This window comes from Sarcophilus harrisii, chromosome 5 (genome assembly GCF_902635505.1).
Source record: "Sarcophilus harrisii chromosome 5, mSarHar1.11, whole genome shotgun sequence".
Classification (NCBI taxonomy): Eukaryota; Metazoa; Chordata; class Mammalia; order Dasyuromorphia; family Dasyuridae; genus Sarcophilus; species Sarcophilus harrisii.
The window spans coordinates 169,354,986-169,464,983 of NC_045430.1; the positions used below are offsets into that span (position 1 = coordinate 169,354,986).

General features: G+C 34.0%; 1 protein-coding gene across 2 annotated transcripts; it reads right to left on the minus strand.

Annotated features, from left to right (window-relative positions):
* Positions 1–1,092: 1,092 nt before the first annotated feature.
* On the minus strand, positions 1,093–64,864 carry AASS (aminoadipate-semialdehyde synthase). Of its 2 annotated transcripts, none has more exons than XM_031938923.1 (24): positions 60,408–61,606; positions 52,738–52,965; positions 48,242–48,418; positions 45,817–45,901; positions 43,947–44,014; positions 43,703–43,849; positions 42,101–42,179; positions 41,303–41,430; positions 39,530–39,678; positions 37,557–37,679; positions 36,802–36,913; positions 34,491–34,550; positions 34,304–34,371; positions 22,775–22,896; positions 22,416–22,542; positions 19,752–19,862; positions 19,540–19,648; positions 17,455–17,595; positions 14,396–14,560; positions 11,099–11,194; positions 7,939–8,054; positions 6,361–6,449; positions 2,806–2,982; positions 1,093–1,354 (listed from the first exon to the last, which is right to left on the minus strand). In XM_031938923.1, exons 2-24 carry the CDS (start codon positions 52,948–52,950, stop codon positions 1,236–1,238), a joined length of 2,781 nt encoding a protein of 926 aa, XP_031794783.1. In that variant the 5' UTR covers positions 52,951–52,965; positions 60,408–61,606; the 3' UTR covers positions 1,093–1,235. The 2 variants fall into 2 exon arrangements, with proteins under 2 accessions (XP_031794783.1, XP_012406448.1); XM_012550994.3 differs by lacking the exon at positions 60,408–61,606 and adding an exon at positions 64,747–64,864 and having other exon boundaries at positions 1,094–1,354.
* Between the last annotated feature and the right edge of the window lie 45,134 nt (positions 64,865–109,998).

Sequence of the window (109,998 nt, forward strand, 5' to 3'; positions counted from 1 at the left end):
CTCTTTTTAAAATTAATGCACAGCATTAAGAGAAGGAAAAAAGTATGTTAACAGTAATTAAAATAGGATGTCCCATCACTGAGAAGGAAGGAGAGATGAAAAGCCACAAAATGAAAACTTCAATTTCTTGGACAGCTGAATTTGTGTCTTAGAATGCCCTCTTTACTGTGTCTTTACTGTACAATGGCCAAACAATAACATGTAAATATCCATAGTTGCATTAGAAATTAAACTCAACAGAGAATTGCCCAAAGTGAAACATTTCAGAAGTAGGAATAATGGAGGAAAGGAAAAAGTAGGGACTAGAAGTTATAAGACATGAATTGTAGCATGACTCTGCCACTAAATGGTTGTTTGACTGCAAGAAATCCCCTGACCTTTCTGTGTACCTTTCTTTTCAGGGGCTGTTTATACTGAGAATATAAAATTTTGAAAGAAAGATTGACTTCTATTATCTAAAAGTTTCATTGATAAGTACAGGTAAAGCAATCTAAAGCCAACTCTGTAGACTTGAAAAAATATATAAAATATGCTTGCAAACAGGAAACATTTTCTGGCTAAAAATTCTATGCTCATACTTAGAGAAATGAATTCCTAAGATATTAAGGAAAATGTACAATAAATTAACAAAGAGTCCATTTATCTTCACTTTTATATATACATAGGAACAATATGTGGTTAAAAAATTAAATTCTTTTACAATTAATAGACTCTCATGTACCAAAGAATTATTATGAAAAATAGAATTACATTTTCACAAATATTACTCATTTCATTCAATGAAAAATATATGATGGTGCATTATATCAAAAAATAAGACATTGGGAAGTGTGGTTATGGTTCAAAAGTTTGGGACCCTTTGAAAATGCTATCTACATCCAGATAAAGAACTGATGGTCTCTGAATGCAGATAGAAGCATACTTTTTTTTCTCTTACATTATTTTTGTGTGTTTTTTTTTTCTTTTGATCTATTTCTTCTTTCACAACTATGACTAATATGGAAATATGTTTTACATGATAGCACATGCATAATCTATATCAAATTGCCCACCATTTTAGGAAGAGGGAAGCAGAAAAAGGGATAAAAATTTGGAACTTAAAATCTTTCAAAAGGGACATACTAAAAATTGTCTTGATATTTAATTGGGAAAAATACTATTTAAAAGAGAAGAAAGTTTGGAGCCCTTTGGCACGTTTTGATGTCTGTTAAATATAATTACATGGTTATTCCCAATCACTGCTTAATGGTGCTTTGAGTTGTATAGATAATGCCTTCTGCTTTAATACGCTCCAGTATTGGTCCATAGATCTCCTTTGTAAAAGGCCCTATCAAGCCTTTTGTTTTAATTTCACCTAAAAGGAAAAAAAAGTATAATTAATATTTGGGAAACAAGGGCAAGAAACTCTATAAACAAAGCACACTTCTACTAAAACTTAAGTTGAACTATTGGATGCCTGATGATTAAAGAAAATTCCACAGTGGCAAATTAAATACTAAGACTTTCAGGAAACTTTTTTCAGGTAATAGAACTTTTGACTGAACCTAATCATATGACTAGGCAGAGCAGTGATAAGTTAAAAAGTTAGCAACTGACAGTATCATTCACTCTGGTCAATCACAAGTACTTCTTAGGATGATGCATACAGAAAAAGGAAAAAAAAAGAGAAAAGGAAACAAGGATATATTAAGTACCTATGTGTTAGGCACTATGCTAATGATATAATCAGTCTGATTCTTCTGGTCCCTTTCAGAATAATTTTCAATGACTCCATACATCATTAAGCAATTCTCTACTCAGCTTGGGGGGAAAATCAATTTTACTTTATTTTAGGTAAGCTTAATAAATACTTCTTTGGTGACTCTATTCCTGATTACGTTTTTACCCAATTCAATTAGCAGTTATCTATACAACTGGCATGACCCTGTGATGTACTTGCTGATGTATTCCTTTATAATTCTTTCTAGAGTCTGACATTTAAGGACCTGAAGGGGAGATAAAAAACATATACTCAATTTCTTAGGTCTCCACCTAGAGAATTTGCATGGTGTATGGTATAGTGGGATGAACACAGAACACAGAATCAGAAGGCCTGTGCTTGGTTCTGATATTACTTAGCTATATACCCATGAACAAATAACTCAACCTTTTGAAGATTCAGTTCCTTATCTATAAAAAAAAAACTCACAACAAATCCAGATAAACACTATGATATCTCATCTATAAGTAGGTCATGAAGAAAATGCTTTGTAAACCTTAAAGCATTATATAAATGAGTTATTTTTATTATTCAATAGATATTCAATTCATGATTGCTTAACTAGTTGAATGATCTTGTACAGGAGTGGAGTAAAAAGATAGTTAGAATATTGTGGTTATTGATATCCTTTGTTTTTATATTATTTACCATAATTTTCTTCTCCCCTCTAATATCAAAATAGATGAAAATATGCATTATAACAAGGAATAAAACGGGGAGGAACAGTTCAGCAAAACTAACTAGCATAATGTAATGAAAGGAAATATTAATATCTATGGTTGTGATTTTTCATTCACTAATCCCCAGAGTTGATAAAGCAGACAACTATGACAAAAAAAATTCATCTAATAGCATATAATTCTTGGCTGCCCTGAAACTCCTCAGTGATTTGAATATGTAACTTTGGTGTTCTATCTGGTAAATAACGGACATGTGCCCAACAAACGAATAACAGAAAGTAGCTGTAAAAAAAAGAAAGAAAGAAAGAAAAAGAAAGAAAAAAAAGATGTCACATTTGATTCAAGCATACAATGAATACTGCTTACCATTCAGAATCATCTTGGCAGCCATGGCTGCTGGCAAACCAACAGTCTTAGCCATAGCTGAAAATCCATTGACCTCACCATATACTACAAGATCAACAGTTTTGTGTTCTAAATGACCAGAAGGATGTCGTATTCCAAAACTGTCTCTCATTACAATCATATCTTTTTCTCCAGGACCTTAAAAACAACAACAAAAATCCCATTCAAATCTTCTATAGCTTTCATTTCACAGCTTAACTTGAGCAGTTTTATAAGGGATTCAATGGGTGGGAAGTTTGTCTTTCTGCTTTTTGCTTTCCTTCTCTTTCAGACACTTTCTACCTCAACAAATACTTATGTTGCTGTTTTAGCCCAATAAGGAAGTAAAAACTAATCTTCCATTCAATTTTATCCAAAGAAGACAAATCAATATCAGAACAGCATGGCCACAAATTCAAAAAGACTTTTGTTAATACCCTTTTGAGCGACTCTTTAACAGGTATGTTGAATTAATGATATTCTGTTTCAGATCTTTATTTCCAATCACAAAATAACTTATAAAGACTTTATATATGTTTCATATTTATGTATCAGCGTACATATTGCATTTCCTTCTGCTTCATTAGTATTTAAACTCAAGGATATGGAATGTTTCATATTTAATTTTTTTACCCTTAGCACTTAACATAATGAGTGAATTTAACAGGAGCCTAATAAATACTTGTTATTGGTGAATAAATTGACATTTCAGAGGCAGTGAAAATCTTAAGAAAGTCATACCCAAGGCAAGAATTACAATACCTCCAATACCTCTGTTTGTGTACATTCCATCACAGGGAGCACCCTACCTCATAAAGAAAATCATTCTATTTTCAAAAAGCTATAATTAGGAATTTCTTCCTCATATTTTAATTAAATTTACCTCCTTATAGTTTTGACTTGTTGATCCTGAATCTATCCTTTGGGAGTTCCACAGAATAAATCAAATCTCTTTCCCAACATAAACAAACCTCCATATGTTTAAAGGTAGTTATTCCACTGAGGTCTTCTCTTTTTCACACTAAACAAAACTAGTTTCTTCAACTTACGTGAAATTATTCTGAGGATCCTTTCCCTCCTGAGTTCTCTCTTTTAGACATGTTCTAGCTCATCATTGCCCCTTCTTAAAATGAAGTGCAAATGAACAAAGTATTCTAGATGTTGTCTGTTCAAGGCTGAATACAATAGGATTATAAATATCTTTATTCTAATCATATATTTCATATCACAAGTTCAACTCTTTTATACTTTTGCTTTCTTTTTCCCCTTTTAAAAAATAACCTGAATCACTTCCCCCCTTATATGAATCCCTTAATTTCTCTTACCTCAATCCAACCTTTTAATCCAGTCCCTGATTTTTGTAAGCTTTGTAGTCTAACATATTAAGCCCAAGTTTGACACTTCAATTCCCACTATTGTCCTATATTTCCTCTTCTCTTTGTTGCTAAACTCTTTGAAAATGCTGTCTACAAGAGATTAGAGTTAGCTCTTGCACATTGTGACTTTCCCCATTGCAGGTTGTCATAAGAAATTAAATGGGATTTTAAAAAAAAGTTTTGTGGAGGCTATAGCCAATATGTGAAGGCCAGCAGATTACAAAGAGCCAGTGAACAAATACTTAACCCAAAATTTACAAGAAGTACTGTATATATCCTATAAAAAAAGAAAAAATTCAGATTTCTTCTCAGGTACAAAAGGAGGATCAAAAAATTTTACTAAGATTTTTCAGTTCATAGGGGCAGCATGGTTCTAAACTCCATGATGTAGAAGGGATAAATGTATTTCTAATTTCTCTCCTCTTACTCATTTCTTAACCCTTACAATCCAACACCTAACTGGTAATTCTACTGAAACTGCTTTCTCCAAAATTATCTTTTAATTGCCAAAATCCAATGGACTTTTCTCAGTTCTCGTTCTTCTTTACCCCTCTGCACCTTTTGATATTGTTGATCATCTTCTCTTGAGAGTTTCTTTTCTCTTGGTTTTCAAAACAGTACTCTCTCCTGATTTTCCTCCTATATATCAGATTGCTCCTTCTCAGTCACCTTTGTTGGGTCTTCATCTTGGTAATACCTCATAACCATAAGCATTGCACAGGGTTCTCTCCTGGGCCCTCACATCTTTTCCCTCTATACTTCTTCACTTGGTGATTTCATTAGCTCCCATGGATTGTTTTACCATCTTTATACTAATAGTTCTTAAATCTCCTTATGCTGCTGCAGTTTCTCTGCTGACCTTTATTCTCATATCTCCAATTGTCTTGAACTGAATGACCAGTAAACATTTTAAACTTCATATGTCCAAAAGTGAGCTCATTATCTTTTCTCCCTATACCTACACTTCCTCCCAACTTCCCTATAACTATCAAGGGGAATATTATGCTTCCAATTCCTCAAATTCACATCATAAATGCCATCCGTAACTCCTCACTATCTCTTACTCCACCCCCATCTCCAATCTTTTACCAAAACCTGCTGATTTCACCTTTGTAATATCTCTTGAATACATCCCTTTCCTTTTTCTTATACTGCCATTACCCCTGTGCAAGCTTCAATACCCTTGTTAGTAGGTCTTCTTTCCTTAAGTATCTTCAACTTTAATTCATCCTCCATTATTTGCTAAAGTTATTTTCCTAAAGAATTGGTTCAACCATATCATTTTCCTACTGCATAAAATTTAATGGCTTCCTATTGCCTCTAGGATTTAATCCAAAATCCGATATTGGGCATTCAAAGTCCTTCTTCACCTAAGTCCCTCCTCTTCCACTTTCCAATCTCTTTCACCTCACTTCCTATCACATACCCTTCAATCCAATGATAATAGCCTTCTTGCTGCTCCACAAACAATCCATTTCTTACCTCTGGCCATTTTCACTGATGACCCCCCCCAATGCCAGGAAAGGATTCCTTTTTTCATCTCTGCTTTCTAACTTCCACCAAGTCCCAACTAAAACCCCATCTTCCTTTTAAAATTTATTTATTTAATATTTTCCCCAGATACATTCAAAACAAATTTTTTACATTTGTTTTTAAGATTTGAATTCTAGGTTCTTTCTCTTATCCCCACTCACAATTAAGAAACCATATATGAAGTTAGGCAAAACATTTCCATAAAAGTCAAGTTGTGATAGAAAACATAGATTCCCACCCTAATGAAAACCCTCAAGAAAAAATTAAGTTAAAAATAAAGAGAGAGAGAGAGAGAATAAAAGAGAATTCTTTGACCTGTATTCAGACTTGATCAGTTCCTTCTCTGGGTATTGACAGGATAAAATCCTATCTTATACAGGAAGATCCCTTTTAATTCTAGTGTCTTTTTCTTCTTAATTATTTCCTATTTATTCTATAAATAAGTTATTTGCACATATTTGTTTTCTTGCCTCCTTCATTAGATTGTAATGTTGGGGAAAGGGACTTTCTTTTTGTATCCCCAGTGCTTTCTTCAGGGCCTGGAAGATAGCAGGTGTTCAGTAAATGTTTATTAACTAACTAACTGATCCTACATTTACAAATATTTAGGAAGCATAATATTGCATACCATAGGAAAGTTTCATCACTAAATGTTTAGAGAATGCATCCACAAGAGATCCTGCTTTAGGGACTTGTTCATCTCCAAGTAACCCAAACCTGTGTGAAAAGAAAGAAAGCTTTTCAGTTCCATTTCAAAATTACATCTACTAAGATTCCTCTAATAACATCATCACCACCAACAACAATAACAAATATGTAAATAGCTCTTTGAGAGGCAGCATAGTCTAGTGGATAGAATCAGTCTTAGAGTCAATAATACATGGGTTTTAAGTTTCTCCTGTGACATATAGTGGGATGCTAGATTGCACAGTGAAAAGAAAGTCCAGCCTGGAGTAAGAAAGTTCAAATTTGACCTGGAACACTTACTAATTGGCTGACCCTGGATAAGTTACTTAATCCAGTTTGGTCAGTTTCCTCAAACATAAAATGGGCTGGAAAAGGAAACAGCAAACTATTCTAGTATCTTTGCCAAGAAAACCTCACATGAGGTCACAAAGAGTCAGACATAAAATAAAATGACTATAAACACAAATGACACCCAGTGTTTGTGTGATTCTGGACAAGTCACTTAATTTCTTAAGTGTTCCAGAGAACTCTCTAAGACCATAACTTCTGGAATGGTTGCCAGTGTTCATTTGGTAGAGGGAATTCCTCCACCAATGAAATCATAGATTTAAATTGAAAAAATAAAATTCTTTAAGATTTACATCACTTATTTTCTTTGATCTTCACAATGACTGTAGGAAGGAGATGTTATTGTTTCATTTTACCAGTGAGGAAGCTTGAAACTAAGAAAGTCAACTTAAATGATATTCAGAGGTCAGATGTGGAATACAATCCCACATTTTCCATTGCTTCTGATTTCCAAGTGTAGTGCTCTATCCACTATGTCATACTACCTTTCAATTCCACCCAAACTATAGAATGTTGGACTGGATTGGTTGATTTTTATATTGAATGAAAAAAGTTACAAGGTGACATTGCTTTTAAAAATTTTTTGTCAAATTGAAGAAATCAGTTTGTTCAAAACAGAATTTGCCTCCTCAGAACCTCCTTGAATACAAATAAGGAATACTAGCTGTATATTGTTTGGAGATTTGTAAAATCATACGATTTAGGGCTAGAAGGAAACTTGATGCAAATTAAATCCAATATTCACATAAAGATATCTTAAGAATTTGGGTAGTCTATATTAAACATAGTTGCTAAGTTGTACTGTTCTAAAATTTTAACTAGGATATATGCCAATAAACATCAAAGAGAGTCATTTGGGAGAAGACAACAAAGGGCCTTGCACATAATTTGCCACCACAAAAATTTAGGGAAATAAATCAAAATGAAAATTAATTCAGCTGATATTTTTCAGAAACTACATAGGAAACCAAATGGCAGACATTTCTCTTCTTTTGTTTTTTTGATTCAAATTTATCATGAGATGAAAAGTGGTAGACCAAGGGAAGCCTCCCAACATTGGAACAACAAATCCAAAGGGAAAATACATGTCTCAAATTCTATGCTAACTTTTTTTTAAAGAGGACATGCTAAAGAATGCCAGCACCAAAAGAGAGCACAGAAAGCCTCTTACCATTCTACTGCCTGCAGCTGCAAGTCATCCCCATCCAGTTTCTTGTACACAGCTTCCTTTAGTACATCATGAGTGGAGGAAGGTGAAATGCCAACCAATTCACAGAGCAGTTCTTTCTGATTACAAAAATAAGCATATACATTTAAAATTAATGTTTCAGTTTAGAAAAAATTGAATGATTAATTATTCCAAGCACTTCCTGTCAGTTACATTTCAAAAAAACAAGTCTCACCATGTATTTATATACAAAAACCATACATTTCTTAAAATCTGTATAACAAAAAATGATTACTATTTCTTGTTTTAAAAAAAATAACAGGTGAAGAAAAAACACCATGAATTTTAATTGCTGTATGATAATATACATTTGTATAGCACTTTACCATTAATAAAACAGATGACATATAATACATACCTTATTTTTATTTCACAATACTCCTCTGAAGTGGATAGGGTGGTTATTATTATTTCTCTTTTCCAGTTAATAAAACAGAAGTCTTGAAAATTTAATAATTATAATTTATGCAAGGACTTCTCGCTCCAAAATATGACTCCCTCATCTATATCATGCTTCCTCTCAAATATTTCCTACATTTTTTCCATTCCTACATTTCCTATATTCCTATATCCCCTCTTTGAAGCAAGGACAGTAGAAAGTTGCTGCTATTATTAGCCAGCAGCAAAGGTCAGGTTGGTTGAAAAGGCTCAGTCTTGTTGAAAATGTAGGAATACATGAGCAAAATACACTTTCTGATCATGAAAATGGCATTAAAAGGATAACAAAAATAAAATAAAAGAATTACAATTTAAGAGGATATTTTAAATTGCCTCTTAGTTGACTAAGGAATGGTTGAATAAACTATGGCATATGAATGTAACAGAACCTTATTGTGTGGTCAGAAACTATTTTAGATGATTTCAGAGAATTTTTTGTAGAACTGACCTAGATTAAAGTGACCACTACTAGAAAAGGAATTTATAAAGGATAGCAATTTTGTAAAATAAAAACTTTGAAAGACATAAGAACTCCATAACTAATATAGAAACATGTTTTGCTTGACTTCACATGTATGAGAGGTATTATATTGCTTGCCTTCTCTATGGGTAGGAGGGAGGGAGAGAATTTGGAATTTTAAAAACTTAAATTGAGCATTAAAAAAAGACATCTCTAAATAACACAATGTCCAATCATAGCTTCAAAAGATCTATGATAAAGCATGTTGCCCTTCCCTACACATAATGATGATGAATTCAAGTTTCAGAAAGAGATATAATTTTGGACATGGTCACTGTGTGAATTTATTTTGCTTAGTGTCTATATTTGTTACAAGCTGTTAAGTTTTTCTTTTTAAACTTTCACTTGATTTTTAGATGAGGAAAGGGGAATCTAAGAAGGGGAGGATTTGTAATAATCATGACCAAAAAAGGGGTTAGATTACAGTAGCATTTTTTTTAATGTTCAGAACAGAACAGAAAGAAATTCAGAAGGAAGCACATCTAAGTGAGAGGTGAAAGCAATGAGTAAAATTTATTACATTCTTTTCTGAAATCTAGCAATATAAAATGGAAGTTCATGGTTTCATTTGGAATTCTTTTATGTTCTACATATATAAGTTTAAGTTCATTTTTTTAAATATTAATAAGAAAAGAGTAGGAATAGCCCAGTTGATTAAATTTAGAATAAAGATAATAAAATACAAAACAATGCACATAATGACTACAGCAATGTAACCATAAAAAATAAAAAAGTAAAAGCGAATTTTCAATATAAGGATGATTGTTAGTCCAGCTGTGAAAATACACTTCTCTGTCTCTTCTCTGCAGAGGTAGGAGAGTAAAGGTATTTTCATATACTGTATACAATAGCAGACACAAACAATGCATTAGTTCATTTTGCTGAATAATTTTTCCCCATTATTTTTTTTCACAAGGGATTATTTACCTCATTTTGTCAATAGAGATATATTTGAAAATGAAGGTCAAATCATCTAAAAATGGTAAAAGATTAGAAAGAACAAGTAATATTCATAGCTCTTCAACCACTTATCAAGCTTAACATCTCTCTTTTCCTCCCCTCCTCCGAGGGAAATAGTCTTTTAGGCTGCAATTGCCTATGAACAGAAAGTATATATTTAGTCCACCAAAAATCAAAACAAAACAAAAATAAACCCAAAACTCAAAAGAACTATCTATGGAAAAGTGATGAAAGGAAGTTGGTGAAAAGATAACATAAATCAATGAAATAAACCAATTTTGTCTATAAGACTCCATTTCCTTAACCAAGCCATCATTAATAACTAAAAAGTTAAGGAAATGGAGTTCATAGAAAGATTTATTTTTAAAAAAGAATGTTATAAAAAATCAAAGGCATTACTTTTTGAAAGGAAAGAGGGAAAAAAGAATCTAGACTTTTAAAAGGACTGCAAACACAACAAAAATTGAATTTCAAAAGAAATGGCTATGTCACTTGAAACTAAGGCCAGACTGTGTTATAAAAATTTAACCTTGGGAATTAAATAGACCACAATAAGAGAAATGTTGACCGTGGTCATATTAGTATCCATTTTTCAGAAAGTGTATTCAACAAATGGTTTCTTATGCTGTGTCCATGGGTCCAATCAATTTGCTTTGAAAATGAGAAAGGGAAGTCAGGAAGAAAAAAATAATGCTTTAATCCCAACAGCGTGCCTCACTTTCTGCAGACCTAGTTCATTAAACTGAACTACAATGTCTTTGGCTCCATGATCAACCAATAACTGCAAAAATAACTGCTCTGCCTGTATATCACTAAAACCCCTGGAAGATATTTTTCCTAACAATATGAGGTTCCTTACATCTCAACCAGAAAGACATTAGAACTAAGGGGAGGTTACAAAAGGAACCATGTTAGGAGCAATATGGCACATTAGAATTTAGAAAGACTAACAAGCATCCTCCCCTAATGTCAATGGAGAAAGTTGGATATCAACACTAAATATGTGAGATTAAGTTCCCATTTTTTCTACTTTTTTTTGAAGTATTGTTCCTATCTCACCCCTCTCTCCCAACTGGTTTGACTTCAGTTTTGAATTCACTTCAATGAAAAGGAAAGACAAATTTGTGGAACATAAAAAGTGTGACCCAGCCATTGTAGACTATACACAACTTACCAGATACTTACCCAGGTGATAGGTGAGGCTTCAGGACTAAGGGCAGGGTATACATCTCTATTTATTAGGCCCAATTTTACAAATCCATTCAAAGCTTTGGCATATCCCTGAAACAAAACAGAGTGAGTTATGTATGATATGCTTCTCCTTAAAAGAGAAAAAAACATTATTTGAAGAAATTGCCAAAGTTGGCAAACAAAAAATCAACACTCCTGAATGAACTGTGTCCAGCTCCCGATCTCCTTATAAGTGCACAAGTCTCCCCTCTCAAGAATGTTCTCTCTCCCAATCCCTTTCTCTCAGAATCTTTATTTTCATTCTTCCATAAGAACAAGCTTCTCCTATGTGTAAGACATTGCCATAGGTGTCGGATATACAAAGAAAAAACAAAAGTACAATCCCTGACCAGAAGCTTATTTTTTGCTTGGAACAGGAGTTGGAACTGGGATAGAGAAGCAACATTTACACAGGGGGGTGCCACATAATTGAACGAGAGAGACAGAACTAAATAGAGCCAAGCCTGCAAAGGCTGCCCACAGAATAGCTGAGTAGTGGAAAGAACTACCATGGAGGAGTACCCTATTCTTTGGAGCATTTCTCTGATCTATCCAAGAAAGAGTCACTACCACTGAAAGTGCCCTCTCCTCTCCTTCCTTCCCCCTTTTGTCTCAACAGTTTTGAAATGGGATTCAACAACTTCATGCCTTCTGATGAAATGGAAAACTATTAGATCCTCCCATCTTCCTTGCTTCTCTGCTCTGATGTCCCCATGCACTGTTATATTAATGCGCTAAAGACCCAATCTAGATCTTGCCAACTCACCAACAGGTGCCCCCTTAGGACTTCCTGCTCTTTCCATTTGCTACTAAGTTTTCTTCTATGTGTTGTCTTCTTGGGAGGGATTGTCTCAATTTTTCTATTTGTATCTACTTGATATATAGTAAATGCTTAATAAACATTTTTTTCATTTATTCTTAAGTTGGGGTATCTAAACTGAAGCTCGGAAAGTTAGGAATTTTAAGGCAAAGTGGGAGCAAATTCCAGGCATGTAGAATAGCCTTCACATATTTAGGAGATGTAATGCCAGGTTTGAGAAAGCAAACTTATCAGTTTGGTAAATGTGTGATATGAATTCAAGGGGACGCTTGTGTTTCTCTTTTAAAAAATGGATGTTTCTGTCTGTGATTTGTGTATATCACTTCACTGTATAGGTTATATACTTCACATTTCTGTTTTTTTTATCCCATGCATGTCTTTTATGTCATTTCTCAAATATATTAATGCTACTTGTTTCTTATACCTACTATCCATCTTTTATCAAGTAGAACAGACAGGACAATTTCATTTCTGTGCAAATAGTCCATTTGTTCTCCCTACCCCCACCCACCCCTAGATGCTCAGAGACAAAAATCAAGGACTCCTTGAGACCTTTTATAAGAATCAACATTTTATTTATATTACAAGATGGCACACCGGGTAGAGAACTAGGCTTGAAATTAGGAAGACAAGTTCAAATGAAGGCTCAGACACTAATTGTATTGCTCTGAGCAAGTAATTTAATTTCTGCCTGCTTCAATTTTCTCAACTATAAAATAGGGATAATAAAAGCACCAATATTACAGGTCTTGTTATTTCAAATGAGATAACATTTGCAAATGTCTTACATAGTACCTGGCACATAGTAGCACTGCCTCCATGCTTATTCCTGTCCTTTTTTCCCTTAAAGTAAATTTGAAAATTCAGCCTAGAGAAAGATTGTGAAATGTTTCTGACCATGTGTCACCTCATCTGAGAAGTGTCACCTGATTATTTCCCAATGTCCATCCTTTCCTTCCTGAAATTATCTCTTTTTTGTTTTTGTTGGGAGTTCTTAACCAAAGGACTGTGAACTTTCTCACACACACACACACACACACACACACACACACACACACACACAGTAATTGTATTTCAATACAATTGGCTTCCTCTGTAGAATTACAGAGGATTACAGTATTTTATTTTATGCATTTAAAACATTCTTAGAAGGGGTCTATAGGTTGATGGCTAACAGGGTCTATGAAAGAAAACAGGCTTAAGAACCCCAGGCTACCTCTTCTCTCCCTTCCCCTTTGACCTGTAAAATATTAAATTCTTTGAGATCGTGGCTAGGTTTGTTCATTGTAGGTGCTTAATAGAATGTCTCTCAAATTGAATCGATTTGAAAATAGTCACTTTTGTTAACTCATGACTGGTATTTATGAAACTAGATCCTAATCCAGCTGCACAAAAAGAAAGACCACCTTCTTGTACTGCAGATAAAATGCTGATTCTTATAAAAGACCTCAAGGAGAAAATCCTTTATTTTTGTCTCTGAGTATCCAAAAGTGTGGTGGGTGGAAGTAGGGAGCAGGAATGGATGGTTTACACAGGAGTGAAATTGTGCAGTCTGTGCTGCCTGATAAGAGATGGATAGTAAGTATAAGAAACCTGCAGCATTAATATGTTTGAGAAATGACATAAGAGACATGCATGGGATAAAAAAATCAGAAATGTGAAGCATATATAATCCATGCAGAGAGGTGTTCATACAAATCACAAAAGGAAACATCCATTTTTTGGAGATGAACACTGTAGTGTTGCTGGAGTTTCTTTACATTCTGATAAATATCCACTTTCCCCCCCACCCAAGTAAAAAATTGTTTTTATTTTAATAGCCTTCAAAAGGGTTTGGTTTTTTGTTCAGTCATATTTCAATCTTTGGGACCCCGTTTGAGTTTTTGTAGGAAAGATACTAGAATAGTTTGCTATTTCCTTTTCCAGATGAGGAAACTGAGGCAAACAGGATTGAGTGATTTGTCCAGGGTCACACAGCTAATGTCTGAGACCAGAGTTAAATTCATAAAGAGGAGTCTTCCTGACTTCAGAAGGTTCATCACTGCATTCACTGAACTACCAAGCTGCCCCTTTTAAAAGGGTTATTGAAACTAAACTTCAGGATTTTCCTATTAAAAAGAAAAAAGGGCAACTAGTTGGTCAGGGAAAATTATTTTAAGGAACTGCCACATAAGGAAATTCCTTCTACCAAAATAGAGTTGGCATCCTCCCTATGATTTACTTTTCTCAGAGTGACTTAGAATTTATGACTTGGCCAAAGTCACAGCCAGTATATGCATGAGACAGGACTAGAAGCCAGACCTTCCTGCCTTTCAAACTGGCTCTCGATCCACTGTCATATGTAGATAACATATGTTAATACATCACCAATAGCAAAATGTATAAAGTCTGTAACAAGTAGACATTTTTGAACACTAAAAAAACATGCTTACTTTATATCTTAGAGTCCCACGCAATAAAGTATGAGCAGACTGAATATCATATATCTCAGCATACTTGGTACTATCTCTATTAGGATAGCCTTCCAAGTTTAATCCTGGGAAATAATCCATGGAGGTAACATAATCAAGAAAAGATGATCCACCAGTTTCAATCACCTGATGAAAATTAAAAATGGATAAGTCAGTACCAAAACTACCATTAATAAATCCATTAAATTTCACAAGCTATTTTACAGTCACATTCTTTACTAACAAAAACACATTATTTGTAACAGGTTTTAAGTTTTACAAAGTACTTTCCTCACAACAATCCTGAAACCTAGATATTACAGTAATGGTGTCTATTTTCCAAATAAAGAATTGAAGATTTAGAGACGTTAAAAGATTTGCCAAATGTCATCCAATTAGCAAGTATTTGAATTATTACTGAAACTCAGGATTCTCTTGGCTCCACTTAAAGGCTTTTTCCATTATAACATACTATTTCTTTTAGCAGGGTTCTGCTATCACTTTTCCTTTCTCACAGTCACATTAATGGTGGTCATTCTAAATCCCACTGACAATTGAGTTTTACAACTAAATGATGATAGGACCATAAATTGGGGTATGAAGGCACATTAAGTGGTTATAGAGTCCAAGCTCCTCACTTTCCAGATAAGGAAAATAAAGTTCAGATAACTTGCTCCTAACTATTGAGATAGTAAATGGCAGAAATGGAACTGGAACTCGTCTTCTATTTCCAGAATCCAGAGCACTTTCCATTGAGATTAATTGCATCTAAAGCATTTGTAGTTAATTTCCAAAGCAATTGATTGTGAACAATTTTCAACTCCAAAACTAATTAATCTTTCATATAAAACTAATTAAATTATAGGTAGACCTCAATGTACAGATGGGTCTAACAGTTTATCAGTTAGTCACTCCTTCTGGGATCCTTTCCATCTTCTTTGTTTATCCAGCTTCATTTATAGCCATATGATTATATTTCTGAATAATCATAGTCAATTTTTATGATGATCTTCTAGTTCTGCTTGAATAGAGCAGAATAACTATATTATTTAATATGTCTTTTCATTAGATTAAAAGCTCCTTCAAGGTAGGGATTGTTATTTTTCATCTTTATACTCCTAGCATTTACCATAGTGCCTTATAAACATTATGTGTTTAATTAATTTGTTGATTTTTTTCATATATCTCACAGCTGTCCTTTTTAATTGCATTCTAGTATTTCATGATACTGACACAATCACCAATTATTCGGCCATTCCCCAATTGTCATACATTTAAATTAACCCCTATATTTTCAAAGTGACATAATCAATCATCAGCCCTGCCAAATGTATAATGAAAAACTATCACACACAAAGCAATTTCATAGGCATAAATATATCCTCTACCCTCAAGAAGATTGTAAAATCCTGGAAAATGAAAACAAAGCCATATACTTTTATATCCTCCACTGTCTCATTCCAGAGCAGGACACACACCAGGCACTTGATGCTCCAGAGTCACTATCTCTTGAATGCAACTTCTCATCTCTGCAGACCATGCCTTTTCACTAGTTTTCTCCAATGTTTGGAATTCTTTCTCTCTCCTTAGCTCTTTCTTAATTGTGCCTTCCTTTAAATCTTAGCTTAAATCCTATCTTCTGTAAGTGACTATTCCTCCTCAATGCTAGCTAGTGCCTTAACTCCTGAGATTATCTCCCATTTACCATTAAAATATGTTACATACATATATATATATATATATATATATATGTATGTAACATATTTTAATATGTGTGTGTGTATACACACATACACACACACATATGTATATAGAGCTGTTTGAATGTTTTCTCCATTAGAGTAGTGATTACTATACTTTCAGTGCTTAGTACAGTATCTGGTATATATTTAGTGCTTAACAAATGCTTTTTGACTTTATCCAACTTGACTAAATTGCTCAATTTAATTTACATGAATAAAAAGCCAATCACAAGCATACAGCCAAAATTCAGAAGACGTTATAAGCAAATATTTGTTGGCTACTAGGTAATGAAATGCTGTTTTGTTGAACTAAGGTTCAATGGAATCATCAATTAAAATACTGGAGCAGGGAATATGTATAGAGTCATGTCCATGGATACTTTATTCAAATGCAAATGTTCTTTTAGGTTTAAGAAGTAAAAGGGGAGGGGAGTAGGATAAAAAATAAAATTGTGGAACATTATTTAGTCTTTAATTCTTTAGAATAGTGGGTAGAATGTTAGTTTTGGTTTAGGTTCAAATTTCAGCATCTCTGATACTGCAAGCCACTTATTTTCAATATGCCTTAGGCAATTGTGAATGACTCTTTGTGATCTCATTTGGGCTTGATTTGGCAAAGATACTGGAGTGTTTTGCCATTTTTCTCCAGTTCATTTTATGGATGAGGAACTGAGGCAAATACATTTAAGTGACTTACACACAGTAAGTGTCTGAGACCAGATGTGTGACCTAGCTGACCTTAGATTTATCTACTAACTTAGTTATGGAAGGATTGCTATCTGCAATTGCAATTGCTGCAAAAGCTAGTTTCACTGGCTGAAGAAAAAAAAAAAAAGAAAAAAAATGATCTTCATTACCTAGAGCCAACAAGTATTTGGTTATGATGCTCTCTGAATTTTGACTGTATGCTTGTGATTTGGGTTTATATTCATGTAAATTAAATTAAGCAATTTAGTGAAGTTGAGTCAAATAAAAAAAGCATTTATTAAACAATATGTATCAGGTACTGTACTAAATATGATAAGTATAGTAATCCCTACCCTAGATAACATTTAAACAGCTATATATATGTAATATATATTAAGGCTAAATGGATTGTTCACAGGACATTGCTCTCAAGTTGAGAAACTAATTCTTTTGAATATTCTTTAGCATTCATGACTAAGGATCCTCCCTAATTGCCTTAATATACTAAATAATAAAATTTCCATTGAAAAGCTTGGGGGGCAGAAAATCAATTGGTAGGCTAATACAACTCAATCAATTGATATCTTGACCTCTTTAACAGTATTGATTCACCTCTCCATTAAGCAGATATTTAGCAGGTTGTAGGATGTTCATTAAGACTCCAACGGGGCTCCAGCTGAATTTGTATCTCAAAGGATTGTCAGAATGCTCTGGGGCTGGCAAACCACCACAAAAGGAGATGTAAGATTCAATCTGTAAGTGAATTTACATAAATCACATTATCAGCAAGTTAAAGAAAATAATTTTATTGCAATTAAACCAAAACAAAATAAGCTATTGAGCTTGTTTCTTGTGATTCCTTATGTATTCAGAAATACCTACCTTAGGTCAATTCACACTCAGTTTGATTTGTCACCATCATAGGCAAAAGAAAGTTATTCTATAAGAGTAGATAAGTCTTGAGTACAAAGAATGATTGGGAGTAAAATTCTACAATATATCTCATCTTTACAAATACATCATGATCTTGAGAACTGATTAATCATCTTTAAATAGTGTTTGTCTAAACCTCTGACCAAAAATAGTGTAATTAGTACATGAAAGCCAGAAGGCACTTGATAGATTTGGTCTATCAAAAAGTTTTTTCTCATGTATATTAAACATTAGCCCACTTCCTTCTAAACTATTCCACTGCACCAAAAAATTGTTGGAAAATATATTTCTCTACAAATGGTTCATTGCCTGGGATTTGGTCATCTTTCATTCCAAGAAGAATAGACTCCAAGCTAAAAGGGACTTTGGAAGGTAATCTATCTATTTTACTGATGAAGAAACTAATCAGAAGGGTCATACAGGGCATAAGTAGCCGTGCCAGTATTTAATATAGGTTCTTTATCTCAAATCTAGCTTTCTTTCCACTATACCACTTCCTAACACAATTTTATTTTAATAGAATTTTTTGCTCTTGTAGGATTCAATTGACTATGTCTAATCAAAGCCTGTGTTTGTTCCAGTTATGTCACTCTTATAAATTTTGATCTATTCTGGTACTGGCACTATCAGGAATAAAATCACTTTAATAATTACACATTCCAGCATGAACCTAGTTCTACAAATCTCCAAATTTCCAGATTATATACTAAAAAACATTTCTATGAATTTGCCCACAATTAATGAAATACAGCTACTGGAATGTCAGATGGAAATTTTGCCCTGATATAACTTCAAGAGACAATTAGGTGGATCAGCTGATAGAGCCCTAGACCTGGAGGCAGAAATATAAATGCATTATTGTATGAAGAGCTAGATTCAGATATCCTGAGTTTAAGTTTTGATGAAACTCAGTAATAATTTGACTCTGGGCCAATAATTTTCTAATTTTCATTCCCTCCCACCATCTGGAAAATGGTTTTAATACACTATCAATATTGTAGAGTTACTGAAAAGAAAGTGTTTGCAAAACTTAAAGTGATATATAAAGGTAATATTATTTTTAGAGTTTATCAGTAGACTACAAATGTTAATATAAATTATCCATCATCATGTTACCTCATAAACAAGGTAATGAGAAGTCATGTATACCACCTTCAGCAGCTAAATATCCTACCTAGAGACTATTAAAGAAAGAAGTGTTCTTATGGATCATCTAGTCCACTTCCCTAATTTTAAAGATAAAATGAGGCCCAGAAAAATCAAAGAATGGCTTGACTAAAACTAGACAAACAGAAAAAGGATGAATATCTAGGTCTTATAATTCTAAATTCAGTTATTTTTTCTACTATATTCTGAAGATTCCTAAGAAGACATCCTATTCACTTCTTGCTATTCACTCCACTGCCACATGTTTTCTCTTTCTGTTTCCATATATCTTAACTTTAATTGTTTTAAAGCTAAATGAAATACATTATGGAGATCTCTTCCTATATATGTCAACATATTCATCATATTTGATTGTGCTCTACAAAAATACAAGTATTTAGTCATATACTAATCCTAAAACTAGACATAGCACCAATTTAGTTCCAATTAGACATCCTAACCCCAGCCCCACTTTATCTGAAAATCTAGCCTCATAAAATCTATCCCACATGATGTCATAGAAAAGCATATATCATCATCTTGGGGTAGTTTTTTTACATGAAAGAAACAAAGTCAGTTAAGATTTTCCTAAATAAATCTTAGAGGTTTAAAGCTTACCGTGGCTCCTACTTCTTTAGCTTTATCAATTGTTTCTAGGGCCAACATATGATCAAGGCCAGGATCCAATCCCAGCTCTCCAAGTAACGTGATGCCGGCTTCATTCACACTAAAAGAATTGGAAAAACAGAAAATGAAAAAATGTTGGTAATATAAAAATACTTCAAAGGGGCCAAAGGCCACCTACTTTAGTGAATACTGAGGAAACTTACCTTTTCTCCAATTCTTTCATGGCTGGTGTAATGTAGCTAGCAGTGACCATATTCACTTTGCTGGCAATACATGCTTTGGCCACTACAGGATGTAATACATAGGGTAGCAAGCTTCAAAAGGAAAGAGGAGGGAAAAATACCTGATTATGATATTGCAACAGCTTTCTTGATTAGAAATTAGCATTCTGCCTTCTAATTACTGGACACCTTATTTATGGAACTTACAGATTCATGAAATGCTATGAATAAAAAGATTTCTTCCAAATATTCATGTTTTAAGAGCAATAGAGTGGCAGGTTTTTTTTTAATCTTCCTGAATTAAGAAATTTTACCAAAAACTTTATGTTTTTCAACAAATACAGACCCAATAGTACTTGCTTCAAAGATGTGATTCGAATGTTGTTGCCATGTCACAAAACAAAGATTTTATTTGCCCCTAGGCAAGTACCACAAGCCAGCATGCAATTTCTCCCTCCTTTAGTACTTAATAATTAAAACATTTATTAAATGATGCTCTGTGCAAAGTACCAAACTAACTTCTGGGAATGCAAAGACAAAAACAAAATTGTCCTTGGAGAAGATGTGGGGATATATATGTACAAAGATCAGTAAATACCAAATAAACTAACTGTCCTTGGAGAAGGTGGGGGCTTATGCACAAAGATCAATAAATACCAAGTAATCTAACTCTTTGGTAGGTAAGTGATATGGTGGATAGAATGCTCAAAAAAGACCTCAATTCAAATCCTCTCTCAGACATTTATGCAAGTGGCAAGTCATTCAACCTCTCTCAGCCTCAGTTTACTTATCTGTAAAATAAAGATGACAGCCCCTATGCCAAAGAGTTGCTTTAGCTTTGAATGAGGCAATATTTGTAAAATATTTTGCAAGCCTTAAAGTACTGAAAATTTAAGTATAAGCTATTATTACTGATTTCCAGGAGAAAGCGTACTGTTAATTGATGGAGATCAGGAAAGATTTCATGTAGAAGGTGAATTCTGATCTGTTAGTTTTGAAGGAAGATGTTAATTTCTAAGAAACAGGAGCAAGAAAGAGTGCTGGACCTGCTGTGAAGAGCACTGAAAGGAGTGATAGTGACATATATTGGGAAGAGGCATTAGTCTGCCTCTAATCTAGTCTGGGAGAGTGAATGGAAGAAAGTTATATAAGTGGCACTCACACATTGAAGAGTTTTAACTGCCAGAATGAGGATTATTGTATTTTAAACTAGATTTCTTTTTATTTATATTTATATAATATTAATAGATATCCTAGAATACTGAATCATGCCTTGAATATACAAGAGAAGTCAACAGAAAGCTACTGAAAATTGGATATCAGTGTAGCAGTTGTGTAGAAGAAAAATGCTCAACATCCCAAACAGTCTCAGCTTATTGAAAAACAGGGGAAGTGAGTGGTGTAGTAAACAAAGTGTCAGGCTTGGAGTCAGGTTCACTCATCTTCCCGAGTTCAAATCCAGCCTCAGACACTTATTGGGCGAGTCATTTCTCCCTGTTTGCTCAGTTTCCTCCTCTGTAAAATGACTTGGAGAAGGAAATGACAAATCATTCCAGTATCTCTACCAAGAAAACTCTAAATAAGGTCACAAAAAGTAGAATGTCTAAAATGACTGAACAACAACACTGTTGGCCAATAGCTATTCACGTTACTTCACTCTACTCAAAGTTTTATTTTTAAGCCAAGATTTGAGCGCAATTAACTTTCTACAGTTCTTACCATCTAGGAGGAATGCAATAAAAGCAACATGATATTTTGGAGAGAATCCAAGGTAGGGACTCAAAAATCCAGGTTCTAATCCTGGTTATGTGAATCTGGACAAAGTATTTGAGCTTTTGGGGACCTTAGTTATCTAGGTTGTAAAGTAAATAAGGTTGGATTTTGATTATCTCTAAAATCTGATGTGCTCTCTCCTTATTTCTGCCTCTTAGAATCTCTGGCTTCCTTAAAGATTCAGCTCAAACACCACGTTCTGCAGAAAGCTTTCCCCATCCCTTGAATTGTTAGGGCTTTCTCCTCTAAAGTGATGTTCCTTCTATTTGTTTTGGTATATATCTTATATACCCCTAGTTACATACATGTTGTTTCCCCCATTAGAATGCAAACTTTTTGGGGGACAGTGTCTTTCTTTTCCTTTTCCAACATAACCTCAAAATTAAACACAATGCCTGACAGATAATAAGCACTTAATAAATGCTGATTATTTGGTTAATGTCCCTTTCAGATTCTCATTCTGTAATTTTGAAGAATATTAAGCATTCAATATAAATATAACAATAATTATTTACAATTTATAATGTTATAAAAACCCTTACAATACCCTGAAGGTTTGAGATTCTCAAATCCAGCTCTACTATATTTCCATACAACCTCTTTGAGCAAAAAGAGAAACAAACTATTAAGATGTATGAAGGGGCAACTAGGTGATGCACTGGATAGAGCACCAGCCTTGAAGTTAGGAGGACTTGAGTTCAAATCTGGTCTCAGACACTTAACACTTCCTAGCTGTGTGACCCTGGGCAAGTTACTTAATCTCAAATGTCTCAGCAAAAAAAAAATATATATATATATATATATATACACACATATATATATATATATATATTATATATGGAGCTTATTTCCTTATTTATTTGTGAATACTACCTGATCACAAGGTCCTGTTTTTTCACCAAGCTGGCCAATCTCTCCTCATGCTTGCCAATGTCCAAAATAATAGGATTAATTTTGTATTTCTTGGTCAAATGCTCAAGTTGATTCTTCATATCTGAGCCTATTTGATAAACAAAACATTTCAAGAATATTTCTTTTGATTAGTTGTTTTCCCCTCATAAAGTTCATTGTGACTTCTCAAAAAAAATGTTTAAAATAGTAGAAATTCACATAAACACACATGTGTACACACATATAGTATATACATATATACATATTATACATATACATATGGATTCATATATGTATATGTGATAAGAAATTATCAAAAGTAAAAGGGAATGTTTATTTACCCACTGTTATTTCAATGCTGTCATCTCTAGAAAGGTATTCTAGTAGAGGCTCAGACACATAACCAGTTCCAAGAAGCAAAACTTTCTTTCTGTTGTCCATTGAAAGCAACTGTGCACGCTCCCTGAAAAAAAAAAGAAAACTTATTAAACCCAAATGAGAAGAACATTCAGATTAGAATTATAGAGTGAATAAAATCATCAAGAGATAGAATTTCCAGGTAATTAATAATCAATTTATTAATTAAGCTAGCTAATAATTGATAAGTTGAGGGTTAGTAACCAAAGACTTCAGAGAAGAAATGCCTTAAATCAGATGTGTTTCTTCTAGCTCTCCTAACAAGTGAAACTCAACCTTTAATAGAGGACATTTAATGCAGAGGTGAGCTCAAGGTCTTCACTTTCTCTTTCTAAGAAAATGATTTGATCATGAGACTCAGTAATCTGGAGGAGGGAAACCATTTCCACCTAGACCTTTTTGGTTAGTTTTCTCTTTTCTGAGCTAGATTGCCCTAAAATCTAATGGAGGAGATCATGGATTAGGAGATGTGTCCAGGGGGGAAAATATAGCTGAGGCTAGCCTTTGTTTACAGAGTGAGCAAAAATAAGGGTCCCTGCCCAGGTAGGAGAGAAGATTAACTTACTCTTACATTCTTCTAAAACTTCCTGATCTTTTTAGGACTTGGTTCTTAATACAAATAGGAAACGTATGGGTTTAAACATTAATAATTAATTATCAATACACTATTAATTTCTCTCAAAAGTTCTCAGGTAACCTTAGACAAACATTTGGTTTCTTGTCTATTGACAATCTGAGATAGTAGGTGGTGCAATGCATAGAGTACTGGAAGACCCAAATTTGCATCTGCCTTGGCTATTTATAAATCATGCAATCTGGGCAAGCCACTTGCTCACTCTCAGCTTTATTTTGCTCATCTTTAAACAGGGGATAATAATATCACTCACTTCACAAGGTTACAATGGGATCAATTGAGATAACATAAATGTTAGCTATTATTTTCATTCTTCAAAGAGGACTCATTTACACCAAATTTTGTTTTAAACCATTCAGCTGTTTTAAGGTAAGGTTTTATTATTACCCCAAAGCCAACAGCAGAACTTCCTTTCTCTGTTAACTCCTAATTCAGGATCTGCATTTTGCTGCAACAATAAGGCTTCTTTGAAGCCCACCTTATCATTGTAACTAAGCTATGAAAGCAAATGCTCTCCCCCTTTTCAGGCATTTATCCAGAATTCTTTGGTTTCTAAGAAGTCACAACAGAAAGCAGTTGAAGGGTAACACAATATCAAGGTTAATACAATTTTTAAGTCTTTCAAAGTAGTTTTGCCTCTAAAATTCTACCTACACCTTTTAGAAATTTGACACTGGGTTCACAGAACCTTTGTGAATTCTTTAAGTAATCTTTGCATATCCAGAAAAAATCCACAGATCCAGAAACAATAGATAATTAGATCCTGGCCAGCTCTCCCATTGTTTGTCTATTTCTAGATATCTCAGAATACCATTAATGATAATAATAATAGCTGGCACTTATATGACACTTTATAAATATTAGTACACTATATCCTCACAATAACCCTGGGAGGTACATTATTATTATTGTTAACCCCATTTACAGATAGAAGAGAGAGAGACAAATAATTTGCTCTGTATCACATGGCTAGTAAATGTCCAAAGCACTTCTGGACTCCAAGTCTAGAACTCTATCTAGGTAGTGATGTGATTTGGAAAATCTGCATAAAAATTTTAACTTTCCTTTCATCAAAAAGGAATTCTGATTTTTTTCTTTTTCTTTTCTTTTCTTTACAATATTATTTTATTATTTTCTTTTATTTCTTGTTTTTTTATTATTTATGGGATCTTGTAAAATTTAGTTGATATTTTATGAAACATATATTATGTACATTTCTGAGTTTATAAACTTAAACTGTGTTGTCTACTGGTTTTCACATGTTGTCTGTGACTTCCATAAAATCACATTAAAAAAAAGATTCCCATTTAATTTCTCATGTCAACTCACAATACACAGAAATTGCAATGGGGAAAGTCATGATATAGAAAAGATAATTGTAAAGCTTTTCCAGAAAAAGAACTATTAATAATAGGATTATAAGAACACAGATTGAGTTTAGTGGGGAAAGAAGCAGCCACCCAATACTTAGAAACAGATTTTGCTATACAAAAAATGACAATATCTGCAATTTTCAAGTCAAGAATACAGCATCATTAATTATTTTAACATTAATATGCAATTTCAAGCAAAGAGTTTTCTGCTACCTAACTCTTGTTGTATTCAGTAAATCCTTTTTTTCCAAATTCAACCCATGGATATATCTAAATTCAACCACATAAAGATAATGAGAAGAGCTAGCAACCAGATTTGTTTCTGTATTAATAATATACATGTCCAGGACATGGCACTTCAAAAAAGCTGGTCACATTGAATATGCAATTGGTTTAGAACCTATTCCAGCCAGTGTTGATGAGTATAGTTCATAGAAGAAAATACTGTGCAATGGGAAATCTTTGTTCTTCTAATTTTGGAGAAGGATCATCATGAAGCTACTTTTTCACAAATATTATATAACTACATGCCTTATGTAACACTTAAAAAGTAGTATCAGGCCATGACAGTGGTGATAACATTCAGGGATAATAGCAACTTAGAATCACACAATGATAATAACATCCAGTAATAATAACAACTTAAAATCACATCATTTTTTGCATATAGATCTGGGTACACACACACACACACACACACACACACACACACACATACACAAATAATTTAATTTGATTTTCAAAGCCCTGTGAAATAAGTAAATCAAATACCATTACTACTACCAATGATAATAATAGCTAAATTTACATAGCAATTATCATGGCCAAAAATTGTGTTAATCACTTTACAACTAATTATTGTCATACTCATTTTTACATATGAGGAAACTGAGGCAAAGTGATTTGCCCAGGGTCATACAGCTAGTAAGTATTTAAGGTTACATTTGAACTCAAGTCTTGGTGACTCCAGATCCATTGCTCTGTCCACTAAATCTCCTAGTAGTGGATAGTTGGTACAAGTTAAATCATTGCATCTCATACCAGTTAAATAGTATAGACAGAAGTCATACAGCTGGAGTTATACTAGTGGAGCCCAAATTCAAGCAAAGTGTGACTTCAGGCTCATAACTTTGCTAAAAGATCAGGCTGCAATTTAAGCATGAAAATTACTACAGGTATATCTCTTTTCATTGAGCTTTGTTCATATTGCATTTTTTTTTACATATTAAAGATTTGTAGCAATCCTGTGTCATGTAAGTCTATGGACACCATTTTTTCAACAGCATGTACGTGCTCACATTGTGTCTCTGTTTCACATTTTGATAATTCTCACAAATATTCCATTTTTTCAATATTATATCTGTTATGGTAATCGGTGATCAATGATCTTTAATGTTTATAATATGGTAATTATTTGGGGGCAACACTAACCACACTCATATAAGATGGTGAACTTAATTGATAAATCTGTATGTTGACTTCTTTACTAGCCTGCCCTCCTTGTCTCTCTCCCTTGCCTTCAACCTCTCTATTTCCTGAGACATAATATTAAAAATAAACCAATTAATAACCCTTCAATGACCTGTAATAGTTCAAGGGAAAAGACGAGGCAACTGATGTGGCAAACTTCATTGTGGTGTTATTTTAAGAAGTCACCAGAGTCACTCCACCCTTTAGCAACCAACACATTGATCAGTCAACAGCCATCAATATTGAAGGTAGACCATTGACCAGCAAAAAGATTATGTAGCCCACTGAAGGTTCAGATCATGAGCAGCATTTTTTTTAGCAATAAAATATTTTAAATTAGAATATGTAGATTGTTTTTAGACATAATACCATTACACACAAAACTTTTACATGCATTGGGAAATCAAAATTTTAAAAAATCATGTGATTTTATTGAGGTATTTACTTTATTATCTGGAACCAAAGCCACAATATTTCCAAAATATAGACTGTATTTGCTTTTATAAACTAGTCTAGTAAAGAGTTATTCATCCATTAACTGCAAACAGGCAATTAGAAAAGAAAATTGATTTTAATATTTCTATTTCCTGAGAGCACAGATCTACTAATTAAACCATATATGGTTAAGAGCTACCAAGATAGACAAAAAAAGATAACTATACAAGGAAAAGTGAACTCACTTAACAAGCCAGATCATTTCACCAATTTAAAAAAATGCCTTTTTTGAGTTAATCTTAATAGTTTTGATTCCTAAGATCAGCATTGAGGAAATTTGAACTATTATGCAAGTTCCTTTCCAGTAGAAGAGGTCTCAGGCAGAATTTGACCACAATCCTGTGTTAATTTAATAGTCCTGTATAGCCATAATCTTGCTTTTAACAAGGAGTCCATTCTGAATGGTTCTGGAAGCGCCCTAGGTCAAGGCTGCTCTATCCTACTTGGCTTCCTCCCCAGTCTCCTATTGTAACTGGAATCCATCAAGGAAAACCTGGCCATAGGAAGACCTACCAACACTGAAGGAAGTCACCTTGTTTTCCTTCCCCCTTTACTCTGAATACTTCACTTGCCCCAGGGCTTGGGTAAGATGGCAGTTAGCAACACTACTCTTACTGAGGTGGAGAGTCAAGAGAACTTTTCATGTGTCCTGCCATTGCTTCCTAGAACCTCTAAGTCTTACCTTCTTCCCTGCCTCTATATTCTGTGGGCCACAGGCAGTATCACCTTAATTACTCAGCTAGGTAGTGCAGTGGATAGAGTACTGGGCTTAGAATTAGGAACTAATTCTAGCCTCAGAAACCCCCTAACTGTGAGATCCTGAAAAAGTTACTCAATTTGTGTCTGCCTCAGTTTACTCATGTGTAAAATATATAAGTTTAAAAAGATATATAGAGGTCTATGAACTCTAGGATGAGGGCTAGTCAGGAATACAATAAAATAGCAAAAAGAAGTTCCCAGCTGCTGGGGAATTTCTAATCATGGAACTCTCCAAGGATTATAAGGAGATTGAACACCTGCACAGAAAGAAATCCAAGAATCTACTAGAATGAGTGTCATCTGGCAGCTCTGTTGCCCTTTACCCAGGTCTAAGTTACAGTTTTGAGGTCAGAGAGAAGCATTCAAAATTACAAGGATACAGGGGGCTTTCATGTTTAAGCTACCTTACACAGCTACCTTAAACAGATCTTTCCCCATAGCACATCAGAAGCACTAAAAGTTTATAAGCCCAGCAGCATGAGCTGTGAAAACAGCAGAACATAAAAGTCAGAAGCTCAGACTAGTCATCCCCACTTCTCAGAAGTGAGCAGAATCCAACTTTAACATAAAGTCCAAAAGGGTAAAAACATGAGCAAATAATAAAAACAGAATCTGACCATGAAAAGCTACATGATGACGGGGAACCTCTAGACAACAAGCCACTGGAAGATAAAACTTAACATTTGCAAGCAAAACCTCAAAGAAAAATGCAGACTGGATATAAATTGAGCAAGAACTCCTAAAGAAAGCAAGTTGCTAAAGAGAATAATAAGAAAGTATTGAGAAATCTAAAAATCAAATAAAAGTGATAGAGGGAAGAAACTATAAAAAAGAAATGAGAGCTCTGCAAGAAAATTACAGGAAGAGAATTAATTATCGGCTTAATAAAGGAGGAACCAAAATACTAAAGAAAACAACCTTAAAAACTAGAATTGGCCAAATGAAAGCTAAGAATTCTATGAGTTATGAAGAAACAATAAAACAAAATCAAAAGACTTAAACAAATAGAAGAAAATCTGAAATAACTAAAGAAAAACATTGATCTGGAAAACAGATGAGAGAGATGAATAGAATTTTAGAAAAGTGGAATATAATAGATCTCTGGAAAATAATCGATGGAAATAGAAAAGATTATACCTAATTCTCATTTGTACATAGCAACCACAAAAAACTCACTATGTATTAGGCCATAAAAAAATTTCACAAAGGCAGAAAAGCAGAAATTTGAAATGCATACTTCTAGTCATGATGTAATAAAAGTTACACTCAAACAAGGGGACTTTAAGCATTGATTAAAATTTATAAAATAAACAGCCTAATCCTACACAATGAGTAGTCAAAGGACAAATAATAAAAATAATCAATAATTTCACTAAAAACAATGACAACAATGAAGCAACAACAAAAAATTGTGAGATTCAATCAAAGCAATATTGGCAGTAAAACTTATATCTTTAAACATATCAATAAAAGAGAAAGAGAAAGGAACATGTAAGTGGGGTGGGGAAGGGGAACTAGGAAAAAACAGCAAATCACCAAAATAGAAATCTTGAAAATCAAAAGAGATGAATAAAATTGAATTTTTAAAATATTATCATTAATAAATAAAACAACAGTTTGTTTTATGGAGGAAAAACAAATAATAAAATAGATCAATCACTGACTAATTTGATATTTTAAAAGAAAGATAAAAAAACCAAATTACCAATATCAAAAAAGGAATGATTGAATGCACTGAATGAGGAATTTAAGCAATTATAGGATATTCTGCCCAATTATTTGCAAATAAAACTGACAATCTTAATAAAATTAACCAATATTTATAAAAATATGAAATTATCAGGATTAACAGAAGAAGCAATAGAATATTTAAATAATCCTGATTTAGGAAAAAGAACATTTACAAGTCATAAATGAATATCCTAAAAAGGAAAAAAAATTTTGGGACATGTTGTATTTACAACTAAATTTTACCAAATATTTAAAGAACAATTAGTTCTAATACTATATAAGCTATTTGAAAAAAAAATAGGGAATAAAATATATTCCTAATGAATACTGATGCAAAAATTTCTAAATAAAATACTTAAAAAGAACATTATTATTTACCACAAAGATCAAACAATGTGACCAAACTAAATTTATAAAATTACTGTATGGTGGATTCAATGTTAAGAAAATAAACATATTGTGGCAGCCCTTTTTGTAGTGGCTAGAAACTGGAAATTGAATGGATGCCCATCAGTTGGAGAATGGCTGAATAAATTGTGGTTTATGAATATTATGGAATATTATTGTTCTGTAAGAAATGACCAGCAGGATGATTTCAGAAAGGCCTGGAGAGACTTACACGAACTGATGCTGAGTGAAATGAGCAGGACCAGGAGATCATTATATACTTCAACAACAATACTATATGATGACCTGTTCTGATGGACCTGGCCATCCTCAGCAACGAGATCAACCAAATCATTTCCAATGGAGCAGTAATGAACTGAACCAGCTACGCCCAGAGAAAGAACTCTGGGAGATGACTAAGAACCATTACATTGAATTCCCAATCCCTATATTTATGCCCACCTGCATTTTTGATTTCCTTCACAAGCTAATTGTACAATATTTCAGAGTCTGATTCTTTTTGTACAGCAAAATAATGGTTTGGTCATGTATAATTCTTGTGTATCTAATTTATATTTTAATATATTTAACATCTACTGGTCATCCTGACATCTGGGGGAGGGGGTGGGGGGTAAGAGGTGAAAAATTGGAACAAGAGGTTTGGCAATTGTTAATGCTGTAAAGTTACCCATGCATATAACCTGTAAATAAAAGGCTATTAAATAAAAAAGAAAAAGAAAAATAAAAAAGAAAAGAAAAGAAACATAATCGAACATATTAAGAGCAAAAACAACAACAAAAAATGATTATTTCAATAGATAAATAAAAAGCTTCTGATAAAACACAACACCTGTTCCTATTAAAACCATTAGAAAGCATAGGAATCAATGAAGCCTTTCTTCAAATGAAAAGCACTACTTATCTAAAACCAAGAACATTGTGAAGCTAGAAGCCTTTCCAATTAGATCATAATTGAAAATAGGATACTAATATGATTAGTAATATTATTATTTAATATTGTACTAGACATACTAGAGATAGCAATAAGATAAAAAATAAATTTAAGAAAAACATAGGTAATGTAGAAACAAAACTATGTCTTTTTGCAAATTATATGATAGTTTGCTTAGAATGCCCTAGAAAGCCACCTAAAAAACTAGTTTAAATAATTAGCAACTTCAGTAAATTATCAGGGTAAAAAATAAACTCATACAAATCATCAGCATTTCTTATATCAACAAAGTTCAGCAATAAGAGCTAGAAAGAGAAATTCCATTTAAAATAACTGTAGACACTATAAAATATTTAGAAGGCTACCTACTAAGATATATCCAAGAATTATGTGAACAGAATTATAAAATACTTCACACAAATAAAGAAACCACTAAATAATTTAGAAAAATATTACTTGTTCATGGATAAGGCAAACAAATAGAATAAAATGACAGTACTACCTAAATTAGCTTACTTATTCAGTGTCATCCCAAGTAAATAACTATTAAACAGATAGAAAAAATAACAGTAAAATTCATCTAGAAGAGGGAAAAAAATCAGGATAATAAAAAAAATCAATGGGGAAAAAATGTGGAGCAGGGAGCCTAGTAGTACCAGATCTCAAACTATACTATAAAACAGGAGTTATCAAAACATTTTGATACTATCAGATAAATAAAGTGACTGATAAATGGTCAGGTACACAATATAAGCAAATGAGCACTGTAACAGTATTTGACAAATCCCAAGATCCCAACTATTAGAACAAGTGCTCATTATTTGACAAAAAAATGCTGGGAAAGCTGGAACATAATCTGGCAAAAACTAAGCATACAGCAATACAAAATAAGTTCAAAATGAGTACATCTAAGACCAGAACGGTGACATAATAAACAAATTAGTGGAATATAAAAATAATTACCTATCCAATACATGGATAGCTGATGAATCTTGACTAAGTAAGACATATAAAGGTTGTGAAGGGGTAAAATTTATAATTTTGATTGAAAAAATGTTATTTTAAACAAACAAAATCAATGCAACCAAATTAGAAGAAAAGTCAGAAACTGGGAATAAAAATTTTGCAGCAAGTTTTAGGTTAAAGGTTTCACATAAAGAAGTGAGTCAATTTATTAAAATAGGAGTCATTCTTTAATCAATAAATTGTCAAAAAGATATGAACAGGCAGTTTTCAAAAGAAGAAATCAAAGCTACCATTAATCATATAAATATATCTCTATATCATTAATAATTGGCAAAATGCACATTAAACAAGGCACCACTTTACACCCATCAGTTTGGCTAAGATGTCAGAAAAAAAAATGAGAAATGTTGGAGGGGATATAAGAAAACAGGTACACTAATGCACTGGTAATGAATATTGTATTTCTCGCCTTTTTAGTGGATAGAGGAAAGGAGAGAATTTGAAATTGAATTGAAAACACTTTTTTTTTTTAAAGAGAGAGAGAAAGGAGATGAAAACCTGGAAGACCTAGTTCAATTTTGTTCCTCATACATAGTGACTATGTGATTCTAGGCAAGCCACTTATCCTCTAAATGCTTTAGGCCCACCCCTCTAACACTATAAAGTATAGAGTTCCTACTGCCAATGAAATCACAGGCTTAGGGAAAAAAAAAAAAAAACCAAGCCTGATAATTGGATTAATAATCCAACATAATGAAAGAGAATTACAGACTGAATAAGAAAATAAAATCCAAAGACTTGAACATAAGAAACAATTTAAAATAAAGACATACAGAATAAAAATGAGAGGCTTTAACAAAATTTAGCATGAAATTTAGTGTATTTCAAATGAATCCAAAAGGCAGAAGTTTCAATCATGCTATCAGGCAAGAGTTTTTTGTTTTTTTAAATGATCTTCATAATTACTTTAAAAGTCAAACAGGTAAATATATTTTGACTAAAAAGATCAAAAATGATAAACCAATATTGGGGCAAAATATATATGTATTTAATGATCTGCCATCTAAATTTATAAAGTTAACTGAATTGCAGAAAAACACTAACACACAATGACAGATGATCTTAATGTTCTCTCAGAGCTAGTCAAATCTGATAGAAAGATAATGAAAATAATAGATAATAAAAGAAAAAATAGAATTTAACCAACTTGAATTTAGAATTAAAAATTTATAACATTACTAAATAAGAACATTAAGCAACATACATTTCTCATTATATTATAGTACATAGAATATGTGCTCAGACCTCAAAGAAATTATAAATGTTGGGAAAAAAAAGAAATGAAAACAGGCTTTAAAATGTCACCAAATGAGAAGGTTATGGGAGTTAGAATTTAGACTAGTAAAACAGTTCCTACAGTGGCACATGAATGAAAGGGATAGAGTTAAAAAATATGAGTATGAATTCAAGAAAATAACATAGATGGCCAATACCAAATACAGTTTAAGTCATTTATTTCCTTATGCATTTGATTTCCTTCCTTTGCTTTAATTTTATAGTATTCAACAAAACTAATGTTTCATGATAAAAAAAAATATTCTAATTGATTTGACCTTTTTTTTAAATGTCAGAATCTTGGTAGGAAAAAGTTAATCTTTTCTTTGAAAATTCATGATCATGAATTTGCTCTTTTTATGAATTTTCTTTAAGATACAGATCTAGTAGTGGTATTGCTGGAGAAAAAAAAATCCTATTTGCACAAAAAATTTATAGCAGGTTTTTTGTGGTAACAAAAAATTAGAAATTTAGGGACTCCCCATCAGATGGGAAATGGGTAAATAAGTTGTATTTATGACTTTAATAGAATATTATTTTGCTTTAAATAAATGATGAATAGGATGATTGCAGAAAAACCTGGAAAGACTTATATGAACTGATGCTGAATGAAGTGAACAAAGTAAGGAGAGCATTTTATAGAATAGTAATGATATTGTATGATGAACAACTATGAATGACTTAGCTATTCTCAGCAATACAATGATCCAAGACAATTCCAAAGAATTCATAATGAAAATGCTATCTGCTTCCAGAGAAAAATTTAAGATGGCATTGTTGGCATATAGACGGAAGTACACTATTTTTGAATTTCTCTCTCTCTTTTTCTTTCTTTCATTTTCAATCTCTCACTCTTTCTCTCTCTCTCATTTGAGTTTTCTCCCAAAAAAGGTATAACATGATTGCACATCTATAACCTACATCAGGTTGCTTATCATTTCAGGGGAGGAGTAATAGAGGGAAGGAAAGATACAATTTGAAACTCAAAATAAATAAAATACATGTTAAAATTGTTTTTACATATAATTAGGGGAAAATAAAGTATAATTTTTTAAAAGTACTTTATGTACATTACTGTTTTTGAGCCTCCAAGTAACCCTTTGAAATAGATGATACAGGTTTTAAGCCCAGTTTTATAAATGAAGAAATGCATGTTAAGTTATTAAAGGCTAAATAATTTTTCCACAGTTCTGTTCTTTGGATCAGAAGCAAGATTGAGCCCATATCCTTCCTGAATCCAAATTCAGCCTTTTTTTCTCTTGTGTCAAACTATTTCTCCCATAAAGGTAGAAGCTGTCAATAAATCTAAAATATAAGACGAAAAAAGAAGAGGCTCCAGACAATACTTTACCTGCTCTCCCGTAGTTTCAAAATATATTTATATTTATCAGGCAATGATCCATTTGATGCAATCACTGCCTAAAAGAACATAAAAGATATGTAATTATTTCAGGATTATTGGTCTTTAAAATATTAGACTACTTTAGATAGGGAGTGAAGGAATTTCAGTTGGGAAAAAAGACATTTGCACAACTTACATCTCGGACAACAGGAGAGAAATTCTGACTTTCAAGAGGCTGAGTCGCATCTGATAATATCTGAAAGGCCAAATGAAACTGGTAAGAAGGTTTCCTTGTGTTGGCATGTGCACAGAAATATCTGTCAAAGAAGAAAGGAATTTGGAAAAGCATGTTTTCTAAAGAGCACAGAATGTTCTGACTCCTAAGAACATTCAACCTTGCCTTAAAGAAGATGTTGTTTCAGCATAAATTCCAAATTTTAAACTACCAGCTGAAATTATGGTAATTTCACAGCCTCCATTCTAAGCAGAGTTTACAGTAAAGAAAAAATATCCCCGACTGGTTAAATGAGCTACTCTGAGCTTGTTAAAAATAACAGCACAGGACTTATTGTCCAGCCAATAGTCACTATTTGCCAGCTTTATTCCTTTCTAGTACAGAGTACAGCCAATCAGGCAGTTTAAATATCCCAAATGCTCTGCTTCTTTTCCACTCCTAGAAAAATACAAATAGGACATCAGGAAAGGATTAAATGTTTTAATAAGGTTATACTTCAACTGAATAATGGAATTCTTGACCTAGTGCCATAGGACTAGTGCATTGTGGGTAGGTAGTTACACACTTCATTCCTAAAAACTGGCAAGAAAGATTCAGAAAACAGAACTACACCCCCCAAATCTATCTCTCTCAACTTATTCCAGCTTCAAGTTGAATCCAAAAATCTTAGCTACTTAAATCCTAAGCACTCTATCCTCAAGAATTGGGAGTAAATAGTGCACTAACTATATAGTTAAGGTATAGAGAAAAGGAGGCCTTCTTGTATTCCCACAACCCATATTAAGATCTAATTTTGTAATACCTCCCACATTGGGGGGTGGGGATGGGGGCTGATAAAGGGTTGAGTGGGGAAGCTTTGGGGAAGAAACAATGCAATCTTAATTTTTAACTTAATTTTTAAGTTAAATGAATAATGGAAAACATAAGATATGGTGTCCATTTTACATTAATATTAAAAAAAGACATAGAACCACAAGTCTGAACAAGCACTCTTTCTATAACCAATTATTTTAGAATACATATCTCAGATGTCTGTTCCAAGAAAATTGACATTTTTATTGGACAGAAAAAGGAGATAAGAAAATTTGAGGCATGGAAAAATTTGCCTAGTATGTAGGAGTACTACAGTAAAAAGAGAGGCAAAGCTGGGAAGAAAGAAATGACCACCATGCCATTCTAATGATGTCCTACCTAGCTAATAGACCTTAGTCACTCCCCTTCCATTTTTCCAATGCCACCATAAGAATATATTTTTATCATATCCATCCTGCCCAGATCTCTATTTAACATTTTTGTACAAGTAAAGCATATTAAGAGTTTTTTTAAAGGGGAAAAAAACATTTGATAGAAAGAAGGAAGGACACAAGCTGCAAGTTTAGCTTTGCTACAAACGCTCTGCCATTTTAGAATAGTAGCTCCCAAGAGCTACAGCTCAAATGAAAAAAATGCCCAACATTTAAGGAAAAACTTCTTTAGCTTCTGAGGTTAATAATCTCAGTATATTATTGCCAGAGACAAAGTTCTACCAGAAAACATTAATAATTATTATTGTCAAATTTTAACACAAAAACAGATGGGGTTGGGAGGTAGTAAGGATATTTCTAGCCAAAAGCAGTGGTTATACATTATTATGATATTCCAGACACTGTCCACTAACAAAGGTATAAAATCTCTGCCAACCACTCTTCATAATTTACTAAGTTCACTTAATGAATTACTAAGGGAAAAGATGCAATTTTATTTTCTTTCTTTATAGAACACTAAACCAGATAAGAAGGGTTCTTATATGGCCTAGCTGGCCAGGATACCAGGGCCAATGGGTCACAGGGAGAAAAGGAGAAGTGACAGGGCAGGAACAGGGGGAGAGGTAGTGAGGGAAAGAGATAATGAGAGTACGGAGAGAGAAAGGTTAAAGGAGAGAGGAAAAGAGGGGAGGAGGGAGGGAGGAAGACAGATAAAGAGGCACACAGAGAGAAACAGACAGAAAGAGGATTGAGAGAGAGAGAGAGAGAGACTCTTGTAGTTCAAAGGTGCATTCTTCATCAAATATACCTTAAAGAGAGACAAACAACTTCTGAGAACAAAGATGATCATATCAATAGTAAAATAATTAAAAAAGAAGATTACTAATGTCAATGTCTGCAAGCAAAAGTGGAAAAGAGAAAGGAGAGAATTACAGAATTTTTCTTAGATGGAAAAGATGACCATAGTCATTATCTCAGGTTTCTACTCAAAATGATATTGCCACTATTGAGTTTGCCATTCTGCTTACCATTTCTTCAACATATGGAAAAAGCATGTCTCCAAAATATTCTGTAGCTTCAATTGGGAGTTGGGCTGGTAAATTGTCAATGGAACACATGAGTATACCAGAGCCTTCAACGCTAGAAGAAGCAAATTGACTAATTTATATATATGCAAAATTGACCAACATACTCCTCACATTAGTATGAATACCATAATATATTGGCCCAGCACAAAACTATGTATATAGTGCCAAACTATGTATATAGTGCACAAAGATGAGAATAAGTAGTGTCATCTACTATAAATATCTAATACAACAATCCCCCACTGCATATGTATTTAAAAGTTGAAAGGATTGCATTTTTGATAACCTGATATTTACATATATGGATGAATATCAGAAAAGTCAGCATGGTTTGGCATAGAGAACACTCGACCTGAAATAAGAAGATCTAGATGAATATCCCAGATCCAGCACTTACTGGCCATGTGATGATACCTGTAAATTATTTTTTGTTTGAATCTCAATTTCCTCTCATCTAAATCACAAGGTTAAAAAGTGTTTCAAATCTTAAATCTTAAAAGCACTGAATAAATGTAAATTACTCCCTCTTAAACTCTCACAGCCTTTAGTCATCAAAGGAACACACATCAACACTAGCAAGTGCTGTGATATGCACTTGGATGATTTTCTCTTTGTGTCTTAATAACCTAAATGAAATGTTTTAAATATATGCCCCCACTCCCCTCACCAATTCAAAAGACTTTAAACAAACTCACCTATCATGAATAATATGCTGGTCAGCATCATACATACAAAAGGGACTATCTATTGTCGTACATTCCGTCATAAATTCTATAGAACCTCCTGTGTCAGCTGAGATGTCACATATGGCTACAAGTCTGAAATAGAGGATGTCCATATGGTTTACTGTATTATCATCTGAAAGTTGCCATCAAAACGAAAAATTAATAATAACAACAAAAGCAAAGAGTTAGATAATTTCTAATGTTTCCCAACCCTTTCCACTTAATACTGAGGAGAACAAAAAACCAACTGACCAACCAATCAACAAACACACAAAAAAACTAACTGAAGAAAAGATTACTGGGAGATTCTGCCTCATAAAACCAAAATGAAGGAGAACTGAATCATGCCTTCCCTTAGAATTAACTTTAAGAAAAGAAAAGTTCCTAGCTATACTTCTTTAGATCAATCAAAAAGGGATTTAACAAGCAATTACTATGTGCCAGATTACTATGCTAGGTGCTGGTGATGAGATACCTGACTCTTTAAGCTATATTGCTCACCACTATCCAAATCATCTTGATAAAACATTCTCATCACATCTTTGTGTCCTATTGGTGATGTGGGTTCAATGAAGAATGATTTACATACACACTAGTAGGGAAAGCCTTCTAACAGACCTATGTCTCTTCTCTGTTTCTCTTTCTCTCTGTCTCAGTCTTTCTCTGTCTCTCTGTCCCTTTCTGTCTGTCTCTCCCTGTGTCTCTCTGTCTGTCTCTGTCATTCTTTCTATCTCTGTCTGTCTGTCTGTCTCTCTCCCTCCTTTTTTCTCTCTCCTTCTACTTTCCTCTCTCCTTACTGTCACTATCTCTTTCCTTCTCTACCTCTCCCTTTGTTCTTTCCCTCTCGCTTCTCCTTTTCTCTAATTATCTGACCCATTGGCCCTGATAACCATGTCAGTTGGGTCATTTAAGAACCCTTCTCATATGGTTTAGTGTATTATTAAAAAAAAAAAAAAAGAAAGAAAATCAAACCTGGTCCTCTGGGCTTTATGTCCCACAATTCCCTTATGCAATCCTTCTTTCAATCAGTCTATCTAGCCTAGCATTCTTAGAACCTATTTTCTTTTTCTTACTTCCACATCTTTGCTCAGTGGCCCCTCTCTCTTCAGGAGTCTCCTTTGCTCTTATGTCAAACCAACTTCCACTAAGATCCAAATCATTTTCTACCTATGCCATGATGTCTTCCCTGAGCAGTCCAGTCTACAAGCCACTTCCCTTTTTATCTTTTATAGCATTTATTATCATTATTATTATTTTTTTATAGCATTAACTTTTATATTATATACAACTCATTTAGGATTTAATATTGACCATAATGTTGTGTTACTTATTTCTTTGAAGGGGGATATCTGTTTTGCCTCCCCTAAGGGCAGGGATCCTATCTTGTATCGTTTTATTCCTTAAAGTACCTAGAATGGCACAAGAATAGCTATTAGTTATTATCATTATTATTATAAACTGTGGATCCCAGAGAAGTCGAGTAACATGATTATCTAAAATAGGTCTTAGACACTGTGAATAGTCAATAAGCATTCATTAAAATAATTTAGCCCTAGGATTCACAATCACACTATATAAATTTGAAGATAGAAGATGGAACTCAATAAAAGTTCTGTTGTTTTTCACTTTCACTGTCATAGGCAAATAATTTTTTAATTACATGGGCCTCAATGTCTTTACCTCTAAATTGAAGAGCTAGAGGATCCAAGGCCCTGTCTACTATGTACTATCAAGTAGCAAACAATGAAATCTAAAATAAAAAAATCATTAGCTCTGCAGTATAAAAGATCTTTATACTTTCTGGGGAAGGGAGGAAGAAGAAGGATTAAAAATTAAATTAAATTAAAAATAAAAGATTTTAAAAACAGTTTGCAAATTTAATTCATAAAAACAAAAAACCAACAATTAAAAACCAAAAAAAAAATATATATATATATACTTACTTATGGGGCAAAGAAGGGCAACCTTCAACAGAAATAACTGAGGATTTAACTGGTGCAAGAAGCTTCTGGGCATCTTGCCGGCTCAATAATCGAGGAGTGTCTTGCTCCCAGTAGATTCCATTAATTAAACAAGTAGTGTATGGGGCAATCTATAAAGCAAATTCCAAAAGACTCTATGAGATATAGAAGGTAACCTATACTCATAGGATTATGCTAGATGCAAACTATTAACAATATATTCAGGAACTAGTTTTTAAGAATTATTTTAAAATTAATTTTGTTGACATCTTCTGTTTTCATACCACCTTCATTTGCAAATATATCTTTCATCCCTCCCATTCTCAAGGGTCATTCTTCATAACAAAAAATTTTTTTCAAGAAAGAAATAAGTGGTTTAACAAAAGCAATCAACATCAATTGTCTGACAATGTATGCAAAATGGCATATCCAAAATCTCCCATCTTTTCAAAAAAGGGAGAGGAATACATATTCTCAATTCTTCTCCAGAATTAAACTAGATAATATAACTATTGACATTATTTCTTAATGCCTCTTTAGTTTTTAGGATCATTGGTTATTCCTTCATAGTAACAGACAATAAACTACATAGGGTCTATCCCAGATGGCAAAAGGAGGTTCCCATGAAATTAAGTTTTGGGGTCCTTTTTCATTTTGTAATTTAGTAGGCAAAGAACAAGCCTTTACATAAAGAGCCTGGTATTGTATTTCTGCCTGTAATGCCACGGAATATGTAGCTTTAATCATACTACTCAACTTCTCTGGGCTCCATTTTGCTTACCTGCAAGATGGGGATAATATGTACCCCATTCCTCACAGGGATGCTGTGAAGATTAAATCAGATAACAACTGTAAGCACTGTGAGCTCCACAGAGAAAGGTGCTAGATGCATGCATACAAAGTATTTACAATCAGAAAGTTCCAGATCCACTCAATCATCATTAAAGGGGGCTAATAGTCAGACCTTAGAATATTTCAGTTCCAAACTCTTTCATTTAGAAGTTGAATTTGGTGTCATATCCTACATGACTTGCATAACTCGAGAATGTAACATAGCAAGCACAGCTCAACAAAGCTCAAAATGAGCTTTTCTCTACAAGATCCCTCAATTGAATAATTTCTTTTCCTCTTTCTATAAGCACAAGACTGCTAAAACTTGCTCACACAATCCTTTCTTACCACTGGTCACAAATATAAAAACAAGTCTTCTTACATGAAGATGCTGCTATTTCTTGCTATCATGCATTTCAAATTGGGGGATTTTGTAAAATTCCCTTTGTTGCAAATGGATTTACACTGGCCTACATTTATTATTTTTAATTCAGTGCACTCACATAATTGATGGCATGGCTGACTTGAATTAGGAATATAGTTTGCAACTATGGAATAGATTTATCTGCAGAAGGATCAAATCCATGACTGATTGTATCATCAATACCATGCTTAAAGTTAACCAGCCCAAGCAGACTACAGAAGACTGTACAATCCAAGGGGATGATCTTGAGGTAGAAAGACTGAATCAAATAATTTTGACAGAGTCCTGCAGACAGAAGCTTCAGAAATTATACCAAAGAAAATTTCAGGATTCCTAATGCTAACTGGCTAATTCTAAAGGACTCAAGACTCATATTTTAATTAATTGATAATCTGGACAAACTGAATTGATATAACCCTAACTATTCTCACTTAAAACTACCTACCTCGTAGCAAAAATTAGTATTGCAAAGCCAAGAAAGAACAGAGTAGAATACTCACATCAGTGTTAAAGCGAGATGTATAGAGGTGAGGATGTTTGTCATACTCTACAGGGTCATATACCCCATCTCTTTTCCTGACAAGGTGATGATGTCGACTTAACACTGTCCCATAGACTTTCCTGAGATCTGGCAGAGGAGGGAAAAAGGTAAAAAAATAATAATAGTGGGACAATGACTTATAACAGTAAAATGGCAGGATGTACACAATAAAAAAAATACACACAAAGTATATTTGCATGGTATAGTACAGAGGTGCCAAACATGGAGAAAAATCTGTTAAAGAACTATGAGGAATATTCAATAAATGATTATATTAACCTATTAAAATATTCCTATAGTAATATTGCTTTTTTTAATTGTGTAAAGGCAAGAAAACAAGTTTGGGGTACAAAAGTTGTATACTGAATGTTTTCCTTATAAAAATTAATCTTTTACTTAATTTTTAAATGCATAAGACCAGAATTTCTTTTCTTTCATATTGAATATAGAGTGCAAGGGGATTTATGGGAGGAAGAGGAGGAGGAGAAGGAGAAGAAACATGAAAAAGAAAGAAGGAAGAAGGAAGAAGATGAAAAGGAGGAGGAGGAAGAAGAGAAGGAGGAAGAGGAAGAAGAGGAGGAGGAAAAGAAAGAGGAAGGGGAGGAGGAGGAGGAAGAGGAGGAAAAGGAAGAAGAAGTGGAGAAGGAAGACAAGGAGAAGGAAGAGGATGGAGGAGGAAGAGGAGAAGGAGAAAGACAAAGAAGAAGGAGGAGAAAGAGAAAGAAGAAGAGGAAGAGGAGGAATAACTCTCCATTACCTCCACTTTGGGAAACTTCTCTTAATTCATGTGGCTCCACAAACTCACAAGGGAGTTCATTGAAGATTTCCTGTGCACCCTGTCAGTGACAACATGAGCATCAATCAGATAAGCCAAAAAAGTTTAAAACTAGCAATGAAAATCCAAGGTTCCAGAACTAGCTCTTCCCCCCCCAAAAAAAAAAAAAAACATACAAAGGTAAGTCGGTTTTGTTCCATGAATACTTTTTTTTTTTGGTTCCATGAATATTTCTTTTCCATCTCTGAAACCTAAACTACAACATGGCAGCTAGATGGTGAAATAGATAAAAGCAGTGGATCTGGAGTTACAAAGACCTAAATTCAAATTCTGCCTCAGATACTAGCTTGCTGTGTAACCTTGGAAAAGTCACTTAACTTTTGCCTCAGTTTCCTCATCTGTAAAATGGGAATAAAAGTAAAAGTATTTCCTGAAGTTCGCATGAGGATCAAATGAAACCTTTGCAACCTTTAATACTAGCTTATGATGCAATCAATAATATTTTATTTGACAAAGAGTGAACACTAGATTTCATTCTGTTCTGGTTAAAAACATGCCTCAGGTATTTTATGATAGTCACAGAGATTCTGGGGTGAGTGAGTACAATAAATAATTTCTATTAATTCCCCATTTAATGTTGCTTTTTTTCCCAGGTAGAAATAGCAAGGCTTTCATGGTTACCTCATAGAAAAATAGTGATGTCATAATAAAAAAAAAAAACTATGTGTTTATTTGAAGAAAGTTCTACTTGTTAATTAGCAAAATTGTAGATTAGACTTTTCCTGGGAAATCTCAAATCCCTTCTGTACACGTTTTCTTTTAAAACATTTACGAAAGAGAAAAATTATTAATACTATTTCCCAGAGGAGAAATATGTACTTAAATATCACAAGAATCACCCTTGACCCTAATGAGATAGATGGTCTTCTCTGGAACTGTATTGTCAGATTGTAGCCTTTGGAAATGAGTGCTTCAATGTAAGTTTTAACAATATTACTGATATGATAGTACCAACTAGAAAGACTGTCATATCCTATTAATATTGTAATGTAATATAACCCGCAAAAATCTTGGAATCTTGTGACAAAATCAGGAACAACTGAAAGCTTGGAATAAGGTTGAATCATTGATCTTCAAAATTGTAAAATATTTGTAAAAGAATACTAGAACCATGGGAAAAATGAGAGAGTAGAATCCTCTGGTTTCCCTGCAATATAATTATCTAAGCCACTAATAATGAATAATAATAATAATAATAATAATATTTATATAGTACTTAATACATTCCAGGTTCTATGCTTTATAATAATTATTACATTATTTTATCCTCACAACAACTCTGGGAGGTAGATGCTATTATCATTCACATTTTACATTTGAGGAAACTGGGGCAGGAAAGTGGCTTGCCCAAGATCACCGGATTAGTAAATGTTTGAGGCTGCATATGAACTTAGACCTTCCTGATTCCAGGCCTGCTGCTCTATCCACTGCCTCACCCAAATACATAAGGTAGGACTAGCTAAGGACATTAAGATATATTCCAATTATATTTCGCTGCAAAAAAAAAAAAGTCTTAGAATTTACCTTAGACACATTACCAGTGCCAGTGAACACAAATGTTAAAGGTCCTATTGATTTGGGCATCAATCCCAGAGAAATTTCATAGCCAGCATCACGTACAGCTTGCACAGCTTGACTGCTATTCCTGTAGTTATGGGCCATACCAATATGCTGAAAATAAATATGTATGATTCACATTAGTCTATACACTGAAACATTTTATTTTCACAAAGTGTAAAAAAGGTTTTTGAAGAAAAAAAGAGCTCACCATAAAAGGTGTGTGATGTCCCAGGGCAAGAAACCTTAAGCCCATTCCATGTAAAATGTTGATCATCCCTATTTTGGAATAAGATCAATAAAAAAGATGGGAAAATTACTTTTTGAAACAATGTAGTTTTCTCCTCTAATTCCTGGCATAATGTTTTATATGAGGTGTTTAATAAATGTCTGTTGAACTGACTTTCATTTTCATTACAAATTCAAAATTTAGAAAAAATACTGGATCTACTATAAACCCAGCATTCATTCATTCATTTGATCAAATTAAGTAAAGCAAAATAATTTTAATAGTTGGTTGTGATCATAATAGGAGTTTGCCCTACATGCTTAAAAAGGTAGTTTCCTAAATGTGAGGCCATTCACAAAGTGTGAGGCCATTTACAAGAGGCAGAAGTGTGAAAAGAGAAGACTATATGGTTAAAAACAACAAAATAAGTATAGTAGAGAGAAAATATTCCATTTCTATTGTAATAAGTATAAAAATGCAACCAACAGATATTTCATGAGAACATTACTAATTTGAAAGAAACAAGATTTTTTTTACTATTGAACTTCAAGTTGTAATAATATCATGAGACTATCACTGAACACATTGGTGTTTCCCATCAATGTGGTAAGCCCAAAGGATGCAAATATTTAACTTCTGTGTTCTTAAATATAGGGGCTTCTTTGAACCACTCTTGAGTGTCCCTTCTCATAAACTATACATCCCTTCATTCCTATTTGCATTCAAAATGAGAACTCTTCTTAAGAACTTGCATTAGAAATAAACAAGCTGAAGTCTCTTAGCTGAGCTCACCCAAAGCGATCAAATAGCTACTGTTGTTCTTTCAATTTTCCCATTGAAACAAGGGCTTTTATATAAAAGCTTTACTCATCACTTTCAGCATTGCAAGCAACAACACAATCCCAAGCAATTTTGGGGACAATTCTGAAACATGAATATTACACACACATACACACACACACACACACACACACACTTCTCACCACTGGACTGTTGCAATAGCCTTCCGGTTGATCTCTGTGCTTCAAAGCTCTCCCTACTATAGTCTATTCTTTACTCAGCTATCAAAATGATATTCCCTAAGTACAGGTCTGACCACATCACACTCCCAACCCCGCATCACCCATTTAATAAACTATAATATGTCCTTAAACCTCAAGGATCAAAAAGAAAATCCTCACTTTTATAATCTGACCTCCCCTTACCTCTCCAGTCTTTTCACATTTTATTCTCCTCTACCTTTTCTAAGATCCTATGGCATTAACCTGTTGGATGTTTCTCCCACATGACACTTCATCTCCAGGTTCTGTGTTTTCACTGATATCCCTATACTTTTATTTCTCTCCTCCTTAATCTCTGCCTTCTGGCTTACCTCAGTTTCTCTGAGCCTCTGCTAAAATCTCAGCAAAATGGCTTTGTTAGTTACCCTAAATGCTAATGTCTCCTATCCAAGGTTGTTTCAGATTCATATTGAATATATGAGAGATGATATATAGAGATATCGATTTCTATCTATAGATACATAGATTTCTGTCCTTATGTAGACTTCTACTAATCTATAGATAGATATAAATTTCTGTTTTTATAGAGATTTATATCTAATCTATAGATTGCTACAGATATTTCTACATAGATTTTATATTTTATTTTTATTTATTATACTATATAAATTTATTTATTATATTTTACATAGATTTGTACACAGTTGTTTGCATGTTTTCTCACTTAAGCAAAAGGGCTTAGCATTGTTAGGTGCTTATTAAGATGCTTGTTGAACTATTGAGAAACATGCACATTCACATTCATCAATATAGAATGTTTCAAATGTGCCTGAAAATTCTAGTATACATACCTGCCACACCTGCCCATTGTCCAAAGGCCACCACACGTGTTCCTTTATGATCAACCATTTTCTCATAATCAATAAGCCGTATTTCCTAAGAAAAAAATAACTAGTCAGATCCTCTGAGTTCAAATTTAATGGCCAAGCCATACAAATGGACAAGTCAACAGTTTATTTTTTCCTCAAAAAATATTCCTGGGCCTATTAATATAAATTTCTTAGTCAAGTTGGCTTCAAGAAAGGATTTTAGAAACTGCCAAGTCATGATACAACCATAGCAAGAGACCATGAGTCAGCCTAAATGTGATAAATGGCACCTACATGGTACAAAAAGAGATAATGATTCTAAAAGTGACATCTTAGTAGTGGGCATTCGAATAACCAAGTCAGTCAGAAAAGGAATGTTCTTCCTAAGTTCATTAACCAAAGTAGGAAATAGCTAATATTACTTATCTTAACATAAAGAAATTATAATAAAAAATATCCTAAACAAAGTCTCACCAGATAACATGATTAAGTCACTAGACTCATAATATCAAATGGTATATAATTTATTTTTTTTCCTCAAGAGTAATTTTTCCAAATACACATATAGTTTCCAACACTTCTTTTATAAAATTTGACGTTCCAAATTTTTCTCTCTCCCTCTTATTTCCTCCTCATCAAGACAGCAAACAATTTAATAGTTAAATATGTACAATCCTTTAAAACATATTTCCATGTTTGTCATATTGTAGAAGAAAAATCAGACCCAAAGGGGAAAAAAACACAGGAAAAATTAAAAAAAAAACTAAACAAACAAACAAAGGTGAAAATACAATACTTTGATTGACATTCAGTCTCCTTAGTTCTCATGTGCACATGAATGGAATCTCAAATTTATTGAAATTGTCTTGAATCACCACACTGCTAAGAACCATGTCCATTACAATTGATCATCACATGATCTTGCCAAATAATTTCAAAAGCAATAGCATGGAATATGAGGAAGTGTTTTCTATCCCCAAACTTTCTTCCTTGTCTTTTATTACTTTACTATCTCTAAGATACTTCAGTATATTTGCTAAGAAAATCCCAAATGAAGACTCAGCCACAAGTAAAAAATAACCAGATCCTTAAATTTCCCATGAATGAGATTTAATTAATAGTTATTATAACTTCTTCCTATTCTCCTTGTTTAGATATCACACACATATACATACACATGCACACATAAAACCATATATATGTGTATATATATATATATATATATAATATATGTATTTAATTTTACTAATTCTTATGCTTGCCCAACTCCAATTTATTTTCAGATAATAATATATGCACACTTTAAATGGCTTTTACATTTTTCTATCACCCTAATAAATGGAGAACTTGAGGCAGAAATGCTGTACTTTTCACCTTTAACAATGACATACAAAGTGGTATCTTTCTGGATCTCAGTTTATTCATCCAGAAAAGAAGAATAATTGAGTCCTAAGACCAATCAAAGCTCTATAATTCTAAGATTTTTAACTACTAATACTTAATCAGTAGACTATGGAAGTTGGCCATAAAAATAATTATCATTCTTTTCTATAATCACTACAAAGATAAGAAAGCAATAAACCTTCTTGTGCTTTTTAACATTGTGATAAATCCTTACTCCAAGAAAAAATAACTTAGAATATATTCCAAGATATTAGGAATAGATGTATCTTTTTTTTTATAAATTAAAAAAAAATTCCTAGGTGTACTTGAGGAGCTCAAATTGGCATCATGTAATGTTAAGATTTACTTTTTCTTAAATCCAAAGTAAATGCTTCAGAATTACAAAAAATAAGCATGACCTTAAAGAAGAAATATGAGAAAATACCTCTTCCAACTTTTTTACAGTGATTAGAGATCCTCAGTGTGGAACAATGCATATATTGTCAAACTTTTTAAGGGTTTTGACAGATTTTACTAATATTTTTCTCTTTTTCCTCTTGTTTAAAAAATATATTCTTGGGTATATGGATTGAATTTCTCAAAGGGGAGGGGAGAAAGATTGGGAGAAATTTAAGCAAGGCAAAATTTTTTTCATTAAATTTATTTTTTGTTGTTGTTTAGACATTTTTCATCCATGTCCAACTCTTCATGACTCTGTTTGCGGTTTTCTTGGCAAAGATACTGGAGTGGTTTGCCATTTCCTTCTCCAGCTCATTTTACAGATGAGGAACCTGAAGCAAACAGGGTTAAGTGTCTTGCCCAGGGATCTACAGATAAGAAATGTCTAAGACCAGATTTAAACTTAAGAAATCTTCTTGCCTCCAAGTCCAGCACTCTAGGCACTGTGCCTCCAAATTGATTTAGGCAATCTAAAAAGATAACAGTACAATATATTTGGGTAATATAAAAAAGATATCAATAACATTTTTTCAAAAAAGATTTATCTGTTTGAATTACTAATTACCTGTCTTAGAATCTCATCCAACAAGTTCATATTTGCTTCCTGAGCTTTTATTGTGTGAGAGAAGAATGCATAAGTCTTCCTGGGAATTAATTTTTCTTCTGGAGGTCTCTTAACTCCCACAATGAGGCAAGCCTCAGAAATATCTTCCTGAAGAATGCCACCAGCTTTGACATATTCCTGTGAAAAAAAAAATTTGGGGGAAAATATATTATATTTCTTTGTTGCATGCAATTTTTTCCTTAATCAGGGTGAAAATCAAAAGTTTTTATCAATGAAGCAGTAGAAATGTTAAGATTTATTAATTCAAGGGGATTAAAATAAGTGGGATAATAACTATTTCTTAGGTTGCTAGGTAAAGCAAGAAATAATGTTATGTCCATAAATGTTTTATTACTCTCAGTAATGAAAGGCAAAATGATGTCCCTTTTAAAGTCAATTAGAGTCAGATTTTCTTGGAGTCACATTCTCACTCTAACACATAATAGATATGTGATCTTGGACAAATCATTTTACCTTCTGTCTCTCAGTGTTTAGCTTAGCTGTCAAATGTACTGCTATTCTACCTATCTCACAAAGTGTTAAGGAGGAAATATGTTTTATGTAAACTTCAGATGTGCAAATATGATACCTCACTGTCATTGTTATGAACAATTAAATTGATAAACTGTGCAATTTAAGAAGGGCTTTCTGTGATTGCAACTTTTAGTCCATAAAAGCATGAAGACTGAGTCTCTCTCTTATGTGAATCAATATTATTGTGACACTTAGATGTAGTAGTGAAAAGACACAAGGAACAATATTTGAAGTTTTATTTAATTCAAAGAAATGACTCTATATTGATCAAGGTCTTATGGCTTGAAGCTAGGAATCAGTAGGTGGTTCAGTGCTATACCTGGAATCAGGAAATCTTACTTCTAACTGGACTTCATCTATTTAATAGCTGTGTGATCCTGATAAAGCCATTTAATTGCTATCTTCCTCAGTTTCCTCATCTACACGGTATGGATAATAATAATAGCACAATAACAACTTCCATGGTTGTTCTGAAGATGAAATGATATTGCAAATCTTAAAGAGCTCTAAATGTCACCTATTATTATTATTATTATGGTTTCTCCCTAGGGAAAGGAAGTTCATTGTCTGCAGAATATAATTTAGAATGGGAAAGGGCCTCAATGACTATCTAACCCAACCCTCCCCATTTTAAAAATAAAAGATCTTAGGCCCAGGGAGATTTTAAGCATCTTATTAGTATAGATAATTAAGAACTGTTTCACTTTTTCAAACATTTGCTATGGACTTACTAGGTGCAAGAAATTGTGCTTAAGCAATGTGTGAGATATAAACCACAAAGTCCTATAGATCTCAAACGAAACTTAGACATAATTAATCCCAATTTTTTTTATTTTGCAGATGAAGAAACTGAAGCACAGAGAAGGAATTTGTTAAGTTCTTACAGCTAATTAGTGGCAAAGCCATTTCACCCAGCACTCTTTTATTAGACTTGGCCCATTCTCCAAAGACGAATCAGATATAGTCCTCCTTTTAAGGAATTTATAATATACTAGATTGAATGTGACAGGTCATGTAAAGAAATGCTAGAATATGAGTCATCATATAAATCATGCCATAAGGCTAATGTTTATTCTTTTAAGGAGAAACATTTCTCTTTTTTTTTTTTTTTCTGAACAAAGATCTTAATTCTTGTCATCAACAGATCTGAGCATTTCTACTGCTTCCTTTTAGACTGAATTGTCTTCCTGTATATGTGCTAAAGAGTCTATAGCTTTCATTGACTGGGAAGCAGCAAGGTTTGTGGTTTTTAACTTCCAACAAATGTGTCCTTCCCAAGAGTAGCATGTTTTTACTCTGAAATGTAGTTCCATTTTTATTATGGGAATTCAGAAGATAGAGAGAGTCATTGTGGTTAGAATGATCAGAAATGCCTTTATGAAGGAGGTGACATTTGAGTTGAAACACAAAGAACAAGTAAGCCTTTGAAAGGGAAAGATGGCTGGGGAGGGTAGTCCAAGCAGAAGGGAACAGTATACACAAAGGCCAAACACAAGATATACTTGGGAAAGGCAAATATTTCAATTTGTTGGAATGTGAAGGAAGTAAGATTGGAAAAGTAACTTGGAATCAAATTGAATGTTCTAATATTTTTTAGCTCATCAAGCAAGTAATGATAATTTACTAAAGCTTTTATTCTTACCTGTCTGCTCAGGGATTTAATTAGGCAGAACAATCTGAGAATTTTATGCAGAATGGATTGGAGAGGCAAAAACTTTGACCAATGAGATAGAGTAATCTATCACAATTTTGAAAGCCAGAAGAATATTAACAGTAGAAATGGAAAGAAAACTATAAACACAAAAGACATCCCAAAGCATCCCATGTGATGCTACCTGGTATCAATAATTGCTTCTGAGTCATCAGCTACTTGAGACCCAAGACTGTTTTATACTTTATATTTCCTTGCACCAAATGTTTTATAAACACTCAATAGACTATTCACAATGGTTGATTTCAATATTGCAATTAAACAGAAATCTTTAGACACTTTTAGGTTCAAGATTTATAAGTTCAGAGACAAAAAAATGAAAAATCTGTTCATACATATATACACAGACTTTCATATACTGATATATATATACATATATTCAAATATATATTCAAACTCATATATTTATACACAGGCACACATACAGATATATTTTTACACACATGTACATATATTTGTATATAATGTGCAAAAATATTTTATTTTCAACTCTAATTCACAAAGGCTAACTAATTTGTTTTTTTTCTAGCTACACAAATGTACATTCTTTACAAGTTGCAAATAAACTAAATTGTTGCAGAAATCAAATTAAAGATTCATTAGTGGAGCACATCATATTGTTCTATGAGCAGAGAATGTCACTTTGTATAACCTTATAGAAAACTGCTTTTGGGCCCTGTGATTATTACTTCTTTATTATCTGTTTTAAGGTCACATTTTCACATATTGTGTTTCTTTTTATTCTTCTTTATTCAAATATATTACTTATTTAAGAGAACACATGGAATATATAGTAGATAAAGAGCTGGACTCAAAACCAGAAAGACTTGGGGTCAAGTACTACTGATACATACCGACTATGTAATTATAGACAAGTCACAACTTCCATGCTAGACTTTAGTTTCTTAAACTATGGATCACAACCCTATATGGAGTTACATAACTGAATGTGGGGGTCATGAAATTGTGATTTGTTACAGTAAATGTTTGATTTGCATGCCTATTTTTATACCTGTGTCCTCTAGGTGATGTAAAAATTTCTCAGATGAAAAAGGGTTGTGAATGGAAAAAACTTAAGAAGCCCTGCTTTAGACACCTCCTTTAAGTTGCAGAAACAATGCCAACTGACATTGAGGGAGAGGATTCCTTACTCAGAAGTTCCTTCCATCAAGGAAATCATAGGAAATCCTAAAATTTGATCATCTGTGGTTAGAACAGGGTCCTTAAGAGGCCAAGATCACATATTAGATCTCCATTTAAGTTTGCTGGCTTTATTATTTCTAGGCCATAGAATAGCAATTTTTCAAATATGTGCCATACACCACTAAGGAAACAGGCAAGAAAGTGTGGATAGCTCAAAATGAATCCATCTCCAGTACTCAAAAAGCACTATCAAAAGGGCATGATGAATAAATAGTAAGCATCTGTCACCTTTATTCAAGAACCTATAGTACCTTGCTACTGTGCTAAAAAGTAAGACTAAATAGGATGAAAAGAATTGTATTCTGACAAATTCTCATGAAATCATGGACTCTAGTCAAAATCACATATAATTTTAAATAGAATTATATATAATTTGATTTACACAGAATTATAGTATATAATTTATGCTATATATTGTTGATAATTATATGTAAAATGTTATATTTATATATAGATTAAATATATTACAGATAATCATATATTAAAGTTAAATGGAATAACATACAATTTCAGATCTCTTTTCAAGCTTTAAAGTGCTATATAAGTGCTAAATCTTATTATTATTAATTAAAGCAAGGGAATAATTTCAGATTGTAGAAAATATTATTTTTAAATGATTCTTTTACTCAGATTCCATTAGTTCTTTCATCTGTACTTTTTCAAAAGAAAATCATTTAATCTCCTTGAAGGCAGAGATTTTCATTTTTTTCTGTATACCACTAGTCCCAAGCATAGTGCATCATATAGAAAGTGACTAAAATTCTAAATGTGTTCAGGAAGACACCTAGATTTCAGTCCTGCTTCTGACCTCACTAGCAGCAAAGCCACAGGCAAGTCACTTAAACACTCTGAACCTCAATTTATCTCTAAAATAGAGATAATAACACTTGTAGTATGTTCTTGATAAAGAAGTTGTGATGATCAAATGAGATAATTTACAGGAGGCTTATCACAAAATCAAAAGTACCAAACAATTGTGAGCTATCATTATACTTATACTAATATTTACCTTATCATGAATGGCTCTTCGATTCGAAGGTTGAACAAGCACCTTATATCCCAAATTGGTGATCCCTTTAATGTGCTTTGGGGCCAGAGGTGCTCTCCTTTCCCACGCATTTACATCTTCTCGCCTGAGTGCCAGCACAGCCTTATGATGAAGGCGTTTTAAATGGATGATGCTCAACCTACATCGTTTGCTCCTGACTACTCGAAACATCATGAAACTTGAGGAAACCTAATGATTGTAAATACATTAGCATAAAAGCGAACAGGAAAAAGCGGCTACCAATCAATTGTAATAACCTTTGAAATTAGCAGTAAAATAAAACAAACTTATGATGAGAAAATTGATCAATATGTGTTCAGTGGATTTAGACTGTCAGGTTTATCCAAACAGAACTCAGTCATTAGGTATTTATTAAGTGCTTTCTATGTATCAAGCCTGGTTGTCAAGTCCTACAACCTAATATACTCCTAAATATTTAATGTAGGGGATAAGTGTACATCAAAGCAGAGGAATGCATTAGTGATATAATTAGCTTCCATTTATCAATAACTGTTTTACCAAATAAATTGTGGATACTACTTTTTACAGTCAACATGAAGTCTAAATAAACCTTAAACTTTTTTCGTTTAGAGTGGCACACCCAAAAACAATTGCTTTAAACTGCTGGTTATAACATGTAAGAAAACAAATAGCCATTAAACAGTTTCGAGTAATTAAGGACAGGACTTATAGAAAAACATTAAGAAGAAGTAAAACAAAATAATCCAAGATGTTAATTATCTTAAGCACAACTAAAATCAGTATCTGGAGACTCTGATAAAAAGAATCTGTTCTAAAAATCCCAAATCTAATCAGTTTATAATGAACCACAGATATCTTTGACTGAGGTGGGAAGAGGAGGAGGAAGTAGGGACTGAAATCACTCAACTTTGATATGTAAATGACTAAATATTCACTTTAAATGATTATTTTTAAAGCCAGTGAAAATTTCATCATATACATAATCATAGTAGCTTAAGATTTTATATAGGATGGACCCTTTAAAAATTTTATAAAAGACAAAAAACTTTAAGAGCTAATTTTCTTAGTTCCATTAAATAACAAGTCAAAGTAGGTGAACTAAAATATGATATAAAGATAATAACCCTGTTAAAAACCAGAGTTAAGAAAATGTTCCTCCTCTTTATTGCAGAAATGAAGCACTGTTGATATGAAATATTACATTACACTCTTAGATGAGGTTCATGTATTGGCTGATTTTGCTAAATTGCTTCCCTCCCTTTATTGTTTGTTCTTTTTGTTAAAAGGCATAATTTAATGGAGAGATGAACAGGAAGACATATCCAGAAGTTAATAGGATATAAACTAAAAGGCACCCATTAAAAAATAAAGCTATTAAGTCAATATTTTTACATATAAAAATAATTAACATTTGCTTTTAAAATTTTGATTTCCACATTGTACACAACAACAGCAATATTATACAATATTACACATCTGATAGATGTGACTCTTTCCAACAATGAGATGATTTAGGCCAGTTCCAATGATCTAGTGATGAAGAGAACCATCTATACCCTGAGAGAACTGTGGGAACTGAATGTGGATCACAACATAACAGTCTCACTCTTTTTGTTGTTCGCTTGCATTTTGTTTTCTTAATCATTTTCTTACCTTTTCTACCTGATGTTTCTTGTATAGCAAGAGAATTGTATAAATATATTTACATATGCTGGATTTAACATATATTTTAACATGTATGACATATATTGAATTGCTTGCCATCTAGAGGAGGGGGGGTAAGGGGAAGAAGGGGAAAATTTGGAACCCAGGGCTATGCAAGGGTCAATGTTGAAAACTTACTTGTGTATATGTTGTAAAAATAAAAACTTTAATTAAAAAAAAGAAAAAAACACACACACACAAATAAAAATTAAAAATAAATAAAACTTTGATTTCCATATTCTCTTCCTCCCTCTCCACTCCCTACCCCCACTGAGAAAAATCTCTCCATAATTAGCTAAACTACTTCTTGGGGGATAGGGCAGGGAATGACATTGGTCAGCATTGGGCCTGTATGCAAAGTCCTACTATGATAGATTCTAGTTCCAGCATTGGCCTTCTGTTGGCATAGTCTTCAAGGATCCAGGAAAACTAAAATGCTCATATACAAGTAAAGCCAAGAGATCTCACCGCTATGCATAAAACCCAAGGAGATTAAAACCCACCAAAGCAATCATAGCAATACTATCTGATCTAGAAACCAGAAAAGAAATGAATGACCTTCAACAAAAAAGTGGCCAAAAAATATGATTCTATGGAGTCTTACAAAAATGAATGTTGTATGGGGGGAAAGGGGAGGGCAGGGAACACTAGTAAGAAAAAGAAGAAATAATGAAAAAATGCATTGGCTTATATGCCAGAAGAACTGAATTATAGGATACAGTTCCTTAACTTACGGCCATAGACAAGTCCATGGTGAGAATCCAATGAGATAATGTAGTAAGCCCCTCACAGACATTAAAGTGCTATATAAATGTTAGTTGTTATCAACATCACCCAACTTCTTCCCTTTTAAAATGAAAGACTTGGAACTCTGTTTATGATGACCAATTTCAATCTCAAGGAGAATGGTGAAACCCAATGTCTTCCTATCAGTAAGGAGTACTAAAGATATCAAATGTTGCAAATGTTACCAGTTATGGCAACTGTGTTAGTTGCTTTTGTTTAAATGTTTCAGTTTGTTGCAAGGAAGGGTTCCATAGGGACCTAAGGAAGGATAAACATACATTCAGAAGATGTTTTTTTTTTTTTTTAAAGGAAGGATAAACATTTCGCTAAATGACTATGGTACAAAAACAAAAAGATATGAATAAAACTTTTTAAAAGAAAAATAAAAAAAAAATCATGGTTCTGTGAAATGTGAAAAATTCAGAGAAGCATGAAAAGAAGCAAACTTAAATAAACAGACAATTTGTACAATGATTACAGCAATATAAATGGAAAGACTGAGCACTTTATAGTTTTAATGACCATGCTTAGTTATACACAAAAAGTTGAGAAAGTATCATTATCCCTTTCCACATTGCAGGATTTAGGAGTGTTGACGGGATTCCCCACAATCCGGAAAATATTCATAAGAAGTTTTGGCTCCCCTTTTGTACCAGAGAAGTCTAAATTGGTGTTAAAAGATAAAATGTGTTATTAAATTCCATACATATATATTTATACAGTTTTGAGTTTGTAAACTTTTTCTGCATTGTCTATTGGCCTTCACATATCATCCTCCACTCCCATAAAACTCCCCTAAAATTCCCATTTTATTTCTTACGCTAAGCTGTGATATATCAAAACTGCATTTGGGAAAGAAGTAATGTAGAAGGGAAAACTGTATATGCTAATCACTGTTTTTGAAGAGATGGAGGACTCCAAATGTGGAATATTGCCCATTCTCTCAAAATTAAAATGTTAGTTGGTTTGCTGAACTGTTTACTATAGTTTTACATCTGTGTTATGACTCTGGTTAGGAGAAGACCAAGGAATATATTCACAAATAAAGATAAATGTAAAAACAAAATATATCAATAAAAAAAGTAAGAGTTGCTAAGGATGGAGAAGCTGGGAAATCTGTTTGGTATTTTTTAATATGATATGTATCTTTTTAAGTAGTCTATAGCAATGTAGAATAGATGCAAGCAGTCCTATATATTTCAGTAGCTGCTGAGGGCATTATGAAACTTTCTCTACAAATAAATATCCTTTGCCCTCCCACTGCCACCTCCAACATCCCTTCCCCCCCCCCTCCCCTTAGTGAAATATTAGACAGGGATCTCAGCTGAGACAGCAGAGGGAAAGGGTATTATAGATCCAATCCATATTCTTCTGTAAGAATTAATTCAGCAGATTATCAAAGATAATTTTCCAAGAAATAGTATCAAAGTGTTGCTTTGACCATCCCCACCCCCACCCCCAAAAAAAAAAAAACTTCAGGGCATTTTCTTCAAGAATTCCTAATATCAAGTCAGGTTTACATGCCTAATAAAACACTGAACGTGGAGTCAGAAGAACTCCATCTCAAAGGAATGGCTTTAGTTGAATAGTAAACTCTTTTCCCTTTGTAAAAAGTAAACTTTTGGAGAGAAGAGAGACTATTTTTGTTTTGTTTTGTTCATTCTTTTTATTCTGAATAAATGCTTAACCACTGTTTTTGGAATGAAGGAAATTAGTCTGTATATGCCTCAGGAAACTACCTACACCTTAGGCTTTAGATGTTAATCTACGACTTGCTGGAATACTCCAGCAGGCACAATCAGATAAAAACACCTAGGAAATGCAAAGAATACATAAGAAAGCCCTTTTCTTTTGAATAGTATGAATATCTCTGCTATACTATTATTTATTTCCTCTTTAGTGTTCTCTTTTCAAAAAGATCCATTCTCAGAGCTTGTCATATATGTTCATATAACTTGCCCTGTGAAAAAGTCTTTTATAGCGAAAGATGCATCTGAGAGAGTGGAAATAGTATCCACCCTAGGAATCAATTATGCTGAATATGGTGTTCAAATCCCACCTGCTGGACTGACTCGATTTCCCAAAAACTCAATTTCCTCACCTACAGAATGGGAGAGGTGATTTAGAAATAATCTAGACCACCTCTTATTTTAAAGATGAGGAGGCAGTTGAGATGTGAAAGTTTTACCATTGAAGAGACAGTAGTCAAAAGCCTCTCTAATCATCCAGCTTCCCTACCCCCACTCCCAATTCCACCCCACTCAGAGAGCATAGTGATGACCAGGAACTTGTCCAAATCATATCCACATTCCAAGGCTTGCTAAGACTGGTTTTGAAAATGTTAGGTTTTGCCTTACATTCACCTTTTTATTGTATAGTATGAATTTTTTTTCCTTCTCAAAGGATGGGATTCTATTTTATGAACAAATATACTGATATACCCACAAAATAAATGAGCCTGGGATTCTTTTAATACCACTTTTTAGGCATAGGTTTAAATGTGTATGAGGGAGGAGAATGCAATACTTGTATAATGAATCAATTTTAAAGTGCTTCTGAATATTTTATCTCATGTGTAGATCTTGCGAAGGAGAAGGAGAAGGAGAAGGAGGAAAAGGAGGAGAAGGAGAAGGAGAAGGAGAAGGAGGAGAAGGAGAAGGAGGAGAAGGAGGAGGAAGAGGAAAAGAAGGAGAAGGAGAAGGAGGAGTAGAAGGAGAAGAAGGAGGAAAAGGAGGAGGAGGAGGAGGAAGAGGAGGAGGAGGAGGAGAAGAAGAAGGAGAAAAGAAGAAGAAGAAGAAGAAGAAGAAGAAGAAGAAGAAGAAGAAGAAGAAGAAGAAGAAGAAGAAGAAGAAGAAGAAAGAGAGAGAGAAGTAAAAAAAAAAAAAAGCAATCCATGACTTCACAGGGAGCTCACAATTTAGGGTGAAGACAGCATGCAAACAACTTGTGTATAATATATATATATATATATATATATATATATATATATATATATACACATATATACACATACACACAATAAATCTGGAGTAATATCAAAAGGAAGATTTTAACATTATGGAGGTCTAGGTAAGACTTCTTACAAAAGGTAGGTTTTGCTTAAGACTTAAAGGAAACAAGAGAAACTAGGAAGCAGAAATGAGAAGGGTACAAATTGCAGGTGTGGGGGATACTCAGTGAAAGTTCAAGGAGTACTAGTAAGGCAGCCAAGGTCACCTCTTGGATACCTCCCCTTCTCTCCTCTGATAACTGCCACTGCTTTAGAACAGGTCCTCATCACTTTACACCTGGATTATTCCAGTTGCCTGGTAGAGGGTCTGTCTGCCTCAAATCTCTCTTCACTCCAATCCATTCTCCATTTAGTCCCTAAAGTGATTTTCTTAAAATATAGGTCTAATCATATAATCTCCTACTCAATAAACTCTACTAGCTTCCTACTGTGTCCAGGAGTAAATACAAAATGTTCTATTTGACATTTAAAACTTTTCATAACCTCCCTCATAGATTTCCAGTCTTCCCAGACCTGACTCTCCAACATACATTCTTTAATCCAGTGAAACTAATCTTTCTGGCTATTCCAGGAACAAAAAGCTCCATCTCTTGGCTCCAGGCATTGCCTCTGGCTGTCCCCTCAGTCTGGAATGCTCTCCTTTCTCCACTTCAGCTCTCAAGCTTCCTTTAAATCCCAACTAAAATCCCACCTACGGGAAGTCTTCCTTTTAATTTCAGTGTTAGTTTCTGTTAATTAGGCCGTATTTGTCCCATATATAGCTAGCTTTGTCTATATTTGCTGTTGTCTCCCCCTTAGATTGTAAATTCCTAAAAGTCAAGCTCAGTCTGAGATTTAGAGATTTTAGAGATTTGATAGAGCTGAGAGGTTTTAATGGCCTGTCCATAGCTACATTGCCAATATATTTCAGAGGCAGAATTTGAATTCTGGCATTCCTAGCTTTGTATCTTCAGGGCTTAGTGTGTGCCTGGCACACAGTAGGTGTTTCATAACTGTTGGATTGGCATGGAAGGATAGCAAAGAAATTAGAGAGTTTGTGGAATGCAGTGTAGGCAAACTGGAAGATAGGCAGGTTATGATGGGCTTTCCAGCCAAAGAGAGGAGTTAATAAATGATTCTGGAGACAATGGAAATCCATTGGAGTTTACTTTATAGAGTCTGGAGTTAATGTAACTAGACTTGATCTCTAGGAAGATGAATTTGATAGCTGGGTGGAGGATGAATTAAGAATGTGGATAGATTTTAAGAAGCAAGACCAACTAGCAGGCTATTGCAATAGTCAAAATAGAGGCAATGAGGGCTTGCACCAGGGTGGTTGCAGTGTCAGAAGCAAAAGGGTGGCTTATAAGAGAGATGCTATTCAAGATCTATGATGGCAATAAACTATTTGATATTCTTAATACATGGATCCTTTCAAGGAGCTTTCACAAGCTTCAGTAGCTCCAAATTAACCTGAAATATAAGATGCAATTTGTGGTTTGATATTTAAACTCTTTGCAATCTATTTCAAACATATTCTTTCCAGGCTAATTTCACTACCCCTCTAGCATTCTATATTCTATCCAAATTGGCCTTTGTGCTGTCCCTCCACAGGACATTCCACCTCCCATTTTCATTTTTTTTCACATGATGTTCCTAAGCTTGAAACATTCTCTTTTCAAGGCTCAGCTCAAGTGATATCTCTTAATGAGGATTTTCCTGACTGTCCTCCCCCATTTCTTATTGTGTTCCACTTTCAAACTCAACCTCACAACTTATTTTGTAATAGTTATATATCTATCTGTACAAATAAATACATATTATATAGTACTCTCTCTAGATAACAAAAATTAGAGGATTTAAAAGTCTAAAGAGCTTGGTGCTCCTTCCATTCCCATTAGTTTAGAGAGAGTGGGAACTTCCTTAAAGAAGCCTATGTGGTTAGGTAAAACAGATGGGGAAAGGAAGATAACTGCTCTACATCTATACTGCTAGGAGAACCTTCCCAACTCTTGAGAATTCTGGGGCCAGAGATCAAACCAGAGGTGCTAGGAAGCCTCAGCAGAGATGATCAAGGAGAGTGACTTGGCTGGGGTGAAGGGCAAGTAGGAAGGGAAAGAGAGGGACAAGGGGAATTGAGAAAATTCATCACCTTTCCCCAAAGACATACCTATTTGTTGTCTCTTCTTGAGATCTAGTTAAAGCAGCCAGAATGTACAAGCTTTCTACTTTCGGTTTCTGTGCTATTTAAAAATGTTATTACATGGCCAGCTGCCATTAATTCATTATCTACAAACATAACCAATAGCAATGAGAAAGGCGAGTACGACCCAATGAGAAGAGATTCTGAATTTTCTCAGCCTTTGGCTGAGAGAGGGCCAGTGCAGATCTGCTTTTCTGAGATTTAGAGATTTGTTTATAGAGCTGAGAGGTTTGATGCCCTGTCCATAGTTACATTGTCAATATATTTCAGAGGCAGGATTTAAATTCTGACATTCTTAACTTCAAGCTTTTGCTAGAAAACTGTCTCTGGCATTCTATATTCTTCAAAAATACTTGTTTTATTGATACATATTCTTACTGTCTGTGCCATCACCCACTTAACTCCCGAAGTAAATTTTGGTCCCCCAAATCTCAATTATTCTCCAGTTTCATCAAGACACTACAGAAATTCCTCCCAAATTTGAATCTTAACTATAATAATATATCACTTTATGGCAGATTGGATATGGTAGGTGAGAGAGAATGAAGAGTTGAATATGAAACCTAGGTTTTGAATCTGGATGACTGTGGAGGAGGATAATAGCCTCAATGGTATAGAGAAGTTAGAATAAGGGGAAGATTTTTTGAGGGGTAGAGGAGTGCAATTTTGGACATTTTGCATTTAAGATGTCTATAGACTATCCAGTTCAATATGCCTAATAATTAATTGTAGATGTAAGGTTGAATGTTGTGATAAATATTAGAACTGGACAAGTAGATCTGAAAATCATCAGCATAGAATGATAACTGAACCTATTAGAGCAGATGTCATTACCAAAGGAAATCACATAGAAAAAGAAAAAAAGATGGCCCAAGAAAAAACCCCATGGGACACACACAGCAAGCAGACTCTATCTGGATAAAGATATAGTGAAATAGAAAGAAGAAAGATCAGATAGCTAGAGGAGTACTAGGAAAGAGTAGTAGCATCACTAAAACCTGGAGAGTATCAGAGAGAAAAGGGTGATCAAAAGTATCAGAGCCTGCATAGAAGTCAAAGAAAGGGACTGAGAAAAGTCCATGAGTTTGGGTAACATTGGAATCACTGATAGAATTAGAACAGTTTCAGTAGAAATACAAGATTGGAAACCTGTCTGTAGTTAAGAAAAGAATAAAAATAAAGGAAGTAAAAAAAACCTACTGTAGATTGTTTTCTCAAAGAGTTTAGTTACCAAAGTGGGGAAACATAACTGATGATAACTATTGTGGATTTTTTGAGGATGGGGGAAACATGAACTTAGTTGTAGATAGTCAGAAAGCAGCGAGCAGATAAGGAGAGACTGAAAATATTTGATAGAATGGGGATGATAGGGAACAATCTGCCAGAGAAGATGGGATGGAATAAGGTAATTTGTACATCATGAGGGCTTTGCCTTGGCAAGAAGAAAGGCTACATCATTATGTGAAATGTAGTGAAGGAGGAGATAATGGCATATATCATCTGTATGATTTGAGATGAGGAGGAGAAAAAAACGGAACTTTTAGCAAATGGTCTCAATTTTTCCCCAGTAAAATGTGAGGCAAAATTCTCAGTTAGAGTGTAGGGTAGGTGAGCTATCCAGGAGGTAGGGATGAAAAAGTCTCTATCAGTTCCAAATGCATGCTTCAGGAAGAAACTGCTAGGACTGATATGTGGATGAGATAGGAAGCTCAACAAAAGCTGATTCCATCTATCTCTGACAGAGATGGATAACTTTGAAGTAGAAGGACATTCCTGTGTAAGGAGGAAAGAGAAGGGAGTTAGCATGCAGTCCAGCTTGTTTGTCTCCCTCTGCACGGAGGTTTATAGTGCCAGCTTTTGTTCCTCTCCCCATCTCAACCATAGTCTGCGAAATAGCTGAACAAACTATGGTAAAGAATGTAATAGAATATTCCTACAGTGAAAGAAAGAAAGGATATGAAGAATGAAGAAAAAATATGAGATTTACACAAATTGTTTCAGGGTAATGACAACAGAACACAAGAAAACAACATCTGTAATGGCTGCAACAATTTAAAAAAAGAGCAATAACAGACAACTAAATGCTTGTGTCATTATAATGAATAAGGTTTGTCTAAGAGAGGACATGAAAATACACTTCCTTTTTTTCATTGCAAAGATGAGAAACTATAGGTAGAGTATATTGCATATACTTTTTTGTGTTGATTGTTTTTCTGAATTTTTATTTTTGTGACAAAGGAGGGAATAATGAGTAAGGGAAAAGAAAGTGGATATGTTCAGAAATGCATGTAATATAAATACAAAAAACATCATTGTTAATACTTCAGAAAAAAAGGAGAAATAAAATTATGCAAGAAGCCTCCACTATCCAGAATAGAACTCTGGGTGGTATCATTTTGTTGTGTTTGATGATAGCAAAAGATGACAATAACAGTTGAAAATTTTCTCAGTCAGAATGAAATTACTCAGCTCATAGTACCAACTGCCAGAGGAGTAACTCTGCACCTGAAAGAAGTGTCCTCAAATGAACTAGGGAAATACTATTGCAAACTTAATTCATCCAACTAACATTTGTTAACCACCAGCTACATGCAAACTTAATTCAGTCCAGTTAATATTTGTTAACCACCAGTTACATGCAAAGAACTGTGCATTTAAATAAAAAAAAAAAAAACTAGAAATGAAAAGTCTCTGCCCTCAAAGGAATTAAATTCTAATGCAGATATATATTCTTAGTTTGAAAGAAATTTGAAGGTCATCTATGCCTGATTCTTTATTTTATAGAAGAGGAAAATGGAACTCAGAGAGGCTAACTAATTTATCCAAGACCATCCAGAGAGTAAGTGGTAAAGTTAGGTATCGAATGCAGATTCCTTGATTCTGTATCACACAAATATGTGAATTTAAGATAACACAAAACAGGACATTGCACTAAGAACCAGGTAGGATCAGGAAAGGTTTTATATAGGAAATGGAACCCTGAAAGACATTAAAGGATCTGAAAAGGAGTGGATTCTAAGTAAAATGGATAGGAGATAAATGCTGAGTGAGTTTGGTGAACACAATGAGCTGTTTCTGCAAGTAAACCGCGTGTGAGGAGAGGGATTGCTAGCGGAGGTTTTAAATGGTAATTTTGAGCCTTACTGTGGAAAGCCTTCAATGTCAGGTTAAGAAGTTTGTATTTTGCTTTGACCTCTTTGCAAGATGAAGTGATTGAGGAGGATTACTTCTAAAATTCCTCCCAGGTCTAAATTCATGATCCTATGAATTTTAGGATTCCTGAATTTAGAATTCAGGAAGTTTGGAAGCAAAGGAGTCTGGCAAGTTTCCAGCTGTGCGATTTGTTCCGCAGCTTTGTGAAGCACGGATGGGGGAAGGGGGAAAAAAGGGGGAGAGAGATCAATTCAATCAATTTCCAATTTATCCTGGTAAAATAAAAAGATTAAAAAAAAAAAAAAACCTTCAGGAACAGAGCACCTGAAACCCTTAAAAGTCATTCGGCCCTAATAAGAAAGTCTTGACCTCATCCTAGCATAAGTGACATAATTCCGTTCATCCTATTGGGAATTTATTTTCTCCACCTCTTCACTCCTCGGCCTGGGTCTGGGCATAGGACAGGGAAAGGAAAGGGAAGTGAAGCACGGAGTGGGGCAGGGGAGAAAAAATAAGAAAGAACAGGGACCAGATTTCCTCCCTTGCCTCCGAAAAGAATGGATCAATCCAAAATGGGCAGGATGTTCCCGATAAGAAGTTAAAGCAAAAAGGCAAAAGGAGAGACATTGTCACGAGAGAAAAAAGTTATTTTCAGCCCAACAAGAAACAAAAGAAATAAAATAACCAAGACAGAGATGGAGGAAGTGCACTCACTAGCCTTCCCCGTGTCTCTCTCACACAGTGCCTATTCTCTCGCCCTCCTGGTCTCTCTCTCTCTCTCTCTCTCTCTCTCTCTCTCTCTCTCTCTCTCTCTCTCTCTCTCTTTCTGTCACAGACACACAGACAGATATACAGACAGACACACACACAATATTCGAAGTAGAGAACAGGCCACGTGTGATCGACACATCTCCCCTATTCTCTGATCACTTCCTTCTCTCGGGATAAAGTGAAAAGGAAGAGCGTGCCCCTTTGGATACCTTGAACTGGGGGCTAAAATAGGGCAAACTGGGAGTTAGCACTCTTAAACTTTCCAGCTCCCTCTCCCAGGGCTGTAGTTGGAACATTCATTTTGAGGTTCAGAGCGCATCCCCAAGGCCGACCCCTCCTCATCCCCATCCCGTCCCTGTTTCAGGGACCATCTCTTCCTTACCTTGCTCTGGGAACTTCGAGGCTTTGGGGCGTGCACTGGGAGCCCCCGCGGTAGTTTCTAATCTCTGCTTTGAAAGCTTGGAATTCAAAGAAACAATTTGGGGGGGGGGGAGGGAAAGGGATAGGAGGAGATGTTTGCTGAACTTTTGTGGGACGCCACGCCTCTTGCTCCCACGACCAATCGACTCTCACAGTAAGGGAACAACCTTCCTCCTCCACCAATTGGAGGCACTACCAGGTGTTATGTCATACCCTCCCGGTTTCTGGATCTGTGACCAGCGGGCTTTGCTCCCAGGGTCGCTGTTCTTAGGGGACACAGCTCTTATTGATCAGATTTGTTACAGTCCCTGGCACAAAGAAACAAGACTCTGGGAATGACGTTAGTAGAAATGAACTCAAAAACGCAGTCCCTACTAACTTGACGAAAATGTACGCATATTTCCATAAATATTACTCTTCACTGTCAATTCCAATAGTTTGTTCTGTGACCATTACCTTCAATATGCTGCGGGCGAAAGAGAGTTCCTAGTGTTTAGAGACGCCACAAGCTGTCGGAATTAGGACCCTGGAATGGCAGAAAAAGCCTTGGCTCCTGACCTGGGATTGTTCATGTCAGCTGTTTGAGGAAATTATCACCTACCTGAACTCACCTCAAAATAAAAATGCCACTGAACCTTCATTTTAAGATCCCTTCTAGATCTGTTATCCTATGCATATGCCCAAGGGAAAATGAATTGTATGAAGAACACCAGCTCATACCGCAGGTATCCTTTGTGACTAGACTAAGAGCTTTAGATAACAGCAGATGGGAAAGTGAAGTTTGATAGGGCCTAGAAACTTAGTTTTTAGTTTTATACTATCTGTTGTTGTTTTTATGCAAGGTTACCAGTTGCACTCTATCCTCCAGAGCCATCTGCGTTTAGTAGCCAGATCAGGATGACTAGAGATGGCCCTGGCTGCTGTGGGAGATCTTCACCTTTTTAAGTTAAGGACTTTAACAGTTTGACTGAGGCAAAGCCCATTCTGTCAAGGCTAAGTAAGAAATGAGGCAAAAAGTGACCTCTATCTAGTATATATATATATATATATATATATATATATATATATATATATAATTTCAAAATACAATATGGAAGGGGTGTAACTCTCAGAACAGAAACAATTCCAATTTATATTCACTCTGAATCAATCAGGGCCCAACAACGATTAACTGGGACTTGACCTGGGACCTATTTTTGGCTAATCAATGAGAGCCAGAGTGATTGGAATTTAAGTAAACCCTAAGATATATTGGGAGACTTCAGCATTTAAAAAAGAAAAAGAAAAACTATATTCCTTCGGGAATGTAGGATACCCACAAGTAAGAATATGATACCTATATGGGCAGAAGGGAGGAAAAGAAAGAGAAAGAAAAGAAGGAAGGAAGGAAGGAAGGAAGGAAGGAAGGAAGGAAGGAAGGAAGGAAGGAAGGAAGGAAGGAAGGAAGGAAGGAAGGAAGAAAGGAAGGAAGGAAGGAAGAGAAAGGGAACACAAGCTGTGTTACCAAGTGACCAGTTCCAGCCAGATCCCCAATGGGACAGTACTACCCACAGAGGCTGTTGTTTGTCCTTTCTTGAAGAGAACCATGACATCAGGGAGGTGATGCCATGAAACACAAGTGAACTGGATTTAAGTGAGGGTTAACAGTGCAAAGATATAGATTAAGACCACAGGAGATAGCCCTAGATGCAGTAGGAGACCTTCCTATGTTATCTATTGTTACAATGTGGAATGTAATCAGTCAACAACTATTTATGAAGTACTTTGGGTGTGCTAGCACTGGTGATACAAAAGTAGAAAACATGTTGCCTCTTCACTTTCTAGTAAAGGAGATACCAAACAAATCACTACTTAATTTATAAAATATACACAAATGTAAATGAGAGGGAATCTCTGGAAAAAAAGTTCTAGTAGTGGGAAGAGATCAGGAAAAGGTAGAATTTTAATCATCTTAAAGAAAATCACACCTTGAGCTATTATCTCCAGTAAAGACTCCTCTAAACTGTCTGCTCCCTGAATACTCTCCTGAGTTCCAGACCAGCCTTTTGATTTGCAGGATAGACATCTATGTCCTTCTGATACCTTAAACTCAACATATTGATAATCAAATTCAATTATTATCTTCTCCTAAAAATACTCTCCTCTTTATGTTTTCCATGAACATAACTGTGAGAACTCTGAAAGTTCTTCAAGTCATCCAAATTTGACATCTCAGGTATCTTTTACCACCTTTACTTTATGGAGTAATCTTAATACATTCTAAACACAAGTTTGAAACTGCTATCTCAGAACTATTGGTGAGTTAGAAGTGCAAACTGATGTGACCCCACTATTTCCAGCCTGCTCCAGGACCTTGATTATCTTCTCACTATCTGCCTTACTACCTGACAATGCCTCTACCCATCCCCTTTCCAAGTCTTGAATATATCTTTTGGGAAACCTTACTTGAAGGTACAACTGCTTATGATTTCTTTATCCTCACATCTTTTAGGACACTTTTGCATCCCCTCTGAATTCAATGAGCTTCTATTTTTCAAAGTTTGTTTACTTATATTTGTATTTTTCCTCCCCTATTAGACTTCAAGCTCTTTGAAATCAGGAATATGTTCTTATGTTTCTTTGTATAATCTTTGGTGCTTAGCATACAGAATTCCTTGCACAGAAAAAGGATGGAATTTGGAGTCAGAAGATTTATCTTCCTTTATCTTTTATGAAGAACATTGCTTGCTCTAATAATTTTACAAATATTTTCAATTTTTGTTCTTTTTGACATTACCCTTTATTAACTTTGAGATTCCTCTGCTTAATTGGACATCTTGTCTAGCTTTTTCAAATGGGTTTTACCTTTTACTGTTTTCCTCTGCTTTCTGAGATGCTATTACTCATAATTTCTCCTATTATCCTTGTTCACAAGATTTTATAAAAAAGTTTTTACTCTAAACTCATATTACCTTTGGTAACCATGTCTCTTTGACAGGTAAATCAAATGTTTGCTAATTAAGATTCCTTCTAGGTTCTTTAGTTCTCCTCCTCATAATTTACATTGAATTAACTTCAGGATGAAATTAGTATGATCATTATTGGTGTGATTTCAGTTGAATATTTCCCTTTTAAAAATTCAATAGTTTGCTTAAATAATTCTGGATTAGGAGCAGCCAGATGGCTTCAGGCTCCACCCTGAAGTGAGGAGGACCCGAGTTCAAATTTGACCTCAGACACTTAACACTGCCTAGCTGTGTAACCCTGAGCAAGTCACTTAACTCCAATCACCTCAGCAAAAAATAATAAGAAGAATTCCAGATTAAAGCTTAATTGTATACTATATATTTTCTTCATTATTATTATTTCTTGTTTATTATAAATCTTAGATCTTAACTTTAACAAATCAGTAATCTGACTACAGACAACTAGCTCAGGGATAATTTCTACATCCAAAATACATCTTTCTCTGCTAAAATGTGGTCAATTTCATTCTTTGTGAAATTGTCTGGTACCTTTTTATCCTGTGTCATTGCTTTTGGCTGATAAGGTTCATTTATTTTCATGGTGGTCTTTTCACAAATACAGATCTCTGTCTCTTTTTCCTTTCTCTCTTTTTCTCTTTCTCTCCCTGTGTCTCTGTCTGTCTCTTTGTGTCTGTCTGTGTATATATATCTTTTTCTTTCTTTCTCTCTCTCTCTCTCTCTCTCTCTCTCTCTCTCTCTCTCTCTCTTTCTCTCTCTCTCTCCTTCTCCCAAAGATACAGATTTATCATTTCAGTAACTATATTCTTAGGGACTATCCTGGGACACTGACAGATTAAGTTATTTGCCCAATGTCACATAGCTATTTAGAATCTCTAAACCTGGAATCTGGAAGACCTAAATTCAATTCTAATCCCAGACACTTACCAGTTGTGTGATCATGGGCAAGCCAATTAATTTTCATCTACCTCAGTTGCCTCATCTGTAAAAGATGAATATAATAATAGTGTCTACTTCCCAGCATAAGGATAGAATCAGATAATACTTGTCAATAGCTTTGTAAACCTTAATGCACTATATAAATGCTAGCTATGTGTCAAAGCTAAAACTTGAATCCAGGCTTTTTCTGATTCCAGTGCTCAGATACACACACACACACACACACACACACACACATATATATACACATATACACATATATATATACACATATACACACACACACACGTATATATATATATATATATATATATATATATATATATATACTAGAGGAGAAAGAATAAATTCAAAAGTAGAATTGAGAAGACTTATCATTTTATTAGATGATGAAGAGAGATAGGTAACCCAGACTCAAGTGTGTCTATGTAACTGGAAAACTACCATCACTAGAAAAAAGGGAAGTTGGGAGGAGGGCAGGTTTTGGGGAAAAGTTGATGAGCTCAGTACTGGTTGTTTCAAATTTCTGATGGGGGGTAGGGCAGCTGGATGCTATCTGAAAATGTGGAACTGGAGATGAGACCAATAACCTGCCAGTTTACTTTCCCAGCTCTTGTGCAACTATTCCAGCAAAAATTAAGAAAGGATCCAAATCAGCATATAAAATCATCCAGAAGCCTGTAGACAATGGGAAGAAGAGGAAGAAAGAGGAAGTGCAGAATGATGCAGCCTGCACACAACAATGCCTTGAGCAACAAAAAATAACCTCTGGGATGCCAGTCTAAAAGTAGCTGATACAAAAACTCATCTGGCAGAGATGTCACCTTTGGACATGAACTTGATGGGATCAAGGCCATGTAGAAATTGAATTAAGTTCTGAGCTACTCCCCCAGAGATCAAGCTGGAACATGGGAGGTCAAAGAGAAATGCTCTGGAGGTACTGGGGAAATACTTTTACATGTTTTGTCTGAAGTAAATATCCTTTTGTAAAAGCTCTCTAAATTTAAGTGTTTAAATAGAATTGGGGCACTAGTCATTGGTCTTATAACAAATAGGGGTTATAGGTACTGGGGTTATATATTCTGTTCATCTGCCTCAAAGCTAGACAGACCACATTTCTCCCAAAACTTTGAGAGTATCTTTTGAGTCTGGGAGTTCTCCAATATTAGCATGAGCCTTCATCAGGTAGCTGTGAGGCAGCAAAGTGGCTGAAACTGACAGGCCTTTATTAATGGCTCAACAACCAATCAAGACTTAACTCTCCATCATATAATTAGCTGATTGGAATCAGTTAGAAAATGTCTACTTATGCTTAAGACTCTCCAAAACACTCCTCTTAGATATTATCACAAAGGTCCCAGAAAGCAGGCTTTCAAGGTTCTCCACATTTAGAGGTGTCATCCCAGGTACTCTGCCAACATGATAGATGTACATTAGGTGGACTATTATAATATTTTCTAGTAAGGCTCCCTTTCTTCAAGACTCTTCCCTCTCCAATCCCTCCTCAATAAAGCTGTCAAAGTTATTTTCATATTAAACCTTTTTTAGTCTAACTATTTCACTTTTCAAAATGTACCAGTGAATCCCTTTTGTTTGTGGGATAAAATGTAAACTACTTGGTATGATATTTAAAGATCGTCATAAACTGGGCTTTAGCATATCTTTTCAAATTTATTATACATTTCTTACTTTATGTACATATTTTCACTAACCTGGCCTACTTACTGCTTCTCCCAGAGAACATTCTACTTCCCATTTCTTTCTTCACCTCTGACTGTTAAAATTTAGTTTCATTTCAAAGCTCATCTCAAATGCCTCCTTTCAGATAAGGATTTTCTTGATTCCAGAGCTGCTATTTCTGTCCTGCTCCACCAGATTGCCTAGGACTTATGTACATATTTGTACATGATTATTTCTAAAGATGTTGTTTCCTCCAGTAAGATGTAAGCTACTTGAAGAGAAGTAATTGCTACGTTTTTGTCTTTGTAACTCTAACACATAGAACGGCTCTTGACACATAGTAGATACAATGAATAAATAGTGATTGACCAATTACTACATATCATCAAATTTATCTTCCTTGTTGCATTTATAAGGGATACTGTATGATCTTACCATATGTTTGACAGATATCTTATTGGAGGCACTTTGTTCAAATAAGTCTATTTTATATTATATACTTATGTATATATATATATACACACACATATATTTATATATACATATTTATAGTATATATTTTACTTATATTTAAATTTTTTGTTTTATTAATTTGTTATTTGATTATATAGATATACATGTGTGCATACAGAGAGAGAGAGAGTGAGAGAGAGAGAGAGAGAGAGAGAGAGAGAGAGAGAGTATGTGTAATGCCAACAAGTAATAGACACTGTGGGTCTTATATTTTCTTTACCTTTTATTCAATTATGTAACTGTAAAAATCTGGCATGTTGTAGAAAATTGTGGAAGACTGCCTTCCTAAGTAAGAAGTCTGCTTAGGATCTAAGGGAGGAAGTGGAGGAATGAGAATATAAAAATGGTTGATAGTGAAATAATTCAACTTTGCTTTTTTTTCCCATCTCTCTCTGAAAGGAAGCAATCTTCAAAGCTTAAAATGAATACAAGGAAATTATAAGATTCAATGACTCCTTATCCCCTCCAAGATTATGTATAAAATGCTGTTTGGTATTCAAAACCCTTTGTTACTTATCCTCCATCCCCCTCCTACCATTCCAGTCTTTTTACACATTACTACCATTCCTGCTTCTTATCTCCTTCCACAGATATACACTTTCACCCAGTGACACTAGCCTTCTGACTATTCCAAGAACAAGACTCTCCATTTCTTAGCTCTAGGCATTTTCTACTGCTTTCTCCCAGACCTGGAATGTTTTCCCTCCACACTTCTCCTTACTCATGTCCCTGGATTCCTCACTCTCTACAGGAAGCCTTTCCTAACTCCTCTTCATTCTGTAACCTTGTCTCTCTTTATTGTTTCCATTTATCCTGTATATCACTTATTTGGACATATCTGTTTACTTGTTGCCTCTGCCATTAGACTAAGCATTTTGAGGGTAAGAACTATCTCTTGCCTTTCTTTTTTCCCTAGGGCTTAGCATGGTGCCTGGCATATATTGACCACTTAATAAATGCTTATTGATTGACTAAAATGAATAATCTAGATAAGTGAATGGCACTGAATGTACTCATTGTACTCATACTGTACTCAAAAATACTGTACTCATTGTATTCAGGCTACAAGTTCCTGGTGGGTCATATCCTAATCTTCTGGGAAAAAAATGCAAACTTGGTTGTAGAATGTGTTCAATTTGTATCTTATTCTGGTCCCTATCAACAACCTCCCATCTGCAATAAGTATAATAAATTTATGTGTGGCCATTAGAAAGCAACAATAGCAGGAAGTAAGACTGCAAAGGGGAACCTAGAAATCATATGCACATCTTTCCAAAAATCAAAGGACAATGATTTAAAACTGTGTCATGTGTCAACCAAAAATCACATTCTGAATACATGAATAAATCAAATTCTAGACTTTGCTGTCAGGGTCTTGTAGTTCTATGATATGTAAACCTCAGATAAACTCCAGACTTTCATGGTATGACCAAAAAAAAACAAATGATGCTGATAACTTTGAAATGATTTGGATGTGTTAACTTTAAAGTTTTGTTGAACATGCCAAAGGGGATGCAGATATGTTAAGGAACTGATTCCAATATGGCACAGATCGAAGTTAGTCTGTCTCCCATCACAACCCTATAAAAATGAGACTCCAAACTCCTATCTCCCAAATATTCACCAGTATTGGTGATCTTTAAGAGAAAATGAAGAACAAAAAAAGGCATTATGATTGTTTTCTTGAGATAGACAACTATTGTCTTGGAAGTAAGCAACTGTCTTGATTTTTAGAAAGAGATGGCCTACCTGTACCTGATCTAAAATTATATTATAAAGCAGCAGTTACTAAAACCATCTGGTATTGGCTAAGAAACAGACTAGTTGATCAATGGAATAGGTTAGGTTCAAAGGACAAAACAGCCAATAACTTTAATTATCTAGCATTTGACAAACCCAAAGACCCCAGTTTTGGGGATAAGAATGCATTATTTGACAAAAATTTCTGGGAAAATTGGAAATTAGTGTGGCAGAAACTAGGCATTGACCCACACTTAACACCATACACCAAGATAAGGTCAAAATGGGTTCATGATCTAGGCATAAAGAATGAGATTATAAATAAATTGGAAGAGCATAGGATAGTTTACCTCTCAGACCTGTGGAAGAGGAAGGAATTTATGACCAAAGAAGAACTAGAGATCACTATTGACTACAAAATAGAAAACTTTGATTATATCAAATTGAAAAGTTTTTGTACAAACAAAACTAATGCAGGCAAGATTAGAAGGGAAACAATAAACTGGGAAAACATTTTTACAGTCAAAGGTTCTGATAAAGGCCTCATTTCCAAAAGTAGAGAAATGCTGAATCCACATTTCACAAGAATGTATGAGAACCTGTGTCCTGGTAGAAATAAAAGTAAGTTCTTAGATTTTCCCAATACTACAAAATCATGACATGACTCAGCTTTGGATAAGAGATAAAGTCAAAATACAATATGTGAAAGGAGTAACTTTCTTTTTTGACTGTGAATAAAGAGATCAATGAGGGGTAGTAAAAAATAAGGAAGTGTTATGCCACAGTTCTCTTTAACTGTCCTGACTCAATTTCCCTGCACTAGTTTCCCTTGTCTCAGTTTCTTTAACTGTTCTGTTTCAATCTCCTAAACTGTAAAACTCTCCCTCTGGCCCATTAAGACTGAGGACTATTTGCTCTAAGGTTATAAATTGTTAGCAAGATAAACAAGAGAGTAAACCTCCTGACTCTTTTTGTCCTCAAGAATTTACAATATGCCTCTAAAATATTCCAAGATACCTCACATTTATGGCCTCCCCCGCATCCTGACAGAAGTTTTTCCTGCACTTCTTACCCCTTCCTTTGTTTAGAGAAAAGGTATTAAGAAATTGGGGTTCTCCCATTCATTGCTGGAGGCTAGATGCTGGATTCTTTTAGATGACAGTCTCCTCCAGCCCTGGGACCAACATGGATCCCTTGGTCCCAGTATATCTTCATCTCTGTCTGACTGGATAATTTGAGACGAGAGTCCTGTCCAGTCAATTATACTCTCCAATTAATAAAATATTAAAAACTCTCTAATCTCTCTCCTGCCTCAGTTTCTCTGGTGTTACAGAAGAAGAGACTGGTATAACAAGAAGAAAAGTAGTTTTGGACTACAAGGAAGTAAGTCTTTTTTTTTTAACTTTTTATATTGTTTTTTGACCCAACATTCTAACTTACTATTGGGTTATTTGTGATTCTCTGAAAATCAAGATATTAGTGATGCCTCCTAGTTAATGGTCCAGAACTTTTAAGTTGAAGTTCTAAGATTTTTGTCAAATATGAACTCTAGCTTTTGGTTCAGTCCTTTTCAACAGTATTATCAGCATATAAGTCTATGATATCAGGATGAGTGGGATAGGTGATGCCTCTGACTCTGAGAAGAATCACTAGGATAAATTTGTTCAAACCCTAAGTGTAATGTCAAAAGAAACTGAGCAAGACAGAGATTAGAGACCAATTCAATCGTTTATTAAATGGAGAGAAATACTGGGACCAATGGATCCCAGGGCTAGACTAGAGTATCATCTCAAAGAGTCTAGCCCTGAGTAACGGGACAGCAACCCTTTTATGGAATAACAAGAACATTGACATAATGCAGAGAGACATTGACATAATGCAGAGACCTAGGTGGGGATAGCCTCATAGATGGAGGTTACTGATATTCTAATGACATTAAGGAATGTCTATAACACCTTTATCTCAACCATTAAGAGGGGATGGTCATAACCTTAAGGCAGAATATGAAATAGGACAAATGGAGGAACTGGTCACCCCATTAAAAGTGACCTTTGTCATTACATAAGCCTTAGTTTCATTTATAAAAAATCATCTGACATAAATAGGAACTCCAAGTCCCCCTCCCCTGAATGCTATCATGAGACTTTGCCATATCAGCAGGAGTTATACCAAATAAGATTATGAATGCTTTCATGATTTCCTATTGGTTAATTTCTATTTTCTTATTCTTTGTGTCTGGGATAGTGTAGACTGTGAGCCTGCTCCTGGGTCACTGGGATTGGAGGCCAGTAGTGGGTGAGGAATTTCTGTGTTCGGAGTATATAACCTGGTGCTCTCTTTCTGTAATTCATCTCTCCTTGACTGACTGCTTATTGGGAGAGAGTGACACCCTTTCTTGGGAGATTGTAACAAAATTTATTTCTGCTTCTACATTGAGAAATCTCTTTGATTTATTTGAGCTGGTGGTCTTTGTCCCACACATATTGGGGCTCATCTGAGATACTGAAGCCTACTTGGGAGGAGAGCTTTCTTTCTACAAGATTTGGAAAAGGTGTGTCTCACCTGACTTTGGTGGTCCCTGGCTCTGGAGATTGGCTCCTCTCCTGATGTGCTAAAGAACCTGAGGAGAGACTTGGTGAAGCAGAAACAAAATAGGAAAAAACTCTAATTGTACAAAACTCCCCAAAGGGGAGTGGAGCAGTCATGCAAGATGTATGGCTATAACCCACAGGTGAGCTGAATGGGGCCCTGGGGTCGTTAGAGAGAGCAATGCAACAAAAGGGACAGAGCCTAGTAAACCCTCAGGGTGACTGAAGGAATGGAGTGACCTCTCTGCAATTAGCTTGTATATCGATCCAATGAAAGGGGAAGTGCCTAATAAACTAAACTGAATAGTCCTTTTCAACAGTATTATTCTGGGAGATGTACTCAGCATATAAATCCACTTGGGACCACTGGAGTCCTTAACAAATTAACTCAGAGTCTAAACCTGTAATACCATAGATAGCTCCTTGGGGAATAAAAACATAAGAACTGGGAGAAAACTCCTTAAAATTAAAGGGAAAGATAAAAGAAAAATGATAAAATATTGTTCCTCTGTATGGGGAAGACACTCCCAATTAGCCTTGGGATGTATGTAAAAAACATGTATGTATGTAAAAAAACTGTAAATAGGAGATTTCTAGTGTGTGTCTGTCTGTGGATGTTTGCTTTGCACTCTGTGTTCTGTGCTAAAAGTTAACAAGCTTATAAGAAATAAGAATTCAGAGCAGGACCAGGAGATCATTATATACTTCAACAATACTATATGATGATCAATTCTGATGGACCTGGCAATCTTCAACAGTGAGATGAACCAAATCATTTCTAATAGAGTAGTAGTGAATTGAACCAGCTATACCCCGTGAAAGAACTCTGGGAAATGAGTATGAACCACTACTTAGAATTCCCAATCCCTCTATTTTTGTCCACCTGCATTTTTGATTTCCTTCACAGGCTAATTGTACACTATTTCAAAGTTCAATTCTTTTTGTACAGGAAAATAACTGTTTGGACATGTATACTTATATTGTATTTAATTTATGCTTTAACATATTTAACATGTATTGGTCAATCTGCCATCTGGGGGAGGGGGTAGGGGAAGGAGGGGAAAAATTGGGACAAAAGGTTTGTCAATTGTCAATGCTGTAAAATTACTCATGCATATAACTTGTAAATAAAAAGCTATTAAAAAAAGAAAGAAAGAAAGAACCTCAAAAAAAGAAGAAGAAGAAGAAGAAAAAGAAGGAGAATTCAGCCTCTGTGTTGCTGGCTTGGAGAATTACCTGGCTGAATTGCTGGAATTTATTAAAAGTAATAAGTTTTTCAGAGTCACTCAACCATCTTCTGCTACTACCTTGAAACTTAACTCTTTCCTGACTTACAAAAGAGAAGAAGTTTAAGTGAACTAGAAAAACAACTAAAAGGAAATTCTGCTTGAACGGAACATCTAGGGAGATTTTAAGGAATCTTAAATTTAATTGGTTGTGATACAGATTGTTCTACCTGAACTGAGGAAAATGGGTTCTTTCTGAGATTGTATTACCCAGATTTGATTTATCTAGTACCCTGAATGTTATTAGAATATAAACAGAAAAAGTAACAGGAGTTGGAAAATATGTTAAAATGTGTTGACCTGTTGTTATTATCATCTTTACTAACTCACTAAATGTAATGTAGGAGACTGGGTATTTCCACCCTTGCTTGTGAGTTAAGAGGTAATTACAGTTGACCATTTGACTGTTACTTATGAAAATTCTAAGACCCTTCATCATGTCAAAACTTACAATTGGTAATTACTGGTTTATATAACAAGAGTAAAAAAGAGAAGTTTTATTAGTTACTGGAGTGGAGAGATCCTCACCCTGTATAGAAGTCAGGAGATTGAGGAATTTTTAATTGATTGGAGTAAAGGAAAAGACTTCTGTGTGCCTATTATAGAAGTCACTTCTGTATATGGAAAAAAAAATTAAAGGATAGATATCAATCTCAGAGGTGAGGAATAACTTGTCAGGCAGAGATTAAATTATACAATTGATAATATTAAAGATTATATATATATATATATATATATGTTAGAGAGAACCAGAAGGGATTAAGGGAACCTGGTTCTAGAATATTCAAGTTAGATTTTACTGAAATGACACTAATAGGAAAAATGAGGTAGTTGTTGGTTATAGTGGACCGTGATGGGATAGGTGGATGCTTTGCTCTGAGCTCTGCTACTTTGAGGGTTAGTAGAATAACATTGAAATAAATTATACATAGGTTTGAATTGCTCGGAATTATTGAATTCTAAGGTCATATAAGACATAAGGGGAGTTAGTGCTACAAATTGAGTGCATTTGCTCTCATCAGGATAAGTGAAAAGTATGAATCAGGTTTTTAAGAAACAGATTACTAAACTGAGGATAGATTCTACATTGCTTTAGACCAAATATTTGCCTATTGCTTTGTTAAAGTATTAAAACTATCCCCAGAAGAGATCTGGAACTTTTCCCATATGAGATGGAGGAAAAAGGGAAATACCCTCCTTTGAAACAAAGAATAAAGGTTTAAGAATTTTATACTGACAGTGTCCTTATCCTTTTTAGCCCTTAGAAAATAAGTACTGTTGGCCCAAACAACATCTTCGAAGTTTGTAATTCCAAGAGACTGGGTGTCTTTTAAATTCTGGAAGGCTCAGAGTGAGAAGGATTTTATCAGATATTACTGATAACAAAGACTGTGGTCAAGACTCTACAACCAGGAACCTCAAGAATGGACTGATAAGGACAACTTATAACCTATAAAAATTGATGTTGGGCCAGGGTGATTAAAATGTTTTGGTGGAGGAGAGTGGTATATCAAAGAGTACAAACCATAGAAAAATTCTAAGGATAGTTGGGATGAATAAATAGGAACATGAAGCACAGCCCCTCCACTGGGACCCTTGTTGATTCCCCTGTTTGAAAAATTACTATGTTTTTGAAACCATGTTGTCAATCCTGGGAAAAGAGTTTGATTAGATTTTATAGTCTACAAGTTTGTTATATAAAAACGATTTTAATGTTTATTTTTTATACCGGAATGGGTTTCTGCTACAAAGAAAAGGGATCAAAGATGTTAAAGTGAAATTTCTTATGTATGTGAAGTTTAGTAAACTTTGTTTTAATTGGTTGTATTGAGTCATCGTAAAGCTGTACCCATTATTTAAAGGGATTCTGAGAATAGTAGAATTATGACTTTGTCCCTTTGGACATGTTTCTATTATAGACAATATGCAATTTAGAATTTTTCCATTTATTGAGTATTTTAAAATCAAAATGATTTGGGTAATGTTAAATTTAAAATCATCTTCTTAAATGTGAAAGATAAGCTGTGAACTGTCTAGGATGAATTTTTTAACGTTATCATTGTAAGATTATAGTCAATACTTATTTAGGATATGTGATCCTTGAGAGCTAATTCACCTGAAGTTTTGTTTAATGAGATTTGCTATTTGAAATAAAATCTCTTGAGACTGTAGCTGATATTATTTGAAGTTTTAAATTCAGGTATGATTGCCTGATGGATCATCAACTCAGTAATACACTATTTGATTCATGATTAATTTGCTTCATGATTAATTGAAAGCTGTGACAATTATCTGAAGTCACACTGAGGTAAGGATTGTTTATTCTGTCATATATGTGATTTCAGACAAGGGCCTGAAGGACCAGTTTTGATCCATGATTATAATATAAATCATAATTTTCCTCCTATGGTAAGTATCTATAATCAGAGCAAGTCATCAATAGAAGCCATGAACACAATTCAAGTATGTAAGATCTTGCTGTCTTCAATCTGGAAAATATGTAATTATTATTTCCTAAACTAGGTGAGTATTTGGCCTAGTCATCTATCTATTGCTAGGTGCATATGTCTGTCTATTTCTTTTAGCCCTGTTGAATTTTGTGATAGACATCTTTATTTATGAAATGTTACCTCCAATTATTGGGGATATAACTGGTTGAGATGATAGGTGGCCCTATTCCCTGAGTCCAAGATGGGAGTTGGGGTTATAGGAACTGTAGTCAATAAGAAGGAGATGTCTGTGGAAAGCTATCCTTATAGCACTTGGTGGGATCCTCCTACTCCCTATCTGTATTCTATGATGCTTTATCCAAGATAATTAAAATGGAGAGCCAGCCTGGAGGATCTGTAATGTTCCTAGAGGTCACAAGTGGGCCCTTGTTGTTTTTCCTTCCTTTATTTCCCTTCTTTCTTTCTTTCTTTTCCTCTTTCCTTCCCTTGTTCCTTTCTTCTTTTCCTTCTTTCTTCCCTTCCTGCTTCATTCCTTCTTCCTTCCTCCCTCCTTCTGTCTTTCCTTTTCTTTTCTTCCTTCTTTCTTTCCTCTTTGCTTTTTTTTTTTCTTTACTTTTTTCTTCCTTCCTTATCTCTGTCTTTTTCTGGGTGTCTCTGTCTCTGTCTCTATCTTTCTTTCTGTCCTAACATGGGTATTTACACAATCTAAATTTTTTTTGGTAAATACTGGTTCAAATTGCACAAAAGTTTAGTCAACTCGCCAATGAATTGTGAACTACAGAGTATTTGAGTCAGATTGTTTTGTTTTGTTTTGTTTTTGTTCAGGCAATTGAGGTTAAATTACTTGCCCATGTTCACACAGCTAGGAAGTATAAAGTGTCTGAGGCCAGATTTGCATTCAGGTTCGCTTGATTTCAGGACTGATGCTCTATCCACTGCACCACCTAACTGCCCCCAGATTTTTTTTTAAGAAAAAAGATTAATTGAACTCCAAATTATTAAATCCAAAGCCAAATGAGGAGTAAGACACAAGGAGGTACACTAGAAAATTATCTGGTTTGATGTATGTACTCAAAGTTTGTTTCCTGGAGGATAGGCAGTCTGGAAGGATCAACTAAAGATGTATGGAGTGGCCCATAATGCAAAGGTGGATTTTATTGTTGCTTGAGTGAGGTTTCCATCCACCAGAGAAAAAAGAAGAAAAGAAGCTATTTAATCTGAGTGACTCAGTTGCTAGAAACTCAATAATTTTTCCATGGAAACATAAGTGAGGTCATACCGTTGTTGCCATTTGTACTATTTTCCATGAAAAAGGATGCAGTTGTTTGATCTCCATAACGTCTTTGTGTTGCATAAATAAGGGGGAAACCATCCAAAGCCACAGAGAAGGGAATCTGGTAATATTCTGCTGAAGAAGATAATGTCTCATATGTTAGTTTTATTTTCTTTTGCTCAGATTTGCTTAAGAATCTCCCACTCATCCTTTTTCATTTTGGCCCCAGAGGAAGCCAAAACTAAGAATAAACAACACCTTTTATAAATTATTTTTGCTTACTAAGTCCTAAGCTTGTATGCCTCTGGCTTCTTGAGATCCTACATATTTGCTTGACTGCCTGACTTAGAAGAAGGAGTATTGAACGTGAAGTAAGGAGATCTGAATTTGAGAACCAGCTCTGGTGCTTACTAATTCTATGACTATAGTCAAATCAATTAAAGGCTCGCTGAGCTTCTGTTTCCTGGTTCATAAAATTGGTCTACATTGGTCACAGGACTTTTATGAGGGAAGTAGGTTGACTGCTCATCCTCCAAGGAATATATTTAGAGTTATTAGCCAGGAATTTTTTTATCAGTTACTCTTATGTGATACTACTATTGTAGCTCTGTATTTCACATCTCTTATAACTGTTCTTTTTCTTAATTTTTTTTGATAAAAAGACTCCTAGTTATTCAAATAATTTCTCTGTTGTAAGTAGCTCTCTGATATGCAGCCTGACACAGATAGAGATTGGACAGAGAGAGAGAGAGAGAGAGAGAGAGAGAGAGAGAGAGAGAGAGAGAGAAAGAGAGAGAGAGTAATATATGTATTAGAGAGAGTTTCTTCATGGGATTCTGGAAATTTTCTGTGCTTATCTCTTCTCTCCTCAAAAAAAAAATGAAAACAAAAGAAACCTCTACTAATACAGATTAGCAATTTTACTGCAATTTATAATTTGAGGACAGAAAGGTTAAATGACTTCTCTATCATTACATGGGTAATTTGTATCAGATCCAGGATATGATTCAAAATCTTAAGACTTAGATTTGCTAAGGCTTCTTAAAGCCCAAGCAAGGAATCATTGCTCCATCTAGATTCAGCCAGTTATATATAATATAATGTTATATTATATTATTTATATTATAAGGACATAAATATATAATAAAGAAACCTCTGCCTTCAAGCAGCTTACATTCTATTTGGTCTGGGGGAGAAGGATTAACAAAATAAAAACAAATATTAGTCTATCTGCTTTGCCATGCAGTTGAGAATTATAATTCTCCTAGAATTACTTTTTGTCATGTCCTATCCTTTTCTTTCTCATCTTGAAAGAAAGATCCTTTAGTTTGCATGGGTTCTCCAATTTTCAGCTTCTTTGGCAAAGTCCAGCTTGCTAAGATTGGCAGCAATGACTTCTGAGTATGTGATGATGAAAGACAAGATCTGCAGAAAGGGAAGAAAATCTTGCAAATTGCATTTCATAGAGTTCAGTGGCCTTGACCCTTCAGCAATGCAAGCCACTCTCCCAAGTAGTGCTCCTACCTCATGTGTCACATTCAAATGAAACAAAACAGAGTTGAAGAAAGAGAGCATGCAAAAAGTCTAATAGGCTCAGTAGGTAGCAAGCCAGTCTGAGAAACAGGCTATCACCAGCCATTGTCTGCTGGCTGTTTTGTTTTCTTTAAAACCCTAGAGAATCTGAAGCTGTTTACAACTCTGCTTCTAGGTCAGAGAGGCTGTTACCTTGAAATAAAAATATACATGCAACAACTGTTAGATTCTATTTTTCAGGGATCAATTCCTGCCACTATGACTCCTGAGAATGTGCAACTGAGTCTGGGGAGAAAACGGTCTTCTGCCTTTGACCTCTGTTAGTCCAGAGGATTCTTTGCTCTGTACTCTTAGAGTTCTCCAGCAGAACTATAATCTTGAAAACAGGGATATTTTGACCTTGGCATACATCACCTTGACATATTAAATCTAACACTCCCAGTCCTCCTCCTCATACCTAATACATGAGGTTTCTCTTAAAAACTAGAACGTATATTTGTTAAATACTTGGAGTTAAAATATGCATTGATTAACTTCATTCCCTCATTCATTCTACTACTATTTATCAAGCTCCTATTGGGTTCAAAGCACCACTTCTGGATAAATTTTAGTTCATGCCAAATCTGTTAATCTTCCACATAATTGTTTGTATGGAGGATTTTTGTACTTACAAAGTCCAATGAATAAATTTAAAATTTCCACTCAAAGCATGTGTACAGAAAGGAGATTGTAGGAACATAGATTTAGAGCTACTGCAACACTTTTATTTATAAATGAGAAAGCTAAGACCTAGAAGGATTAAGTGAATTGACTAAGATCCCACAAAGGTTAGTAAGTAACACTGTCAGAATTTTAACCTTACAATGTCTTAATTTCAAATACAGTGGTACCTCAGTAATTGTTGTTAATAAGTATGATGAATGGTGCACCTGACAAGTATGGAATGAATTTTCCCTATAAGGAGTACATCTCCAATCTACAGCCTAATCATCCCTCTCCACACAATTACCCAAAAACGGAGAAACAAGTCAGGACAGCCCAACCCAACCCAGTCAGCCTTCTCCCTTCTTAACCCAATTCACTTTGTGAAAGAAACAAAGACTTTTATACTGTTCCTCCACCCACCCACTTTCCAAACTTTCTTGGGATAGGGATGTTGAGTATCAAATTCAATGAATGTCTAAGCAAATTAGTGCCAAGGTCCCACTCTATAGTATTCTATCCATCAGTCCATGCTCTGGAAATTGTAACATTTAATTGAGTATATAGGGAATATAGGGTATATAGAATATACTCTATAGGGGGCATAGCTTACCGTATAGGAAAACACTAGGGGCAATGGACTAGAGAAGAAAGGGGAACTGATAGAAAAAAAGTTAGATTGGGGGAGATGATTGTCAGAAGCCAAACATTTCTAAAAAGAAGCAGGGTGGAGAGCGAGAGTGGAGAGAAATAGCTACAGAGAGACAGAAAGGTAAAGAGAGGTAGACAAAGGGACAGAGAGACAGATAGACACAGAAAGAGACAGATAAAAAGAATAGAGAGACAGAGACATAGAGTGACAGAGAGCTAGAGATAGATATAGAGAAAGACAGAGCTAGAAAGAAGAGAGAGAGAGATGAGGCGGAAGAAGGATAAACAGAAATAGTATGGAGGGAAATATGAATGTAATATCCATAAAATGGAAGCTATAGCAGAGTGGATTAAGAACCAGAATCCTACATTATCTTTACAAGAAGCACATTTAAAGCAGGGAGACACACAGAGTAAGGGAATGGAGTAGAATCTATTATGCTTCAGCTGAGGTAGAAAAAAAAAAAAGCAGAGGTAATGATCACGATCTCAAACAAAGCAAAAATAGATCTAATTAAAAGAGATAAGGAAGGAGATTACATATTGCTTTAAAGTACTATATATAATGAAATAATATCAATACTAAACAGATATTCACCAAAGATATGAATTCACCAAATAAGAATACAACTTTTTAAAATAGAAATTAAATGAATTACAAAAAGAAATAAATAGTAAAACTATGCTAGTGAGGGACTTTAACTTCTCCCTCTCAAAATTAGATAAATATAACCTCACCAAAAATAAATAAACAAGAAAGAAACTAAAGAAGTAAATAGAATTTTTGAAAAGTTAGATATGATAGATCTCTGGAGACAATTGGATGGGAAGAAAAAGGAGTATATTTTTTTCTCAGAGATACATGATGCCTACACAAAAATTGACCATGTAATTATGACCATGGACATAAGAAGTTCATAATTAAATGCAATAAAGCAAAAATATTAAATGTATTCTTTTCTGATCATATTTCAATAAAATTATAGTCACTAAAGTGCTGTGAAAATGTATGCTAAAATTAATTAGAAACTAATCTAATCCTAAAAAATGGAGGAGTCAAAGAATAAATCTTAGGAACATTCAATAATTTCATTAAAGAGAATGACAACAATGAGGCATCAAACCAAATTTACAAAAGGCAGTCAAAACAGTTCTTAAGTTAAAATGTATATCTCTAAACACATCAATAAAACAAAGAAAAAAGAGATCAATGAATTGGTCATGCCAATAAAAGTATTTGTAAAAAAAAAAAACCTAATCAAGAATTCCCAATTAAATACTAAAAAGGAAATCATGGAAATCAAAAGAGAGACTAATAAAATTGAAAGTAAGCTAATAAAACTAGGAATTGGTTTTATGAAATATAAAAGCAATAAAATAGATCAGAAATTGGTTAATTTGATTTAAACAATGAAAGAAGAAACCACATTATCAGTATCAAAAATGAAAATGGTGAATTTGCCACCAATGAAGAAAAATTAAGCAATTATTAGGAGTTATTTTGCCTAATTATATGCCAATAAACCTGACAATCTAGGTAAAGTGGATGAATATGTACAAAAATAGACATTTCCAAAAATGATAAAAGATGAAATAGAATATTTAAACAATCCCATCCTTGAAAATGATATTGATTAAACCATCAATGAACTCCATAAGAAAAAAATCTACAGGACCAAAAGGATTCACAAATAAATTCTACCAAGCATTCAAAGAATAGTACTAATAGTAGTACTAGTATTAAAGTACTAATACTGACATTAAAGAATAATGCTATATAATCTATTTGGAAAAAATAGGCAAAGAAGGAGTCCTGCCAAATTTGTTTTATGATATAAAAACCTAATCCAGGAAGATACCTAAACCAGGAAGAATAAAAACAGAAAAAGAAAACTATAGACTAATTTCCCTAATGAATATTGATGCAAAAATTGTAAATAAAATACCAACAAGGAAATTTTCTCAATATGTCACAATATGTACACAATGACTAGGTGGGATTTATACCAGGAATGCAGATTCAGTTAAATATTGAGAAAACTATCAACATAATTGTCCATATCAATAACAAAACCAAGAAAATCATATTATTATTTCAACAGATGCAGAAAAAAGCCTTTGACAAAATACAATACCCATTCCTATTAAAAACACTAGATAACATATAAATACACGTAGCTTTCCTTAAAATGATTTCCATCAGCAAGCATTATCTGTAATGGAGATAAGCTAGAAACCTTATTCATCATTGTCCTAGAAAATCTAGGTATAACAATAAAAAAAAAAGAACAAGAAACTGAAAATAAAGTGGCTGTAGATAGAAAATGCCAAGTATGATTGCTTAATACCAGGTAATCAATTCTCTTTTTTTCCTATTATCTTTTTTGCTGTTATTCAATTGTGCTCTTCAGACTCGGGGTTAACAAAGTATGAGTTTTTATTTATCTACTGACAGAACATTTTGGAGACACCCTGATTTCCAGAGTTAAAGCCCAGCAAGCAGTCTATACTCTGAGCTTGGGATAACAATAATCCTTTGTGGTTTGTATATAACCTCTGGCAAAGCCTATTGCTTGGACCAGCACAAGGTCCCCCTATTTCCAGGGCCATAGATCATCTGTTCATAATCCCTATTCATTTTAACTGCTAGGTACTACTCCTGTTCCCACCACAGAACCCTGGCTCTGTACTCCACAGAGTAATCACAATCCCCAAAACTTGAAACAATGACCGCTCCTATGGGACCTGGGAATGGCTGCATTGTCCTAAGTAATGCCAACCATAAGAAATGTCTCAAGACCTGAGAATTCCTATGTCATGGTACAACCTAATTGTGGTTTCTTATGTATATATAATGCATTGCCTTATCTCAGCATTTTAAACTCTCCTTTTTAGGAGGGAGACTTCCATTTGCAAATATCATTTACTTCACTCTGAAATTCATTAGAATTCATAATTAGATTTCATTTTTAGATCATCATTAGATGATCATAATTAGAATTCATTTTATATCCTGACTTTCTTGTCTCTAGCTTTCTCTGTTTCACTTCTAGCCACCCATCATTTAGAGGCTGGTTCTGATCCAGCTGACACTATAAACTTCATAAATTTATGTGGATTAGACCATTGGTCTAACAGTAGTGGTTCAATTGTTTCAGTCATGTCCCACTCTTTAGGATCCCATTTGGGATTTTCTTGGCAAAGTTACTGGAGTGTTTCACCATTTCCTTCTTCAGTTTCTTTTTTGAGAAGATGAAATTGAGGCAAATGGAGTTGTGACTTGTCCAGACTCATAGAGTCAGTAAGTGCCTGATATCAGATTTGAATTTAGGAAGATGAGTCTTCCTGCTTTCAGGCCCAGCACTCTATACATTGTACTAACTTCCCTAAAAGTTTTTAGGGATTTAAAAGGAATAAGGTTAATGGAATATAGAGAAAATCTTCTTCACAGAAATGTCTCTCCAATTTAGTCAACCCTTTCTGAAATTTTCTAATCCTCTTTGAAATTTTAACTTAAGTATCCATTATAACTTCCTGGTTATGATGACATTTTCCAAATAAAAAAAAAAACAGGCTATGCGAATTGACCAAGGATATTACTTTTAAAGAGTTTCAGTAAAAGCATGTTTTCTTTTTTTTTTTTTAATTATAATGGTCCAGAAAACCTCCAGCACAAAATCCATTCTATCCATGGATGCTTAATTAGCAGAATACATTCCAAAGTTCACTTTTTGGTCAGACTGACTATTTAAATGAACAAAAAGGGAGAAAAAAGCAGTTGGGGTTAAGGAAAATGAACAAATGAATTATATCTCACGCTATGTATGATACTATCCACACTCATAACCAGGGATATGCTAGAACCAGTTCAAACACTCTCACAAAGAATTGATTATTAATTATTTAATGCGAGCATTAGCACCTCAGAAATTGGCAAATGCTGTAAATAAGTGTTAGATTTGTTGTTTTGTTAATTGTTTAGATTTAAGGAAGTGATGGAGAAAATGCTATTAATGCAAATTAAACATAAAAGTGTGTCACATATATTTTTGGGGGGAGTCTATTGCTAAACATTTATCAGCATACCCTCATATAGAATTCTACCTTTTCAATTCTTCTCTGAAGCCAGGCTTAGCTATCATAATTTGATTGTATTTGGTTTTATGTTTTTATTCTTCCTACTTATATTGTTGTAAACTATATGTATACTATATTCTTGGTTTGGCTCAGTTCACTCTGTATCACTTAATATAAATCCTGCTCCCTTAAATTCTTCATATTCACCATATCTTAGCACAATCACATTCTATTCTATTAATGCAGTAGTTCTTAACCTTCTGGGTTTCAAGATTCCTTTAAACTCTCAAAAATTATTGAGAAGCTCCTCCAACAAAAGCTTTTCTTTGTGTGGATTTTATCTATTAATATTAACCCTATTAAAATTAAAAGACCTAGGTATTATTATAAAAATAGTTAGGCAGCCCTCCTCATTCAAAAGGATTTTGAAGACCTTTATCATTCCTGAACTACACTTTAAGAAATGTAGCATTAATGTACCACAATTTGTTATCCATTCCCTATTCAATGGGCACCCACTCTGCTTCTAATTCTTTGCTACCACAAGAAGTGTTGCTATGAATATCTTATTCCATATGGGAGTTTTATTTTTGTCCTTGACATCTTTGGGGTAAATGTTTAGTGGCAAGTTTAGTTTTATGAGTCTAAGAACACTAACATTTTAGAAAAAATTTTGGTAAATAATTCTAAATTGTTTTCCAGAACAGATAGACCAATTCATATCTCCGCCAACAATGTATTACTGTGAATGTATTCCAGGATTCCTCCCATATATATTACTTCTTTTGTCATTTTTTGCCAATTGATCCTAAAAAAGTATCTGGCACCATAGAACAAAATATATTCTAAAAGAGTCTCCTCAAACATGTTATTTCTTGGATTTATGTTAAACACATATATACTTTGATGGCAGATACAACTATGTCTGTTCATTGATAAGATGAGGATCAATATTAAACAAGGCATAAAACAAGGAAACATATGTTCACTCGTGATATTCTCCAATATCATGAAAGAAATATTGTTCAGAGTTCAAATAGGAAAATAATTTACAATATATGATGTTCTCTTTAGGATCCTTTTTGAAAATGGATGATATTATGCTGATTACATTAAACTCTGAAATACTGGTGGACCTCTTTACTCAGTTCCAATGTCATTTGAAAGATATCTACCTAGCCATCATGCAGGAATTAAAAAAAAAAAAGAAAGGGAAGATAAACAGAGTTGAACAAATTATTGCAGGAAGTTTGATGGGTAGCCCACTGAGCTTGTCCTTAGTATATGGACAAAAGACACAGCTAGAATATGAACTAGGCCAAGAATTGAATTGAAAATTAGTGGGACATATTATATAACAGTGCTTTCAATGATTGCTGCTGTAAATTGCCATCTTTTTAACCAATATACTCCTAGCTATTTTATATAGCAGAGAATCATGAAACACAACGATCTTTTTTTTTTTAAATGACAAAATTTCAATGGTCCCAATGGACAATAAAAAAAATTTGTGGTTCATGTAAGTAGGCTGCATTTAAGAAGTATTGTAATAGATAATATCAAAATTGTAGCATCACAAGTATAAAGTTAACGTAATTTAAAAAGCTAGAATTTAGAGAGACATTTCATACTCACAAAACTTTTAGAAGTAGGTACTATTATTATTCCCATTTTACAGATAAGGAAACTGAGGCAAGCAAAGATTAAGTGATTTGTCTGGGGGGTCACACAGCTAGTAAGCATTTGAGGCAGATATGGAACTCAGGTCTTCCCAAGGCTAGGTAGGTAGATGGAACTCAGGTACAGATTTGGTGTTCAATTCACTAACATCTATCTATAAGGAACTTTAAAGATCCTGTAGTCCTGCCTTATCATTTTATAGACAAGGCAACTGAGGCCCAGAAAGGTGAGTTCTTATTCAAGATCGCACTGTAGTAGATCTGAGATTTGAACTCAAATCCCATGGTCCCAAGTTGTGCACACACTGCACTAATGCTTCAGTGATCTCTAACAGAAAAGAAGATGGGCCTGGTCATTTTGCAAGAACTACATATAATTAATGGAAAATCCAAATAAAATAAGTAAATAAATACATGGATAAAGCATTTGTTAAATGCCTGCTGGGTGCAAAGCACTGTACTAAGAGAAAAATCAGATAATCCTTGCTCTCAAGAGGCTTACATTCTAAAGAGGGACATCACATATGGAAAGTTTGAACTGCAAATCAGTTGGAAAGGTCCCATGGTCATTAATATGCATCAACAAAGCATTTATGTCATTTCCACTTATAAAATCATATAATTTTCTGATGCTGAACCATTTGACAATACCAAAGGACTTTAATACCAAGAATCTTTTTTTTCTGCATCTTCAAAATACATGACTATGGCATCTGCAGGAACAGTTGACAGGCTACATCTACACAGGAGTTGCTTTCCAGGATAATTGTTGAGGCTATTATCTAGAAGCATTGCCATTCCCTAGACCTTGGTCTCAGGATCCTTGGTCTCAGACTCCATGAGGGTCTGAGGAGAAATGGTATTGACAATGACTTAACTTGCTTAGATGGCAAGTAAGGTTGTCTCCCAAATCTTTCTCTCTCTCTCTTTCTCTCTCTCTCTCTTTCTCTCTCTCTCTCTCTCTCTCTCTCTCTCTCTCTCTCTCTCTCCCCCCCTTGCTGCTTTAACTAGTCTTGTTTGATTGAACTATGTGTGATGATTGGTTGGCATTGGTGAGGATGGTTGGTCTTTTCTTCAGAAGTGTGTGGGATTTTTGGATAATGTTTAGGAGAAATAACAATAATAAAATAATAAAAGAACTACAGAAAGCCTCTAGTTTGATAAGTAGATACTTAATGGAGGATTTATGAAAAGATGTGTACAGAATTCATACGGGTTATGCAAGTGCAGATGAATTACCATTTGAACAAGGAGTATCCCACCTGGTGAGATTATGTAATCAAATAAAGTATACTATAAGACTGCCATTTGTATCATAATTAATTTTATTTGTATGAAAATTGTGAACTTTACTTTGGGGGAGTGAGAGAGTATGTTGAGGGAGAACATACAGTATAATTTTTCATTTGACTTGAACCACAGTAGGGATAGCTCTGAAGATATCCACAAGGAAAGGAAAGTCACCATCATTAAAAGTTAAAATGCTTTATTTCACTATTGAATGTACCTCTTCCCCTGCAATCCACTCTCCAAAATTCTGTCCGGGGAGATAGCCTGAATACTAAGGAATTTCTATTTACCATTTCTTTTTTTAAAATATAATAAACAGCCTTTTCATTCTGCTCTGATCTGCTCCTCCCATTTGTTATTTGTGTGTAAACACACATGTATATTTATAGCAAATTTTCCCTTACATTTTTCCACTTCTGAAATATTTTTTTGCCTCAATGAGAAGGAAATGAAATCAGCAAACCTTTAATCAATCAATCAAACCTTGCTAATGAGGTAAGGCAGCTTAAGACAAAACCACATTATTCTCTGCCCATTCTTTTGATCAAGTATAAGGCTTTTTACACCAAGTCCCAGGTGAAAAGAAAACTTGGCTCAGATGAAGAGATCATGGTGAGTATTCTCTTTACTTCCAGATATCTGTGTTAAATGCTGGACTGCTGTTTTCAGTTGTGCCTGGCAGTCTGCCAATAGCATCATCTTCAATTGACATGGAGGCCAGATGAATATCAATCTGGCTTCATCTGTCTCTTGGACTGGGATCCTAATGCCAGAGTTTATGGATTTGTTTTTCTGGTAAAACACTATGAGTTACCAAACAAATAAACAAAAAGTCTCTTCCTTTTTTCTCTCTATGTCTTTGTTTCTCTCCTTCATACTTTTCCCCCTCTTATCTCTTTCTTTTTCTTTTATTCTTTCTCCCATTTTCTCTTCCTTCCTCCCTTCTTTATTTTTGTCACTCTCATTTTTACCTCAGTTAAAACACAGTAACTTAAACATTTTTATTCTTTAGAATATTTTATTCATATATTTTGTCTTTTATAAAGATATAACCCCTCCCACTCCCTACAAAACGAGACATCCTTTGTAATAATAATAATTTTTAAAACATATTTTTCTTTTGCTACATAACTGAACTGGGGCAGAGGAATCTCTCAAATTAGCAACATGTGATTCCTGTTGGAAAATTGTTCCTGTTGGAAAATTGAGGAACATATTGTTCCTGTTGGAAAATTGAGGAAGTGTGGCAAAAAGGAAGAAAAGCCAATCAAGAGGAAGAAAAGACAAATGATCATTATTGCTTTTAATCACAAGTGTGCTTTTCTAAAAGCTGCCAGTAGTAGTTGATTTTAATAAAATGGAGGAAAGAAGAAAAAAAAAGGGAGAGGAGATAAAGGAAAAGAAAAGGAAAAAAAGAGGAAAGGATGAAGCAGGATAGGACAAGAGAAAAGAAGATAGGAAAGGACCACAGAATATCAGTTGAGTTTATTATGTCCTTGTTAGTTTTTACAATGGTCCCTCAAAAAAGTGTCAGCTGTACTTTGTTTTGACAAAAAAAAAAAATTGCCTGCCATTTAACAATGTTTAAGTTAGTTTTTTACAACAGTGAAATATGCTAAAACTAAATGCATTGTTAACTACAGGTTAAAAATTTGAACAGGTCTTATAAAACACAAAACCATCCTTTCTGTTCAACATATGCAACATTTTTCTTTTGTTTAAATTGAGGAGATGGATATTATCTTGAAGGGATTAGGATATATTATCTCAAAATTTCCATGTACCTCTAAATGTATGATCCTAATTTATAGTTCACCTTTGGGTAAATTGGTAAAATTGAAACTCTGAATCTTCAAAATTGAGGACCAGATGCTGGATGCAAGGATGCACCCCAAAAGTAAAGCCCTTTTTAAGTAGCCAGTCAATGGAAGTCTGACTATATTTTTGTTTCTCTTTTTCCCCTCTTTTTTTCCCACTTCTTTACTTCAAAAAGTACTTCTTATTTCATTTAATCAACAATTCTTCTACTATTAAAAGCCATTTCATAATTTTCAAACATTTTATGAAATCAAACATATATACAAATATGTATTTGTGAATACACACATAATTCATGCCTTTTGTTTTTATATTTATTATAACTTTATATATATACACATTGAATTCTCCCTTAAAACAGTTACCCACCCTCTTTGTTCCTTATTTTTGCAGTTATGTCGTTGCTTTTCTTTTTTTACATCAGTTCTTACAAGTCTTCCAGAGACAATGGTTTTAGAAACATAAATGGGTAACTTCTCAAGTCAGAGTTATACTAGAGGCTTCTAAATAATGCATATATATATGTTCTTGACAAGTCAAAGGTGTGGTAGTTTCTAAATATCAATATCATCAAACTTTTGTTGAGCATTTATGTTAGGCTTGGGGTGAAGAGAAATATAGAGAAATTTAAACCCTTTGAATTGTCTGCCATCAAGGAGTTTGGTATCTGATAAGGAAGACAAAATGTCAGTAAAAAATAAATTACGTGTCAAATGAATAACAGAATTAATTAGGGCCACAGGAATTTAGAAGACAAAGTTATCAATAAGTTACTCATCATATAGGCAAAGGGTCCTCTAGGAGAAACATTAACTTGAAGCTCCAAACCCAGATGGTTCCCTTGCTGGGTCTTTATTCAAGGAAATTTCACATAGTTTGAAGTGTAGTTAGAAAGAACCTCAGCAATTATCTAAGTCAAGCCATAAAAAATGCTAATATAGCTGTCTTGTCAGTTGTATTTATTATTGTTAGACTAGGTTTGTATTTCCCAGCTCTGCTGCTTATTACCTATATATCTGGGAAAGTTACTTGATATCACTTGGTCTCATTATTCTTATATAAAAAACAAAGAGACTATGCTATATTAATAAATTATAGTTAATTTTATATATTACATTATATAACTACAAATTAAAATAATAAATTAATAATATATAGTTAAAATACTAGTTTTTTGATTATAGAAGTACATCAGCAGCAGATAATATTAGTAAAAAAGTATAGCCATGAACAAAACCAAATGTCCATCTACTTGATGAAGTCAATTAGCCACATTTTGACCCATGGATAAAATAAAACAGGAGGGAGAGTTTAGCTATTCACAAAATCTCGGAGTTGGAGACCATTTAGTCTAATCTGTATCTAAATGGGAATCTCTTCTGCAATATCCCCAACAAGTGGTACTTTAGCTTCTACTTGTAGACCAAGTCACAGAATCATAGAATGTTAGCATGCTAAAGGACTTTGGTAACCACCCAACTCATATCCCAAAATAATCCTTACTGGAATGTAGCCTACATGTGGTCAACTATTATCTGTTTGAAGATTCCCAAGGAGAAGAAGCCCATACTTGAAAAATATGAATTCTAATATATGTATATACATATACACAATACACATATACATATATGTATATATATATATATATATATATATATATATATTTAGAGTTAGATCTTTTTTCTCATTAAATTTATTTTTGATTTATGGACTAAAACAAGCATTTCTATAACACAAAACAATAAAAAATTATTACAAATGAAACTACAAATCTATTATGTACAACTGGCTATTTCTTTCAAATATACAACAAAATTATCATGTAAATTTCTTTTTTTTCCCTTTCCTTTTCATACTTCCACCCTAGAGATGGCTACCATTACACACAACTAGGTGCGTATGTATGTGTGTGTATACATATATATCTGTGTTTGTAAAATTATTCTTTACATACTTCCATTTATCAGTTCTTTCTCAAGACGCAGATATCTTTCCTCATATTTTATAGTTAATTTAAGCATTTATAATAGTCAAAATAAATTATTTGCTGAAAGTCAATTTTAAAACAATATTACTGTTACTATATACATTCTCTTGGTTTTGCTCATTTTGCTCTTCATTATTTTATGCTAGTTTATTTGTGTTTTTCTAAAATAATTGAGCTCATCATTCTTTTAGAATAGTAGTATTCTATTGTAATAACATACCATAACTTGTTTAGCCATTCCACAACTGATGGGTATCCCTGCAAATTTCCAGTTCTTTTCCACCCCAAAGAGAGAGCTACTATGAACATTTTAAAACACACAGGTTCTTTTCCTTTATCCCTAATTATATTTAGAAATAGATCAAATAATGATATGTCTGGGTCAAAGGGTAATACTTCTTTGGGCATAAATTCCAAATGGCTCTACAAAATGTTTAGATCAGGTCACAATTTCATTAACAACAAATTAGTGTCCCAATTTTTCACATCCTTTCAACATTTTTCACTTTCTCTATCATTTTAGCTAATCTGGTAGAGATAAAATTATATTTTAAAATGTTTTTAATTTGCATTTCTCTAATCAGTGATGATTTAGAGCATTTTTCATATGACTATAACTTGTGTTAATTTCTTTACTCGAAAACTGCCTGCTCATATTTTTTGACCACACAGCATATTCTTATAGATTTGGCAAAGTTCTTTGTATATTTTATATGTGAGATCTTTATCTGACAAACTGTCTATAAAATTTTCTCCCAATTTTCTGCTTTCCTTCTGATCTTGATTATGTCTATCTTATTTGTACGAAACCTTTTTAATTTGATATAATAGAAATTATTAATTTTATACCCAACTTTGTTATCTATCATTTGTTTATTTATAAAGTATTCACCTATCCATAAGTCTAATAAGAAAATTTGTTCTTTGTTCTAATATTCTTGTAAAGTCTCTCTTTACATCTATGTCTTTTGACCTTATCTTGATAAGTGGTAGAGGATGTTGGTCTGTGTCCAATTTCTACCACGCTGCTTTCTATTTTTCCCAACAATTTTTGCCAAATAATGTATTCTTATAATTATTTCCTGTAACAGTCCAAATATGAATATATTTTCATAGGGATATTCATTTAATATTAGGTTCTTGAAAGAAAGCTATTGTCCTCTAATGTAGTACTTCCTGTCCATATACATTTTATAACATGCTTGTAAGTATTAACCTAAGGAGCTAGTATGTAGATTTATAAAATTAGCAGCAAAGAATAGGGAATAGAAAAGAGCATTTTTTATGCTTACAGAGCCTAGAAACTAGTTATAGAAGTTGGGCATCAGGTTAGTAACAAACTTATCTGAAATCAGTCCTGATGTGGTTTTAATATGAGAAAGAGGGAAAAATATAAAGTAGATGAGGTCTGTCTTTACCAACTCTCTTTTCATTTAAAGAAATTTGGAGTCCTATTAGACACTGCTCTACACTCTTAAAAATCACAAGAGTGGAGATATTTGTAGACAGTGGTTCTTCTGTTATGGAACAGGATGACTATAACTAGACACTCCTGATTTGCCTATAAACTTTTATAACTGCTGCAATACCCCCTCCTTTATATTTTCAAATTCTTTAACACAAGGCTTTTGCTGGAGTTAACCGAGTTTTGGGGAAGAGGTGTGTGTAAGGGGATGGGGTGTGAATAGAACATACTTTGAAAATAGCCTTCATTATTAACATTTTCTCTTTCACTTTATTAAGTCTAGACAATCAATAAAACAATCAATGAAGCCCTGTTTTTTAACATTTGCCCTCATTGAACATCTACTATTTTGGGAGTTGGTTCCAGCTGGCTCCAGTGCAGGAATATAAAGTTGGAAGGGATCTTGGAAACCATCCAGTTCAATCTCCAAATTTTTCAAAAATGACAATGGAATCTTTTCAAGACTTGCCTAAAATCTTACAGATAGTAAGGGATGAAAGCAGAACCCATAAGGGAAAGAAGCAGAGAAAAGAGAAGAGAAGGGCAGAGAAGAAAATAACGGAGAAGAAGAGAAAGGGGGAAGGGAACAGAGAGAAGGATAGCAGGGAAGGCTCCTGAATGATAAATTCAATGGTCTTTTTTCATTCTTCATCTATTTCAATTTACCTTCTTTTTTGCATAACCTCTTCCCCTGATCGCTGAGAAATCACATTCTCCTGGTTCTCTTACCTCTTTTTTTATCCCTTTTTGATCTTCTTTACTAGATCCTTGTATTTTCCTAGCCCCTTAAAGAGTACTCTTTACTCTTCTTTTGTTCTCCTAGGCCATCAATCATTCATTTCCATGCTTTCAGTTATCACTGCTGTATAGATGACTCCCCACTTCACTTCAGTCATGATCTTTCTCCCACACCCAGTTGTATACAGAACATCTCTATCTAAATGACCCTCTGGGACTTTAAATTCAAAATATCCAAAATTTAGCTTATTATCTTTTCTCCAAAAACAGTTCTTTCTTTCTCAATTCACTATCTTATTCAGTACATTGCCAATCATCCTGTCTGCCATCTTTAAAACTTTTTTTGTCAACTTTTCCCAATTTCTAATTTGTCATATTCAAACAATGATCAAATCTTGAAAGTTCCACCCCAGCAATATATCTTGCATGTGTTACATCTTCTCTATTTCCATAGTCCCTACAGACCCTTCTCATCACCCTCCCAGATAAACTTTCTTAGAGATCTTTTGACCTACACTTTTCTTCTCTCTCGAATCCAGCCTTTACGCTGTTATCAGAAGAATATGATACATAACTCTCATCATCTCTGCTTGAAAATCATCAGTAGCTCTCTCTCACCTATAAAGCATGTCATTGGCCAAGAGGTCACCAATTAATTGAATTTTCTCCTAAATCTGATGAAATTTTAGACTATGAGAGTCAATGGCCTAGTACCATCAGTAGCCATCGTGATTTTGTTCTCTTGGAGTCTCAGCTATTTCTTGAGCAGAATTCAGATCCAGGTGTCAAGTTCTGGGACTAAAAAACATGGAGATGGGAGAAGAGAAGTAGAATGAATGTAACTTCTTTGCAACTCTATCTCTAAGAGGCATGAGGGAAGAGATAAACAAAACATCTCAAAAGTTAGGTTTTTTCTTCACAGTTGACCCTCTTCTCTACTGCCAGACTTGACTGACTTGTCAACTGACTCTATAACTTTATATCTCTGTTTTTAAACTTTCATAAGAACCCATCCCTCCCCAAGGGCAACTTCACCATTTCTCCAATCCTTAGAAGACCCTTGTTAAATTCACCACATCCAAAACAATTTGCCTGGCATCAAGATTCTCTGTAATTTGACATCCTTTCACCCCTTTCAGATGGATTTCATATGACTCTTCTCTATACTCAAGCTAAATTGGGCTATATCCCTAACCACACCAAACCCTTCTGTCTTTGTTCTCCTTCCCTTGAATGACTTCCCCACTTTTTAAAACAGAATTTCATTATTTTCCCCCAGTTATATGTCAAGAAAAAAATTGGCATTCATTTTTTCAAGATTTTGAGTTTCAGTTTTTCTCCCTCCCTTTCATATCTTCATCTGTAAATGGTAGGCAGTTTGATATAGTTTATATATGTGTTATCAAGTAAAATATATTTCTATATTAGTCACAGTTGTGAAAGGATGTCTCAAATTTCACATAACATATCCTTTACATATCTCCCATCCTCTCTATTGTGTAAGATTTCAAAGCATTATTTCTTTATAAATTGTCATAACACTTACTGGATTGTAAGTTCCATGAGTACTGGGGCCCATCTTGCTTAAAACTCTGTATATGATAAAAGTTTAATAATTGATTATTGAATTGAATTGAATACCTTCATTTCTAAGCCTCTCATTTTCCTTGAAATTCTCAGAGTACATTACTTATATAGATTTAAAGTACTTGGCTTTTACTTTGCATTATATTTGGGTAAATTTAATCTCCCTTATTAAAGCATAATCTTATAAATGGAAAAAGCCATATTATTTTTCATTGTATCTTGTAATACACATAGCACAGTACCTGGAACATCATAATGATTCAGTAAATGTCTGTGGAAGGGGAAATATATGTAGGTCCCAGAACTAAAAGGTCTATTCATCTAGACCTCTAGAACCTCTCATTTTGGGAGTCCACCTCTAGGATAGGGCTAGCCTAGATCTTTGGTTTAGAAATTGATATAGGGAACTTCAGCATGAAGAAAATACCTCTGCCCATACAGAAATAAAAGCCAGTATCTTCTCTGAAATTTATATACTTTGTTGCTTAGGGCATTCATTGAAAAATTAAATCATTTTCCTAGGGTCATTTATAGGTAGTATATGATAGAGAAAGGACTTGAATCCAGGTCTTTCTGACTTTGAGGATAATTCTTAGTCCATAAAATCAAGTTGTCCCCTGCCTACTTTTTTAAATGTTTAGAGAGTTAGAGAAAATCAGATCAAAAAGAAAACTTAAGAAAAGTAGGAAAATGCTTACTTTTAACTCTTAAAACCCAATAGAATTCACTGTCACAAATCCACATAAACATTTACTTTAACCCCATGGAAAACATTTTGTATACATCCTCAGGTGTGAGTCAGCAACTACAAACCCATTTATTCAATAAAATCTTTGGAAATTAATCTTCTAAATGCACTTCCCAACATATTGAAGTCAAATTCAAATAGATTGAACAGCACTGCTTGTAATTTTATTCCCATAGCTTTTAGAAAATATCACAGTGACTAGACTCTACAAAGAACACTGATTAAATGTCTTGCTTCCAAAAACATTCTGACCAGTATCTCTAAAGCTCAATTTTCCCTTGGTTATTTACTTTAAAATAATGTATCTACAATTCAATGACAAATTGGGTCAAGATGTACTGATTTTGATAAATAATATGTCAACAATCTCAACAATAATGGTTGGTTTCTTGATGATTTGAAGGTTTTATCACTTTGAAAGAAGATGGGTTTATTTGATGATGCTTATTACTCTGTAAGGATTTAGAAAAGTTTTCCTTATTGTCAGAGGAAGAGTCAGGTTAGGTAAAACCTCTGCTTTACAAGGTGAGGTAAAACAATAATAGGCTCATCCCATTAGGAATTACATTTCTTGTAGGATTACATGCTCCAAGAGTCAGGACTGATGCCAAGGGAATGAGAAATCATGTTCTCAAGGGATGTTGTGCTAGGAGTGAAGGAGTTATTTTAGAGATGGAATAGCCCTCTGTCTGAGTTTGGGCTTACCACGATGATCCTGTGAATTGTATTTCTTTCTAACATGGAAAAAGATGAAGTTAATGCAAGGTCAAGAGTAAAGGACAGGAATATTTGTATTGACTCTAGGAGTTGTATTTCATTCTGAGGTCTATTCAGCTAGCCTAAGACTCATTGAAGGGTTATTATAATAAGAAGATGATAAAAAAGAAGAAAAGCAGAATAAGAAGTAACAGCAAGGACTCCCAATTTGTGGAGATAACCATTGTTACTTCTAGAAATTGAATAGAAGAATAAATTGCTGGCTGAATTGCTGACAGAATAAAGAAAGACAGATAAACTTCTGGGTAGCATGTCAGAAATGAGAGGATTAAACAACATAAATTGCTAGAGTAGGTGATATAATGACTACCAAGATATGTAACTATCTCCTAGAGTCTGCAGGGAGAAGCTAGAAAGAGAAAATCTTAGAAAGAAGACACACACCCATATAGGAAATGGTTACTGATAATATTTCATATTTATGTTTTCAATTTCTCTTCTATTTTATAAGTGCATTTTCTTGTTATTATTTAAAATTCTAATTCAAATGTTCTTAAGCTTTTTTGATTTGGCCTTTTTTTTGTTGTTTTTGTTGTCTGGTAAAACCTAGGAATCCCTTCAAAGTACTGTGCTTTTTAAATGCACAGAATAAAATAGATGGGATTTCAAAGAAAATCAATTATATGAAATAGTGAACAATTTTTTTTTTAAACCCAAGTCCACATAGCCTTGGTTAAGAACCCCTGATCTAGAACAAAGTTGACTTTGGAAGTACCCAATGCCTCATCAAGGTGGAGCTTGAAGTTACATGGGATATAATCATCAGAAATAGTTTTTCTTCCAGACACACAAACATAAACACAAATCTTTCAAAGGTTAGTGCTGGTTGAGCCACAAGTAAAATTCAACCCAACTTTTCATATGTAATCTAGCTAGGACAGAATATAAACCTCCAGCCAGAGAGAATCTACAGTTTTCGCTGAGAAATCATTTTCAAAACCTGTGTCAGAGTATCCAGAGCCTCACTATGTGTTCTCCTTATGAAAAGAAATTAGTCAGAGCTCAACATTCCTCAATTCACATATGAGACAGAACCTGATCTTATGGGTTTTTCATCATGATTTACCCTGCTGGCATACATTTTATAGGGGGAAACAGCTCCTGGATCATAAAACTCTTCCTGAGCAGTCTTTCTCCTATCTAGCCCCTATGTGGACCTGGGTTTCCAAGATACATACTTTTCCTGGAACACAAACTCATTATCTCTCTTACTTTATCACATGCAACCCCTAAAACCACACTCAGCTTAAGCATAGGTACAAAAGCAATAACCTTTCATTCTCAGATTCACTGGGCAAAAAAATAGAGCACATTCTCATCACAAGGTTTATTTCTCTTTCTATTCTTATTCAAAGCTCTCATTCCCACTCCTCACCACAGACCTTGTATTTGTAGTACCTAACTAAGTCATGACTATAGAACTAAGTCAAAAAGATTTTAATCTTTAATAACAGTGGCTCAGACAATATGACACTTCCAGGTGGCTTTTTCAATAATGACCATATGAATGAATTGTTCTTTGTATTTTTTGAGAACTTTTAAGAACATCTTTTTTACTCCTTAGCCAACATATTATTTTTTAGATTTGTGTGTGTGTGTGTGTGTGTGTGTGTGTGTGTGTGTGTGTGTGTGTGAATGAATGCTTTGTTTAAAGTAAATGATTTAATGAGCCCATATTTGGAGGAGTATCTGGTATTCTTGTTTTTTTGGCAATAAATATGAGATGCCTTCTGTTAAGAAAATGGAATCAGTGTTGAATTAGAGAGGAAATTGGTAACGTGCTTTGCCAGTAACTTTTGTGCCACTCAGAAATGTTTGAACCAATAATTATGGACCTCATCTGACCCTGCCACATTCCAGTTTTGCAAAGAAGATAGAATTTCAGTTGCCTTCCTCCATGCAATCATGCTGTCATTCATTATATTAATTATATGCAAACTTTATCTTTTATGTTTGATCCAATTTGTATTGTATTGGATTTGTATTGAACTGTCATTTGATTAGATTTCTTTCAACCACATAGATGCATATAAAATTTCTACAATCTCTTTCTCCAGTGACTTCCCTGCTTCTCTAATTTCTTTGCATCTCAAACCTTTACAGATGTTGAATTGTTTGTATTTTTGGTGCTATCTTAACTCTTCATGTCACCCTAACCTTTTGGAGTTCTCTTAATTGTTGAATAAAGATATCAAGAATTTTTAATATCCCTTTGTACTCTGGATTCCATTCCACACATTTCCTTCCCATTCCTTTAATTAAACAATATATTTTTCAAGTTTTCTTCCATGGAAAAATTTTAGGACACAAGATTTTGTAAGAGTGAATGTTGAAAATTATCCATGTATATATTTTGAAAATAAAAAGCTTTAATTAAAAAATAAAAATACTGTGGCTTTTATCTCATTTTATGTAGCTATAATTGTATGCAACAATACATACAAATGTGTATATATAGGATCAATACATATATGCAACCATTTGTGTTGTTTTAAAAGGTAAAGGGTACATTTTGAATTTATTTCTGCATCCAATTAATCCTTATTAATATTACTATTTCATAGTATTCATTTGCATATATTTATATGTGTTTCATATAGTTCATAGAATATAGATTAGTTCATAGTAAATCCATTGTTAACAAGTCTATATATGTATATTAAATATATATACATATATATCCATGCATGACTATTAAATAAATGTCCATGTATGCAATGTAAAAAAAGTTTTCTCCTATGAATCCTGGCTAGGCATTGATATAATCTTCCATCTTCTTCCTGAAAGCCTCCAATAAAATTTTTAAAAATTCTATTTCTCACTTTGCCTTTTCTATGATAATATTTGATATCTGTCTTTAGAAGTATTACTAGTTGGCTTCTTTCTTTTTTCTTACTGGGGAAATGGCTCCAGCCTATGCTGCTCTGTTTAGATTCTGGAATGTCTACATATAGGAGAAGATGTTTGAAAGTTATAGAAGATATTCACCTTTTAAAATTATTCTTATAATGAGCAGAACCAGGAGATCATTATACAAATGGCAACAGCAAGATTATACAATGATAGGTTCTAATGGCTCTTTTCAACAACGAGATGATCCAGGCCAGTTCCAATGATCTTGTGATGAAGAGGGCCATCTGTACCCACAGAGAGTACTGTGGGAACTGAGTGTGGATCACAACATAGCATTTTTCACTCTTTTTGTTGCTGTTTGCTTGCATTTTGTTTTCTATCTTATTTTTTTCTTTTTGATCTGATTTTTCTTGTGCAGCAAGATAATCATATAAAAATGCATGCATATATTGGATTTAACATATTTTTACCATGTTTAACATAAATTGGATTACGTGCAGTATGGGGAAGGATTTAGGGGAAGGCGGGAAAATTGGAACACAAGGTTTTGCAAGGGTCAATGTTGAAAAATTGTCCATGTGTATGTTTTGAAAATAAAAAGTTTTAATAAAAATATAAAAAAGGAAAAAATTAAATTATTCTATTTTGACATAGTTTATCAGATAGCTCCTTTTACATTATCAGACTCAAAGAGGAACTTTGGAAATTATATTTTAAGTATGTCCATATTTATTTTAATAAACTACAAAATGCTGCCACTTTATTGCTATTGATTTCATTGTTTGACAGAACTACTGGAGTTTGTATTGTATGTTAAGATTTTCAGTACTCTCAGGTTCCTTAGCTTTTTTTCTGTTCAGATTTAAGTTGTTGTTCATCCTTTATTTTTGAAGAAGAACAACGGTATTGTAGGTGATGTCTTGACTTGTATGTGAATTTGGATTTAAGTGAGGCAGAGTAATACAAAGTTGTTGATTATGGAAGATAATATCTTCCAAAATCATTAAAGTCCTGTGACAAGACAAAGCTCAAGGTGATTGGCAGTGGACTGGGACACAAGGGGGATATCTAACCAGGCTCTAAGTCCTCCATAGCATTTGCTTCATCTGTTTTCATGGCCATTGGAACAAATTGTTCTCATCTGCCCATTCCACTGGGAAATCTTCTCATGCAGGAGCAGACATCCCCCTAATTCACTGATGGGTTTTAAGTTTGTCAGTTACCCTCAAACTGGTTTAGCTTTTCTGCCAAGATAGTTTTCATGGTACAGCTTCTTGGAGCCACAAGTGGTGGAGATAGATATCAAAATTAGATGAGCAATACTGAAAAGGGCTCAGCAAACGCTCACACCAGAGGCACTACTCTTCCCATTACCTCTATATCTACTCTTAATTCAGCTAATCTGGGTCTTGTAATACAGTTATTTCTTATGATTGCCCTGCATTGATCTGTGATGCATTGTTGTAACTTAGAGCTGAAAATATCGTTGATCAAAAACAGCATGAAGTCTTAATTTAGCTGGCAAGGTTTTTTCCATTTCCATGGTGGAGTAATGATGCATGATAAAAGCATTTCCCTTTTTGTTTTATTTCTTACAAATTCACACTTTGTCCACTGTAGTGATCACTGCCATCTGCACTGAAGTATTTCTAGGAAGTAGAATGTTGATGTTTCTTATTTGTTCTGAATTATCTTTTGGTGACTAAAATAAAGCAGAAACATTCAATCTGTTATCATCTGTGATCAAGCTAATAATAACACACTGGAGTTGACTAAGGTTATTCCGAAACCCTATGCCATGACATCTATTTCTTAGATTCATAGAAGTCATTATGTTGCATTGGCTGGTATGCTAAGTCAATTGGACAACTGCATTGCCAGAAGTCAATTAGCTGAACGTGTATCGTTCTTGTCAAGTTTTCATAACTATAAACTACAGGCTTTCCTAGGTAAGGAAGAAAGGAAGAAAAGTATTTATTAACCATCTACTATGTACCAAACACTATGCTAAGCATATTAGAGATATTGTCTTTTTTCATCCTCATACCAGTGGTTCTCAAACTTTTGTTCTCAATATCTTCATGTTGTTAAAAATTATCGAGGATCTGTTCAAAGAGTTTTTGTTCACATGGGTTATATTTATAGCTATTTACTATATTAGAAATAAAAAATAATTTTGAATTTGTAGACCCTCTGAAAAGGTTTCAGAGACCCCACAATTCTTTGGACTACACTTTGAGGAGGCAGAATATCTATTTTATAGTTGAGGAAACTGAAACAGACAGAAGTTAAGTGATTTGCCTGGTGTCACACAGTGGTGAATGTTTGAGGTCACATTTGAACTCATATCTGTCCCAATTCTCGGGCCAACTGTTCTATTCATTGCATCATCTAATTTCCTCTACATCACTCTGATAGTCTTTTGCTTTGCTATTGCTCCTTCTCCCCATTGCCCCATTCCTAGTGTGGATGATGGCTTGGGCGCTAAAGAGTAATTATTGTTTTGTTTATTTTTATTTATGTGGTATATGGGGTATATGGGGTATGTGGTATAACATTGGTTAATGGAAAATACAGCTAATTTTTAAGTTATATAGATGTTTACTGAGCAAATTATGCCAACAATAGCTCAAATAACAACCCAGCTTTTAAATATAAAGAATGGACACTCTATTGAAAAAGGTAGAGAGAGAAACTTGTTTTAATGCCAATATAAGGTTCAAAGGTTCACACTTCATTTATGAACCCAATAAATTCATTTGTGCCCTATGCATTAGATGATCTAAGATAATGAGCACTTCCATAGCAACAAAAGTCAGACAATAAACTCTTACCTTGGTTTTGACATTTTGAAAGAAAAGAACCATGATATAAACCCAAACTTGGAGTGTCAGTCCTGAGCATCAAACAATAGCTACAAGGTGAACAATTTTTTGTCTTTATTCCTGGAAAAGAAAATTATGTATCAGTTATCTTGGAAAAGAATTCAGATTGAACTAGACAATCTCTAAGGTCCCTTTAAGTTCTAAAACATTGTAATTTCCTAATATATGGCGATAGCCAAGGGGAAAGTTTTTCCAATAGGGTGGGAGAGTTTTGATGATTTTCCTTTAAAAAATTATTCAAGTCATCTGACAAAACACAATAATGGTGGAAAGGATAGCTAATCCATGTTGTAAAATCCTCAGTAATTATAAATCTGATATAACAAATATGAAAGAGAAGTAAAAATGGAGTAGGAATTACTTAAATAATATTGTTCCATCATTTCAGTTGTCTTCAACTGTGACCCCATTTAAGGTTTTCTTGGCAAAGTTACTAGAATTCTTTTCCATTTCTTTATCTAGCTCATTTTACAGATGAGAAACTGAGACAAACAGGATTAAGTGACTTGCCCTGGATCACACAGTTAATAAATATCCTCCTGATTCCAGGCCTGGTGCTCTACCACTGCCCCACCTAGTTGTCCCAAGTTAAATAATGAAAACATAATAATTTGTAATTTTCATTCAAATGACATTAATAATAATAAATAATAATAAAATACAGTAGGATTGTTCTATGAACTTAGACTGTATAACTTTATAATATATGATAATATAAAAAGTATGGGAAAATTCTTAATTTTTTTAAGGAAACAAAAAAAGTATTTGTAACTTTCTAGATGGACAATGCTTTGTTCTGAAAGAAACTGGCACTCTGGATTTACACGAACTGATGCTGAGTGAAATGAGCAGGGCCAAGAGATCATTATATAGTTCACCAACAATAGTATATGATGACCAATTCTGATGGACCTGGCTATCCTCAGCAATGAGATCAACCAAATCATTTCCAATGGAGCAGTAATGAACTGAACCAATTACGCCCAGTGAAAGAACTCTGGGAGATGACTAAAAACCATTACATTGCATTCCTAATCCCTATAATTTTGCCCACCTGCATTTTTTTTATTTCCTTCACAGGCTAATTGCACAATATTTCAGAGTCCGATTCTTTTTGTACAGCAAAATAACAGTTTGGTCACGTATACTTATTGTGTATCTAATTTATATTTTAATATATTTAACATCTACTGGTCATCCTGCCATCTGGGGGAGGGGATGGGAGGAAAGAGGGGAATAACTGGAACAAGAGGTTTGGCAATTGTCAATGCTGTAAAGTTACCCATACATATAACCTGTAAATAAAAGGCTATTAAATAAAAACAATCAAAAAAAAAAAAAAAAGAAACTGGCACTCTGGAGATTTAGATTGAACTTCTGGCTTTGCCTTGAATTTAGCAGTAAATTTGTTCTGTCTGATTTTTTTTATCTGCCTCAGTTTCCTCATTTCAAAAACAAGTGATGAACTAGATGATTTCTTGGAGTCCTCTCACCTCTGAAATTCTGTTTTCTGAAAATTGGAAAAATACATAATAATTAATCAATAATATTCTTCTGCCAAACTCATAGTTCTGCTTGGAGGGAAGGGGGGAAAAAGCCAGGCAATTTATCTCAATTAGCTGTATATAATCTTCTCTGATACATTGATTCTTGACAAGGAAACAAATGGTTCACATATCTTAATGTGTTTACACACAACATTTATGAGACTTGAGATAAGGATAGTGGAAGGTATGAAAAAGAAACCAGAAATCTGAACTCTCTGAGTAATTGAAAAATGAATGAAGGTCCTAGAAAGTGGCTAGTAAGTATCTCTCCTTAAGCAAGAGAGATTGGAAACTATCAGGACAGAATGTGGAACCCATTGCCTCATGCAATAATTATCAGATATATGTACTTAAATTGTTTTTCTTTGTCATTTAGAGAGGGCTCAAGATGGAAGTAAGTGAGGATAGGATCATTACCCTTCCAATAATTGATGGAAAAAAATCTGTAAAGTGCAATTTTAATTTAAAAAAATACATTAAAAATAAACAAACCAATCAGAAAATGAACTTCAATATAAGACCTTTTGCTTTTTTCTTGGATTTTCATAATAATTTTCTCCACCCTTGCACTATATTCTTCAGTCTTGATCATGTCCTTCTGACTTTGGGCTTGACCTCCTCTTTATCAGTTTTCAACCATACTGTCTTCATCTATTTTTCTTCTTAGAATTTTAGCCATATATCCCAAAGAGATTTTAAAGAAGGGAAAGGAACCTTTATGTGCAATAATATTTGTGGCAGCCCTCTTTGTAGTGGCCAGAAACTGGAAACTGAGTGGATGCCCATCCATTGGAGAATGGCTGAATAAGTTGTGATATGTGAATATTATGGAATAATATTATTGTTCAGTAAGAAATGACCAGCAGGATGATTTAAGAAAGGCCTAGAGAGACTTACATGAACTGATGCTGAGTGAAATGAGCAGGACCAGAAGATCATTATATACTTCAACAACAATACTATATGATGATCAGTTCTGATGGTCCTGGCCATCCTCAGCAATAGGGATCCAATTGATCAGTTCCAATAGAGCAGTAATGAATTGAACCAGCTACACCCAGCAAAAGGACTCTGGGAAATGAGTATGAACCAATTCAAAGAATTCCCAATCCCTCTATTTTTGTCCACCTGCATTTTTGATTTCCTTCTCAGGTTAATTGTACACTATTTCAAAGTCCGATTCTTTTTGTACAGCAAAATAACTGTATGGACATGTATACATATATTGTATTTAACTTATATTTTAACATATTTAACATGTATTGATCAACCTGCCATCTTGGGGAGGGGAGAGGGGAAGGAGGGGAAAAATTGGAACAAAAGGTTTTGCAATTGTCAATGTTGTAAAATTACCCATGCATATATCTTGTAAATTAAAATCCATAATAAAAAAAAAGAATTTTAGCCATAGGGAATAGGAGAAAAAGAATAATGGGTGGGGATCATAAGGGAGGGAGAGAGTATCAGAGAAAGGTAAGAAAAATAAAAGCAAGAACATGTATAAACTATACTGTAAAATATGCATACTTAGGAGATTAGCAGAACTTGGCATCTGTCCGCTTTTTCTATCTCAAACCCAAACTTCTATCTTATATTTGGTTAAGTTACAAGTAACAGTAAGAAAAATGGCAAGTGTCTAACATTTGATCAAGCTGAGCATGTAAGCCCTGAGGTAATGGGGAGAGACCTATAGGATCAGGCTAAGGAGATCTGTGCAGATCCTCTGATTATCCCTGTTATACACTTATTATCTAATTTGAGACTCTTAATACTACGCTGCCTGCTGCCCTCATTCCCATCAAGGTAGATCATGTATTAGATTATTATCCTTGTTTTAAAGATGAGAAATTTGGGACTCAGAGAAATGAAAGGATTTGTATCGGTAACACTGCTAGTAAGTACTTGACAGAGCTACCTATGCTGATTCCAAATTCAGCGTTCTTCCCATGATACCATAACAGCATAATAAACTACAATCATAATAATAATTGGTAATAAATTACTAGGTAGCTGCTTGAAAATGGAGATAGTTGTCTATTTTCAGAAATTATTTAAGATCCTTATGTAAACAGCAATATGGGCTTTTGTGATGACACTGAGTAGAGTGTTTAGTATAGTGTTTAGCAGATAGTAGGCATTTAATAAATGCTTTCTAACTCAAATGCTGGGTTTGTTTTTCTTTTCCCTTTGTCCCCCAATCTTGTGATGCGAAAGAAAACTTTGGTGAGAGAAAATGCAGGTAACTAACTTCTTGCTTTTTGTTTTTGACAAACCACTCCTGCTTCTTCCACAGAAATTTTTCCTTTGTATCTATATATTTCATCTTATTAATTACTTAGTGCCTACCATGTGCTACGTACTATCTTAGGTGTTGAATATCCTCAAAAGGATCTGTGATTTGATAATTCCCTCCAACGATACAGATCATAATCATCCACGCTTACACATCCTAGAATGGATTCTTTTCCATATTCTCCTAAAAGTTCACCCTAGATTGTTCACTCTGTGTGAACAGTAGCAAGTCTGTCTCTTCTCACATCACTAAGATAACAGTAGAACATTCTAATTGTCCAGTTATTATCCTTTATTTTTGTCATGACCAACTCCTCTTCCTGTCATATAGTTCCTTACTGACAACCTTTATTCTTATTTTTTAGAGTTCCTCATTGATATGTTATGGCCTACTTTCAATCAGCCATATGGCCAATGATCTTTATTTCTCCCAAGGAAGTACTGTTACACATTTAGCTGTCACATAGTAATGTTGATAGAATATTAGCATAAAATATTGACCTTTCCTTTTATAGAAAGCTCATAGAACAGTACATTGTCCTTTTGTACTTTCTATTTCAGATAAACAAGCTCATCAATAGACAAGCTCATTTACTTGGTCATTTATCTGAATCAAAAGGGCAAAATCCTTTGAGTGGTTACAAATTTCTTTCAGAAAGCTTTGTAACATAGAAGTTTAAGGCAATTAGCACAATATCATCTACAAATATTAGCATCTGGAGAACTTCACTAACCACAGATAATCTTACTTTCATCTAGTTTCTGTGCTGTATCTCCTCTAATGAAGATTTTTGGTAAGCAGACATCTCTGTGTTATGCATTGTCTGACCCAATGCTAATTGAGAAGGGTTATTTCTCTAACTGCATTTTCCAAGGAATCTTGAATGACAATATATGATAAGTGAACTTGTAGCTGTATTCTGTTCTGTTCAATTCAATGCTTTTTGTTTGTAATCAACAAATAATAAATCCAAGAGAATTGTATATTATCTATATCAGAGGATCTCAAACTTTTGTTTTCAGTGTCTTTATCCTATTAAAAATTATTGAGGATCTCTCCAAAGCGTTTTTGTTTATCTGGATTATATTTATAGACATTTACCATATTGGAAATAAAAACTATTTTTGAATTTGTAGACCCTCTAAAAGGGTT

Coding starts and splice junctions, on each gene's coding strand:
- AASS (XM_031938923.1), bottom strand. CDS start 52,950: ATGATGTTTCGAGTAGTCAGGAGCAAACGATGTAGGTTGAGCATCATC. Junction 43,850..43,946: donor GACATCACACACCTTTTATG/GTGAGCTCTTTT, acceptor ATTTATTTTCAG/CATATTGGTATGGCCCATAA. Junction 22,897..34,303: donor TTGAAACTACGGGAGAGCAG/GTAAAGTATTGT, acceptor TTTTTTTTTCAG/GGAGCGTGCACAGTTGCTTT.